Source organism: Topomyia yanbarensis, chromosome 2, assembly GCF_030247195.1.
Source record: "Topomyia yanbarensis strain Yona2022 chromosome 2, ASM3024719v1, whole genome shotgun sequence".
Taxonomy (NCBI): domain Eukaryota; kingdom Metazoa; phylum Arthropoda; class Insecta; order Diptera; family Culicidae; genus Topomyia; species Topomyia yanbarensis.
This window is the reverse complement of record NC_080671.1, coordinates 438,638,694-438,782,872: the sequence shown is the minus strand read 5'-3', so window position 1 is coordinate 438,782,872 and position 144,179 is coordinate 438,638,694. Positions and strand designations below refer to the sequence as shown.

At 38.7% G+C, this 144,179-nt stretch overlaps 2 protein-coding genes across 13 annotated transcripts; one reads left to right on the top strand and one right to left on the bottom strand.

Moving 5' to 3' along the window:
• The first annotated feature begins 48,035 nt into the window (after positions 1-48,035).
• On the top strand, positions 48,036-50,102 carry LOC131685581 (ATP-sensitive inward rectifier potassium channel 11-like). The gene is made up of 4 exons (XM_058969423.1): positions 48,036-48,304; positions 48,618-48,895; positions 48,953-49,723; positions 49,790-50,102. Exons 1-4 carry the CDS (start codon positions 48,078-48,080, stop codon positions 50,092-50,094), a joined length of 1,581 nt encoding a protein of 526 aa, XP_058825406.1. The 5' UTR covers positions 48,036-48,077; the 3' UTR covers positions 50,095-50,102.
• A 292-nt stretch (positions 50,103-50,394) lies between these two features.
• Positions 50,395-141,593, bottom strand: LOC131685580 (G protein-activated inward rectifier potassium channel 3-like). 12 transcript variants are annotated; one of them, XM_058969418.1, is made up of 6 exons: positions 141,375-141,593; positions 141,011-141,101; positions 140,387-140,760; positions 58,811-59,085; positions 57,933-58,715; positions 50,395-51,083 (listed from the first exon to the last, which is right to left on the bottom strand). In XM_058969418.1, the coding sequence occupies exons 3-6, from the start codon at positions 140,575-140,577 to the stop codon at positions 50,629-50,631; spliced, it is 1,704 nt and encodes a 567-aa protein (XP_058825401.1). In that variant the 5' UTR covers positions 140,578-140,760; positions 141,011-141,101; positions 141,375-141,593; the 3' UTR covers positions 50,395-50,628. The 12 variants fall into 12 exon arrangements, 10 of the variants coding, with proteins under 10 accessions (XP_058825401.1, XP_058825402.1, XP_058825400.1 ...); XM_058969419.1 differs by having other exon boundaries at positions 140,387-140,744; XM_058969417.1 differs by lacking the exon at positions 141,011-141,101 and having other exon boundaries at positions 140,387-140,836.
• Positions 141,594-144,179: the final 2,586 nt, after the last annotated feature.

Here is a 144,179-nt window from a genome sequence, read left to right as displayed (position 1 = left end):
CATACCTCGTACCTTCCGAAACAAAGATCACCTTTATGTGATACACTATTTGCCTGAAATCTCAAAACCGACGGACATGCGTCTTCGGTGAAGCAGGCGCAAATGAATCGCAAAATCACAGGCGCATGCGTTCGATCAAAAGCGCAGCTGGACGGGCTGCTGATGACGCAACCAGGCAGCCGCCTGCTAAGATCAAGCAATCTAGTTCAAAGTTTAACCCATTTTCCAGCGGTTGTTGATGCCCATCAATCTCGCCACTTGTGGGCTGGCAAGGTTAATGACTCTCGAGTTTGTCTGTAAAGGGTTGCTTTGTTTCTGTAGATTAGATACAAGCTGTGGTGTGGTGATCTTTTGCGATTGTGTAACTAAGAGTTTCCAATATACTTGATTTAACTAGTAGAACCCGTATTTTTACAGTTTACAGAAAAAATATGAAACCTTTTATTCAATTGAACACAAATTAAATACTGAATTTTGATAATTTTGCTTCAGAACTGACCAATTTTTCTTAGAAAAATCCGGGCAACCCTGATGAAATCAAAATCATTAGAACAACACATTTTAAGCGTGGCGACATCAATGAGAACAAGCGACGAACTGTTTCCATCATATTTTAGCCATGGGAAATCTCCGCAGCTTTTGGAGCTATCGAAGATGACAGAACAAGAGCAAGTTCGCCCTGCAACGGGTTGTAGCGGTCCAGTTGATTAAGAGATAATAATAGCAATTATTGGCCGATTTCTTTATCGTGCGCTTTGTGTGCAGTTGAAGAGAGCAGACGACGGACGATCGGTTCCGATAATTGCAGTAATGGGACCAACGGTAATGTCTTCTCGTTAGCAGCTACATGGAAACCAGTCATCACATGCTGTCGGAACGGTTTTGAGACAAATTACAAGCAAGTTTTGTTTCTCTCCAGAAAATTAAACTCTGTTTGGTGTGATATCGGGGCTAGGTTTTCCCGAAAAAAAGCAAACAAACGATCAGCACTAGACAGCGTTTCATTCAGCTCATAAAATTTTCCCACCGACCAAGTTTATCCACTTAAAGTGTCACAATATTAACTCAACAAGCCAGCCGGTAGGAGATGGTCCCACGCACCCGCAAATCCGTTACTCATCAACAGCTCTCAAGTGGTCGATTATCGCACGTTGTCAGTGGGTCTACCACACCCACTTCTTTACATTGGAGTTTTGGAGACGGGAACCGATGAAAAAAAACGAAAACACAACTCAAGTGACAGTTAGCCACAAAGTCGGTCTGGGCTTTGGGATGGTTGTAGTTACCACTGCCGACCGCTGCAACTTCTCCGCTTCAGGAGGAAACCCAACAATCGTAGTTTTGGTCAAGTACTCCTTGACTCGGTGTACGCGATGTTTCCTTGGTTGCTGAAGAGGGGGTAGAATCGAAAGAAGATGCTTTCGTTTTCAGCTGCGTTTTTTATTTTGTTTGTCTGTTTAGCTTTTGGGGTTATGCTCTCTTAACATGGAAACATGCTTCTCTTCATCATCTTCATCGTCGTCGTCGGGAGGCGCAGTTGGTTTTCGACTTGGGTGGTCCCTGTACTTGCGGGAGGTTATGACCCGGTGTGTGAAACTTGAACATTGACCATTTGGTTGTGGTGCGTTTCGTTGCATTAAGAGGCGCGGTGCACGTTGCTGTTTGCAGATTGAATTACGATAACGATCATGAGTAATCAGTAGTGCTTTAGATCAGACTGTCTGTGATAACAAAGTTGAAGAAACATCCTTGCCGATCGAAACGATTTTCAACCGTATTCCGTTTTGATTCGAACTTCGGAAAATATGAACTTTAATTTTCAAATACTTATTTAACCTTCTCATGCCCAACTTCTTTTCTAGTGCGCATAGGGTCATAATACTATTTTTTAAAACTTTTGGGCATAAAAATGGGGATCTCAAGAGAAAAATGTTAGTATTCGCAAGGATTCTCATCTGTCTATAGTTTTTGGAGCAGTAAAAAGTGTTTCCACATGGTCGGTGTTGGGTCAGACCGGACTAAGTGACAGTGCATTGATTTCGAGAAAAACGCGTTTAAAGTTTGATTCACAGCATCCTTTACATTATAATTGGAAAATAATTTTTACCATAATTCTTGTTTATTGTTTCATATTTCAAATCTGGTAAAAGTGGAATGTAGATGAAGAAATTCTTTATCCAGTGCTATCATTAACTCATTTTTTTGATGTTTTGCGATTTGGTCCGGTCTGACTTAACACCGACCACATGCAGATCGTCAGAGTCATATTCTTCCTGGGCCAAGAGAGCATAATGATTTGTCGCGGTGAGTGGAGTGGCTCATTTTAGTATTTCTACAAAAGAGTCTGTTTTCAGATTGCCCGGATGTTTGTACTTGGGGTACGATAATAGATCATACGGACTCTACCCACAATAGGCACACATTTCAGCATTCCCAATGCAAGAGCCATTCACAAGATTATCTGCGCAATTTGCACACTAAGCCTTATTGCTACAATGATCCATTTGCAAAGTACAAACAGCCGAACAGGCACACTATGACTACACTGTGGAACAAAATAAAAACAATTTTTTGGGAGCAGAACAAAACATATGGCAAAAGTTTGGGGTCCCAGGAAACCCCTGGTGAAGAAATTTTTGAATAAAAATTGGAACTGGGCTTCACATGTTAAAACCAAAGTCTGTATGGAGAACTGGTGCGGTTCTAGAGGACAAATATCAATGAAAATAATTATCTTAAATATGCGCATAATGTCTTACATAAAATGCTAATTACATCGAAAAAGGAATCTATGCAATTTTTAGCTCAATCGGACATCATTAAGAAGGTGCGGCGTTGGAATATTGATTTCGAATTATTCAAAAAATTCCAACATGAAATGTTGAAAATCGATTTTTTTTTGTCGAAATATGTCTAAAAGTAGCATGAAACATCAGCATCTAGTGTCAAAACAAACGAAAGGAATTTAAAAAAAAATCGGAAATCTAAAATGTTATTGCAGTGATTTCAAAAAAATCCCAACGAACTGGGCTTGAGAGCTAAATCATCGTGCAAAAATTTTTGAAAATAAAAATAGAATGGGACTTCACAGTTTCAAACCAAAGTTTTGTGAAATTTAAAAAATAGCATTGATAATTATCAAAGAACACTTAATTAAACGCAAAAGCAGTCCTGCCAAAGGTAACCCCATACGAGTTTGAAGGAACATTTTGTCTCGTCTAGAACGATATCCATTTAAAATCTTCGCTCACTGGAGCTAGGTGTGCTTAAAACTGCCAACTCCGTACTTCAGTAGATACACGCTTGGAAAACTCGAATTGGTGACCACACCGTCGATCTTAACTTCGTGTGCGGACTTGTAGACAGGCTTGTTATTTGCTCACACAATGTGCACAAAGAGCGAGCATACACCGATGTTAAAAATAGAGCAACACAAAAACACTGCGATGTGCAGAACGACCGCACAAAGAGAAACTTGAAAACGAAAAGGAGAAAGATCTGTGCACCAAGAGCTGAACAATTTTTCACAAGCCACTTTTTTGTGCCTTCCCTCATTGGCAAGCAGGTAGGAAGACGAATCAAACTGCAATTCAGATAAAGATTGATCGGAAGAACATTTGTAAAATGTTTTTTGGTTGCCTTCTCCGCTTCGGTTCGCGTGGGACCAAGATTAACACTAAAGAGCCTCTTTTTCTACCCTTTGAAGTGTGCAGTCATGGAGTAGAATGCCCATATGGGAGCGACACACATCGGAGTGAAGAGGTTTATTGTGAAAGAGAAGAGCGGTGGTTCGCATGAAAAGTGCAAAGAGCGTTTTTATTTTATTTGCTCTCAGGTGCATTACATCCCTGCTTGTAGACGCGGTAGTCCTTCATAAAGGACCTGCCGCCTCTAACGTCATTTGCTTGCTTTAGACAGAATATCACAATTTTAAATTATTTGGGCGAATTTTCGAGTTATCTATCACGCCTAAATGTTTCTGCCTGCTTTTTGCGAAATTATTAGCATACTTAACGTTTTGTTTTTTATTCGAAAGGTCAAACCAAGTTCAATGTGTATAATTATAAATGGGAAGTCTAAGTTTTTTAAGACGAATCTAGTTTCGTCCGGTTTTTTTCAGGACAGTTTATTTATGTGTTTATACGAAGGATAAAACAGAAATTAAGGCAGATATAAATTGAAAGTCAACTCAGAGGTTATCGAAGCGAAAATATGGTCATCTATTCACTCAATATAATAGCAATATATACAAGGATGTTACCGCTGAATCCCCGTTTGAATCGGCAAACCTATTCTCATCCTTTTTTCAAAGTGTGCAAAGTAATAACCGACCACCTTTGTCTGAAGCGTATTTGAATAGCCTACCGATGTTCGATCTGAATATGTCGCTCTTCAATTTTTCGGTACGCGATGTGGAGCTGAAACTACAGTCACTAGATGGTGCCAAAGTAGCTTGTCCGGATTGTCTGCCGCCTATTTTCATTAAAAAATGTGCTGAAGCGCTTGCTGTTCCTGCGAGTATAATTTTCAACAAATCATTGTTCGAAGGAATTTTCCCGAGTGTCTGGAAGACAGCAGCTATTACACCGATCCATAAGACAGGTAGCGTGAATGATGTTGAGAATTATCGTGCCATCTCAATTTTGAGTTGCTTACCAAAAGTTTTTGAAAGTCTCGTTCATGATTTGCTGTATCCGAAGGTGCACCATATTATTTCCGAGTGGCAGCATGGATTTGTGAAAAAACGATCGACAAGTACAAATCTTATGGCATACGTTTCGTCACTAAATAGCGCGCTTATGGAACGTCAACAAATTGATGACGTTTATGTGAATGTTGCTAAAGCGTTCGATAGAGTGCCTCATTTGCTAATGGTGGCCAAACTCGAACGAATGGGAATTCCTGAATGGTTGACACGATGGATATTGTCGTACCTCACCGAACGCTGTGCGTACGTTCGTATCGATGAAATGAGATCATCTCCGTTTGTGATAGAGTCGGGTGTTCCCCAGGGAAGTCATCTAGGCCCGCTACTGTTTATTTTATTCGTAAACGATTTGTGCTCCACTATACAGTCCCCTAAGTACATGTTCGCGGATGATCTGAAATTCTTTCGTGTAATTGCTTCGGCAGTCGATTGCTGTGCCATCCAAGCCGATATCGATTCGCTGCTAAATTGGTGCACACTAAACGGGATGGAAGTAAACGTACAAAAGTGTAATGTGATCTCGTTCTGTCGTAACAGGCACTTAACAACGTTTGATTATAGAATGTCAACTAGCAACCGTGTAAACACAGTTAAGGATCTAGGCATTCTTCTCGATAGCAAATTGAGTTTCGCGCAGCACATTGCAATGTCTAATATCATATGCCGTATTGGGGTTCATCAAAAGAAACACGCAACAATTCAACGATGTATACTGCCTAAAATCGCTCTTCTGCGCACTTGTACGTAGCATTCTCGAGTACGGTGTACTTGTGTGGGCACCCTATCATGCCGTACAAATCAACCGCGTCGAACGAATTCAGCGTCACTTTGTTCGTTACGCTCTGCGGTTACTACCTTGGACTGATCCTATTCGTCTACTGCCCTATGAACATCGATGCAATCTTCTACGTTTGCCGACTCTTGCAAGTCGGAGGATAATGCTGCAACGGCTCTTCGTGTTTGATCTTCTGGGAAACAATATAGATAGCCCGGAGTTGCTGAACCAGCTCCGATTCAACGTACCGCCTAGACCCACCAGACGAACTGATTTCTTTCGGTTACCAATGTATCGTACTCTTTTTACATTTCTTATAAAAGAAATGTATAGAATTCGCTCAAACTTTCAAGATTTTTTCCGAGGCCCGGAGGGCCGAGTCTTATATACCAATCGACTCAGCTCGACGATTTGGGACAATGTCTGTGTGTGTGTGTCTGTGTGTGTGTATGTAACGGACTAATTCTCATTCGTGTTTCTCAGCAATGGCTGAACCGATCTTATCCAAACCATATTTAAATGAAAGAACTAAAAAACAGTATGAACGCTATTAATTTGTTTTTGATTCTGATGTTTAGTTTCCAAGATATGAATGTTTGAATGCGTAAAAATGGCGTTTTTTGCAGTTTCTTGGGATTATTTGCCGAAGTTGACAATATAGATTAATAATTTATATGTTTTTAGATAGCTTTAACAAATACCTTTCGAACAAGCTATAGATTGTTGAAATCGGACTATTATCAAAAGAGATATTTAACATTAAATGCGGACGAAAGATTTTTATCATTTCCCATTGCCAGAAATATGACCAAAAACATGTAATCTATTATTAACGCCAAAACGGCTTATTTTAGGTCAATAGTATCTTCGGAGAATATAATGGAGGCAATATGCCCTTTCTTTTGGTATTGCGCTTTTGCTGATTAATCTCCCTATGAGTGAGATATTTTCACAAATTTTCTTGGAAGTGATTATATCGAAATGATGCCTTCAGAAAATTTGTAGCTCTTACTTTTGCAAATAACTTTACTGAAGACTTCAAATATCTATTTTGAATACTTTAAAAGTTATGGCTTGTTGTTTGTTGATTACTCTTTGTCGCCTATTTATTGTTCAATATAGTAATAATCCATTGAAATAAGCCAAACATTATTTCGATAAAACGAATTTTGTATTTCATTTTACTATCTACAACCGCTAGAAATAATCACCGAACACTTCCAAGTTGTCTGGAAGGAACTTGATAACTTATCAGTACAAAAATGTTCATTTGTGCGAACCTTCTGACTGCAATTTTTCTAACTTATGACCATCGGATCGATCTGAAACATATCGGAAAATGAAAAGCGAAGTAAATAACTCCAAGCAACGGCGTAGCCAAGAGAAGGTTTTGGGGTTTAACACCATACAACTCCCCCCCCCCCCACCACACAAAAAAGAATTGGATTGAAGTTGAAAATTTATTGATGCAGACTGATTTAATTCAATATTACAATAACAATTATCTGATCCGTAGATTGATAACCTGTTGTTGTAAACATCATGAGGACTTTTGATAAATTGTCGGAATGGGGTCTTGATATGTAATTGATCTAGTAGTCTTGATTTCACAGTTGTCTAATAGCATCGATATCAAATTCCTGCCTGAAAACATTCCAATAGAAAATTCCAGAGTTCTGTAATCAATCATAATCCTCAGATTTATTTTCAAATTGAGCTCGTTTTTGTAGCGATGTACTGTAATAAGGGTCTTTATTTAATAGTAAGTGAAGTTAAAATTGATTTAATGTCTATGAAACATAGAACTGCTCACCAAAAAAATGTATAACTTTCAACATTTGCTAAAAATGTTTTTGCCTTTTTCAAACACTCTAAAATTCGTCAATCTAATCCCGACCCGGAGGGCCAAGTGTCATATGCCAATCGACTCAGTTCGTCGAGATCGGAAAATGTCTGTGTGTGTATGTATGTGTGTATGTGGAAAAAATATGACCTCTGTTAATCAGAGAAGGCTGGATCGATTTGCACAAAGTTGGTCTCAAATGAAAGGTACAACCTTCCCACCGGCTGCAATTGAATTTTTTATTGACTGGACTTCCGGTTCCGGAGTTACAAGTTGAAGAGTGCAATTACACAGCAAATTCCCATATAAACAGAAAGGAAAAATTTTCAAGATCAAATTTGTATTTTTGATGCCAAATGAATTTAAAATGCATGAAACATTGAGATGTTTGACAAAAATTGACTTTTTTGGACTTTGGTACATTTTTGCCTTTCTCATATAGAAAGGTTATGCAATCACTCTAAAAATCGTCAATCATACCGGCCCGGAGGGAGTATGCAGTGAGGGGTTGCTACTTTAAAATTAAAACTAGTTCAAAAAATTTTAACAAGTCCGGCAGAACCCGGACCTCCCGGATCTTTTTCCATGATCCGCCGCTGGTTTCAAGCGATGTTTCAGTATCACATAGTATCTCAAGATCGTGGCTGTGGATCCATTGTATGTATGTGCATATCGTACTGAACATGTAATATTCATTTCCACCATTGTATTGAACATAACCAGCCATGGAATCGTAGTCTGGACAAATGAGACAAGCACAATTGCACCACTAGGTGGATTAAAACAGGTTTATATTTTTGGAATGCGTCGAGTTGAGACGAAAACGTAATATGATTAATAACGAGGATAACACTTTCCGAATGTAGAGAAATTTATGAAAAATGACGATTTCCATTCGACTCTAGCAGGTTCTGATCGATTTTGATGAGAATTTGATTTTTGTTGTATGACCAATTATATGTATAGGTCAAATGTTCAAAAACAGTAATTTAAGGTCAAGATAACATCATTTTGAAACCGCCAATTTCGGAGGTTTAGTATCTTCGATGAGTTTTACAAACGTTAAACAGCGCATCATTTTATATAATAAGTTTGGCGGTATATCGTCCAAGAAGTATGTATGGTGAATTTTATTCATGAACTCTGTTACTATTTTCTGAAAAATTAATTCTGCATAATTTTAAAACTTCAAAAATCACGGTTTCGGAATTATGCCGTTTGGACAGTATGATCGATTTTCACCAAACCGAATTTCTGGCTACGCCGCTGATTTCAAATAAGTAGAAACAAAGTCGTTCTACACTCGTTCAAAAGAAACTTCTTCGAATGCTGAATATCTATTATAACACATTGAAACCCCGATTTTATCAGCCAAATATGAACATATGTTTGATGGGCTCTAGCAGACGAACAAGACTGAATTCGAGTAAATCCTTTCTGGAGCATGTTTTCCTTATCACGAAGATATGTGAAATAATGGAAAATAAAAAGATCATCATAATCAGAAATAGTTATCAGACTACAACAAAGGGACGAGAAGAATATTTTAACAGCTTTAGTTTATTATAAAGAAAAAAAATTGCCCGATTTAGTCAATGTCCCCATTTTGTCAGGCTAAAATACACCATGAGACTGATAAAATGGGTCTTTATTGTATGTATTATTCGCTGTGTTTCACATTAATAGGTACATTTCGTTTTTTGGAGATTTTTTTTATCGCATCGAACTACAACAATTTTTAGGGAGTTTTCAAGGGGTTATTTTATAGACTTCTTCCAAAATTTGGCGAACCTATTCCAATTCGTATACCAATTAATTGGTATACTCAAGGGTTTATATGTTGCAGATAGAAAAAATACTGAAATTTTCAGCTTTTTCCTACACAATATTACGAAAGCTTATTAAACAATCTTTCCTAATAAGTTTGTGAAAATTATAAACTATTTGAAATTTTTTAATAGTTTTATTTTTTATTTAACCGTGATTCTATAATAAATAGTGACCATCGCTTCACAACGTAGTCTATTTTTCATGGCTTGCGGTGAGCACGATTTCTCGAATTGCTGAACTGAAAATTATGGAATAGAAATTAATTTTAAGTATTCTTTACAGATTTAGCTCGCCGCGCAGATAGCTCTGAATTAGACCCGCTGGTGCCCTAAGACGATTTCGCTAGATTTTCAGAGCACTGTGCACCCAGTGCATTAACGCAAGTGACGGAAGGTTATCGAAAAGATTCGTGAAAATGAAAATTCCAGTAATGATGATGATTTTCCCAAACGGTTCATTTTCGTGAGGTTTTTATTTGTTCTGTGACATTAGGATTAGCGATAATAATTCAAATCAAGGATACTACTAGGAAGTTTCCTTTAGAAAAAGTCGATGTCGAAGTAAAATTTGGAACTTCAGAGATAGCGTGATATCAGGAAGTGCGATTTCATTTCAACGCTTTTTTGTGAAAAGGGCGATACTTACAAATGTAAACATAAGGCTTTTTTCATACATGCGAATGAGGGCTTTGAAACGCAACAAATTAACCTAAAAATTTGGATTCTACGATATTGCTTTCTTAAACTACAGCAAAAAATACAACGGGCGAAACTGAATTTTTGTTTGTTTACTTAAAGTTTCTCCCTCCACGTTCAATGCAAACAAACAGAGCGATACTTTTTTTGCTAGCAGTTTAGAGGCGAAACTGTTTTTCGTATTTTTTTAGGATTATCAAGCTGATACCAGCTATAAATAGTAACAATGATCGCTATTGAAAAAACCCGGACGAAATCGGTGGTGTAAAACGGTAGTTATTGTAAAAAACGTAAGGGCGATACTTCAATGCTGATAGGTGGGACCGAAAAAGTAAACAATCGCCAAAGGGGCGATACTATCATTTTGTCAATTTCAATAGCAAAAACAAATTTTAATTTAATAATTTCAAATACTTTATGAAGTTTTGGGTTTCGATCACTAAATTATGCAATCTAGGATGTAAAAAAACACAATAGTTCTGGAAATATTCACTGTTGATTTTCTTTGAATGGTGTCGCCCTTTTCAAGAAAAAATGTTGATTTCTTAGTTCTCAGTCGCGTTGGAAATTTGAGTAAAGTATAAACTTCAAATCGATTCAAAAAAAATTTCGATTTTTTTTGGCTCAGTACAATATATAACCCCTTTAGGAAAATTCAGCTTTCTCACCACAATATAGATATTTTATTAACAGAGCATTAACAATAATTCGTTGGTATGTCTACTTTATGGGCCATTTTTTCGCTTTCCCATTGATTTGGTTTGAGATTTCTAGCACTGATGTTGTCCTATGCTGATTTGAGCGATTCTCTGCCACTATCCCATGTAGTATGTGTTATCAAAACATCGCGAAGCATCAAGTTCTAAATGTTCTCAAACGATATAATATCCGAAGAGAGTGATAAGAGTTATAAGAAATGTCTCATCACACTGTTAGGTGGATTAAACACGTTTTTCTCAAAACAATCCGTTCAATGTATGCTGTCGTAATTTTAATAATGTAGCTGACAAATATGAATTTAGCATTACTAAGACTACCTTTAAACATAGAATTAATATTAATTAAGAAACTGTCTGTACGAGTAACTCGAAGACCAGTAAATAAATAAAAAAAAAAATAAATAAATATATGACTGGATGCTGACGACTTTCTTAGTAAGTTATACGAAAAATGTTTAAAAACCTTTTTCCAGTAAAAGATCATAAAAGCACTAGTATAAGCAAAGAAGTGTAGGTGATGCCTGGATTATAATCGTGACGGCATTTGATCTGAAATTTAAACACTAATAGTTTACACCGCAACTATCAATCCACCAACCAGACCACAGCTCCCAAAAGTCGTCTTTGCGGTATCCTGGTCTTAATATACAGTCTCCCGAATAGATGCTTACCCAGTCGCCTTCAAATACCTAACGTCAACTGATTTCAGTCAGGCAGACTTCGACAAAACCCCTAGTCCCTGGTCAAGCCACGGGGGCCGTCTGGGATGGGCTTTCAACGGCCTCTTTTGCACAGGCGAGCTCTAGCGTGAGAGACGGAACTCCCAAGTTCGGCTATAAGGACGCCAATCGGAACAACTAGAGCGCGACTCGATCAAATTAAAATGTGCCTGAGTGAATGAACATGGATGGGTGGGTTTGGTTTTCTACGTGCGGCGATTATGTTTTCCACGAGGGTAACGATTGTCTGGACCCGCGTGGTCGTTACGAATAACCTGATCGTTAGTCGCAGATACAATACTGGAGTATTTTATCTTTTGAAGAATTTCGCGCCAAATCGTATTCAGAGTTGGCAGCACCCTCTCAGATTCTAATGAAACTTTCTATACATGAAGACTTTGTCACATAAAGCCACTTTGCATATTTTGTTTATTTTTAATTTTTACCAATTTTTTTCAAATGGCTATAGTCTAAAAATGACAAATCCTACAAAAAAAATGTTGCATGAGTGGTTTTCACAAAATTAGTTAAATTTTCAAATAAAAATATTAAAAAAAATCTTCATTAACTCCTACACTGGAAAAATCAATTGAAAAAATTTAAAGTCGATTTACAAAAAAACCATTTTCGATTTAAATAAAATTTTGTTCCAAGATAAATAATTATGTTCCCTACCTACCGTCAAAAATTCAAGTTGGGCACTTTTAATGAAAAAAAGTTATTTGAAAAAAAATTTTCCTTGTCCAAACTGAATTTTTTTCTTCAGTGTATTTTTATCGAAAACTAAACCAATGAAAGTCATAATCATCTCAGAATCCAATAAAACTCAGTTTGTGAGAAGATATTGTCTAATTTAGCAACTAAGCATATTTTTATTACGAGGTTAACTACTTTTTCATTTTTCGTGAAATCGATTTTTTTTTATTACTTTATGTGAAAGAACAACTCCTTGAGAATGTTTTCCAAATTTTTTATAAAGATCCTAGAAATAGATTGAAAATTACAGCGCTTCCAAGCGCGCTTCGTCTACCAAGCTCAGTGGTAATTTGAAATTTTAAACTCGATTATCTCGAAATGTCGTTTTACTAAAAATGGCTTTTCCGTGATCACGATTGCCAAAGAACTACTCAATCACTTTTCTTATTTTTTTTTTTTTTAATTGATTGTAATTAATTTTTCTCGTACCTAAACGATCCTTTTTTTATTCATAAATTTTTATTTCCTGGATAAGAATTTTTTAATGCAATTTTTAGAGCTTAAAACAGAGATTTTTTACTAAAAACGTTCTCGAATGCAGGAAAAAATATTATTTATTTAACTGATCGTTAAGGTACAAGGAATACTCATATACTAATGGAATTTTTTGAGTTTTGGAATTTTAGATGATCTGTTGGTCTCCAATCGTGATTACCTCAAACCTCTTAAATAGAAAAGAGTTTCGGGGGAAAAGCCATAACTCCGCCAATCATCAATTTTTTTATAAACTTATGGTTGCTTATTTTACTGAAAAATGTACTACCAAAATATTATAAGTTTGATGTAATGTAATCATTGCTTTATTCCTTTACGTAAATTCAAATTTTCATCACTAAAAGGTATGTAACCCCTTAATCAAGAATCCCATTAAAAAGAGTTTATGTCGTTAAACAAATATTCCACTATTACTTTTTTATTTTCTTGTTTAGTGCTGAGGAAGAATCAGAGAAAGAAACAACCACCTCAACATTATGTATTGAATTGTACATTATTTATATATTTTTATATTTTACATTTGTCTTAAAACTATCTTCATGCATGTTATTTTGTATTATTTCTATACAAGGAAAATATTTTCGGTTCATCTTCTGAATTAGAATACCTTTTCGTCTCTACTTTGCCCCCAGGAATAGGCACCAAACTGTGGAAATTTTGAGTTCCAGATGTTGTTTTGGCGTTATTATACAGCTCTTAAAATTCTTCTGACATCTTGTTGTACTGTTCAGTGAACATTTAGCAGAAAATTAATGTTGTGATAATTTTATCAGTTTGTTCAACTGCCCAGTTATATAACTCTCGGGGACTTGTTATGGTACTTCCATAGTCGCGAGCAGGACTGGCTCTTTTTGCCATTCGCTTGAGAGTGCCACCAATAGCATCGCAGGGTCCTTTTCCATGGGATGCTGCAACAAAATTCCATTCTGCGCTTAACTCATACTATGACTGGTATCTACACAAGCTTGCAAATTTTTTCTTATTTTTGTATTGTGCTGCTGCTCCATCAGACATAAAATGAATTGTAGAAAAGTTTGTCAATTGATTCATAAAACTTATCAGTTTTGAGAGGAACAAATGAACTGCAGTCTTCCAGTCCTTTAGTCTTCCAATCTTCCAGTCTTCATTCAAGTTTGTTATGAATATATACCAAATTCGTTACTGATACTTTTTGCTTGTATCAGGCAACTAGCAGCTGGGAAAATGGATTCTGAGATGATTATGACTTTCATTGGTTCAGTTTTCGATAAAAAAAATCAGTTTGGACAAGTGCCCAACTTAAATTTTTACGGTAGATAGGGAATATAATTACCTATCCTGGAACAAAATTTCATCCAAATCAAAAAAGATTTTTTTGTAAAAGAAAACCATTTAAACTTTTAAAATCGATTTTTTCAGTGTAGGAGTCAATGAAATTTTTTTTCAATATTTTTATTCAAAAATTTGACTAATTTTGTGAAAATCACTCCTACAACATTTTTTTGTAGGACTTTTTTGTCATTTTTAGACTAGAGCCATTTGAAAAAATTACTAAAAAAAAGTTTGGCAGTCTAGATCATTTTTGGAAAAACAAAGTATGTTAATTGGCTTTTTGTGACAAAGTCTTCATGTACAGAATGTTTCATTAAAATCTGAGAGGGTGCTGCCAACATTTGTTCGAGTAGGCGCGAAATTCGTCTTTTGCTTTTCTCAATAGAAAAGTATTACAATTACTCTGAAAACCAACTTTTTAACGGAGGCCCGGAGGACCGAGTGACATATACCATTCGATTCAATTCGTCGAGTTCGGCAAATGTCTGTGCGTGTATGTATGTGTGTATGTGCGTATGTGTGTGTATGTGACCAAAAAAGTCACTCATTTTTCTCAGAGATGGCTGAACCGATTTTGACAAACTTTGTCTCAAATCAAAGGTACAACACTCCCATGCTATTTAATTTCTAATGGACGCTTCCGGAATTACAAGGTGGTCAGTACGATCACACAGAAAATGTCGATTTTAATAAATTCTGCAATGAATGCATAAAGGTGAAATTTTTTCCAAAATGTGACCACAACTGCTTCGATTTGTAGTATTAGATCACTAACAGACATTCAAAGTCTTTTTGGCCACATTGACCACCATCATCGGTTCCAGAAGCCCCGGCGGAAGTATCCAAATTCAGAATAACAGTCACATCGGTTTCTCAGAGATGGCTAGACCGATTCAACTTAGTCTCAAAGGAAAGGTGTTGCGCCCCGTAAATGGCTATTAATTTTCATCCCGATCCGACTTCCGGTTCCGGAGTTACGGGTTGTGGCGTGCGATCACATAGCAAATTTCGATTCAAACCGATACTCCGATGAAAGCAAAAAAGGTAAAAATTTCGCTAACACAACAAACAACTTAAATTTGCAATTCTAGGTCACCGATGGCCAACCAAGCTTTCGTTGGCTACATTGACCACAACAAACGGTTTCGGAAGTGACCAGGAAGAGCGGTCATCTTTCAAAATTAACTAACTCACATCAGTTTCTCGGAAATGGTTGGGCCGATTTTCACAAACTTAGTCCCAAATGATAGCTATAATATCCCCACAGATGTCTGTAAATTTCCGGAAATATAGACTCAACCGTCCGGTCACATATGAAATTCACATATAAGCCATACTTGAACTCAAAATTATTTTTCAAACGGGGATCCCATAAAAATTCAGAAATCGAAATGGTATTTTTGATGCAAAAATCTTTAAAAGCTTTTTTTTATGAAAATCGACTTTTTGGGACTGCCGATTTCGCACCTTTTTGCCTTTCTCATAAAAAGAAAAGCTATGCAATCACTCCAAAAATCGATTTTCCAACCGAGGCCCGGTGGACCGAGTGTCATATCCCATTCGATTCAGTTCGTCGAGATCGTAAAATGTCTGTGTGTGTGTATGTGTGTGTCAACTAACGTCACTCAATTTTCTCAGAGATGGCTAAACCGATTTGCACTAACTCAGTTTCAAATGAACTGTATAATGCTCCCATTAGATGCTATTGAATTTTTAGTTGATCGGACTTCCGGTTCCGGAGTTACGGGTTGAAGAATGTGGTCACACAGCAAATTCCCATATAAACTGATAACCCTATGATGTCCGAAAGATATAATACATTTTCAAATACGTTCAAAATTACTTGGATTTGCGGGTCTAGATCACTAATGACCAATTAAAGTAGTTTTGACCACATTGGTCACCTAAGACAGATCTTGATGCCCCGGGGAACTCGTTAAGTGACCGGGCCTTCTATTTTCCAGAAAACTCCTAACCGATTTTTACAAACTTGATTTCAAATGAAAAACTTTTGGTTCCGGATTTACAGGTTGGTTATTGCGGACAGATAGGAATTTCTCATATAAACCAGTACAATCGTAATACCTCATAGGCTTAAAACCTATTGAAATGGTCACCAAACTACTTCGATTCGCAGGCCTAGATCACTGATGGCGAATCAAAAATTATTGGGATGTATTGTCCACTATCGATAATTCCGGCAGTCCCGGGGTTCCACGCAAATTACAGAACTAAAGCCACTTCGGTGATGACAACCAAATTTCACCAACCTAGTCTTAAATGGAAGGTATAATATGAAGTTCGGTTTTGAACCCTCCATCTCCTACCTCTCAACCCCCAGCCCTCTCTCACCCCCCACCCTCTCAGACCAACCTCCCACATGCATTCCCTTCATCCACCCTGTATACTACAATAAGTTAGATGATTCCCGATGCATCCTCCCTCTCCCATTAATTATATCCCTTCCCTTCTCCACCATGAAGTTAACATGCAGGCAACATTGAACTCACGCTGATTAAGCTATATAAATATTATATTTTTGTTTGTTTCAAGTGTGTCAGTATCGACATGTTGCTTATCAGGTTCGTGACAGTCGTGCCATTAAATAATAGTTTGGATAAATGAGAAAAGCACAGTTACACCACTAGGTGGATTAAAACAGTTTTTTTTTATTTCCGATAAATATACGAGCCCCAACTATTGCTAGTCCATTTCGACTTCAAAGAACCGGGAGGGGTTGTGGAAAAGAGGTTTTCGCATGATACTAAAAATGTTTTTACATTTCTTACAAAAGAAATGAATAGGATTCGCTCAAACTTTGAAAACTTTTTCCGAAGCCCGGAGGGCCGAGTCTCATATACCAATCGACTCAGCTCGACAAATTGAGACAATGTCTGTATGTATGTGTGTATATATGTATATATGTACAAAATGTCATGTAATTATCTCAGCAATGGCTGAGTCGATCTTAATGGAACTAGTTTCAAATGAAAGGCCTAACGCTCCCATTTGACACCATTTTTTTTTGTTTTTCGATATGTTGTTTACTTTCTGAGATATGGGTGATTTTGTCAATACAAAACGTGTTTTAAGCGAATAACTTTTGAACGAAGTGATCACATCAGGTAAACTAGATTGAAATAGACTATAGATTGTCAAAATCCGTTAATGGGCGGCGGAGATATTAAACAATTTGTATTTGTATTCATTGCTTACCATTATCCACTAACTAAAAATGAGACCGTTACATACGTTACATATTGCTTTCCTGGTGTTTTAGGGGGTAAACTAAACCGATTTTGAATATCGGGGTATGAAAACACATCTACGTGATTAAAGGAATTCGATTCTGAAAACATTTTGTGAATTACCTTAATAATATACTATTTCTTAAAAATAATATATAAACTATTTCTTAAAAATAATATATAAGTTTTCTTCATGGACAAAATAATGTGTGAGTTGACTTCATAGTCAAATTTTTTCTGGAGTTCATGTATTTATCCCTTGGATTAGGCATTGTGTTCAACTGTGAGGTGAATGTTGGAGGGAATAATAATTCATATATCATCAAGTAATCTACCTAGTAGTGAGATAAAAGATTTCTCATATAATTAAACCCGTGGCATCACCGAGAGCAACTGTATTTTTGAATCTCAAAATTCTAGCAAAAATTTGGATTTCTTTTGCAAATTGTACAGGTCATGGCGCAAAAATTACTAATTGCGTTATTTATAATAAGGGTGTAAATAAATAAATATATCGCATAATATGCCTATCAATATAAGGTTACGGCACTAACCATCATGTGCCATTTCTCATACGCCACCCCTGCCTCTCACTATCTCACTCTCTCTCTCTCTCACTTTTTCTATCACTCACGCTCAATCTCTCTCTCACTCTCTCTCTCACTCTCTCTCTCTCTCTCTCTCTCTTTCTGTGTCTTTCATCCTTCGTGTTCGTGTTGTTTAAGCATTTCAAATTTGTGTGATAAGATCTTCTGGTAATCTGAAATATTTATTAATGCCCAACCATGTGCGCGATGAAATTGAGGAAGTTTGAGAAGACAAAACTATTTTTTGTCTGTCGTCACCTTGCAAATAGTTTTTTGCATTTTAGTGAAGATGAGAGCCACTCGTGATAACAAGTTTAACATTGCATCCTACTTGATAAATAAAATATTTCTAGCCCTGAGCAAATTTGCAAAATGTTTGTATTATGAGAAAACTATAACTATATTCACACCCTCAAAATGAATGGCGTATCCTTCCGAAACGTTGACTTTTGGGTAGGTAGGCGACCAAAAATCGAAAACTAAATCAACTCCAATTTAATTCAGTTCTATTCAGAGCTTTTATATATAGTATAATTAAGGAAATTAATGGCTATCTCAGAAAAATATGTAACTTAATTGGGTAATATGGATGTTTGAAGATGAAAATTTTGAAAAGAGATATTCCACGTGCGTTATTTGAACTCTTCGTATCTCTATTGAATTTTGAATGAAACATGCTAAAACATGTCATGTAAAAGTAAGAACACCTTTTTGTGATGATATTCAAAATATATATTCATTGTATTGGTATGAACTATTATGAAGAATAATGGATCAAAGCCCAAAAATATCCACGAATTAGATCCGGGAAAAGAAGTCTCCTAAAAACGCCACTCTCGATGGGGGATGCAAGTGTTTCTTCTAACTTATCGTTGTCCATTTTTGTTCTATACTGAGTCACGGTGTTCCTAAAACCGTTATTAACTAAAAAAAATGACCATAAATTTGGCATACGGCATTCGAAACATACAGTATCCAAGCATCTTCCCAGTGAATTTCAAAATGATCCATCGAGGGATTCGAGAGATATGGCGATTAGAAGTTTTATGATACGTTTCATGAGGCTACCAGCAAACACCCACGGGTTTGGTCCAATCTCTATAAACAAAAAAATATTTGTCTACTTATTTAGTACATGGCATTCGAAAGATATTGTAATCAAGTATATCCCTTGCAAGTTTGAAAATATTTCATTGACGGAATCGAAAGTTATAACGGTTTGGATGTGGTATGCGGTCATAGATGGGATTTCTACCATACTTCAAGCGTGAATCCATGTTTGTCCATTGACTATTTAGATCGTTTATGCGCGTCGCGATTTTTAAAGGAAACCCTTACTATTTTATTACATAAATATAATGTACAAATGGTGTTATTAATATGGTGCACTGAAAAAATATGAAAATAGGGTTGTCTACCAAACATTAAATATAATGTGTAAATAAAAAAAATAGATGAAAGTTGGAATGTTTAATTATTTTTTCATTATTGAACAGGTAGACGTTTCATCGTTAATTTTCATCAAGAAGAATATAAAATAGAGTTGGCTACTTCAAACAATAGACAACTTAATTATCCTCAACTATATGTATTATCACTATTTAGTAAATATCTTTATATTCAAAACGACGACCTATCAATTTCTATACATTAGTTGAATGCAACGAACGCAAACTACAAATCATGGAAAAATAAAACCATTAAATTCAATACATATATTCAAAAATATGAAGGTATTTGCTGATTCAGATCCATTTATGTTATGATACGGTTTTTGTTGGAAATTTTGTACAATCGTGATTCGCTGGTTGGGTTGACAGATGTTAAAACTGGGGGATGTTATTAGTAGGGGGATCAAAGAGGATGTTATTAGTACAAGTTCATCTGCTCATATCTCTAACTATTGTCAGTTTTATTGTCGAATTGAATTTAACATGAGAATTTGACATTCAGATGTCGACAATGGACCAACTAGCGGAGGTCCAACTAAAAAGCGGCTCCTGTTAAAAATTGAGCGACCAGCGAATCACGACTGTGTTAGTTTTAACATTTCATATATCCATAATTTGTAGTAAACAGCAATTGCAATCAACTAGTATATAAAAATTGATAGGCCGCTATTTTTAATACAAAAATAATCACTAAATAATTATAATACATATAGTTGAGACCAATTATATTGGCTATTTATTTATGTATACAACTCTATTTTATATTCTTCTTGATGAAAATTAACGATGAAACGTCTACCTGTTCAATAATGAAAAAATAATTAGAATCAGTCAACATACCATTGAGATATGGCATTTTGAAGTAAACATTCCAACTTTCATCTATTTTTTTAATTTACACATTATATTTAACGTTTGGTAGACAACCCTATTTTCATATTTTTTCAGTGTGCCATATAAATAACACCATTTGTACATTATATTTATGTAATTTCCTTTAAAAACCGCGACACGTATAAACGATCTAAATAGTCAATGGACAAACATGGATTCACGCTTGAAGTATGGTAGAAAACCCATCTATGACCGCATACCACATCCAAACCGTTATAACTTTCGATTCCGTCAATGAAATATTTTCAAACTTGCAAGGGATATACTTGATTACAATATCTTTCGAATGCCATGTACTAAATAAGTAGACAAATATTTTTTTGTTTATAGAGATTGGACCAAACCCGTGGGTGTTTGCTGGTAGCCTCATGAAACGTATCATAAAACTTCTAATCGCCATATCTCTCGAATCCCTCGATGGATCATTTTGAAATTCACTGGGAAGATGCTTGGATACTGTATCTTTTGAATGCCGTATGCCAAATTTATGGTCATTTTTTTTAGTTAATAACGGTTTTAGGAACACCGTGCGAGTAAAATTCACTTGATGTTTAAATGGCAGTCATAATTAGTAGAGAGACGTTGGATAATTCAGTACACGTTTCGTTTGAGTTTTGCGTATTCTACAAGTAAATTAGCGAGGATTACAATCAGAGTTTATGCATTGGACAGATAGTTGTTCTGACTACATTTTTGCCATACACAATTCTGTGTAGCAACAAATGACCAATATGACTAGAAACATATTTATTCGCAGAGAATTAAGACTTGTAATTTCAAACATGTCCATCCATCAACAGCAGTTGTTATGTACATTGACACTTTCAATGGTTACTTGTGTTTCCAACAATTTAAATACTTATCCTGATAGTTTTAACCATTTCTCTTTCATAGTATTAGTTTGTATAGGACTCATTTATCCGTATATCCTGAACGAGAATTCCGAACGAAGCATTATGGAAGCTATAAGGATGACTGGAAAGAGACTGCATTGCAATCAACTGAATACACGGCTTTTATGTTATCGACAAAAACATAATCACCAACGTAGACTAGACACTTCACACTATTTACATCAATGCAACTGAAAACTTTGAAATATCTGCCTATTTCATTCACGAATCACATTCTCCCTCTGTCGCTCTCTGTTTAAGGGACTTTAAAGCACATGTGACCTTGTCTCACTTTACTATTTCGAATTGCGCGTATTTGCGTGTTCTGTACAAAAATCTTTTTCCCGTGAATATGTGACCAAAAAGACAACTTTGAATTCTAAAACAAATTGAACGTTCCAGGCTCCTGATGACTAATTGAGGTCCATCAATAAAGCAGCAACACCAGATAACCTTGAACAAAGCCGTCAAGAAAAGAAGAACGAAAACGAAAAAGTGAAAACAAAAAAAGAAAGGAAACCCTAGAAAGTCCATTGTATATTAATTGGCCATTATTCAGATAATGAGATTTTCAAAAACAATTCACAACTTTCTAATGCAATGGTTCTCAAGTTCGTACAATCCGGTTTATTCATTTACTTTATTCAAAAATGGTTTTTAATTTTATTCTAAATAGTAAATTTTTCTGTTTTTTTTTTCATTTCGTGAATTTTATTCATTTTGTTAATTTTATTCATTTTGATTATTTGACTAATTTTAAGTATGTGATCATTGCATTTTAGTTATTTATTTAATTCAGCATTTTTTTATTCATTTTCTTCATATAATCTATTTTATTCGTTTCATTCTTTGGATTTACTCCGATCAGTTTATTTTTTCGTGCATTTTATTCATATCATTCATTTAACTAATTTTGTTCACTGTTTCCAATCTATGCATTCTATTCGTTTTTTCCAGTTCATACATGTTTTATTCATCCTAATTAATTATTTGACAAAATTTCTATTTTTTTTCTGTTAATTTATAACTTTTTACCATCGCTTAACTATTCGTTTTATTAATAATTCCATTTTGTTCTGTCTATTTTCTTCTTCTTTTTATTCATTTTATCAATCCTATTGGATTTATTTATTTGATTCGTTTGTTTTATTTTATTTTATTCAATTCATTTATCTTTATTTTTTTAAATTTTATTCATTTCATTCATTCCAATCATTTTATTCATTTCATTAACTTGATTAATTGCATTCACTAGATTCATTTAATTAATTCGATCTATTCGATTTATTTGATTAATTTGATTCATTTTGTTCAGGTCTTTAGTTTTGTTGATTTCATGTGACTAATTACTTTCACTTATTTATTTTGTTCGATTTGTTAGTTTGAGTCAATTTAATTTATTCTAATAATTTTATAACTACTTTTAAATATCGTCTAATTTTCCATTTAATGAGCTAAGCTTATTTGATTTATATATTTTATTACTTTGATTTATATAAACCATTCTATTCATTTTATGATGAATTTGGAAACCTTTTTTTCATTTTTCGCTTTATTTTCGTTTTATTATATCTTTTCGGTCGACTAGTGGTCTTGTATAGAAATAAATAAAACAAAAAACAAATAAATAATTGTATAGACATCAAACGACAACAGCAACAGACAGATAATTTTCCTTGAAAAAGGCCACCAAAAACTGTCGAAACCTCGGACAATCAAAAAATAAGTCGTTTGATATTTATACAAGACGGCGAAAGCTTGTTTTATTGATTTTCTATAATTTATTCAGTTCATTCGAGGTTTTATTCGTGCAGGACTAGAAACTGTTGTGTGCCTACTTCGCATGAGTTCTGCAAATTAATAAATGATCCAGCAGTGATATGTGTAAGAAATATCACATCTCACTGCTAGGTAGATTAAGTTGGTTTTTGAATACTAAAGCATGTTTTACCATGTTCAAAAACCTCAATATATTTTGACCTCCCCTTTACGAGAACAGAATTTTTGAAAATTAGCAAGGAAATATGATTAAAAAAACTCCAAGACTCCTTAAATTATTTATCGGAAGTTAAATAAAAGAAAAAAGTCTAAAAAAAACCAGAAGGCGCAAATTTGAAACCCCGCCAAGGCCGCCAGAATACTAAGCGACGGCTCTGGGTATTGTGTGGATGTCCTTTACAATGTCTCTCGGAACCGTAACGAAACGCACGATCCAACTGATCACTACAAATCCTTTCTGGATGAGGCTCGAACATTCGACAAATGATTTATGAGACTAGCGCCTTACCCTCTGAACCGCCAAAATAGGAAGCGTTTGTCCAAAACAAGCAAACATGTCTTCAAACTAAATCAGATGGTTGACATTTATGATTTTCATTTATTCTCAGGCTGCGCCACTTTGAGCTAGAAGTTTTAATATTAATGAATATGGCTCACAAGGCGTGCTGACACACCCACGGGATTTCTTTGTAAATACGGAACCAGTTTTCGGACCTAACCAACAAGTATAATTAATGAATATTGAATAATTTTCGATCATTTGCAGATAATTTAGTTGAAATCGGTTGAAAATCGAGAAAACTAGACCAAAATAAATATCAAATTTTTTTTTTTTTTCGTTTTCCAATATGGCATATAGCTTATTGAGGCATCCTCAGTTGAACCTTAAACGCTCTAAATGACAGGGTAGGCAGTATAGAGTTGATAATATAATCGAGAAAGGAGAAATTAATCCCACGGGTTTGTGGAATTTTTGAGAAAAACGATGAAATACAACAACCTCCCTCCACCGCTTCATGTCCATTTCCAATATTTTGGAAATTTTTCTTTTTAAAATAACATGCACCTAAATAACAATACTTCTCCTAAAAAAGATATCTGGCTGCATCTAACACAATTGCCTGGCTGCATTCGCATCATCTCAGATATACATCAATCGCTTGTGGTAGAGTAAGGCTACAGAATTTTAAATTAGCATGAACATGAATATTTTTTAGGTTAGGTATATTTAAACTGCCAATGTAACCCACAATTAATCAAAGAAAATAACAGCGTGTTCGTATAACTTCTATCAACACCGCATAACAGAAAATGTACCAAAGAACACTCTTCTTCTTCTATAAATTACCTTTTTTGATCTGCTCACTTATTAGAGCGAAATAAAAATCACAAGTACAAACCCGCTTCTAATCGATCCTAATTGTACCATTTTTATTACCACTCAGCACGCATATCACCGCGAGGTTGCCTATCAATTTACGTCTGTCGGCTTTACGTGCTGCAAACCCGCCATTCTGGTGACGCATTAAATTACACCCCATTCCAACCGCTGCCTCGGTGGAAGTAGCGAACTCACGAACCAACTCAAGAACCTCAATTCCCGGAGCAAAAAAAAACAAACACGCATCGTTCCAATTTCCAAACGAAGATTCTTTCGAACGGGATGCTATTTACACGGAAAGAAAATTCGAAAAAAAAATCCGCATCGAACCAACAAACAAATTTCAATGACCAAAAAAAACAGTTTCCACCGTGCACTCGATCACGAATTTTTGATTAGCAGTCGCAACCGGCATTCGATTGACCTTTGTGCGCCCTCAGTAGCCCTTGACGATCGGAAAAACCGATTTCGAAAAGTTGCAAACTTGCCAAATCAATACGCAACGCTGGTAATGAGTACCGTCCAGGCCTGCTTCGTCACTTCGCCTACTTCGACCGGCGATGTCGTGTCATGGCTTGTGGGACTATCGGAAAATTTCCCCGCTATCTGATAACAGGGAATTAAGTCGCGCTTTAATTCCATGTTTTGTAACTTCCCCTCGGAGTGCCCTGGCCCAACCCAGCATTGTGGCCGGAATTTGCATACGCGGGTTTTAACTTTTTTTTCTTTTGAGAATGACCGCGCAATCGGCACGAAACTTGTCTATTTTTCGTGAGGATTACAATTTTAAATCTATTGCGATTGATCAAATAGTCAGTTTCGCGAAAATGAATCATCGCTCATTAATCAAGATCATAGTTTATTTTTGGGTAAATTCCACCGCCCGATCTGCAATTCATCCTAACACCACTAGGGGAATTTAATCAGTTGCCTTTTTTCTTTTCCCTCTCGACGATCGTTTGCAATAATTGAATGGAATCGGATCTGGAGGCGCTTCGTTGCGAGTAGTTCGAATGGCCGCTCGAATCGTTCGATAATGACTTCTTTATAATTGCGAATATTTGATTGCAGCTGCCGAAAAGGATGAAACCTGATGGATCGAAATGCAAAACGGCCACAACCCCGTAAGTACGGTCCGGCGTTGATGCGAAGTTGTTTGTTTTGGCAAGTTTTTTTTTATTCTCTGTCTCTGTCTCTCTCTCGCGTACTGCTGACGATTCGCCCCATAGATTAGGTATCGATGACTACTGCGATCGATGCGGTTGATTAAGTCGTCACGGCGCGGCGGCGGTTTGCTCACTTCTGATGGACGAACAGAGTGCGGGTACTTATTAAAGTATCAACATTAATCACATAATTTGCGGTTGAATTAAATTTATTCGAATTTAATGCATTCTGATGATCGGTTTCCGCAGTTGTACAAACAGTGCCTTCTTCTCGACATTAATTATGAGTACTTGGTTTGTCCGATTCGTTGGAAATAATACATTGTCATCGGGTTCGTCGTTTTTGCATTGTTGCAGTTTGGGTCTTTCGTTCCCACCATAGGGAAATGATTGTGAAGAACAGAGCCTATCTAGTAGAAATTTTTCCTTTCTAAGGATAGATTAGGTCAAGTTTTTTCAATCAAAGCAACCTTGATTTGATCAAGACGAACCTACAGAACTGACGACAGATAAGAATTATGTTTAATGTTTTTTTTCATAAACGAAACTTTCGGCAAATCCACCGCCAGTTCTTAAAGTAATGACTTAATCAAGTACCGGCCGACCGGTTATCTTCGGCCTAATGTCTTTTTCGCGTGATCCACCTAAACGAGCTCCCATTCCGGCAGGAGCCGTTGGGCCACTTTGGATTCGCGCAATTTTTATCACATTAATGGTGCCAAAATGAACGCTTGACGCAACCGCAGACTTTGTAGCTGCGAGTCTGACAATTTTTTTTATTCTTAAGGATATGTTATTAAGTCATCAAGGAAAGAAATATGATTGAAATTTCGAAAACTTACGGAACGTCAGCTGCGCTCGGTGCGACTACAAAAAAAGTAATCACACTTTACTCATCGCGAATATAAACAATGATGCGGATATATTCATCAAGTTCAGGGCCGTCGAATGATGAAGATGAGGCACAGATCGAGTCTTACTGATTGCCATCTCTACCTGAAATTTCATATATCATATTAAATTATACTGCGTTTTTCAAAATATTTTCTCTAAAATCTGAAAAAAATTTGAGACGCATCCGACTAACCGGGACTAATCGAGATTATAAAATGATCATTTGAAACAACACGCTTGGGAAAAATAATATTCTATTCTATCTATATGAATCCCTGCATGATGATCAATACCTCCGTCAACCACGTCCTAATAACGATCTGCTGGGGAAGGAAGGATAGTCGATTGCCGACAGAGACCGAGAAATCCTCTGCATCTCTACAAGTATCACGGGATGAGGAAATTTGTTAATAAAATTGTCAATTTTGTAAACATGCATTGATTGCTCTAGGCAGCCCTCTGCCGAGACAATTTTAAGATTTAAATTGATCTTATCAATTCGGAATGTCTCGGTTAACAAAATAGGCAAAATGAACCTCTCTGGCTGACAAAATGGGAACATTAGTAAAATCGGGGCATATTTTTCTCTATCTATTTAATAAATGAAGCCTGTTCAAACATTATTTTTCAATCCATTTGGTCTTTAGTCACATTTTCAAAATATATTTTACTCAGGGTTACTTTCCAGCAAATTTTTCATTCAATACTCTATAATTTTCATATTCCTCAAAGTTACTTGATGTATTAAAGTCATATATTTTGTAGGAAAATCTGAATAAAGTATTTTTTCACAATTTATTTTGTCTCCTAATCAATTTTTCACATAGCAATAGCTTCAGAAAAAATAAAGAGATAGAATCATTCGTACTGTGACTCTCAGACAGTTCGGGCGTTTTTAATCTCGGTGTGATGTGTGATTAGACGCTTTGTCTCGGTCTCGCTTTGTGTTTTTTTTTCATAGCCAAATTCCTCAGCATTGCGTTCGCGCAGTGATGATTAAAAAATAGTGTGCTATATAAACTTGATTGGTGCATCGTGGTAAACCGATTTAAAGATAAGTGATCTTTACCATTCTTGACACATTTACTACTTTTTCACGCCTGCGCGGGTGCTGACTCTGTGTGTTAACGGTGTCGATGGCTGCCTCCCCGGACGTCCAAATGGAGGTCGAATAGACTCCCAAGGTTCCCTGGACCCAAACAATATACAGACCTTCGTGGTTTTCTTTCGGACCAAAACCAAATCGATGATCGATCGAACTTACAGATTTCGAAAGACCTGACAGAACGGATCTCGGTTGTGACCGGAATATCAAAGGCTCGCTCAAGCAAGATCAGGGTCGTATTGACTAGTTCAAAGCAGGTATGGGATATCGCTCGATGTGAGCACTTTACGCGGGACTATTATATGAATATTCCAGCAGTAAGGGAACAGATTCAAGGAGTCGTTAACAATGAGAGTTTGACATGTGAGGATCTACTGCAGTACGGGGTTGGCTGTTTTAGAGACCGCTCACTCCAGCCGATGAAAATACACTCACTAGTAGTTGCGGGGGATGGTTTAAAAAAGTACCCCCAAACCAACTCTTATCGGGTGCTCTTCACTGGTACCGCTTTACCGAATTACATTCTCTTGCACAAGGTTCGTCTGCCTGCCCGTCTATTTATGCCACGGGTCATGAATTGCACTAAGTGTAAACAATTGGGTCATACAGCCACCCATTGTAGAAATAAGGCCCGCTGTGGGAAATGCGGCGAGAATCATGTGGATGATTCGTGTAGTAAGAATGCTGAAAAATGTCCTTACTGTGCGGAGATTCTTCATAAGATCTCGGCATATCCCGCGTACAAACTACCTAACGAGGGCGAGGCTGATGATACACGAGAGGATACATTTACTAGGGTGCCTAAAAGGAATAGGAAGAGGAGGAACATTTTCTCTCCTAAACTTCCTTGTAAAGGCTAGAAGGTGACGGGGCTCCGTAAGTGACATCTCTTGGAAATGTTTCAACCAAACCGAAGCAAGTAGCTCCTTGTCTCGGAGGATTAAACTCAGAGAAGGAGTTCCCAGCACTTCCCGGAACATCAAAATCCCCAAGTGTTCCTCTGTTTCAGTTCGAGAATAAACGCGGCAGGGAAATTATCAAACTCTCGGACATTGTGGACTGGATAATAAAAATTTTCAATATAACTGATCCTATTAAAAGTCTGTTGTTAGCTCTTCTACCTACAGTAAGAACATTTTTAAAGTAGTGACTGCGAAATGGCCCCTCCTTTCAGCGATTCATCTGTTTTCTTCGATGCTTTGTCGTCCAATATGTCTTCCTCATCACGCTGTTAATTTTCCACACTACAATACTGATGATTTTCCAAACTTATAAATGCCTAGAACTAACTTCCCAAGCCTACGCATCGGACATCTAAACGTTCGAGGACTCGAACGCCACATTGACGGCGTAAAGCTGCTTCTCGATAAGAACCAGTACCATTTATTTGCTGAGACCGAAACGAAGCTCAAAGCATCCCCTTCAATTGGACCCATTCGCATACCCGCATACAATTTCATTAGGCACTCACTACCTACCAGTCAGGGGCGGCGAAACACTTTACGCCCGAGTGAGTAGAAAGCATAGGGCGAGGAGTCCATTAGTAAGGATTGTTTCCCTTTTCGCAATGTACACGCTTATATTACATTCACATTAAATCACGTTCGTTTATGCAAATGGAATTGTGGTACATCGATGTTTTCAAATGTGTGTAGTGCGAGATACATGCGTTGCACATCTAAATTTTTTGAAATGGTTCCAAATTTCGAGTGGGTAATTACCCACTCGGTTATTTTCGAGTGGGTAGTACTAGCCATACTACCCACGCTTTCCGCCGGCCCTGCTACCAGTAGAGGAGGCGGTACAAAAACCTGTGGTGGAATTGGACTGTATGTGAGGAAAGGGATCAAAACTACACCGATACTCAAGTCATCATTCGACCCGACTATTCCCATCAGTCTAAGGCTTGAATTTCTCGCTATCCAAATGAAAATTAACAAATAGAACATATGTGTAGTGGCCCTCTACAACCCAATCGGTTGGGACCTCCATTTTTCTCAGTGTTACGAAAAGTTATGCAATAAAATTGGACTAAACCATTATGCGCGTTAAGGGCACAAGACCTAATATAAATTAAGTTTTGCTTTTTCGTGTTTCGAATTCATCTCGTCAGTAACTAGCACCATCTGGGTGTCTAGTTAGACGATGTATCTAAACTAGTACCCTAACTAACTAGTACTAACTAACTGACACCACGACTACTATCGATTTGATGATCACTGATTCTCCTGCCTCAGTGATTAAGTCGAAAACATTTGCTGGAAATACCATTTCAGATCACGAGGTATTGTCCTTTCTAGCAAACATCAGAATGCAAAGGACTGCTACTAGAGGTGTGGGTCGCACCGCCGCCATCGCGCCGCGCCGTCAATTTTAGGTAAGAATAGAACGCGAGCCGGCGTGACGCCGGCGTTTCACCTGAAATCGGAGGCGCGGCGCACACCTCTAACTGCTACACATAGAAGACTGGGACTACTACCGCACCTCTTCAGCGAGCAGCCGCCAATATAAATGCAACAAATTCAATTTCCGCCACACAACCAGCGAGGAAATCTGTCGGAAAATCCATGATATTCGCACGAACGCTACCGGCCAGAATGAGATCCCCATTTCTTTCATAAAATTGCTTTGCCCGTTTATCCTTCTACCACTTTCGCATCTGTTTAACTCGATTATAGAAACTAAATCCTTCCCGCTAAACTGGAAGCAAGCGATCATAACCCGCATACCAAAGCAGCCTAATCCCACTCAACCCAAAGATTTCCGACCAATCAGTGTTCTGCCTGCGATTTCAAAAGTGCTCGAAAAATACTGCTTTCTCAAATCACAGAACATCTAGATAATCCAAATGTACCCCTGCTAACTAAGCACCAATCCGGATACAGGAAACGACATAGTACAACAACCAGAGTTAAAAATAATCGAAACGAAATGCCGGTAAAGCATATGAAACAACAATCATCATCGCTTACATTGTGCCAGGGCCTACTTAGATGCGTTTGATTCGTTGCTGCACGGTCGCTTCGTGTAATAATCGGAGACGAATGAAAATCTGCATGGATGAATGGGCGGTTTGTTCGTTTGACGTTTTCAACTGCGTCACTGAATATTGAAAATGAATGCGGCTGAATATGATCAATTCATTCATTCAATGAATTTTCTAACTCTGACAACAACTGCTCTCACTAGGGTAGTACATGATGTGTACACGAATCTTGACAACGACCACTGTACTGTCATAGTTCTTGTGGAGTTCTCTTCCGAGTTCTCTTCCGAGTTCTCTCAATTGCGTAAAACACCAAACTCTGAGAGCCAAGCTTCGGAACGAGTTCCTCTTTTCTCAGTCGGCATGCGACCTGGTATCATCATTCCTGGATTGCAGAAAGCAATCAGTTCGCCTAGTAAATGCACTGTCCAGTGAGCAAGATGTCCACGACGGTACACCTCAAGGATCGTGTCTCAGTGCACTACTATTCAGTCTATACATAAATAATCTTCCCTTGTCTTTAAAATCCAGCTACCACCTTACGCTGATGACAAAATATATATTTCCGGTCCGGTTTCTAATGTAGATAGACTTGTACATGCTATCAACATCGACCTCGAAGCGGTAGTTCACTGGGCAGATGCAAACTGGTTGGCCCCTAACCCAAAGAAGACCCAAGCGATCATCTTCAGCAAATCCGGAGTCTTTGCACCACAAACCAACATTATTTTGTGTTGTGAAATTGTATCATTGTCTAAAGAAGTCACAAATCTTGGCCTGAACATGCTATCAACATCGACCTCGAAGCGGTAGTTCACTGGGCAGATGCAAACTGGTTGGCCCCTAACCCAAAGAAGACCCAAGCGATCATCTTCAGCAAATCCGGAGTCTTTGCACCACAAACCAACATTATTTTGTGTTGTGAAATTGTATCATTGTCTAAAGAAGTCACAAATCTTGGCCTGAAACTCGACCGTAACTTGTCCTGGTCTCATCAAGTAAACGATATTACGCTGAAATCATATAACATTTTACGAACTTTTCGACGATTCACCCTAGTCCTCTCCATACCAACTCGACGAAAGCCGGTACAAGCAGTAGTAATGCTCATCTTCACGTATGCCGATGTGGTATACTATCCCGGACTTTATGTAGCCCTTAAAAAAACAACGCAGACGTCCGGAACTCCATTCTCGGAGTCGATCTACATTCCAACTACTGGCTGAGAATATGCTACTTCATGTGACAGGCATACCATGGAGATTTGCCAAACTACATCCTGCAGCACTTACAATATGGGCAGCAACTGAGAACACGATCTTTCATCATACACAGGCACACAAACGGCAAAAGTGTACTGGTGTACGGAGCAACTTGCTGGAATAACCTACCAATCGGGTGTACCCCATTAGGCATAAATACGTTAGGCATACGGGCGTTTGGCATAATGGACTTTAAGCATGAATTGCTCCTTCAAGAAAATAATTTTTTGGCGGTGATGGCCTAGAGCGATAGGAGCGTAAATGTTTTATTATTTTGGATGTGGTCGAATTACTCTGGAAGCTGATCAAACTCGATCAACATTTTATTCTACTGTATATACTGGTATAAATCTGAACTCAAATAAAAGAAGCAGACCGAATGCGTAGTATGCGGAAACTCAGCTTGTGTTAATTTCTCTACGTACACCTATAAATTTCAAATCACTTAAATAGCATTTTTTTTAGACTGATATTAACTCTGAAGAAGACTACAAGTAATATTTGAAATACTAGTATCTGATTGATGGTGAAAAGCAATTATTTTTCATTATTATTAATATAGAGGAATTAAACGGAAGACATCTGTCTTAAGAAGATTAATTGTGACATTCCGCCATGTCGCTCAAAAAGTTTTGAATTTTGTAAAAAATTGTAATTCGACTTGTTTTTTTTCTAACTTTAACCTATAAGAAACTGTCTTTCGCTTTTTCAAATAAAATTTGAAGAAAACCCTCCAAAAAAATTACGAACTTAGCTCATTTTATCGCCACAACTTTGTATATAACCCCTTAAGGTATGAATAACACACATCAACTTAGATTAGCTTTTACATACATGAATGGTGCATACATACACGTCCAAGAAGAAAATATGTGCTTTTGAAGAACGGCTCATGAAAGAAAGAATGATGCATTTTATTATTTATTCAACGAATATAAGCATATGGCTGCCTCAATATTCTCCTATATTATTAAGTTCAATTAAGTTCAATGATTATTTATTTATTTATATAGGTCTTCGACTATTAATCGCACAGACTGGCTTATCAACTAATCCTGTTTTTCGAGAATTGTCCTACTGGAGCTGTAGAGCTAGGTTCTCGGAAGGGCTTCCCGTCAAAATCACATACTACAATTTGCAGACGAGATTGGCAATGTCGCCCACTAAAACACTGCTTTAGGCCAATTGTAGCGGACCGTGATTCTGAATGTAATATTCATTGTACGGTTCAGGTATGTGTGGGCGTGTATCATCGCGAAGAGCTGGAGCGTTGTGTTCGATCGCGTGTGCGTTTATATGTCGCATGTGCTAACGTATATGTAACTTCGCGTGCCTTTCGCATATTCGCGTGTTCTTGGACAATCGCGCAATACCACTAAAGTTCCCGGTGATGTCGCTATGAAACGTGTTGTCTAGTGGATATGAGCTTTATTTTTCGATTGGTCCTACTGAATGAATGGACCTAAGTTATTAGGACAGAGAGTAATGGTTTCCGGACGTAACCGATTCATGAGCGCGCGAAAACGGACGTTTGTAAGTTCGCGTTTGAAACTTCGTAAGTGCCAAAACGTTCTCCTTATTACCAGGGTGTTATTAAGTTCGTGCGATCGCGAACGTAGGTGTGCGTTGTTAATCGCGACGGGCTTAAGCGTTCGTATGTTAACGCGTTTGTCACGTGTACTCGCGTTCATGTGACTTCTCGTGTACAAGACTGGATTTTGTAACCGTGTGGCCATTCCTACATACGCGTGCGTTCGTGGATGGTCACGCGGACCTTCATTCTGATAGTTAGTTTTCGGGGTACAATTCACATTCTGACAGGGAGTAAGTTACCCCATATCACTAGAGTCCTCGGTCATGTCGCCATGTAACGTGGTGTCCAGTGGATATGAGAGCTTTCTATTTTTAATTGATCCAATTAAAGGCATGGGCCTAGTCTGCTGATATCAAGGATAGAAACATCCGGAAGTGACCAATTCATATTGGTGCGACCGCGGGAGTTTTTAGGTTCGCGCTTGAGACCGCGTTTGAAAATTTATAGGAGCTGAGACCTTCACTTTATCATCGAAATGTTATCATGTTTACGAGATCGCTGGTGTATGTTCCGTGGATGGTCGAGAAGGGCTCAAGCATTTGTATATTAACGTGTTTGTCACGTGTATGTGTCTTCGCGTGTATAATTTCGGTTTTATAATGATGTAGTGGCTATTATTGTTTTATCGCACGCGAACCGTGAGTCTGATGCTTAATTTTTAGTGTATGGTACAGATGGTAGAAGAGAATCCATTTCCCCATATCACTAGAGTTCCAGGTCATGTCACCATTGTACGTGTCGTTTAGTGAATATGAGCGTCAATTTTTTGATTGGTTCAACTGAATACATTAGTCCAGACTGCTAGGACCGAGGTAAGACTTCCGGACGTGACCGTTTCATGATCGCGCGAGTGGTAGGTTAATGTTTGAGATCGCGTTTAGAAGTTTAAAGATGCTACGTTTACTTAACTGCCGGGTTTTTTTCGTGTAGGCGCAATCGCGGGCGTAAGTATGTGTGGGTTATTGCAATTGCATGGTCGCGTTTGTGGCCAGGTTTGTGTTATCGCGAACGCCACGAGCGTTTGTACCTATATGAGTATAGATCGCGTATAGTAGAGATATACTAATAAAAGGAATCATAACATGCCGAATAAAGTAAAAAAGATGTAAAGAGCTTGATTAGAAGTATATAAATTGACCGATACTATTTTGGTGTACATCAATAATAGAAAAGCAAACTAATAGATGTACAAAAGAAACATACTAATGACGTAGAATATAAAAACAAATGTAACATGCAATCAAACTCGTCTAAATGCAGCAAATGTTGTATATTTACCATTAACGAAAATTGAATGCTGTAAGACTTTCATCATACTATGCTGGCCGGGAATGGATGACTCACGTGCGTCGGTAAATTCATTGTACCCTAATTCATCCAATCCGACTTTCCCGAATGAATAGAACAAAATGCACAAATAGATCACCAGAAGTATTAGCCACTATTCAATCATATCCATTTCCTGACCCAACTGTCACAAATACTCATACGAATAGATATAAAAGTAAATTAGCTTAAAGTTAGTGCTATTATTAGCATTTTCGTTAATTTTCTTTAAATAGTAAATAATAAACATCACCATTATTATCATGGAAATAATGCATCTCAGTAAGTTCTACAGTTCTTTCTTTGACTCCATTCAATTATCTCTTTGGGTTTCGACGCAAAATCGTTTTTATCACATCGTTTCAGCTCATGCTGTGTTAACTATTAAATAGCAGCAAAATAAAAAGAGATATAGACAAAGTGTCAAATAAAAAGTTATAGAGAACATTAAGGGGCATCAAATGAACAATAGTAACGATAAATTTTGTTGATTAATAATTAGAATAATTAAAAAAAAACTCGCCAAAAAAACACAAATTTTGAGTCATTTCGTTAGTAAAAAATCATTTAGTACACTTAACTAAAAGATATTTGTACATACACTGATAGGACATTTTCTCAGCTTTCCAATGAAATTTTGTAAATAACGATATAAAGCATATTTTTTAGATTAGAGCAAGTCGGTTACAGGAAAAGCATAGTAATGAAATTACAAAGAAATGAGAAGAGATAGGAATATGACGTCCAAGAACGAATTATGAATCGTCCTAAAACCCAACTTTTAGATAATGGATATTGCTATAATCATACTTCATTATTTCGAGAAAATTAGCGAAAACCTCCTCAAAAACACTAACTTTTAGCTAAAAGGTAATTAAAACTAATTAACTAAAAGATATGAGAACATCATTCAATAGGAAATTTTCTCACCTTTCGAATGGAATTAAAACATTTAAAATACAAAGTATACTTTTAAAGTTAGAGGTGTTTTAAGACAAATAAGTTTTTTACACAAAAAATTCAATAACTCTGTAACGGTTGAGATTTGAGGGTATGTGTAGAACAATTTCTTTCTCCAAATTTGACAGTCTATCACCCCTCGAGAGATTCTTAACCATGAACCAAACACCCTATATATATATATATATATATATATATATATATATATATATATATATATATATATATATATATATATATATATATATATATATATATATATATATATATATATATATATATATATATATATATATATATATATATATATATATATATATATATATATATATATATATATATATATATTAGGGTGGGGCATTGTTATATGGAAAAATGTAATCATAGCCACATCAACCGAGCACAGCACTTTTTTGGTTCCTTTTGGGGTCCCAAACAACTGTGCAAAATTTGGGGTCGATTGGTGTTGACCCGGCGTAGCGCATTGCGTTTGAAATTTGTATGGAGATTAGTATGGGAAAACCTACATTTTTGCATTTTTAATTCTACAGACTACAATTCTTCCTGTAGTGTGCCAACAAATAGATAGAAGTATAGTCCAGGATATGCTGAACAACAAAGGGATACAGTATGTTTTATTTCATCGTTACTATTATGCGTAGGACATTGTGTAATTGTTTTGAAATAATTCATCTGAACATTCCAACTCGACAACATTTCAGTTCGAATTTTTACATATTAAAGCCTCCCCCATCCCCCCTAACTACGCCCTATTGCTCAACTACCTACGCTCATGAAATTGAGCTAAGGCTTTTGAATAATTCATCCAAACATATCAATGTGGTAAAACTAAAATATATAATGTTATTTTGGAATGCTATATGAAATACCATTGGTACACCGGCAGTGTTGACAATAAAAATGATTTTTGGCATTTAATTCGATGTATCGAACTTTGAACAGCTATAACTTGGCTTAGAGATATTCTAACACCATACATCCTTCAGCAAAGTTGTTCCGCATACCCTGGACTACACTTCTATCTATTTGTTTGCATACTAAAGGAAGAATTGTAGTCTGTAGAATTAAAAATGCAAAAATGTAGGTTTTCCCATACTAATCTCCATACAAATTTCAAACGCAATGCGCTACGCCGGGTCAACACCAATCGACCCCAAATTTTGCACAGTTGTTTGGGACCCCAAAAGGAACCAAAAAAGTGCTGTGCTGAAGAAACGATCATTTTGCCCCACCCTAATATATATATATATATATATATATATATATATATATATATATATATATATATATATATATATATATATATATATATATATATATATATATATATATATATATATATATATATATATATATATATATATATATATATATATATATATATATATATATATATATATATATATATATATATATATATATATATATATATATATATATATATATATATATATATATATATACGTTACGAGGAAACCTTCCGAAGCTAGAGCAGACATCGCAACCATATCCGCTGACCGATCATAATCGATCCAAACGATCGGTGCAACGCTGATATGCTGAGCCAGCTGAATGCCACGCGCGATGCCAACGTGGAAGCGGCCAACGTGGACAACGTGGACATCGGACGATACTGGAGCAGACTTGGTATTGCTGACTAGGTTAAACATAGTTTATAAGAGGCAGTTGATAGAAAAATTAAATTAGTCTTAGCTGTGAGTTGTAACATAACGATCATAAGTGAATAAATATTTTTTTTTATAAAACTCTGACACATCAGAGTATTACTGGCGCAGTCTCGGAAAAAGTGGTGTTGGTTCGCGAGTGAAGTGGAAATTTAGTGAAAATAAATTGGACAGACTTCTCAGAATTCAACGTAAAGATCAGAGATTTAAGTTCGTGTACAGAACAACCAATCAGCCGGCAAGAAGCCATCATTGAGTGAATATCAAGCGATTCGCGCTGATTGCAAATTGAAGATCGCCACCGGACCTCAACTCTCAACGCACACTAGGACTCCAGATGAAGCTCAACAGTGCTCTTCTGTAAGTAACAAAAACCTTTTATTAATTAACATTGTGACTAAGCAAATACTAATCAGTGGTTCAAAGTGAACATTTGAAAAACTACGGTATATTGAAATTAGATACATTGCATGAGACGTGCTAATACGTTTGACAAAAATAGAAACATGGCACAAGAAGTTAACGCCCAAGAGCTGTTGGACCAAATCCGCGAGCTCAAGGAAAATCAAAACGCGTTAGTGCACACAATTAATGCCATGCGCGATAGGGCGGAAGATCCATTCTTAAATTTCCGGACTCCCGACCCAATTAAAAATCTTGTCACATTCAGTGGAAATAAAAAAGAAACTCAAGCTTGGCTTGAGGATACTGAGAACACGCTCGACTTGTTTGAGAGTTACGCGGGATCACCGTATTACGAACAAATAATAAGAGCGATCAAAAATAAAATAACAGGCGAAGCGAAAGAAGTATTGATCGCAGCAGGCAACCCAAAAGATTGGCAATCAATCAAAGAGGCGCTGCTTAATTCCTATGGAGACAGACGGGATTTAACATCGCATATCCAGTCACTCTTTTACGTACGCCAAGGGAAAAAGACCCTTAGCGAATTTTACAATAAAGTCAAATCGATAGATACAGCAATAAAAAGCACCGCAGCCGTGATGGACGACTATAAATCCTCCACCAAAGCGATTAACAGCTTAATCAGTTTGATGTCGGTAACCCGATTCATAGACGGTTTAAACGACACGCTTAGCATGCATGTGCGAAGCTACCGGCCGGAGTCGCTGGAAGAAGCGTATAATATTACTGTACAATACGCTAATGCAGCGTACAGAATGAAGCTAGACAATAAGTCAACAGCCCCCACCTCTAAGCCAAACTCTTTTAACAAACCAAATAAACCGTACCAAAACTCAAATTCGGCAGACAACCAAAATTACAATGCAGGGTACCCCCAAAACTTTAACAAGCCTGGACCCTCAGGAAAATTTAAATCGCATAGACAAAACCTAGACGAAGACGTTACGATGCGAACAGTAAGATCAAAAACCCAGAATCTAAACAACCACGAGGGAGAAACTGAACATCATGAGCCAGAAAATGACACCCCTCCACAAGAAGAGTTCACGTTAGATTCAGATGACGACGACTATTTTCTAGCCGACGAACTAAATTTTCAAATAGTTCAAGAAAAAAATCAAGGGCCATAGCAAACAACAATTTCATTCCTTATATAACGATAATGACTAGCAAAGGAGAAATGAAATTTTTGATCGACACAGGCGCGAACAAAAATTACATTTCACCAATGCACGTAAATCTAGAAAACTGCAAATCAGAAACCGGTATCCAAGTAACTAACATACAAGGCACGCACAATATCGAAAAATCAACCTCATTTGACATTTTTCAGATAAAGAAAAAATTAAAATTTTACATATTCAAATTTCACGATTTCTTCGACGGACTAATTGGTTACGAGTCATTACGGGACATCAAAGCACAAATTGACATTTCCAAAAACAAACTTAAAGTTGGTAGAAAGGAATTTACTATGCAGAAAAGATTCCCACTTCAAAATAAAATTAATCTAACCGAGCAAAATTTTCAATATATTCCGGTACAGACAATAAAAGATGGAGACTTTTGCATTCAAAACGAATTGCATCTAGGTAAATTTTCAATACTACCCAGGCTATATCGAAGCACAAATAAAGTAGCGATATTAGCAATGAACAACCACTCTGAAACACCATTGGAAATTAACCTAAACGAAATAAAAATCAAGACAGACCAATACCAAGTGCTACAAGAACCACTCAGCCAGGAAGAAAATCAGAAATATCATTTTCGAGAGGACCACATGAATGAAGAAGAAAAGAAGGCATTGAAATACATCATTAACCAGAACAAGGAAATACTCTATACAGATTCTGAAAAGCTCACATTTACCCATAAAATCAAACATAATATCAGGACCGCTGACAACATCCCAATATACACGAAATCCTATAAATATCCACAAATTTTTGAAAAAGAAATTCAAACGCAAGTGCGTAAGATGCTAATCGACGGCATTATTAAAGAATCGATATCGCCATACACTTCCCCCGTATGGATTGTACCGAAGAAAGCCGATGCATCCGGACAAAAGAAATCTCGTTTAGTCATCGATTATCGAAAATTAAACGAGAAAACCATCAACGACAAATATCCGATTCCGGATATAACAGACATACTGGACAAATTAGGTAGGGCTCGATATTTTTCAACAATTGATTTAGTGTCAGGTTTTCACCAGATACAATTAGCAGAAGAAGATACCGAAAAAACTGCGTTTACTGTAAATTCAGGGAAATACGAATTTACCAGAATGCCTTTTGGTTTAAAAAACGCACCCGCCACCTTTCAGCGAGTAATGGACTGCATACTGCGCGAGCTAATAGGAGTGTGTTGTTTCGTCTACATGGACGACATTATCATTTTCTCTAGTTCACTGCAGGAGCACCAAAACGATCTGATTCGAGTAATAAAAAAGCTGAAAGATGCTGGTCTGAAGATTCAATTAGACAAATGCGAATTCTTCAGAAAAGAGGTTCAATTTCTCGGGCACACCGTGTCAGAGGACGGAGTAAAACCCAACGCTGATAAAATAGAAAGCATAAAAATCTGGCCAATGCCAAAATGTGAAAGAGAAGTTAGACAATTTCTCGGTACACTAGGCTACTACCGGAGGTTTATAAAAGATTTTGCCAAAGTGGTAAAACCAATGACTAAACTATTGAGGAAGGATACTGAGTTCAAAATAACGACCGAAATCGAAGAATGTTTTCATAAATGCAAAAAGATTCTTTCAATGGACCCTGTGTTAATGTACCCAGATTTTACTAAAGAATTTACATTAACAACAGATGCGAGCGACTATGCTATAGGAGCCGTTCTCTCCCAGGGACCAATTGGCAAAGATAGACCGATTGCATACGCCTCACGTACTCTAAGCAAAACAGAAGAGAACTATTGCACTACAGAAAAAGAGCTATTGGCAATCGTGTGGGCCGTGAAACATTTTCGACCATACCTGTATGGGAGAAAATTTAAATTAGTAACGGATCACCAACCATTGACCTATTCCCTAACAAACGCAAACAGTAAGATCGTTCGTTGGAAACTTGATCTAGGCGAGTTTGACTACGAAATTATGTACAAACCCGGTAAGCAAAACGTCGTTGCCGACGCTCTTTCAAGAATAAATCCTACAATAGAAAACCAGACAATAAACGCAAACTCTCAAGATAGCATAGAGGTAGAACCATCCTCAAGCGAAAGCGACGACCTGGAAACAATTCATTCGGCAGACACGAGCGACGACTATTTTATACCATGCACTGAAAAATCCATTAATTCTTTTAGGAACCAAATAATTTTAAAAATTGGTCCCAAAGACATAACATCCTACGAGCAAATATTTCCTAAGTATCATCGTCACATAATAACAAAACAAGATTATACAGAAAAAGATATAATTGACATCTTCAAAAAATTTCTTAACACCAAAGGTTCAAACTGTTTGAAAATGCCAATTTCACTCATCCAAATGGTTCAAGAAACATACAGAAAATACTTTTCAATTAATAAAACACATAAGATTCTCATTTCAGAATTACTCCTAGAAGACATAAGGATGGAAGGCCAGCAGGACGAAATTATCCGAGAAACCCATAACTATGGCCATAGAGGCACAAAGGAAAATAAAAACCAAATATTACAAAAATTCTTTTTTCCACAGCTCGACAGAAAACTTAAAATTTTCGTAAGCACCTGTGATATTTGCAAAAAAGCAAAATATGACAGATCACCGCCAAAATTAATTAGAAAAAGTACTTTCGGCAAAACCCCGTTTGATAGAGTCCACATCGACGTCTTTTTCTTACAAGGTCAAAAGTGGTTAACTATAGTAGATTCCTTCTCTAAATTTGCAAACGCAATTCATTTGCAAGCAAGAACAATAATCGACATGAAAAACGCCATAACTGAGCATATACGCCAATTTGGAAGACCGAACACTATAGTCAGCGACCAAGAACCTTCTTTCCGGTCAATCGATTTCATTGGATTTTTGAACGATCTCGGGATCGAAATACACTTCGCTAGCAACTCAAACGCTAACGGAATAGTAGAACGATTTCATTCTACGCTCATTGAGATTTTTAGAACGACAAAAACCAAATTCACCCATCTCACACTTAAAGAACACGTAAACGTCGCGATCGATATCTATAACAATAGTTTTCACGAATCAACCAAAGCTAAACCGCGAGAATTAATCTTTAACACCCTAAATACAACAAACACCGGAGAAATAACTGAAAATTTCCATAAACTCCAGTCCAAAGCCAAAATCGAACTAGATAAACGAAAAGCCAGATACGAGGAAAAATACGAGAACAAACAAATACCGAAATCATTAAATCCAGAGGATGAAAAATATGTTAAAATAACCCAACGACTAACAAAAGACAAAAACCTGTATAAAATATCAAAAGTAAAACAAGACAATGAACTAACTTTCGAAGATAATAACGAGGTTAAGATCCATAAAAATCGACTAAGAAAATAAACAAATTAAATCTATTTTTATCTTACAGAATAATTACACTCAACCTCAACCTGATAAACGCTACCACCTATAAAGAAATAACAAACAGTAATGGGCTACTGGCAGTAAAAATCGATTCAGTCAGAATTAAAATAGGATATAATAGGATAGTGCACAAGATAGACCTGAAAACACTCGAAAATAATCTCGATTATATTGAAAAAATAGGAAAATCCGTTAAAATTATTGATCATTTAGAAAACACACTTGAAGCCAAAATCCAGTTAGCTAAAGATAAACTTCATAGCCTTCTACCACGAAGACGGAGGAGAGGACTAGTAGACGCTCTAGGAACAGCAATAAAATTTATCTCTGGAAACCCAGACAACAACGATTTGAATATTATAAACCAAAGCCTAGGGATATTAGGAGAACAAGAAAACAAACTCGCTAAAAATCAAATGACGCAAATTAAAATTAATGAGATTTTTCAAAACAGAATAAACAATATTACAACCATTCTGAAAAGAATTAATATAAAGATGGCCAGAGAATTTAATTCATCACAAGGAATTAAAGCAGATTTAGAATTCACAAATCTTATTTGGAAAACAGAGGAGATAATCCAGTTGATTGGCGACATAGAAGATCAAATAGAACTCTCTAAAATCAATCTTATCAACAAAAACATACTGTCTTTAGAAGAAAAGAATTTCATTTATAGCAAACTTAGGAGTCAAGGAATCAAGATAAATTACGTAGACGAAATCTTTCGTTACTGTACAGCTAGCATAGGAATTAGCAACAACCAAGTAGCCATCCTTACAAAAATCCCCGTTGGACGACAAACACTACGATCTACTGGAACTTCATACGCTCAATCTCAATGGAACACGCATCAATACGCACATTCAGCTGGTAGCCAAACACAGAAACCACATATACTCGCAAACAACAAAATGCGATATTTGCAGTAACAATTCTCCATTAGAAGACGAATGCATCTTCAACCTTCTTGTACATCAAGCCCCAAAATGCACAGTCTCTCGAGTCAGAGAGACCACACAAATCAAAGAAATCTTAAAAGGTATCATCCTAATAGACACCAACATCGACATTGAAGTGTCTGACTCATGCGGAGGACCTAAAGTAATTGCAGGAACAACGCTGATCGAAATAGAAAATTGCACAATCAAAATAAACAATTTAACATTCTACGGGAAGCCGGAACTAATCCATAAAGACAATTATCTCATACCAATATACAGCAAAAACCTTCAGATCGCAAGCAATATAACCAGCGAAGAGGAAAACGTTATGACCAGAATCCACAACTTGGAAGAAGTCAGCGAAATCTACCTATCACTGCACCAAACACAAAACAGGGTAACATTAGGAGGCTCTATCCTCCTGGTACTAACAATTCTTTGTTTCTCCACTTATCTCTATAGAAGAAAACCACATTCGGGAAAACATACAGTTGACAGGTCTCCAGAATCGTTTTCAACAACCCAACTAGAAGACACAGCAACCGAACCAACTGCAGAGACAACCGAAGAGAAAACAGAGAGAAACAAACCACGAGTCATTCCGATACCGAGATTCGAACTCCTGAAAAATCAACCGAGGACGCTTGATGCTTGAGGAGGGAGACGTTACGAGGAAACCTTCCGAAGCTAGAGCAGACATCGCAACCATATCCGCTGACCGATCATAATCGATCCAAACGATCGGTGCAACGCTGATATGCTGAGCCAGCTGAATGCCACGCGCGATGCCAACGTGGAAGCGGCCAACGTGGACAACGTGGACATCGGACGATACTGGATCAGACTTGGTATTGCTGACTAGGTTAAACATAGTTTATAAGAGGCAGTTGATAGAAAAATTAAATTAGTCTTAGCTGTGAGTTGTAACATAACGATCATAAGTGAATAAATATTTTTTTTTATAAAACTCTGACACATCAGAGTATTACTTATATATATATATATATATATATATATATATATATATATATATATATATATATATATATATATATATATATATATATATATATATATATATATATATATATATATATATATATATATATATATATATATATATATATATATATATATATATATATATATATATATATATATATATATATATATATATATATATATATATATATATATATATATATATATATATATATATATATATATATATATATATATATATATATATATATATATGACACATTCCGCGGGCTTGTACACCAGAATGACGTTTTTGTTTTGTCTTATTTTGGTATCACAATATTTTTTCCTAAATTCGGTAGTGTTAAAACCATTGAAAAGTTATAGAATCTAACCATCAACATTTCGACAAATAGTTGAAAAATATATCGAAAAGTAAGTCAAATTTCACGGAAATGGCTCCTGAATTATTGACTTCTAAGAAAAGTTCTATTTCATGAAACTATTATTGAAATTTTTATCTGTTTAAAGAAATTTATTCGTTGTTGAGTGTAGAGCAGTAAAACTAGAAAGATTTGTTTCTTGATTTGACCACTAATACTTCTTGAAGAAGTTTTGATTGTTTCTGCGTTGTAACGTCACAAAAATGCCCAATTTTAATTTAATTAAAGAACTAAAATTTTGTTCAAATTTATTTTTCGGATTCTTTTCTAAAAAGCCTACAATTTCTCTTATTGGATATCCGGACTAAAGTTAGAACAAGATACACTTTGCGTTGTAACGTCACGCAATTCAACTTTTATCAAACGCTTGAATGATTGATGAGATATGGTGTCAAATTTTCCTACGTATGGTTTATTGAAACGCTTTCAAGTTGTTACGTAAACAGGAAATTATACTAGCGTGATATTCATAGATTCAGAATGTAATGCCTCTTTCTCTGTTTGGCAGTATCGCTTTTCGGTGTGGGTTAAGCTCTTGCTAGCATAACATACGATATGATAATCATCATCGGCCATACTTGAGAACTACTCCAAGGGCAACAGAAGAAACGTCTGCAATAACTCTATTACGCAAAGTGTTGTCGGAGAAAGAAAGCGTTTTCGCATCGGTGATCATTTGCTTTAATTTTTCAAAATAGTGTGTTATTGTTTCCAATTAAATTTTCTGCTTTTGTAAATCAGCTGTCGCAAAGATGCTGTAATGGTTCCGAGATCTGGAAGAAACTTCCCAACACAATTTACAAGACCCAGAAAACTTCTTACCTCTTCTGAAGCTTTGGGTTCACGAAATTTACGCAATGCTTCAATTTTGTTATCCGAAAGGCAGATTCCTTCAGAAGAAATTGAATGACCAATGAATTCAATCTTCTGAGTTTTAAAGATACACTTATCCTGATTCAGCAGGATATTACGGCTTTTGCGAACTGCAAGAACTTTCTTTTAAGTCTCATCGTGCTCTTCCTCATCCTTTCCGAAGACTTAAGTGTTCTCACAACCAGCCAAAATCTGTTCCATAATCTTCTGGAACATTTCAGGAGCGCATGAAACACCAAACATCAGCCGTTTATATATAAATAAACCTTTATGACAGATAAAGGCCGTAATGTAACGGGATGATTCTTCCAGCTCGACTTGATGAAACGCATCTTTTATATCTAGTCGGCTAAAAAACGTAATGATTTGAGGCGGCCCACGTCTTGTTCTCTGCGAAAAGCAGCGGTTCCGGTCTTTTTCATCTATTTATTTTATTTTATTCATACCTACTTGCAATCCGAATTCTCCTCGTCGCCAGATGTGGTAACCGATATGCGAGGTTTATTTGTATGTCTACTTCCTACAGCTGTACAATTTTATTCTGAGCTTTATAATAACTAAACCTAATATATATTCTTCCATACCCTAACACATGCGGAATGGGTTAACTTCCACTTCGACCAGCCAGTACTTTCGCGAGAATTCATTCCACAAACTCCTGCGCGAGCTGGTTTTTTTTCCACCCGCGGGATAGGGTTTTTCACACGCCGACTGGGTTTTTCGCGCACAAAACAACGGTCACAACGGAGCTCTTTCGGGACTGTGACCTCGCCATTTTCGAGGTTATCCACGTTTCCACCACCGCCGCTTGCTGAATTACGAATTCAGCAATAGTTTTCAGCAGCAAAAGCAGAATGCCAGCCAACATAAGCCCTACATTTTTATTTACAAACAAGTTTCAAAAATTATGTAACCTAGCCATAAACGTTCATGTAAACAAATTCAAACAAAAAAGAAACCGAAAGCGTGTACGAATATAGCGGATGGTGGTGAGTTATATTGCACAAACATTACTCTAAAAAAAAATATTTCATCAAATCTAGACATTTTATGCAATTCATAGAAATATGAAATTTGGTAATATTCTTTTCCCCCCTGTGAACAATTTTCAGTTCCATCTTATATGGCTTCATGAACCATAATATGCTCAAAGCGACTTTGGTTAGTCATTATTGATATTGACATGAAAAATTCATGCCATTTGCACCCATTTTAAGAAATTGTAGGACATAGTACCATTTTATATGGAATTGAACTTCATGACCTAACTCATCAACCCGTAACTCCGGAACTGGAACTCCGATAGACAAAAATCAATAACAGCCTATCCTGACCAACAAAAGCTTACTGTTGAAGGGATCTTCCCGGAGCTTGTACCAACAATATGACCACTTTTACCATAACGGTAGAGTACAACGAGGAACTCGTAACAGGAAAAAATGTTTGAAGCAGAAAAAAGCGTACGGACCGGATTGAAGCCACGACGTCGCTTTGCGAGCGGCATTCACGCTCAGATTAAGGAAGGTGCACCAAAAACTTCTATGTGTGGGTACTTATCTGAAAAACGGAAACGACAAAAGCTAGTACTGCTGCCAAAATCAGACAGATTTTCCAAGAATCCATCAATGTGTCGTCCACGACCGAAAGCATGCGCCGTCAGGTCGCCATATTCTAGAGACACCACCAGAATCTGAGAGTTTCACTCTGCAAATCTATAAGCATAAAAACTGTAGGCTGAAGTTCACCATCACAAGCCAACGGGATTACATAATTTGTAGAATCAAACGTGAACATTATTTTGCCTGTAAATCTATGAATAAATCCATATTCAGTTTATGGTAAATATTTTTATAGTGGTAAACTAGTTGTGGGCGCAGTATGATTCGATAGTATGATCCACAATGTTTACGTAAATGACCAACGCAGAAAAAACCCATTCTTACACAAGGAAATTGTCTGGTTTCGTTCAATCATCATCCCATTTTACATAACTGTGAACCAGTTTTCATTCCACCAGGTATTGGGTTGAACTTAAATTGACGACGAAGGGAGGTGCATTATTTCCATTAACCCGCACTTCGAAATTCCAAAAATTGTCTTCCGAATCGAAAGCAATTGGACCGTCGTCGGTCGCCGAACGTCGGTCGCCGATCGTCGGACCGCCGAATGGGACAGGTCCTAAAATACTTCAACATTTTAATTGATGCGGTTTTAATTAATAAAAATAAGACAGAAATTCGAAATTGTCTGATTCTTGATTTCGCTGTTTTGATTTCAGTTTCTCGGATGGTAAAGAAGTGGAAAGCGTAAAGAGGAAACTATGGCGGACGAATCTCAATGGCAGCGTCCTGCGTTTGTTAATTGAATTCTTTTCGATGTCATTCCCGAATCGGAAACAATGTGATTGACAGTGATATACGAATAAATTCAACATTTTGTTGACCCCATCTCATGACGATGTTTGAGAACAAAACATTAGATGTGACCTTGCTTTAATTGGACCAACTGCAAATCTTAAAACATTTAAAATTATCTGCCCTGTGCGAAGCACAGCGTAGAATCTGTCGTGGACAGGTGACGAACTAATCTAGCTTACCAACGCACGGTGCGACGGTGTTTATTTACCCACCTATCCGAGGTGCTTTAATCCCACGGCAAATAGACTAGCTGCTCGTTCAACCCGTTAGATATTTCAAAGTACTTGCAGTAGTTCCACTCAAGTGCCCAACGCGCGCGGATCTTCCGTGCGCTAACTAACTACAAAATATGTATACTAACCGGTGTAAAAATGTGACTCTCCCGCGGATCAACATCGATAAGGGCTCGTTCAATCGGGATCAAACCTCCGTCGACGAAAGCAATCTGCTGTTACTCGGAAGTCCTCGTTCCGTTAAATTGTCGCCATCGATTTACACACCTCTGACCACGGTTGCACGGAGCAGTCCCGGACTAGCAGCACTCGGTTCCAGCACTCCACGGTCGCCCAGTAGAAGGTATTTTTCACTGACGCTAAACGAAAATTGAAAATTGCAACGGAATAACCAAATTGAAAACTACGCCTGTCACATGAATGAGTAAACAGACAGCCGTCTGTCGTAGCTTGCTTTGATTTACAACGACGACGATCTGGTCGGGTGGTGTCGTCGTAGTCAGTGACAGACAGACACGCGCTCTGCTACGTCAGTGGCATTGTTTTGAATCCAGATAAATCTAGAATGAGTTACAATTTTGTTTTAAATTTAAATTTTCAACTTGAAAAATCAGTTCAAATTAATTACTAAAGTTTAATTTCTCGTCCCTACCCAGAGCCGGTGCCTACCGGCCGAGCGTGTTTGCCCATCGTCTTCACAGGAGGGCGGTCTTCAAGAATGGTTACTGTAACATCGCCCCGATCAAGGGTTCCCGGAGGCACATTCGCTTCCTACAGGACATGTTCACAACGCTGGTAGATGCTCGTTGGCGCTACACGTTGATGGTATTCGCCCTCGGATTCGTCTGTTCGTGGCTATTCTTCGCTCTTCTGTACTGGTTCATCGCGTACGCCCACGGAGATCTGGATGAGCAACGTCTGCCGCATAATCAAGGTTTTGGAACGTCTGCTTTAGAATAAAAGTCGAATTTAATCACTTTCAAATTTTCAGGCTCTATCGGTTGGAAGCCCTGCGTCACCAGCATTTACAGTTTTGCGTCCTGTTTCCTGTTTTCTCTTGAAACACAGCACACCATCGGGTACGGAAACAGAGCCACCACCGAAGAATGTCCAGAGGCCATATTTGTCATGACCCTGCAGTCGGTGCACGGAGTAATGATTCAGGCTCTGCTGGCCGGAATAATCTTCGCCAAAATGACTCGCCCGAAGAGCCGTTCGCAGACGCTACTCTTCTCCAAGCAGGCGGTGATTTCGATGCGCGATGGTGAACTGTGTTTGATGTTCCGGGTTGGAGACATGCGCAAAAGTCACATCATCGGTGCGAACATTCGGGCTCAGCTCATTCGTGGTAAAATGACTCGGGAAGGAGAACTGATGGCTCAGTATCAGATCGAGCTGGAGGTTGGAGTTGATGGGTGCGGTTCGGACATGTTTTTCATATGGCCGCAAATCGTGGTCCATCGGATACACGCCGATTCGCCCCTGTACGGGTTGACTGCGCTGGAGCTGCTGCAGGAAAAGTTTGAGATCGTGGTGATTCTGGAAGGGACAATCGAATCGACCGGTCAGACGACCCAGGCCCGATCCAGTTATTTGAGCAGTGAGATTTTGTGGGGATACCGATTCGAACCGATTCTATTCTATAACAAGCAGAGGCAAACCTATGAAATTAATCTGGAGAAATTTGATGAACCTGTTCCGGTGGAGACGCCCTGCTGCTCAGCAAAGGAACTGATGGAGGGAGCCAACTACAGCAGTCATGGTGAGAATCGTAAAATAGGTGAATTAAAAGAAAACAAATATCCTGATTCACATTAATATTCAACAGAAAATCTCGTCGACAAACGATCCTTCGAATACGGTAGTCTAGTAGAAAAACTGCATCGCTTCCAGGTGGACGATGAGAAAAGTCAACATCGACTGACACTTGATGGAGCCGCTTACGAATTGCAGCATCAGCCACCAACGGCGGCGGCGGCGGTAGCAGCGGCCTCAAACGTCACAGTAAATGGTAACGTATGTTCAAAGGAATCACTCGGGGACCGATCAGTTTCTGCCAGTTGGCTTAAACACAGCAACAGCAATGAAAATTACGAAAGCATTGGCGGAACAGATAAGAGCTCGGTTTGCTGAAAGGGAACGTAAAAGAATAAATTTAGGCGCTAATGTCGAAAGCAGGCCAAGCGCCTGCATGCTGCACTTAAATAGTGTTGTTCGAAGGCATGGATAGGGTTTACCAAACCGCTCGGCATATTTTAAAAGTGTATTCTTTAATTGTAAATATTAAATAAATGGTAAATTTATGGTTACGAGTTTTTGAATTGAAATTTAAATCACCCAAACAATGTTTGAACTATTCTTCCGTTTCTGTCATCAGAAAACCATCTTCCATTGACTTTCTTTCCACAACAAAATGCTATGCTTCCGAAACAATATTTTCAACGTGTTCAACAGTCGTCGTCGGATAAAATATCACTGGTTTTAATATTTCTTTCATCTTCATCCTTAAAATAATACTCATTCATTCCTAACTAATCTTACAGCCTACCGTTGGTAATCAAATTGGTTACTACCTACCTGCCTAATGCTAGGATTCGATATTCTACCTCAGAATAAAACCTAAACAAAACTAAAAGCAAAGATCTCATTTCTCGTGCTCAGCGGCCGCTAGTTGCTGGACCGACTCCTCGTCGAACCGCTCCGATTGCGATTGCTTCCGAAAGTAAACACGCCGTCGCAGATCGCCGGCGGTGGAGGAGAATATCTCGGAGGTTCTCCACATTCCCCTGAAACAGGGGCTTGAGTTGGTGCAGGTGCAGGAACAGGCTGTGTGGTGGAGGAAGAGGAAAGCGGAACGGAAGCGGAAGGGGCACGTTTCGCCGGTGGCGGCACTGAATCGAACAGATTGCGCAGGTTGTTCTCCAGCTGCACATAGGATCGGTGCCTCCGGGGGACATTCTGGATCGTAAGATAGGATCGATTAGATGGGTGCCTGCTGAGTCGCAAGGATCCAGTTTCGTCCTCGAGGTTGACCGATTGGCTGAGGGTGTCCATCAGCGAGCGGTATTTGTACTGCCAGCGCTGTTCCAGCAGCGTCTTCGAGGAGATGTTGTCGAGATGGTCTGTTGATTCAGACGAAGAAAAAAAGTTATTTCTTAGTTTGGTTCATAGTTTTTTGATGCACCATAACCCACCATCGGATGACTTACTTCGAGTAATGAGAAATATTATGAGATTCTTGAGGCTTGCAATGCACGGCAGGCTTGGGAATGGGTAAGCGATGGTGACTTATTATACTTGTTTTGTTTTTTGTTTTTGTTTGCTTTAGGCTACAAGTAGTATAATGAAGCAGAGGAGAATGATCGATGGAAGCTGGCTGTTCCGTTTGGCTTGGAATGATCGATATACAAATAGGACGATACGGTTGGGTACGCTAAAACGAAACAAATCTAAGCAGGCATTTGAATTGTGTCCTCCGCTAAAACGATACAAATGGGAAGAGAGAAAAAAGCAATAACCAAAACACATTTTAGTAGGCGTTGCAATTGTTCGTTTATTCGAACGAGGACGGTTCTGTCCCATGCAATGTTAAATTTTGGTGTTGCCAGACTCATAGCAAATGTACGTATCAGTATATTGAAAGATTTTAAAATATAAGTACAATTGACACCATTAAATTTTACTGAATAATTTTTAATATATAGTTCGATGATAGATTTTTTGTTCGACGTTGTGATAAACATTCGAATGCTTAGCTTATCTTCCAGTTTAAAAATATTTTCACATTTTCTAAAGCTAGCCAAAAATCGAATTTTCGAATTTTCGAATCATCGACTTTTCGACTTTTCAAATTTTTGAATTTTCGAACTTTCGAATCTTCTGATCTTCTGATCTTCGAATCTTCGAATCTTCGAATCTTCGAATCTTCGAATCTTCTAATCTTCGAATCTTCGAATCTTCGAATCTTCGAATCTTCGATTCTTCGATTCTTCGAATCTTCGAATATTCGAATCTTCGAATCTTCGAATCTTCGAATCTTCGAATCTTCGAATCTTCGAATCTTCGAATCTTCGAATCTTCGAATCTTCGAATCTTCGAATCTTCGAATCTTCGAATCTTCGAATCTTCGAATCTTCGAATCTTCGAATCTTCGAATCTTCAAATTTTCAAATTTTCAAATTTTCAAATTTTCAAATTTTCAAATTTTCAAATTTTCAAATTTTCAAATTTTCAAATTTTCAAATTTTCAAATTTTCAAATTTTCAAATTTTCAAATTTTCAAATTTTCAAATTTTCAAATTTTCAAATTTTCAAATTTTCAAATTTTCAAATTTTCAAATTTTCAAATTTTCAAATTTTCAAATTTTCAAATTTTCAAATTTTCAAATTTTCAAATTTTCAAATTTTCAAATTTTCAAATTTTCAAATTTTCAAATTTTCAAATTTTCAAATTTTCAAATTTTCAAATTTTCAAATTTTCAAATTTTCAAATTTTCAAATTTTCAAATTTTCAAAATTTCAAATTTTCATATTTTCAAATTTTGGAAAATTGGAAAATTGGAAAATTGGAAAATTGGAAAATTGGAAAATTGGAAAATTGGAAAATTGGAAAATTGGAAAATTGGAAAATTGGAAAATTGGAAAATTGGAAAATTGGAAAATTGGAAAATTGGAAAATTGGAAAATTGGAAAATTGGAAAATTGGAAAATTGGAAAATTGGAAAATTGGAATATTGGAAAATTGGAAAATTGGAAAATTGGAAAATTGGAAAATTGGAAAATTGGAAAATTGGAAAATTGGAAAATTGGAAAATTGGAAAATTGGAAAATTGGAAAATTGGAAAATTGGAAAATTGGAAAATTGGAAAATTGGAAAATTGGAAAATTGGAAAATTGGAAAATTGGAAAATTGGAAAATTGGAAAATTGGAAAATTGGAAAATTGGAAAATTGGAAAATTGGAAAATTGGAAAATTGGAAAATTGGAAAATTGGAAAATTGGAAAATTGGAAAATTGGAAAATTGGAAAATTGGAAAATTGGAAAATTGGAAAATTGGAAAATTGGAAAATTGGAAAATTGGAAAATTGGAAAATTGGAAAATTGGAAAATTGGAAAATTGGAAAATTGGAAAATTGGAAAATTGGAAAATTGGAAAATTGGAAAATTGGAAAATTGGAAAATTGGAAAATTGGAAAATTGGAAAATTGGAAAATTGGAAAATTGGAAAATTGGAAAATTGGAAAATTGGAAAATTGGAAAATTGGAAAATTGAAAATTGGAAAATTGGAAAATTGGAAAATTGGAAAATTGGAAAATTGGAAAATTGGAAAATTGGAAAATTGGAAAATTGGAAAATTGGAAAATTGGAAAATTGGAAAATTGGAAAATTGGAAAATTGGAAAATTGGAAAATTGGAAAATTGGAAAATTGGAAAATTGGAAAATTGGAAAATTGGAAAATTGGAAAATTGGAAAATTGGAAAATTGGAAAATTGGAAAATTGGAAAATTGGAAAATTGGAAAATTGGAAAATTGGAAAATTGGAAAATTGGAAAATTGGAAAATTGGAAAATTGGAAAATTGGAAAATTGGAAAATTGGAAAATTGGAAAATTGGAAAATTGGAAAATTGGAAAATTGGAAAATTGGAAAATTGGAAAATTGGAAAATTGGAAAATTGGAAAATTGGAAAATTGGAAAATTGGAAAATTGGAAAATTGGAAAATTGGAAAATTGGAAAATTGGAAAATTGGAAAATTGGAAAATTGGAAAATTGGAAAATTGGAAAATTGGAAAATTGGAAAATTGGAAAATTGGAAAATTGGAAAATTGGAAAATTGGAAAATTGGAAAATTGGAAAATTGGAAAATTGGAAAATTGGAAAATTGGAAAATTGGAAAATTGGAAAATTGGAAAATTGGAAAATTGGAAAATTGGAAAATTGGAAAATTGGAAAATTGGAAAATTGGAAAATTGGAAAATTGGAAAATTGGAAAATTGGAAAATTGGAAAATTGGAAAATTGGAAAATTGGAAAATTGGAAAATTGGAAAATTGGAAAATTGGAAAATTGGAAAATTGGAAAATTGGAAAATTGGAAAATTGGAAAATTGGAAAATTGGAAAATTGGAAAATTGGAAAATTGGAAAATTGGAAAATTGGAAAATTGGAAAATTGGAAAATTGGAAAATTGGAAAATTGGAAAATTGGAAAATTGGAAAATTGGAAAATTGGAAAATTGGAAAATTGGAAAATTGGAAAATTGGAAAATTGGAAAATTGGAAAATTGGAAAATTGGAAAATTGGAAAATTGGAAAATTGGAAAATTGGAAAATTGGAAAATTGGAAAATTGGAAAATTGGAAAATTGGAAAATTGGAAAATTGGAAAATTGGAAAATTGGAAAATTGGAAAATTGGAAAATTGGAAAATTGGAAAATTGGAAAATTGGAAAATTGGAAAATTGGAAAATTGGAAAATTGGAAAATTGGAAAATTGGAAAATTGGAAAATTGGAAAATTGGAAAATTGGAAAATTGGAAAATTGGAAAATTGGAAAATTGGAAAATTGGAAAATTGGAAAATTGGAAAATTGGAAAATTGGAAAATTGGAAAATTGGAAAATTGGAAAATTGGAAAATTGGAAAATTGGAAAATTGGAAAATTGGAAAATTGGAAAATTGGAAAATTGGAAAATTGGAAAATTGGAAAATTGGAAAATTGGAAAATTGGAAAATTGGAAAATTGGAAAATTGGAAAATTGGAAAATTGGAAAATTGGAAAATTGGAAAATTGGAAAATTGGAAAATTGGAAAATTGGAAAATTGGAAAATTGGAAAATTGGAAAATTGGAAAATTGGAAAATTGGAAAATTGGAAAATTGGAAAATTGGAAAATTGGAAAATTGGAAAATTGGAAAATTGGAAAATTGGAAAATTGGAAAATTGGAAAATTGGAAAATTGGAAAATTGGAAAATTGGAAAATTGGAAAATTGGAAAATTGGAAAATTGGAAAATTGGAAAATTGGAAAATTGGAAAATTGGAAAATTGGAAAATTGGAAAATTGGAAAATTGGAAAATTGGAAAATTGGAAAATTGGAAAATTGGAAAATTGGAAAATTGGAAAATTGGAAAATTGGAAAATTGTTTGGAATGTTCGAATGTTCAAATGTTCGAATGTTCGAATGTTCGAATGTTCGAATGTTCGAATGTTCGAATGTTCGAATGTTCGAATGTTCGAATGTTCGAATGTTCGAATGTTCGAATGTTCGAATGTTCGAATGTTCGAATGTTCGAATGTTCGAATGTTCGAATGTTCGAATGTTCGAATGTTCGAATGTTCGAATGTTCGAATGTTCGAATGTTCGAATGTTCGAATGTTCGAATGTTCGAATGTTCGAATGTTCGAATGTTCGAATGTTCGAATGTTCGAATATTCAAATATTCGAATGTTCGAATTCACGTATTTTCAAATTTACGAATTTTAAAATTCTCGAAATTTTGAATTTTCGAGCTTTCGAATTTTCGCACTGGAAATTTTTAAGTTTCGATTTTTGGCAACATAGAATTTTTGAATTTTCGAACTTTCGTATTTTCGAATTTTCGAATTTTTGAATCTTCGAATTTTCGAATTTTCGAATTTTCTAATTCTAATTTTCGAATTTTCGAATTTTCGAATTTTCTAATTTTCGAATTTTTGAATTTTCGAATTTTCGAATTTTTGAATTTTCGAATGTTCGAATGTTCAAATGTTCAAATGTTCAAATGTTCAAATGTTCAAATTTCAAATTTTCGAATGTTCGAATGTTCGAATGTTCGAATGTTCGAATGTTCGAATGTTCGAATGTTCGAATGTTCGAATGTTCGAATGTTCGAATGTTCGAATGTTCGAATGTTCGAATATTCGAATATTCGAATGTTCGAATGTTCGAATGTTCGAATGTTCGAATGTTCGAATGTTCGAATGTTCGAATGTTCGAATGTTCGAATGTTCGAATGTTCGAATGTTCGAATGTTCGAATGTTCGAATGTTCGAATGTTCGAATGTTCGAATGTTCGAATGTTCGAATGTTCGAATGTTCGAATGTTCGAATGTTCGAATGTTCGAATGTTCGAATGTTCGAATGTTCGAATGTTCGAATGTTCGAATGTTCGAATGTTTGAATGTTCGAATGTTCGAATGTTCGAATGTTTGAATGTTCGAATGTTCGAATGTTCGAATGTTCGAATATTCGAATATTCGAATGTTCAAATGTTCGAATGTTCGAATGTTCGAATGTTCGAGTGTTCGAATGTTCGAATGTTCGAATGTTCGAATGTTCGAATGTTCGAATGTTCGAATGTTCGAATGTTCGAATGTTCGAATGTTCGAATGTTCGAATGTTCGAATGTTCGAATGTTCGAATGTTCGAATGTTCGAATGTTCGAATGTTCGAATGTTCGAATGTTCGAATGTTCGAATGTTCGAATGCTCGAATGTTCGAATGTTCGAATGTTCGAATGTTCGAATGCTCGAATGCTCGAATGTTCGAATGTTCGAATGTTCGAATGTTCGAATGTTCGAATGTTCGAATGTTCGAATGTTCGAATGTTCGAATGTTCGAATGTTCGAATGTTCGAATGTTCGAATATTCTAATGTTCGAATGTTCGAATGTTCAAATGTTCGAATATTCGAATGTTCGAATGTTCGAATGTTCGAATGTTCGAATGTTCGAATGTTCGAATGTTCGAATGTTCGAATGTTCGAATGTTCGAATGTTCGAATGTTCGAATGTTCGAATGTTCGAATGTTCGAATGTTCGAATTCACGAATTTTCAAATTTACGAATTTTAAAATTCTCGAAATTTTGAATTTTTGAATTTTCGAGCTTTCGAATTTTCGCAATACTGAATTTTCGATTTTTCGAATGTTTGAGTTTTTGAATGTTCGAATTGTCGAATATTCGAATTTTGAATATTCGAATTTTCGAATTCACAATTCTTCGAATACTCGAAAGTTTGAAGTTTCGATTTTTCGCAGCATCGAATTTTTGAATTTTCGAATTTTCGAATTTTCGAATTTTCGAATTTTCGAATTTTCGAATGTTCAAATGTTCAAATGTTCGAATGCTGGAATGTTCCAATGTTCGAATGTTTGAATTCTCGAATTTTTCTAATTTTCGAATGTTCAAATTTTCGAATTTTGAATTCTTAAATTTTTGAATTTTAAAATTTTTGAATTTTCGAATTGTTAAGATTTTGAGATTATGAGATTTCAAGATTTTGAGATTTCTAATTTTCGAGATTTTGAATTTTCCATTCTCCATTCTCCATTTTTCATTTTCCATCGTTCGGGGCCTGTCGTTTTTGTGGGATTCTTTTAACATATTTGGTTGCCAGCAAGTCGGCTGCACGATACTGATGAGACGAAGTTTTAATCAATTTTCTCCTTAGTGAGAAATAGAGCAAAATGATGATGTTCAGAATGTTGCATCTAGTAACGATCACTCCATCAGCCATCAAGTAGCTCAGAGAATAGATAGCTTATATAGCTTATAGTTGTCATCGCGTAAATGCAACATGGCGGATTGTTTTCTTTATACTCTTGATATCAATCTTGACCTCAAGAATCCAATCTGATAAATAAGCGTATAAATCGCTCCCACAAAATCGTTCACAGATGTAATTGACGACAATCATTGACAGCAAAACTTGACAAAATATAAAAGCTGAAAAAGCTAGGTTACATGCAACAGAAACAGAAAAAACCGAAACTAGTACCATTTTTGGTGGTACATAATCAGTTTGCTAAGTATGCAATTCTAATTTCGTTTCCGTTGCATGTGACCGCAAAACTCAATGCACAAAACCCTCGACAAAGAAAACGTCACATCAATAGCCAATCACTTGTTACTACCAAAGAAACACACAGCACATCTGGCAACACTGCACCCAACCAATTGAACAAATAATTTCATCCCATTGCTCTACTCACCATTGCTTTTGTAGTCGTCCTGAATCTTGTAGAATTCGGCCAACTCACGTGCCGAGCAAAGGGGCGTATCCACCTGCTGCGTCTCGTCGAACTTACTGTAGTTGATTTCATAGCCTTGAATTTCCTTGTTATAGAAAACCACCGGCTCAAATCGATGTCCCCACAGTATCTCCGAGTTGACATAACTCGATCTGGCTTGGGTCGACTGTCCCGTCGACTCCACCGTACCCTCCAAGATAACAACAACCTCGAACCGATCCTGCAGCAAATCCGTTGCCGACATGTTGTACAACGGTGAATCCGAATTGATTTTATGAACCACCACCTGGGGCCAGATGAAGAACATATCAGAAGCACCACCGTCAACCCCGACCTCCAGTTCGGACTGGTACTGCATCAACACCTCGCCTTCCTTAGTGGTCTTGGTCCGAATCAATTGCGCCCTCACATTCGCCCCGATAATGTGACTCTTGCGCATATCACCAACCCGGAACATGAAGCACAACTCTCCATCGCGCTGACAGATCACGGCATGTTTCGAGAACAGCAACGTCTGCGTTCGATGCTTCGGTCGGGTCATCTTGGCAAACACAATGCCAACCATGAAGGCCTGTATCATGACGCCGTAGATCGACTGGAAGCACATGATGAAAATCGCCTCCGGGCATTCCTCCGTCGTCGTTCGCACACCGTAACCGATCGTGTGCTGCGTTTCGATCGAGAACAGGAAGCAGGAGGTGAACGAGCGGATGTTGTACACGCACGGATTCCAACCGGTTTCGGCTGAAAAAAATGAAATTTAAACCGATAATGATGTCTTCTACCTTGAACTGTCAAAAGTGTTTATTAATTCTCGAGAAAAAAAAACTCATAGCTACCTTGATTATCCGGCAGATGTAACTCCTCGAGGTCGCCGTGTGTAAAGGCAATCAACCACCAGATCACCGCGAAGAACAGCCAGGAACCGACGAAGCTGAAGGCAAACACCAGCAACGTCCAGCGCCACTGGGCATCCACCAGGGTGGTGAAGATATCCTGCAGGAAACGCAACCGCTGCTGGGACACTTTGGAGGTTGAAATGTTGCACTCTCCGTTCTTTAGGATGGCCCGCTTACGGTACTTTCGAGTTGTGCCCGGACGGAATGCTCGGCTTCTGTTTTTTTTTTTTTGGGATGATAAAAAATAAAAATATATTAACAAGAGTGTATTTCGCATTAAAATTGATACGCACGTCTCATTTCGACGAAGTGACGCGATTGCCATTGTTTGAACCGGAATGAATTAGTAAAATTTTAAACGCTAAACTCTTCAAGTTAAACATTCGAATGTGACTAAACTCCTTTGAAACGTGAATTGCATTAGCTGCTCATATCTATCGAGACACTTTCCGGCGAGCCAAATTCGTCGATTGATAAGATAAGAACTCAATAAGCAAAGGTATGGCCACCATCGCAACACACCGAGTGTTCAAATTGAGACAACATACAACAATCACGTTTCAATATTAGAAATTCGTGTTGCCAAACGAGGGCATAAGGCCAAAACTATTGAGTTTATAATATGAAGAAACTTTGCTGAAGACTTTTTTTGTATCTCTTGTATTTGTTATGTTAACGAAGGTATTATCCAGAAAAAACATTACTTTGGTATAAAATATCTTCACACTGAAAGTTTGATCCGTGGCACCTTAATTTTTAAATAGATATTTTTACAGGTTTTACCGTAGAGTCCAGTAAATTATGATATGGAATTCAAAGCCTTAAAATAACTTCTCGAAAACAGCAGGACTACAACCTCCCCTAGATATAAAGCCTACTTACATCTATGATGATAATACTTCATAAACACTTAGACCATCATTCTAAACAGTGTTATCGTAATGCAGTATTTATTTTATCTCCACGGCCTCACGCCTTCCCCTGAAACAGTGAATAAACGTGCACCGATCAGAGCAGATACACACCAATCAGGGGTCAGAGTCCACGTGAGAGGTGATCAGGCATAAAAATTCGAATCGCAGTAAATTGTCGCAAAGTGTTCAATCTGTGATATCGCTAGTAATCATCATTGTCATGCAGTAGATTTTAATTTATAGACTACCATGAACGAATACTTTCATTATTTCGGCTAGCACCACATCGGAATCGATTCCCTATGGACACGTTAGTCCCATCAATCATTTGGTCTGTCCCTCCGCAGTTCGATTTATGGCTGAGTTACCGAGGGATCCGTACTCGTATGCACCACCACAACCAACATCGCGAACAATGATAGACAATCGTTGCCGTTTTCTTTCACATCAACCCGAAAAACTTTGCCAAAACCAGGATTTTCCGGACTCCGGCTGAAATGACAATTTCGCCCTGTTGAATACTATAGAAGCTTGTTATCTAATTCGCGTATAGATATATTTTCGAGCACATGTTGCCCGCGCCCATCGCAGCAAGCATTGGTAAACAACATTGGGGAAGCGTTGCCGAACACAGACGATGAGTCATCCAACGTTTTTATGGAAAATGTTTTTTATCAATTCTTATCTGCAGCCGGGTATGTAATTGAGGTCGGATTGCTCCAATCTGGCATTGCATGACTGTGGATGCTTTGGTGATTAAATCTGGATTGGATCATTTCAACATAAAGTTAATAACCTCGCGCGTCTTTTCTCTTCTGCTTTATTTATTAAACTATACTTATCGAAAATAAACGTGTGATTGATTGCTTATTTGAATATCGTTGCTACCCACCAGAAAACTTGATCTTTGACCCATTTCATGAATAGAGTAGGACAGTGAGAAAAAAACTTTAAATTTTTAAAATCGATTTTTTTCAGTGTAGGAGTCAATGAAGAATTTTTTCAATATTTCAATATTTCTATCACTCCTACAATATTTTTTTGTAGGATTTGTCATTTTTAGACTATAGAAATTTGAAAAAAAAATGGTAAAAAAGATTGGTCCTTTTCAAAAGACAGTCTAGATCATTTTTGGAAAAACAAAATATGCAAAGTGGCTTTTTTTGATAAAGTTCTCATGTACAGAAAGTTTCATTGAAATCTGAGAGGGTGCTGCCAACATTTGTTCGAGTTAGCGCGAAATTCGTCAAGAGTAAAATAGATTTGTAATAAAACTATTACTCCTATGATAGTTTGCATGACAAGTTCCACTGATTACAATAAAACTGGGCCAATTTGTCGTAACATGGGTTTATAGCAGTCTGTAGGAGGTACATAAAACCATCAGGTTGGCACGGGAGGTTTTAAATATTAGTTTTATTAAACGCTATACAACTTCAATATAACCAAAATTGTTACTTGGGATAGCTAATACCCATCGCGCGTTGCTGCGAATTTGAATGAAATAAGAGGAAAACACAATTTGTCCCGAAGCGCCATCTGGCGGGCAGATATTCCCCAGCCAATAGCATACAAACACACTCCGTAACAAATGCCTACAATCGGTGAAGCCGTTTGGGAATCCATAAATCATATACATACATTTATATATACACAGAAAGATAGATAGATAGATAGATAGACTCAAAAATAACCTAGAAAAACCACGTTTTTTGTCAACATTTAACACTTTTTTTTTTTTTATTCAAATCGTTTATTTGATAAGGCACGTTGCGTTAGCTTAAAGGTGCCAATTTTGTTTTGTTTTACATTTTAAATTGCTTAAAACTAGGGGATTACATATTGATTTTTTTAAAAATGAAACTAATGCGATTTTATAGCTATCTTATATATCTACACAAGGGGATAATATTGTTTTCGTAAGATTAGGGGGGTCATTAGGTTTTTTTGGCAATATGGTTTGACATTTTTATCAGTGAGATTATTGGAGCAAATAATGTTTAATTAAGGGGGACAATTTTTTACGACTAACTTAAAACTAGGAATAACTAGAGGGCATGATTGAATTTTGTAAAGATTCGTAATTATAGTTATTTTTGTGGGTAGTAGAGTTGGGCAATTTCAACGAGATTATATAATATAATAGTTAAAACTAGAAGAGACAAGAAGAGCTAAATGCTTCGTGATGATATTGGGGGGGGGGGGGGGTAGGGGTGTTACTTCTGGGTATAAGAGTCAGGGGAGGGAGGGTAGACAAAGATGGCAGGGAGAGAAAATTATTTCAGTTTCAGGCATCGTGAGATCAACGGATGGATTACAAACTCGGGTGGCCTTCATCAGGGGAATCATGTACTGGGACGCCGGGTGGTCCTCCTCAAGATGGCAGGGGTTTTTCCAGACGATTTCGTAGTACGGCTCAGATGTGGATCGGCTACATTTCGAGTGAAGCGTGTTATGTTCGTGCCGTAGGTCCCGTGTTTGTTGGCTCATTCGATACAGATGCTTTGATACAGGTGGAAGAGGGTTCTGAGAATAATAAGGAAAATAAGAAGGGGCAGTTAAACTTGTATATTGATGGTTTTCACAAAGGTGTATATAAGGGACATATAGAGAACATCGCGGCTTGCCAGCACATCTCGAACCGGGACGTTGGTTGGTCTTCCTCGGGCCCGCAGGGTATCCATTAGCCGAGACCTAGCGGAACTGTACTCGGTGCACGCCCAGACAATGTGCTCGATGTCGTGATAGCCGTCGCCACAAGCGCAGATACCACTATCCACGAGCCCAATACGCCGGAGATGTGCATCCAGCGTGTAATGGTTTGCCATGAGTCGGGACATCACACGAATGAAGTCACGACCCACATCCATCCCCTTGAACCAAGGTTTCGTCGATACCTTGAGGACTATCGAATGTAGCCACCTTCCCAGCTCTCCACTGCTCCACGAAGTTTGCCAACTTTCGAGGGTTCTCTGATGAGTAATACTGAAAAATTCGCTGAAGCAAATTGGTCTTTCGTAAACGTCTCCTTCTAAGGCACCCACCTTAGCTAAGGAGTCTGCCTTCTCATTGCCCGGAATGGAGCAATGAGAAGGGACCCATACCAAGGTAATCTGGAAAGAGTTGTCAGATAAAGCACTCAGTAGCTCCCGTATTTTCCCCAAAAAATACGAGGAGTGCTTGCCTTGTTTCATCGAGCGAATAGCGTCAATGGAACTGAGGCTATCCGAAACGATGAAGTAATGGTCTGCGGGTAATGTTTCAATGACTCCAAGGGTATACTGAATGGCAGCTAGTTCTGCGGCGTAAACTGAAGCAGGGTCACTGAGTTTGTAGGAGGCGGTGAACTTTTGATTGAAAATACCGAAGCCAGTGGATCCTTCGAGGTTTGATCCGTCAGTATAGAACATCTTAGAACAGTCGACTTCTCGGAATTTATTATAAAAAATGTTTGGAACCACTTGTGGGCGTATGTGGTCCGGAATTCCACTAATCTCGTCTTTCATGGATGTGTCGAAGAAAACAGTAGATTCAGAAGTATTTATGAAATGCACACGGTTGGGATTGTAAGAAGAAGGGTTAATATTCTGCGCCATGTAGTCAAAGTACAGGGACATGAAACGGGTCTGAGAATTGAGCTCAACAAGCCTTTCGAAATTTTCAATCACGACCGGGTTCAAGATATCGCATCGAATGAGCAATCGATATGAGAGTTCCCAAAATCGATTTTTCAACGGGAGAACGCCCGACAGCACTTCGAGACTCATCGTATGGGTCGACTGCATGCACCCTAAGGCGATACGCAAACAACGATACTGAATTCTTTCGAGTTTGATGAAATGTATGTTCGCGGCGGAGCGAAAGCAGAAGCATCCGTATTCCATTACCGACAGTATCGTTGTTTGATACAACCTAATTAGGTCTCCTGGGTGGGCACCCCACCATGTTCCGGTTATTGTACGAAGAAAGTTGATCCTTTGTTGGCATTTCTGTTTCAGATACCGAATATGGCATCCCCAAGTACCTTTCGAGTCGAACCAGACCCCAAGATATTTTACTGTGAAGACCTGAGCGATAGTTTGACCCATTAATAGAAGCTGTAGTTGTGCTGGTTCACGCTTCCTTGAAAATACAACTAGCTCAGTTTTCTCCGTGGAGAATTCGATACCCAGCTTAATAGCCCAAGCAGACAAATTGTCCAGGGTATTCTGTAATGGTCCTTGTAGATCGACAGCTTTGGGTCCCGTAACAGACACCACGCCATCGTCTGCAAGTTGCCTTAACGTGCAGGAATTGTCAAGACATTCATCAATGTCGTTGACGTAGAAATTGTATAACAGCGGGCTTAGACATGAGCCCTGGGGAAGGCCCATGTAGCTAAATCGTGATGTCGATAAGTCACCATGCGAAAAATGCATGTGCTTTTCCGACAACAAGTTTAGTAAAAAGTTGTTTAAAGTCGCTGAAAGACCATGCTGGTGCAGCTTCTCTGAAAGAATGTTGATCGAAACTGAATCAAAAGCCCCCTTAATATCTAGGAACACTGATGCCATCTGCTCTTTGCTAGCATAGGCCATTTGAATTTCAGTTGAGAGCAACGCAAGACAATCGTTCGTCCCTTTGCCTTTGCGAAAGCCAAATTGTGTATCTGACAGTAAGCCATTTGCTTCGACCCAATTGTCGAGGCGGGATAGGATCATTTTCTCGAACAACTTCCGGATACAAGATAGCATTGCGATCGGTCGATACGAATTGTGGTCGGAGGCTGGTTTTCCTGGTTTTTGGATGGCGATGACCTTCACTTGCCTCCAATCGTGTGGGACAATGTTAGCCTCAAGAAACTTATTAAATAAGTTCAACAAGCGTCTCTTGGCAGAGTCTGGCAGATTCTTCAACAAGTTGAATTTGATTCTGTCTGGCCCTGGAGCTTTATTGTTACACGACAAGAGAGCAAGTGAGAACTCCACCATCGAAAAAGGTGTTTCGTTCACGTTATCGTGACGGGATGCGGCGCGGTAGATCTTCTGTGCCAGGGCGGAATCCGGACAAACCTTCTTGGCGAAATCGAATATCCAACGGTTTGAATATTCCACTCTCTCATTAGTACTGTTTCGATTTCGCATACGTCGGGCTGTTCCCCAAAGAGTGCTCATCGATGTTTCTCTCGTTAATCCGTCGACGAACCGGCGCCAATAATCGCGTTTTTTGGCTTTCATCAAACTCTTCATTCGCTTGTCTAACGTCGCGTACTGTCGAAAACTGGCGGGTAACCCGTCGTTCCGGAAGGTCTTAAACGCGGCGGCCTTCTCTGCGTACACGTCTGAGCACTCTTTATCCCACCAGGGATTGGGAGAACGTTTTTGTATGTTCGCGCCGGGTACTGGCCTAGTCTGAGCTTGATTCGCGCTGTCGAGAATCAAGCCAGCCAAAAAGCTGTACTCTTCCTCCGGAGGAAGTTCTTGGGTAGATTCGATGTTGTCGGATAATGCGGCAGCATAGCTCTTCCAATCGATATTTCGTGTGAGGTCATACGAAATATTGATTGATTTCAATGGCCTTGAACCGTTATTGATTGAGACTATAATCGGCAGATGGTCGCTGCCGTGGGGATCAGGAATTACCTTCCACGTGCAATTTAACCGCAGCGATGTTGAGCAAAGGGACAAGTCTAAGGCGCTCGGGCGCGCTGGAGGAGCAGGAATCCGTGTCATTTCACCCGTGTTTAAAATTGTCAAATTGAAGTTATCGCAAAGATCCTGAATTAAGGAAGACCGGTTATCATCATAGAGGCAACCCCATGCTGTACCGTGTGAGTTAAAGTCTCCTAAAACTAGTCGCGGTGCTGGCAGGGATTCTAAGATGTCTTGTAGCCGTCGGTGCCCAACCGCGGTGTTGGGGGGAATATATATGGAAGCTATGCAAAGGCTTTTGCCTTTGGTTGTTACTTGACAAGCGACAACTTCAATACCTGTTATCGAGGGAAGGTTAATTCTGTAGAAGGAATAGCACTTTTTGATCCCCAAAAGCACTCCTCCATAGGGGGTGTCTCGATCCAGGCGAATAATATTAAAGTCGTGGAAGTTGAGTTCTATGTCGGAAGTTAACCAAGTTTCACATAATGCAAATGCATCGCAACTTAAATTATTTATTAAAATTTTGAAGGAATCGATTTTCGGGATGATACTTCCGCAATTCCACTGTAGAACAGTGATCAAATCCGTGACCTCGTTCGATGAGTTAGCCATCGAAGGATACAATCGCTGAAAGGAGAGGCCATTTAGCAGTCAACTGCTTCAAAAATGTTCTTACTGTAGGGAGAAAAGCTAACATAAGACTTTTAATAGGATCAGTTATATTGAAAGTTTTTATTATCCAGTCCACAATGTCCGAGAGTTTTATAATTCCAGTGCTGCGATTACTCTCGAACTGAAACAAAGGAACACTTGGGATTTTTGATGTTCCTGGAAGTGCTGGGAACTCCTTCTCTGAGCTTAATCCTCCGAGACCAGGAGCTAATTGCTTCGGTTTGGTTGCAACACTTCCAATAGATGTGACTTTCGGAGCCCCCTCAAGGGACACCTTCTGGCCTTTACAAGGAACTTTACGAGAGGAAGTGTTCCTCCTCTTCCTATAAATTCTAGGCACCCTAGTAGATGTTCCCTCTTGTGGGTTACCAGCCTCGCCCTCGTCAGGAGGCAAGTGAGTATACATGTTTGCTGAGGATGGTGGCGTAGCATTCTTTAACATTTCTGCGAAAGAATGTTTGGATCGTCCCGCAAGGGAACGTTTCAGTTTATCCCCGCGTAGTTTGTACGCGGGACATGCCGAGATATCATGCAGACTCTCCGCACAGTAAGGACACTTTTCGGCTTGCTTACTGCACGAATCATCTAGATGATTCTCCCCGCATTTTCCACAGCGGGCCTTGTTGCTACAATGGGTGGCTGTGTGACCCAGTTGTTTACACTTTGTGCAATTCATGACCCGCGGCACAAACAGACGCACAGGCAGACGAACCCTGTGCAAGAGGACGAAATTTGGCAAAGCGGTACCAGCGAAGGTCACCCGATAAGAGTTTGATTGGGGGTACGTTTTTGAACCATCCCCCGCAACTACTACTGAGTGCAAACGTTTGCACTCAAGTATTTTAACTGGCTGAAGTAAGCGGTCTCTGAATCGGCCAACCCCGTACTTCAGCAGATCCTCGCACGTCAAACTCTCATCGGTTACGACGCCTTCGGATTGTACTCTTACAGCCGGAATATACACGTTATAATCCCGCGTAAAGTGCTCACAGCAAGCAATATCGTTTGCCTGCTTTGAGTTGGCTAGCAACACCCTTATCTTGTCCGAGCGGACCTTTGAAATTTCGGTCACAGCCGAGAACCGTTCCGTCAGGTCTCTAGAAATCTGAAGAAGATTCAGTGATTTAGTCTTGGGCCGAAAGAAGACCACAAATGGACCAGTTGAGAGTTCTGGATAGCATTTGGGCCGGGGGGGAGCCTTAGAAGTTGAACCCGATTCAACTTCCATTTGACCATCCGGAGAGGGAACCATAGAAAACGTCAACGCACGGGGTCAGCGCCCGCGCAGACGGAAGAAAGCAATAAATGTGTTACAAAAGACAAAAACCACTTAGCTTTAAACTGGTGTCCAACGACGAACCGATCCAGCTTATACAGCTGGCTATTGTTTAATCCTCACACGCGAACAAAAGACTGAGGACCGAACCGAACTGGCAAAATAACCTTGAATGCGGATTAAAACTATTCTTTATCGCCTCACACAGCACTACGGACTAGAAAAAACAACCTCTGTCTCGATGGAGAGCTCGAAAACGAATGAACATTTAACACTTGTTTTGTTATTCCATATGATGGTTATCGAGTGCCACAAAAATCAATAAATATCTATTTTTAAAGAAATAAAAATCGACGACCTATTTGTATAATTTATAGATTGCTGGCGAAACGAACACTGTCGTAACCAGTGATGCAAATTTTCAGTTACAAATGCCAACTTTCAGTTCAATCAAACCCAACCATGATTCAAATTCATAGCCTCCCTCAATCATTCACTTTCAAGTTGGCAGGATTTTCATAACTGAATCGTACGTTTTCATATCAAATTGATGCTTTTTCATTCACCAACCAAATCTGTCATCTGCTCTATAGAGGCCAGTTTAGGTTAAATGTCGACATGTTTTGCGCTTTCAAGCTTATATTGACAGTAGTAGTTTTGCTTGAAAAACCTAGTCAAAACCGCAGTAAAGAGATATTCACAGGATTAATGAAATTGAAAATGAATGGAAAATGATTGAGCAGGTCGGCTATTTGAATGAATAATGGAAACGAACAACTGCGAGTTGAACATAGTAGGACATGATTTGAGATTTTTTCCTCCATCAAGTTCAAAACAAACTGTTGAAAATTTGCAGCTCTGGTCGTGACCACCAGTCGATTTTCTGACTGTCGTCTTGAGCTGCCGTCGTTCCATTGCGGGTTCCAATTGAATACTTTACGCTGACGTCACAAATGAACTGAGTGTTCATTTTTGACAGCTCGCTTGTACTGTTTACATGAACTTAGAAAAATTGTTTACGATTTACTTCGAGCGAATCTAGTCTTCCACAAATTTTTCTAAGTCCATATAAACAGTACAAGCGAACTGTCAAGAAAAGTGAGGTTAACTGTGCCAGTAAAGAACCTAATTTCTCAACTGTCTGTTGCAAGCTTCGCCAAGAGAATGAAAATTTCTTAGATTTTCGTTGCTATATGAAATAAACAACATATAGCAGCACACTTTGATCAATTGTGTGTTGTCTGTTCTCGAAGGTAATTTATTCAATTATTCAAATATTAATGATTGTTACTATTTTTTGCGGTTATCTATTTTTATTTCAAAGTTTTATTCAATGCATGTTCTCGTTGATTCGCTAAAGAAACCTCTTTTAACTTCCACTTTGATCGTTTTATTCAAAACGAAAGTCAATCAATGTAATTTTATTGAGAACGTATTTCGAATTTGAATTTGAAGCGAAGACTGTTTTGAGTTTATATAACATTTTATGTTATTTATACATCCTATTTCCACATTGCTTCTCTACCCTTAACAGTAAATGGTATACAAATAATTATCGTTGTATCTGTTTTAGTTACTATAATAAATACGGGTTTATCTTGAGATACGTTTTATTCACCAACTGTACTCAACGATAGTCTACATACAACTAACATAAAGGAGGGAAAAACATAAAGACGCCTGAGTTCAAGGGGCTAGCAAATGGTAATATAACATCCTCCTTTCTTTATAACAAAAATTACTTGTACTCTACTTGGTAATCTTTAAGTCGCTTTGGTAGTTTTATCAATCTTCTTGGCCTTGCATTACTGACGTCGCACGTAGCAATCGGAGCGTCAATTGGTCGTTTTAAGACTGCAGCACATGGTTGACCACGTGGTAATGCAACAGGCTGTGATGAAGATGGTGATTCCAGCAACTCAATCGTAGTAGACGTGTTCTCTGAAGTCGGTTGACAAGCAGTTGGAAAATTCACAGTTCGACTTCGTACGTCATCCGAACCAGCTGGATGGTGCTCCTCAAGACTTTGGAAGTTGGCTAGTGAACTATGTTGAACGGATGGCTCAAAACGGTTTGGCAGCGTTGAGGATTCCTTACGAGGCTTCAAGTTCACCAGACTGCGACGATATTCAGCACCATTTACATCGACTAAATAAGACCGCTCGTTGAAGCGCTTGGAAATCGTCCCCGGTGTCCAGAGATTAGAAGATTCGGAGCTCAGTTGAACATAAACTGGAGATCCTGTTTGTATATCCGGTAAATTTCGTGTTCTCTTGTCATATTGGTATTTTGCCTTCTTTCTGTTATTTTCAATCATTTCAGGAACATCTTTTACTACTTTCGGAAGAAGATTCGATATTGCCGTTGGTACACCACAGCGAATGGCACGGGAAAACAAACGACTGGCTGGACTGGATCCAATTTTATTTGGGATATTGCGCCAGTGCAACAGCGCGTACCAAAAATCTGCTCCTGTTTCTTCGGCTTTCTTGAGAAGTCGTTTGGCGATTTTCACGGCAGCTTCAGCTTTTCCGTTGGCCTGCTGATGATGAGGGGCCGATGTAACATGTTCTATGTCCCAATCAGAAGCGAACTTGACCATCTTCGAATTGACAAAGTTGGAACCATTGTCAGTCAGAATTCTCTGAGGTTTACCGTGCCGCGCAAAATTCTGTTGACAAGCCATGATGGCGGATTCTGGAGTCAAATCCTTGATATTGTTCACCTCGAAGAAGTCAGAGTAGTGATCCACAGTGACGAGCCATTTGCATTTACAACCACGATAGTCTGCGAAAAAAACGTCCATTGAAACAAGTTGAAATGGATACACCGGAATACTATGCGTCAACATTGGAGGATTAGGCTGTGAAGCGGAATACTTGGCACAAATCGGACATTCTTTTACTACGTCTGTAATTTGAGAAGTCATCCCAGGCCAAAACAAGTTTGCTCGCGCTAGTTTCAAGGTAGACTCGATTCCGTTATGACTAATGTGACAGCTATCAATAAGCTTTCTTCGAAGATTGTGAGGCACCAGGATGCGATCATTTCGGAAAATGATTCCATTCTGAGTCGAGAGTTCGTCGCGACAACTGAAATAAATCTTCACGCCATCCGGTACACGGTCAATCGATGACGGCCATCCTCGATTAATGAAATCAATGATGAGTTGCATTGATTGATCGCTCGTAGTTTCATCAATTATCTCATCTAGACGTTTATCCGAAACCTTTAGAAATGACGCCAAGTTCAGTTTTTCTATTTCTTTAGTTAACTTGTACACATCATGCTTCTTATAGTCATCCTGTGCTGCATGATCGTCAAAAGGTGCACGAGAGATGGCATCAGCAACAACGTTGTCTTTACCAATAACGAACTCAATTGACAGATTATAGCGTTGTAGATTGAGAAGCATATGCTGAAGTCTTCGAGGTGCCGACAGGAGTGGCTTTTTAAAAATATTTAGTAAAGGTTTATGGTCCGTCTTAATAACTGTCTTCGGGTTACCGACAATTAGCTGATCGAATCGTACGCACGCAAATAATATCTCGGGACGCTTTTGCTGACAATAGTGGTCGATGATCCACGTCCACCACTTGAAGAACTAACCGGTATTTTTTTTCGTTTCGACGGCACGGTATCTTCACTTGGCCTAAAACTCGAATAGGATTACCACCAAAGCTTTGTAAACGGAAGCTTGACGGTAAAAGCGCTGGATCTTCACAGACATGTCTTTTCAAGCAATTATACCCAATCAAACTAGTGTTAGCACCAGTGTCCACTTCACAAATCACAGATTTCCAGGCGTTTCCAAATTTGAGGTCGAGTTCCGCCAGAACACTTCCGCCATTGTCCGAATTGTCATACACTTTACCGATTTCATACTCATTCTCGGAATCTTCAGAGGACTCTTCACTTTCTGTCGTAGAATTACAATCTGATTCAGAGGCCGTTGACTCATCCTTGACTCTCTTGATCCGCTTCGTTTTCCTGCTTACGTCTCTGCCGCTGGCTTTACACACCTTTTCAAAGTGGTTTTTTTTTCTTACAACGATTGCATCGCTTACCTAGAGCTGGACATGAACCTTTTGAAAACTCGTGACGTTCACCGCAAAACTTGCACCGAAGGTTTTTTAATCCAGGCTTACTGACTTTACGTAATTTATTTACAGTTTCTGGTACTGCCAGTTCTTGGGATCGTTTGGCTGCAATTTCTTCTGCTCTACACATATCTACAGCCTTGGATAATGAGATGTCTTCAATCGAAAGCATTTTGGATCGCATGTGATGCCATTTATTAGCTGTAACTACTTTGAACGCAACAAACTCTTGTTCAAGATTACCCAGCTTAGCCAACTTGGCTAAAGTTTTCAAGCGTGTGACAAACTCGTCTGTGGTTTCCCGGGAAGATTGTATTGCCGAGAAGAAGTCCATACGATCGATAATAATGTTTCGTTTGACAACAACTCTACTTCTGATCGCCCTTAGAGCAGCTTCCGGGCTTGCTTTTTCTTCCTCCGTTAATTCGAAGTTGAAATATCGTTTCCTAGCAGGTTCTCCTATGACAGAAAGGAGATAGCTCACCTTTTTATGGTTGTCTGCAGCTGGCCACTGATCCATTCCTATTACAGTGACATAATCTGTCCAGCTTCTCTCGAAAAAATCCATGTTTTCGTCCATGTCTCCATCTAGTGAGAGGGATGACGGTTGCGGAACTGGAATAGCGGCTGGAACCTGCGCAAACATTTCAGTTTGCCTTTGGAGAAAAATCTCAAACTGATGCTCATCCATGTTTATGAGAAGTACGTTTATTTATTTTGAGCTCGTTAAAACAAAATGGTCGCTCACTTTAGCGACGCCACACGCCCGAACTAATCGAGAAACACTTTTCAACAGCGATATCACAAATGACGCTGAAAATGCACTTCAGAAGCCTTCGAATACTTCTGACACCATGTTTTAGTTACTTTAATAAAACACGGGTTTATCTTGAGATACGTTTTATTCACCAACTGTACTCAACGATAGTCTACATACAACTAACATAAAGGAGGGGAAAACATAAAGACGCCTGAGTTCAAGGGGCTAGCAAATGGTAATATAACAGTATCGAGATGGTTTCAGAAAGCTGTTTCGTTCTCGTAAAACTCTTGATGTAAAGTTTGTGTCAGATAATGAACTCGAAGAAACTTGTTCCGTCTTTGCAGTGTTGCCTGGTAAAACATATGATTCTTCGCTTGGATTCGAATTGCGATGTTCGAATGGAGCTCTCCTGACGTCCTGAACGTTTCTGGAATACTGTATACCTCCACTGTTCATCAGCTCCTTTTCTTGCTATTACCGAAGACTTCATATTAAGAAGACTGATATTTCTTTCCTTCCCCCATACAAACGAGAAGCGACAGAGGTTACAGCGCCTCTATTGGAGGAAGCTAGGAAGCTTAATGTAAAAGTGTATATGTGTGTGTGCATCACTGTGGGAAGTACCACCTTTACCCGCAAGTGGCGTGGCTGTTACTGTCTCCAGATTCTGGACAGAGTTGCCAGTCTTCTTGATATGCAGTCTTCGCTATTACTGTAAAACGTTCCAACGAGAATGTTGGATATAGCTTGGACTTTTTTTGTTGAGCCATAAACGCGGTATCTCCGATGCCAATATCGGAATCTTTAGCTCCACGTGCCGCGTCCGCGTATTGTTTACTCGTGAGCTTGGCTTCACAATCTTGCTACCTTATGTCCGTTTGATCCAAAACCCTGGTTTCTGAATCATTCCATAGGAATGTTCCATTATACTTCCAGCCAACTCAAAAGGCGTTACACCTAGACGCGAATGGGGAATCAATGTATTATGATTGCGAACGTAGCGCTGTAATGCTGGTCTCCAGTTTTCGCCTTCAATTCTAGCCGAAGATTTCCGGATTTTGGTTCCTTTGTTTTCCCAAACCTCAATGAATTCAGAACTCTGGAACGGCGGGCCGTTATCGCTTTGAATAATCATTGGACAACCCCAAGTCTGGAAAATCTGGCAAAGGGGTCTATTGGTGCCTTTTACATGCATTTCTATTACCGACAAATATCGCAAATAGGTGTCAATGACCGCCAGAAATTTACAAGCTCCGGTTCCAGGTATAGAGAGGAAATTTATCTGGATGATTTCCCAGGGTCCTTTGGGGAGTTCTCTGCTTGATAGCGATAGGGGTGGATTTTTGCGAGCCAAGGCGTTTCACAATTTTTAACAAACTGAACTGTATCTTCTGACATTCCGGGCCACCAGAAAAACCTACGCATGATCCTTTTCATTGCGACTTGCCCTACATGACCTTCATGTGCCGATGTCAATACCTTAATACGTAGTGCCTTGGGCAGGACCATATTTTCGCCCTTAAACACTAGGTATCCAAGAAAGTGTAATTCTTCCTTATGCGCCTCTAATGTACGCAGAGTCACCGGCCAATGGTTTGTGTTGACTGCTTCCTTTACATCTTTACATTAAGTTCATTGTCTTGTTTAGTAGCCTTTTCAAATTGATCCCATGTGATCTCCATACACCCCGAATCCAACGTATATAGATAGTTGTTGGAGTCCTCCTCCTCAAAAGGGACGGGATTTTGCGTTTCATTGACCAGTCTAGATAGTAAATAAGACATAAGCTACGTTTTGTTTGCCATGTACTCTTTTGATTTTGAATTTTATACGACTGAAACCTCAAAGCCCATGTTTCTGCTCGAGAAACGGCCCTTTTACCAATACGGTGATGTGAGCTAAATATAAACTCTTTGGCCTCCGAGTCGGTACGGATTACGAAGAAACGTCCCATCAGATAATAAGAAAATTGTTCCACACAACGGCTAGTGCTTTCTTTTGCGTTTGTGGGTATCGTTTTACAGGTACTGTACAGTGCACTGGAAACGTTCGACGCTAATACCTATTTTCAAAAAAGGCGACAAGCGTAACGTTGGAAATTACCGAGGAATTATTTCGCTTGGAGTAGAATCAAAACTGATTGAGTCACTGGTTAACGAAACACTATTTGCTTCCTGCCGACACTATATTAGCACCTGTCAGCATGGTTTCTATCCTGGCCGTTCGGTGGAAACCAATCTAGTGAGTTTTACGTCACTTAGCTGCACGACTAGGTTTTGTGAGTGGCTTCGATCATATATCGTTCATCGTCAAGTTGCTTGTATTGTTTGTATTGGCACTGCTCAGTCTGATTACTTTTTTTTAACAGCTCTGGAATTGCTCAAGGTAGTACACTCGGACCGCTGCTATGTTCGCTGTTTATTAACGACGTTGCTAGTATTTTAAATCCTGGTGGCAAACTATTTTTCGCTGACGATGTTAAACTATATTACGTAATTCGTGATCTGTCCGACTGCCTGGTATTGCAAGCCGTTCTGAATACTCTTAACGACTGGTGTGTGCGGAATATGTTGGTTTTGTGCATTCCAAAATGCAATGTCATCAGCTTTCATCGCACTAGGAACACCATCCATTTTGATTATATTTCTGGAAATCAGCTAAGACGTGTTGACTACAAATCAAAGACCTTGGAGTAATACTGGATTATAAACTAACTTACCATCGTCACTTCTCTGCTACAATCGACAAGGCCAATCGATAACTGAGATTCATGTTTAAGATATCCAACGAATTCCGTGATCCTTTGTGTTTTAAAGATTTTTACTGTTCATTAGTTCGTTCAATGCTAGAATTTGGAATTGTCGTTTGGAATCCTTACCATTCTGTTTAGATTAATAGGATCGAAGTCGTTCAGAGACGGTTCGTCAGGTACGCTCTGCGTTTCTTGCCATGGAGTGACCCGCAGAACTTGCCGCCGTATGAAGACCGCTGTCGTTTGTTAGGCTTGCACACCCTTGCTGAAAGGAGAATGACATCGCATGCAGTCTTTGTAGCCAAAATACTGCTGGAGGAATACGATGTTCCTGACCTACTAGCATCTTGCGCCTTCTCGTACTCTTCGGCAAAGAGTTAGGCTTGTACCTGAAATGAGACCAACTGACTATGCTGCCAACAGTCCTGTCATCGCAATGGTTCGGAGATTCAACGAGGTTTCCGAACTATTTGATTTTAACATCACCGCATCTGGATTTAGAAGACGAATTGAATCACACTAGTTTTAGGAAATTTCATTAAGACATTAACTGTTAGATGAATGAAATTTTTACAAATACAAATACAAAACTTTAGACACACAAGCGATAATCCTTGGGATGGAATCAGAGTTGTATTGTTTTAGAACAGAACCCAAGCCACTTGGAGAGGCGTCCACAAATAATTAAACTTCATCTGTGGGACTATAGTATCCAAGCTTCTTAATGTCGCTTGACGCATTGTTTCGCTGGAAATTGAATTCTCGTTCTTCTTCGGTAGTCCAATAGAATTTATCTGAATTCGCCAACCCTCGGAGATGTTACCAGACCCAAGAAGCTCTTTACCTCTGCACAGCTTGTTGGCCTTCTGAAATTCTTGATGACATCCATCTTATCGCTTTCTACCATCCAACCGTCTTTAGTTAAGATAAACCCCACAAATTTGACTTTCTGGCTTCCATAAACGCATTTCGATTGATTGAGTTGAACATTGTGGCTTTGACGGCGAGATAAGACATCCGCAAGGCTAGCATCGTGTTCCTCTTTAGTCCTTCCATGTACTAAAATGTCATCAAAGTAGTTTGTTACACCCTTGCAGCCACCCAGGATATTTTTTTCCAAAATCTCCTGGCGTATGTCTGGAGCATTACATAAACCAAACGGAAGTCTGATGTATCGGAACACTCCAAATTCCGAGTAGAAGTTCGTTAAATGGCGCATTCGACAAATCTATCGTTGAAAACCATTGAGCTCCATCTAGTTCTGCGAGTATCTTATCCAGTGTGGGCATCATGAATGAGGCTCTGTAAATATGCTGATTCGACTCTCTAAGGTCAATTACTAGCCTGAAAGCCTCATTGTTATAATCCACCTAGTGGTGCAATTATGATTTTCTCATTTGTCCAAACTACGATTCTATGGCTGGTTATGTTCAATACAATGATGGAAATGTATATTACATATTCAATACGATTTTCACATACCTACAAAGGAGGAAGATCCGAGGGGTCTGGACCCTGCCGAAAATTTTCAACTTGTTAAGAAGTTTTAAACTAGTTTTAATTTTAAGGTAGCATGTATGAGAAAGGCAAAAATGTGCCAAAGTCCAAAAAAGTCAATTTTCGTCAATTTTTTTTTTTTTTTGAGATTTCATCAAATCTCGACGTTTCATGCATTTTAAAGTCATTTGACATCAAAAATGCAAATTCGATTTTAAAATTTTCCCTTACCCTTCCCCCTTTGATAATTTTTCATTTCAATTTATATGGAAATTTCCTGTGTGGTCGCACTCTTCAACCCGTAACTCCGGAACCGGAAGTCCAATCAATAAAAAATTCAATAGCAGCCGATAGGAAGGTGGTACCTTTCATTTGAGACTCATGCAAATCGGTCCAACCATCTCTGAGAAACAGAGGTGACATTTTTTCCACATACACACATACATACACACACAGACATTTTCCGATCTCGACGAACTGGCATATGACACTCGGCCCTCCGCGCCGGGATTATGTTGACGATTTTTAGAGTGATTCCATAACCTTTCTATATCAGAAAGGCAAAACCAATCCATGCAATATCAACAACCAACAAAAAACCTTCAACATATGCTGCTACAACTAACTAAATCAAACTACCATCATAAAGGAAATATTATCTAGAGACACCACAGTTTTCATTTCTCAAGGAAATATCGGTGACACCATAAGCGCTATCTATCGGTAAATGGGTGTGCAAATGAGCCCGTAAGGCGAACAGAGTCTCTGTTCTTTTCAGAAATGTGTAGTTTCAAAATGTATAGCGTCGGCATGGTTACCTTTTCGGTTTGTTATTTTTCATTTCGGCATCGTAAACACATGTTATGTTTTGAACTTTAAATATCGCTTGATAAGAGAAGTGGAGTTTTTACCAGTGTCTCGATACTCAGCATTTGTGTAAAGTACATATTCACCATTGCAAACGTGAACGAGAAGACGTAGTCTAATTCTAGCTGTACATATATCAGTATAATTATTCAAAATTGCTTACCATCAACGGGTTTGCTCATGCTAAGGTAATGTAAAACGTCCAAAACGCCGATCTTACGTACTGTTTGCTTAAGAAATGCTGATTTAATATCAGGATATTATTTTCAGGTAGTTTAAAGCAATTGTACAGGACATTGAAAAGGCTGGTGCAGCGGTTTTACTGATAGTAATTCTTCGAGTCATTTCGGTACCATTCGACGAGGTACCGACGAATAGTTGAAAAAATCAATTTTAGTTATACTCAAATACTTTAATAAGTTGAACATGGAGGTGGTGACGCATTTATATGATAAATCGTAGTAGAGTGAATTTATAAACCAATCAACATTAAAATTTATCTTCATGTAAACCCTGGTCTGATGATATCGAGAAAAGGCGATCAGAAATATTTTTGATGTCCATAGAATCATTGAACTGGTCTTGTAATTGTGCTGTATGTACGAGTATCAAGACTATGATGTGTCTTCACAACCAATTCAGCGCTCGACTCGTATCTACCAAAGATGACAGTAAATTAATGTATTTACAAATGATTTCAAATATCTTGGAATATATTAAACATTTATTTATTTATTTGTCTTCAAATGGTTTTGTTATTGTACGTGCATTTAATACGACATTTAAACTTCGAGGAAAAGGCCTGCAATAAATTTTGAAATAAATTACCAATGGAAATTCTAGAGACTGCGAACGTACTTTAAAAGCTCGATTTTTATCAGGCTGTAGTTCCTGATTATTTTGAAATATTTAGCTTTTTAGATTTTTCATTTTTCTTAGATTTTTTCTTTGTGTCACTACTAGCTTGGAAACCGCTGTTCATTTGTCCGAGTTTGCAGGAAATGAGCATGTTTAAATACTTGTCAGTTATAACTTATAAGTATTGCACACGGGACACAGAGAACATCCATGATTAGTACATTGTCTGCTTCAATTTCATCCGCTTCATCACACACTGAATCTGTGGATACTTCTACATTTGGATATTTGAAAAGAGCTTGAATAATATCAATGAGCTCTTCTTTGACTCCGACAGTATCTAGTGCAAGTAACTCTTCGAAATTGTGTTCAAATATTTTGCACACGGCTTGAAAATATTTGAAAATTTCTTCACCAGGTGTTTTTATTCGTACTCGATCGTTATAACGTTTACAATCAGACAAAGCGGAATGGGAAGAGGAAATGTTTTCGTTGCTGCTGGTTACCCTTTGAAGACAAACGCTGTGTTTTAATTTGCTGCAAGCCCATCCGGTTGTCCAGTGTATGCTTGATAACTGATTTGTATCAAATATATCTTCTTCTACGTTGACCATTTCCTTGTCAGATTGCACACGTAAATATTTTTCACGCACAATCTTTAACTTGCGAATATCGTCATTAGCCAGAATATGTTTGCTTATATCTGGCTCTACATTTCCGATTCTTTTAGGTGCAAGAAGTTGGTTAATCACTATCGATTTATAGGCTGACGCGAATTCCGAGCAATCGGGGTGATAATTGTTCCCGTTTCGCCAACGAATGATTGAAAAAAAAAATGTTCGAGACAATCTTGAGAAAGATTTCTGGTTCTTAAAAATTTGTACTTATGGATTGTACTAAGCTCAACCCACAGTTCTCTTAATGCTGATATATACATGAGCCAGCCTTGAACAAAATAGGGTTGTCTTGAATGTTTAATCAATCTCTTGAATTCACTTTCCTGTTAAAAAATTAATTGTTAATTTAAAAAAAAAATACGCATATTTACAAAATAGTATGTTTGGGCATATCAACTGCGGTATTTTAATCAGCTACTGTAGATACTTGTGCTGGATTTGTACGAACCCTATTGAAAACCTCTAGTTCGGGCAATCATTTAGCTCTAAACTCGTTTTTGACTATATTGATTCAGACCTAAAGTAGCAGATTAATCAGTAGACACAAAACATGCAGGTTGAGACATTTGGCACATATCGCGCAATTTGAAGCGATATTACAACATAAAAATTAACAAAAAACGATTTTAATGTGCAAACATATATATTCAAAAGTTTGTGTTCAAGATTTGAAGTTGAAGCTCGAAGAAATACGAAAGTTGCAGAACTTTAAACGATGTATGCGATAACTAATTCGGACTCTCTCTTCATAAACTATAGCGAAATTGCTTTTGAGTATTAGCGACGTTTCATATAGAAAGCTAAAAACGCCACTGACGGATTGTGTATGAGAGAATGCAGTTTTTGTGAAAAGTGAAGCCGATTGTAGAATGTAATTTAAATGTATTTTTTGATTAGTGTGTAAATTTTTATAGAGTACATAAAGCCGTTTAAAGTTTACTCAATATATCTTACTTGCGTGATGTTTGTACATTCTTGATGGACAAAGTAAAGTGCTTGCAATTTTTGTTCGATTTTATTTAAGAAAATCCACTGAGCAGAGTTTGATGTAATTGCACGTTTGAATTCCTACAAAATAATTAAACATATTTGAACATAAAATATGGCAATTCCATCCATTACCTTTTTCTCGTACAAACTCAATGAATTTGCTAAATCGAATAGTTGGTCAAAATCCTCACAAAATTCGGCCGTATTCAAAGCCTCTTCTGGTAATTTACCAGTACGAACATAATCCTTCAGCCCAGCTGTCACGGAGTGACTGAGCGTTTGGGCTGCTAATCCTACGTTCATTTTAGTAAATTGGGCTAGTCTAATATGTTCGTATTTCAATCCTGGGACTGCTCGTGGAACATTTTTCACGTCTTCCCAATACAGATCCACGGTATGTTTAAAAGAGCAGAGTTTTCCATTCCAGACTGCGTTGTGCTTCAGTAGATTATTTCTACATGATTTGTGAAGATGGGGTGCGTCATACATGCAATAAATTCGATTCGTTCTATGATCGCTATTCTCAAGGACCTGTGAAATGATCAAATCAAAATATGGTTTCTTCTCTGTAATGCCAAACTCTTTCGTGAAAAGCGCTCTATTAGTCGAATTTTGATCACATGTTATAACTTTTGGGATAAATCCAGTTTTAAAAATCAGTGAAATTGCCTCATCAACGATTCTTTTCAATTCGGCTGATGTGAGATTGTTGCAGAAAAAATATCCTATAGCCTGCTTAAAACCACTTTTAAGTGTCTTTATCATCAATGTTAAAGACGATTTCGCTCTAGTTTTGACATTTAGCGTCTTCTGACCAGGTATTTTGGTTGGAAACCCGGTGAAATAATCTGGCTTAGCATTGGGAATATAACCAACTCGTTCGGTTATAGCCATCTCATCCAAGAATAGCGTTACCAATTTTTCGTCTTCTGGTAGGACAGATGATTTGATTTTAAGAAGGTTTAACACCGTCAAAGAAAATCCTTGCCTAATATCAATTTTTGATAGCCATCTTTGGATTGTGCTTAGTCCTGTAAGCTTTAGTTGAACAGTACTGAAGAACTAGCGCCATGTTCTTCATTGCTTCCGAGTATCTCGCCCCACGACACTTTCTGTTCCTATTCCGCTGTAATTCAACTAATATTGAGTCGTTCAATGAACTCGTCGTATCCCCTGTTACTTTTTTCAAAACTGTCAGTTCTTCGCGAAGCTTTCTCATAGCTATTTTCTTCCTGCTCATATTTTGTTTTTGCTTTCGTAGTTCCGCCTTCATTTTCACATTTTCCTCGGTTAACTCAAGGAGTTTCTCCGCCATGTACACATACCGCGCAGGATTAAAGAGGTAGTCGTGTTCGTTCTTTATCTGCTGTGTTGCTGAACTAGTTCCTTGTCTTTTAGCGTGGATCTCCAGTACAGCATCAGCCTGCACTGCTGAATCATCGATCGTTATTTTACCTGCTACTTCCATCTCGTCCCCATTGAACATAATTGGTTCAGTTTCCATCGGTGTGTCTCGAACACAGGTATCCACCACAGAATAATTCATATGAATGGAAGGAACTGCCGATTCTTTCAATCTATCGCAAAGTTTAGGATATATGAATGTAGTCATAGTGTAAATTGCATTTTGTGTTCAAACCCTTGGCTTCTATTCATCGAATTTTTGTAATCGTTCTCTGTGAAATGAGCCGAGCACACGTAGTCCTCCGTGGTGAAATGTGTTACACCACACAACGTTTTCCATAACGCGATATTCCGTGTTCTGCAGAACCAAATCCTTGTAACTCGGGAAAACGATAAATACAAATTATACCTATTTTTCAGCAACACTTTATGGAACGATATCGATGAGGGGCCGGATGTAACGCTACTACAATTACGCACTGCGCATCGTCTGTAAACCATTGTGGAAACAACAACCGAAAATATTTTCGTTTTGATTTCAGATTGTCAACTTCTTCAACAGACACGAAAATAATTGTAGTAGGCGCATGTTTTGTTGGACGTTGGAAACGTTTATTGTGAAATGCGCACGGTATGTCATGCGTAGTACACCCAAACGCCGCAGTCACAAAAGGATTGCGCTGATATAATGTTATTACCAATTCCCCACAATGGGGTCTCTAGATAATATTTACTTTATGCTACCATCCAGCTGATGCGTTTTGTATCAACTGCTAGTACCACCAGTAAAGCAACCACAATTGCGCCGAGTGCTTTCAAACCAGCACCTCCAAAGAAGAAGCAAACGCCGAAGACACTCTATAGCAGCCAGTTAGAACATGGAAGAAACAAGTACATTTCACCGTGAACAGCAAGAAGGCAGTAGCGATGACGACATGCGCATAAACGATAGTGTCAGAACAAGCAGATTAACTTAACCTTTTTGCCTTTCTAATATAGAGAAAGGCTATGCAATCACTGCAAAAATCGACTTTTTAACCGAGGTTCGGAATGCCGAGTGTCATATACCACTCGACTTAGTTCGTTGAGATCGGAAAATGTCTGTCTCTATGTATGTGCGTTTATGTGCGTGTGTGTATGTGTGTGTCATTTAAACTCACACAATTTCCTCAGAGATTGCTGAACCGATTCACACAACCTTTCAAATGAAAGGTATAACACTCCCATAAGCTGCTATTGATTTTTTAGTTGATCCGACTTCCGGTTCCGGAGTTACGGGTTGAAGAGTGTGGTCAGCCAGCAAATTCCCATATAAACTGGTAACACCATGATGTCTAAATGATGTAACACATATTAAAATAAGTGCAACATTACTTGTATTTGCAGATCTAGATCAGTTGTGACCAATCAAAGTAGCTTTGACCTCATTGGCCACCTATGACGGTTCTTGATGCCCCCGGGGAACTCACCAAGTTCCTAAGCTAATATCTCGCCTATTTCCCAGCGAATTCTCTACCGATTTTTACAAACTTGATTTCAAATGAAAGATACAGTAATACCATTGACTGCTGCTGAATTTCATTCGGTTCTGACTGGCTCCGGAGTTATAGGTTGGTTAGTAAGGTCACACTGCAATTTGTATTTGTATTTGTATTTGTATAAAAAAGTCCAACTGACAATTTGTCTAAATGAACTAAACTAAACTAAGTTAAACTAAACACAATTAAACTAGTGACAATACACGACGACGAAACTGCGAAGAATTCAGGACGAAGTCGAAAATTTCAGCAAACTCGTTGAAGCGACGACTCATTGCTAAAATCGGACTATTGGCAGCGTAGTTAGTGCTGCGCATTTCAGAATGCAGCAGGGCTCGTGGACGAAGAGAACGGGTAGGCGCGTAGAGGCTGATTTGCGCTAGTAGCTCCGGATCATCATATTCAGCCAGCAGAATCTTTGACACGAAAGTAGCCTGCGCTGCATGTCTCCGATGCGTTAAAGTATTAAGTCCTAGAAGACGACAACGGTCCTCGTACGGTGGCAGGTTTAACAGATCGTTCCACGGCAATCCACGTAACGCATATCGTATGAGTTTACGCTGGACTGCTTCGATCCTAAGGCTCCACGTTGCTTGATAGGGGCACCAAACGACGTTTGCGAATTCCAACTGCGGGCGCACCAATGAGCAATAAAGAGCCTTGAAACACAGAGGATCCCGAAATTCACTGGAAATTTTGAAAATAAATCCCAGTAATCGATTGGCTTTGTCGATGTACGCAGAGACGTGATGAGTATACGTTAGCTTTTCATCAAGAATGACTCCTAGATCCTTTACGTGGTCAACGCGTTGCAGCTGAGTTCGTGCGATGTTATAGTTGAAGGTAAGCATATTTCTCGTTCGAAAATAGCTGATGACAAAACATTTTGCAACACTAAGAACCATCATGTTTCTTACACACCAGCTATAAAAGGTGTCGATAAGATGCTGTAGCTCACGACAATCGGCTTCATTTCGTATAACAAGAAAAAAATTTAAGTCGTCGGCAAAAAACAGCTTTCCTCCATGCCTTAGAACGAAAACTGCATCATTCACGAACAGTGAAAAAAGGAGTGGACCCAGCGTACTACCTTGAGGAACTCCGGAAGTGTTGATAAAGGATTCTGAAACAATATCGCCAATTTGAACAACGACTTCACGGTGTACAAGGTAGGATCGAAGCCAATGGCAGAATCTAGTAGAACACCCTAGCTTATCAAGCTTTGTTATCAGTATCTCATGATTAACTCTATCAAAAGCTGCCTTTAGATCAGTGTAGAAGGTATCCACCTGCAATTTCTTAGACAATTGTTCCGTGCAAAATGACGTGAAGCAGACGAGATTCGTCTCGACCGAACGTCCGGGGAAAAATCCGTGCTGGGATGTACTGATGTAGTGTCGACAAGCAGAAAATAACGCTTCGTTGATGATTGATTCAAATACTTTAGATTCGACTTCAAGCGAAGTGACACCGCGATAGCTCTCCATGTTGCATCTGTCACCCTTTTTGAATACCGGGAACATTACTGAGCGTTTCCAATCCTCAGGAAACGTTTGCTGCTGAAGCGATAGGTTAAAAATATATGCAAGTGGTGTTACAAGTAAGTCCGAACATTTTTTCAATACAGTTGAAGGTATAGCACTGAGGCCGGGTGCATAAGATGACTTGGTTTTCCGGATTGCAGATATAACCATTTGTTCGGAGACAGTAAACACATCCATATCAACAGCACAAGCAGGAACGTCACGAGAAACATTTTCGAGTTCGATTGCGGTTGGCGAGTCAGCTGAAAAAACACTTGAGAAGAATCTGGCAAACAGCGTACATTTCGCCACAGTTGTCGTAGCTTCTTCGCCGTCGTAAAGCATCCTTGATGGAAGTCCAGTTTCTTTTCGCTTCGTGTTGACAAATGACCAAAAGCCCTTCGGGTTTCGGCGTAGATTATTCTGCATGCGGTTTACATAGCGTTTATACAGAAGCTTGTTGTAACAACGATACTTTCCTATATAAACCGTTACAATCGTAATAACTCATAGGCTAAAAATCTATTGAAATGGTCACCAAATTACTTCGAATCGCAGGTCTAGATTACTGATTGCCAATCAAACATTCTTTAAATATATTGTCTACTATAGAAAATTCCGGAAGTTCCGGGCATATACCACAATTAAAGTCATAACATTGAACTCAGGCTGATAAAGTCAATTAAATATTATACTTTTTTGTTTAAAGTAATTCGGCGTCAACTTTCGTGGTAGTAGTGGGATACGTGCTACGTTATAATAAGAATGTATTTTCACAATTATATTGAACAATCCCAGCTAATTTGCAAGGGACTGGAAGGTGTGAACTATTTTTCAATATTAAGAGCTATATTACTCAAGGGAGAGCAGGGAGTTGAAGGAAGAAAGTTTAAAAAAGCGTGGAATAGGGTCACATGAGTAAGCTTAGTTTCCCCGCGATTTAACCTTTTGTCTTCTACAACGGTAAGGATATTTTGACAATAAAAGCGAATCACTTGAGCCTGCGACATGCCCAGATAAGCGTAAAGTCACTTAATGGCTTACCGGGAAACTCTATGCTTGCTCATATGACCCTATTCCACGTTTTTCTACACTTTCTTCCTTCAACTTCTTGCTCTTCCTTGAGTACTATGGCTCTTAATATTGAAAAATATTCCACACCTTCCAGTCCCTCGCTAATTAAATATCGTTACAATATAAAAAGGAAAAAGATTGACTCATTCTAAGTCGTTAGTAAAAATGGTAAAAAACAGCTAAAGAATCATAGTTTGGATAAATGAGAAAGGCACAATTGCACCACTAGATGGATTAAAACAGGTTTTTCATTCATTGCATTGGTGATTAAAATATGATGAACCAGATCTTAGATTGATGAATAGCCAAGATTTGACAGATCAATAACACGTTTTTGCCACTATTTCTGTCAGGTCACTCTATACCTAACTTCAAGCATTGCACTTGGAAGCACTTTAAGAGCAGATGGACGAATCTTTCTTTACCTAAAATCAACCGCCGCCGCCACTGTCTTTTTGTTGAATATTCTACTTCGCGAGCATAACGGTATGCCTTTGATTAGTCCTTTGGAGCATATTGGAACGGGAGAAATAAAGTTTTTCTGAATAGAAGGATAAAAATCTCAAGGAGTTATTTTTTTGCATATTTGAAAATGCTTATTGTGAGGGCATCTCACCACGTTTCTGTGCAATAATAATGTCTGTTAATATTCAATATTTTTCATGTAGGTTTCAACCTTCTAGACATAAAACCTAGAACTTGAATAAGCTATTCATCATCGACATGTGAATTTTTTGGACTTTGAATTAGTTCAGAAAATTGGTTTGAGTGAAAAATCGCGGTCCAACCCAAAAGTGTAGTTTCATCGCAGCGCTTTGATTGATTGTGGTTCTTGTGAATACAGCTAGCTATATTTCAACGAGCACACATAGAAAGATGATTTCCATGAAAAAGCTCCATGTCACATGAAAAATATAAAGACTACCGGGATATTTTGAATACTTAAATACCATTATCACCGCTAAAGCTGTCGAACGACGCAAAGTGTAGAATTTCCGATTTTTTCGCTTTTGTTCGTATTCTGAAGTATCACCTCTCCTGAATTACAGAAATGACGATTGCATTTAGGAAAAAATGAACTTATCTCGAGTGACACGAGATTAGCGCATCAAAGCCAACTGTCAAAATGTATTTTGAGGGGAAATTCCAACCAAGTCAACATTTACCGGGCACAAATCACAGCAGTACCAAACCGAACTGAAAAGTGTTTCTACTTTTTCGACTGTCAACATCTGTGTTTGATGAGTAACGATTTGCAACATAATTCACCCCTAATCATGCGTTCCTCGCGATAACTGCTATAAGGAAGGTAGCATGACGCAATCTAGCAACCCAGAAAATATCAGCATTATAGTGTAGTTTCATCGCTTTGACTCACCTCCTACCAAGCGATGGCGATCGGGGTGCGTAGACAAGCGGCGTCGTTGGCGTCACCGGGCTACTCTTCTGCCACTGTAGTTGATGATGTCCCCCGTTCGTTCCGCCCATCAATATCGGTGGTAGCTTATCGAACGGATTGCCTAGTAGTTTCTGATCATCCCGGCTGTCCGGCGATTCAATGTCCCCCACCGGGAAGGTTGGCACTTTCCTCTGCTCGTAGCTCATTTCCAGTCACTGTCACTGTCACTATTCGCACGGTCACCTATTCCACCGACGACACACCTCTACGATTGGCTTATGGCACTTGAACTTTTCTTGCCGCCAGATACTGTGATAAGGCGCAAATCACAGGATTAGCAACATTTCGTTAACTGCCAATCGTAGCGTTCACCAAAAAAAAATCGAAGCTAACAACAATAATTAACTAAAGCACGCAAAAAAATGAATTACTGATAATTTCCAGTCAACCGATTCCGACGTCGTAGCGAAACCACAATTCCGTTCGTTCGCGTCTACCGTGCGTGCAAGACTAATCCGAAATCGGCAGCTATCAGCAATACAGTTCTGCTATTGGAAGGCTGTCCCTGTTCACCTATCATCAATATTCCTCCCCCCGAACTCAATGCCGCCTGTCCCTGTTCAACCACTAAGAGAATATGTACACATTGGGGACTTCGTTATCAAGTCAAATAATTTTCCGCCACTTCACACGACTCTGCCTGCGCTTGTGTCTGCTGCTGATGGGGCTGCTGCTGTTGCTGTTGCTAAACAACCAACCATCACTCAAAACGATTTTTCGCTGTATGGGATACATTGGAATATTTACGGCCGATTGTTGAGCTTTAAAGCAAAGCCTACGCTGTCATCGTCATTTCCCGGGCAACGTCATCAGCAACAATCTCCGCACTGAGAGACGCGACTGGTCGACTGGGGATGCACTAAAATGAATTGGATTTTGTTTACACGTTTCCCACCAGAGCACGACAAATTGGTTAGTGCTTCAATAGAGATTTACATCTTGTTTAATATCACATTTCCGCGGGACAATAGATACAAATATCGAAAACTGTTATGTCTAAAGAAAAATTAAATTCGGATTAAAGAATAACCCCGACTGCTTTTAGCAGATCAAACCAGAATTTATTGGCTTGACTGAGCTATTCTTGCAAATCTAAAGACGCTTATCGATCGTTAAAGATGATCAGCCATGTACATATATACTTCAACTGCAGCACCAGTCAGGTCTTACGGGATTTTTTTATTGCTGGGGTTAAAATGAGCGATCATGACTTTCGCCACACCTTCCCCTTTGAGAATGAAAACGTAATAGGTGATTTTGAGTGGATTATGCACTATGGTGTAACTAAGATGCCTTATTCATATAACAATATTAGTATATTTAAAATCAACGGAAAGTTTGCAAAGTGTAATAAATCACATCCAAGGGTAACTTAAACTGAAAGCTGAAATAATCAGTTGATGGAAGTCAAGTAAAATTGGACGGTTTGCTCAGTGATACATTTAAAACCTACTACACGTAAATAAGTACTTGTAAGTGAATCGCTGTCATACATTTTCGCACAATAGAAGCAATTGTTTTTTCTCAATTTTTATTTATTTCTACATCAATTTGGCAATGCCAGACATTTTTATAGGCTCATAATCATCCAGTATTTCATGGATACCCGAAACTCCGCACAATTTTGCGGATTACAGATTTTGTTAGCCGTCCGATTTTTATTCATAAGCCGATTTCAACTATTTTTCATGCGCTTGTCATGCCACCTGGAAGTGAATCCACCTATGTATCGATAATCGTAGCAGCCGTGTTGAGTACAGAACAGGGATGCGAGGTACATCCTGGAACATCGAGGAAAATGCTTGATTTGTCCTAGTTTTTATCCTCTTAGTAAAAAAAAAACATTTTTTTCGGTGGGTCTTCGTTTTATTTATTCCGGTCCAGCTTGCGCCCGCAACTATAACTGCAATGTAAAGTTCGAGAAACAAGGCCATATATACACGGAATGGAAAAGAAAAGCAACCAGGTATTTATAGCAGTGGCGTAGCCAGGGGGGGGGGGGGGGGTTGGGGGTTAAACCCCCCCCCCCCAAACCAAAATTAATTGGATTGAAAAAAAATGATGCTGACGAATTTAATTTAGTATTCCACAAAATATTTTTGGAAAAATATTCTCTGATCACTACATTGAGAACTGTGTTTAAAGCGTCATGAGAACTTTTGGAAAATTATGGGAAGGGGATCTTGTAACTTATCTCTTAGCCAAAATCCCATAGTTGTCAAATTACTTCAGTGTAAAATAAAATAACTGTCTGAATTATTATGAGCTCATTTTTGGAAAGATGCTTCAAAATATGGATTAGAGACAATTTTTCGAATGGGAATCTAAATTTGAATAGGTTGAGTGCATATAAAACATAAGCTTGTTTACCGAAAACTTGCATACATTTCAACATTTGCTGAAAATGTATTTTTTTAGATTGTGTAGAGTTTAGACAACAATTCAATATGGTTAATAACAAGAATAACATTTCAGAAACTAGCTGAAAGCTGATGTAATTTTGTCTCTAGCAGGTCAGGATCGGTTTTATGAGCATTGGATTTTTGTTGTATTATCAACTATATGAATAGCCTCTTAGCAGGATGCAATGAATGGCGTACTAAAATTTTGTGTACTACGTTCTAGTACTGCAAGTTGTGAGGTTGACTAATAAAGAAAAGTAAAATTAATGCTCGATAAATTTTTAACGGTCACGATCACATTCATTCGAAACTGCCAAATTTCGATGTTAAGTAACATTGAAGAATTTCAAAACGTAAAACTGTTCATCTGCTGATAGAAAAATTTTGACGGTTAATCCTCCTAGAAGTAATTATAGACAAGAATTACTCTTCAACCAAGTTTGGGTCGAGACTTAATGTCTCCAGCAAAGTTTTCGAAAGTGCTATTTCAAACAACTTTGTCAAAGACATAAATATCCCACATATTCAGAGTATCGAAATATAGTAGTAGAAAACCTTTACAACAAGCTATTCTGAAATTACTGTATTTGAAAAATCTCTTCTGCGGTAATTAAATAATAAATTCACATTGCGTTCAAGGTGCCTTTGAAGCTTACAAAAAAAAAATAATGGAACTGGATTTAAAACAAATAATTCCCAGATATTAAAAGGACTCAAAAACACAAAGAGTGATTCCATTTTCAGGAGCTAGCATCAATTCGGCGCAAGCTTAGTCCGCCCACCAAGTTAGTGTCGGATTCTGATGAGATGAAGTCAAAACGCAAGTTTCAGTTCCATCCATCCATAATTTAGTTATAGGTTTTGTGTTCTCAACTCGCAATGATTGTTTCAAACAATTTTATCCGTAGCGCAGAAAAAAATAGTTTTCACCTAAATTTTTATTCACTAAGAAGAAATATAGCAGGCCCAGTCCATTTAAATCCCTATATGTTGAATTCATGTAGCCTTCATATTTTCAACAAAATTGTTTGAAATGACATTATCAAAAACTTTGCTGAAGGCACCATGTCTCTTAATATTTTAGAAAAATTAATTCACCATAATTACCTCTATGAGAGTTAATCACTAAAATTTCTATATCAAAGCAGGCGCTGTTTTATGTTGATAACTTCCCGAAGTTGTCAAACCTTCAAAGTCAAGGATTATTATATTAGGTGATCTTGAACGTTGAAAATTTTTTAGATCATTTATCCCACTTTAAAAAATCGCAATTTTTGACTTCATTGACATATTATACAAGAAAATAATCTATAGAGGTTTGAAAACTGTTCCATGTTGATCCTTCTTGTTTGTAGACTGGAATGACATCTGTTAGACTACTTATGTTTTTGAGTTTTCAATAATTTATCAAACTCATATTAAATTTTAGCGTTTTTTCAAAAAAAATGCGATTTTCATCAAAACCCCCTCCAAACCAAATTTCTGGCCACGCCACTGAATCAATTGATAAAATTGTGACGGTTTTCTTTGTGATACATTTAAAACCCACTACAGGTAATTAAGTACTTGTAAGTCAATCGCTTTCATAAATTTTCACACAATAGAATCGGCTGTTTTTTCTATTTTTTGAAATTGCCACATCAATTTGGCAATGCCAAATGGATACCCGCAACTCCGAGCAATTTTGCGGATTACAGATTTTATTAGCAATCCGATCTTTACTCATGAGCCGTATGCATTAAATAAAATGGACTGATTTCAACAATTTTTCATGTGATTCGAATACACTAATGCTTCGTTAATCGTAGCAACCGTGGTAGTTCTACACCATTTTGCACTTTCTAGCAAAAGTACAATAAACTGGGTACGTTCCATTGACACTTCTGTTAGAATATGCAAAACCACTACACTACACCGGTGCACATCAATCGAAAATCCCAATAATAAATTGAACAGCTTTATCAGTTATTTTGCAGCAGCCATGGCGAAGACAGCTAACCAACTACGCTCGATGGACTGTTCGTTTTGTCAGCTTTAGCCGGAAGTGAACAAGTTATATGTCGCTAGGCACTTCGTGTGAGCCGGATACAACCGATCCGGCAGTTATAGCATCCTCTCCGATCTGTAGAAAGGCGACATTGTCCAATGAGAAGCCTGAGTCTAGCCGCCCGACCGTAGAATGGAGCAGAAGCCGTAGAGGAAAGGCGAGGCCAAGATGGACTCTTACGATTGGAACGAGAAATCGGAGCAACCGGCCAAACGGTGAAGAAGTACCTGAACAAAATCAGACACAATTTCAATGCACATGGGGTCCGCCAATGTGTCAAAATAGAAAATTTTTCAACTTTCTCGGAAACAGTTTTATACTATGTGCACACTACAGAACATGTTATAATAATTGGCAACAAGAAAAACGTCATCAAGATAGCGTTAAAACACGTTTTAACTCGTAGTGTGCACGTATTTGAAGGCAAGTTATTGGCAGTTGAAAATCAATAGTTTTGGTCATTTTCAAGGAACATCGTCATTTTTGATGCACATAATTTTAGTCATTTTTAATAGTTTTGGCAAAGCACCTATTGTACTCTCTTATGACATACGTCATTTTGGAGTAATCTGAGTTAAATATGCTAAGTCACTGGATTTTCAAATTTATACAAACTAGCTGTTTCAGTATATCAAAATCCGGCTTGATTACTGAGATGTAAGCGTAACAGATTGTGACAAGCGCCAATCTCTCGATGGAATGAGTTATGCTATCTTGTGACTGTAATATCCCATACTTAAGCTGACCAACTCTGTAGAAAAAATCCGTACACCATGCGAGCAATCTGTCTGAGTGTGGTGAACGGTTACGCTTCGTTGCTGCAAGGTGTCCGGATTTTTTCGTCAGAGTTGGTCAGCTTACCCATACTAAAGACGTTGGTTACTACTGAAAGAACGGCTCCGGATGATGATTTTATTCGCAATCGGTTTCATAGCCTACTTGATCTATCTGTATACACTACATCTCTTCCTTTTATATTTCTTTTAATTACATTTATATATTGAATAATCCTTCAAATAACTAGGCTTCTCAATTTGTCATTTAGTTTCACGAAGTCGTACTGTTTTTGCCTTTCTCATATAGAAAGGTTATGCAATCACTCTGAAAAACGTCAACCTAATCCCGGCCCGGAGGGCCGAGTGTCATATCCCATTCGACTCAGTTCGTCGAGATCGGAAAAAGTCTGTATGTGTGTGTGTATGTATGTATGTGTGTGTATGTGTGTGTGTATGTGTGTGTATGTATGTGCGTATGTGTCAAATGATGTCACTCATTTTTCTCAGAGATGGCTGGACCGATTTGCCCAAACTTAGTCTCAAATGAAAGGTGCAACCTTCCCATCGGCTGCTATTGAATTTTGGATCGATCGGAATTCTGGTTCCGGAATTACGGGTTTCAGAGTGCGGCCACACAGAAATTTCTCATATAAACTATAGGAAAAATTAAAAATAGAATTTTTATTTTTGATGCTAAATGTGTTCAAGGTGCATGAAACGTCGAGATTTGATGCAAACTCGAAAACAAAATTTGACTACGATTCACTTTTTTGGATTTTGGCACATTTTTGCCTTTCTCATATAGAAAGGTTATGCAATCACTCTGAAAAACGTCAACCTAATCCCGGCCCGGAGGGCCGAGTGTCATATCCCATTCGACTCAGTTCGTCGAGATCGGAAAAAGTCTGTATGTGTGTGTGTGTATGTATGTATGTGTGTGTATGTGTGTGTGTATGTGTGTGTATGTGTGTGTGTATGTGTGTGTGTATGTATGTATGTGCGTATGTGTCAAATAATGTCACTCATTTTTCTCAGAGATGGCTGGACCGATTTGCCCAAACTTAGTCTCAAATTTTTTTTTCGACTCGTTTAGGGTTTCTGGATTTTAACAGGGGCGTAGTTGATGGTTTACGGAGAGGGGTTACACCCCCCCCCCCTCTACTGTTCGCGCCACTCCTTTAAAAATCTCCTTAAATCACCCCTCAGACCACCACCCCATCCAGCCCTCATACCCCTCCCTTTCAACCCCATCATCTTTAAACCATCACTGTATCACAAAGCATACCAATTTAAGCTGGGGAGTCGTTCGTTCATGGGACTTTCGCCCTCCTTACACACCCACCCCCGCATGACAAAATGAGTTAGCAAGCAGATAACATTGATCTAATGCTGATTAGGCTAATGGAGTATTATATTTTTTTTGTTTCAAGTGTTTCACCGTCGACACGTAGCTCATCAAGTTCGTGGCTGGCATGCCATTGTGTATAAGTGCAAAGTGTACTAGGAATGTAATGGACATTTCCACTATTATGTTGAACATAAAAAGCCTCCGTGCCATAGTTTAGAGAAATGAGAAGGGCACAATTGCACCGCTAGGTGGATTAAAACAGGTTTTTAGATGCTGGTTTGTTTCGAAGCTATTGAACATGAGTTTCAACGGACTCATGTGTACGAACAAACTTCATCATGTCGTCCAAAGGTCTATCGCGTTCGAGATACTTGAAGTTATATCATCTGCTTCTGCAGCGAACACTATTTGATCCATAATCATATGATCCAATTGATCGCCAAAATCACAATTAACAAATCCAAACCTGTCATAGCGCAGAGATATTTTTGGTGAGAAATCATCCAACGCTTCCATTGCCGCACAAACAGGATTATCTAGCACATGAGAATTCTCAAAATTTGCGGTTAGTGCAATTCTCCTCACATCTGGTTCACCGAAACACATGAGAGCTTTATACTTTCCATCGTGCTTTCCAACTGACTTGGGAGCTAAATATGCCATAAATTGATCATTCCATGCTTCCCAGCTAGAACTTGTTCGACCAACGCAATTTTTCATAAAAAGCGCCATATTTAAAGCCAGCTTAATATTGTAGAAAAAATTGAGTTAGTTTTCCATTGTTGGATTTATTTCTTTATTTGAAGAAATTCAGTTTCAATTTATTTTTTTTCATAACTTCCAATTAGGTTACGCCGTTTTCTCTTTTTTATCGTGAAAAACCTAGTCAAACATATCGTTCCGATTACCGATGGACCTGAGTTCCATCTTGGTCAGTTCAATCAAACGAACGGATTGTTCTGATTTCCAATGGACAGAAGTCCCATCTTTAGCAGTTGAATCAATCGAACACATGATTCTAATTTCGGATTGACACATGGAGTAAATTACTCTGAATTTCGAATATTTTATCTCGACCTGCACTCTACTTACACGGGACATCGTGTCGAAGTGTTTTTCTTCACAACTTGTAATTAAAACCGGAGTGTGAGAAAATTCTTGAGATCTGCGTATTCTTCAAGATCCCAACCTCGCCGCCAATGTAATAACCCAGATCAAAGACGTTAGTTGCTACTGAAAGAACGGCTCTGAACTTGGCTCTTAATGATGAATTTATTCGCAATCGGTCTCTTAGCCTACTTGATCTATCTGTAAACACTACAGTGACAGCAAAAAAACAGACAACAATGCCAGTATCAAGCGCACATTGTAGCCAAAATACTTCTAACAAGTCAATAGATCAGTGATGTGTGTGTGTGTGTTAACCATCCTATCTCCCACTAGCTGGTAGTGATTTACAGAAAAAAGATGTATATAAACATTCATGCAAATAACTTGGTTCACGGATTTAGGAAGGTGTTAGCTCCATTGACTTTCCGATGACCCATTTCGTGTACAGTGCCAGACATGTTCCGAGGTCATCGTTCCATCAACTAGCCCCGCCTTACTGTAATGTTTGTATCAATTGGATTGTAACATTACAGTAAGACTTTCGATTCCATTTAAGCAGGAAATCGACGCGTATTTAGTATATTGGTTCAATTTGTATATATAACATAACACATGTGTACTAGAAAACTTACCATTTTTGCAGTTTTCTACCTTTATTTCTATCTCCCATTTATGTCTCCTTTGACTCTCATCCACATTTCTTGAATTCCTGCTTATTTAAGAAAGAAAAGGGTAAATAATAAAAAAAAACCGATAGACTTCGTGTTTTCCTCAACGCTTTCGTTTCTCTTAGTCTGGTGTCACTGCCGGTTGGACTTGTGTAAGTTGTTCCATTGGAGATCTCCAAGGGGCTGTAATTGGAGGAAGATCTGACTTCTATCCTGAAGTATCAGTTTTTCACATTAATATATTATATGTGTGCACTACAAAACAATCCCGTGTATAATGCAACCATTTTTTGAACATTTATATGTACATATGCCCACATACACACACACCAAAAAATAATGAAATTTAAACGACATGTAAATCAATACGAATGTACAAAGCTTGAAACAAAAATCTGATTGACAATTAAGTTGAACTCGATGCACTCAATGCACCACGGTCCCAAAGCTGCATTCAGGAAGACAAAACTGTCTGCGCCAAAACCGCTGGTCCTAGATATACAGCCTCTTCGGCAAACTTTGTTAGTACTCTCCTACCGAACCCCCACATTAGTTGAACTAGGGTGGTCCCTGTGGTTAGGGTGCTCAAAGCATCAACCCCCCAGACATGCAAAATTCAGCTACACAATGTTCCACAAAGTTACAAATCAATCAAACTGAAGCAACCCCTCTGAAGAAACTATGTGGCCATCTCCAACGGCTCATGCGCCATGACCCCCGCAACATTCAAGATGGGGTGGCTCTTCAAAAACCGGCCCCCTACCAATATCCTTCCATGTGTCAATCTCTCGCCAACACCCCGCTCCAGAGGCCTCCAGAACCCCTGCAAATACACACCTTTGCCGAAGCCATGAAGTTTCTATCTCTCCCGTCTGCACAGCCACAGGCGATTTTCAAAACAAAAATGGGTTTTGTCAAAGCTATACATCTTCCAACACCGCAAATGGACCCTCAACCCTCCAATTTCACTTGAAAGACCGAAACTTTGTCGTCTTTGGTGAAAAAACTGCGGGAGCGCCACTTCTGTAAAAAAAAAATAATTAATTTTTGAAAACGGTGCACTCCTCAACAAAAATCGCTCACAACTCCTCAAATAGACGAGACAACAACTTTGTCACTTCAGCAAAAATCTTCGCCATGCAAAGTTCCAAAAGTGCTGCAAACAAAGTATCCACGATAAATCAATGTATAAAGCAACAAATGAGAAATAGTGATTTCAAGAGGTCACGCTTTCATCGCTCAATCTCTCATGGTAAAATCAACTGAGAAACAGTCAATGTGTGTTATAATGAAAATCTATTGAATATGTGACACTGTTTGAAAACACAACATTCCACCGTACAACTACATGTTAGCGTGAATTCACAATAGTGTTAATAGCGTACTATAGTAAACTCTAAACGAAAGTTATCTATTACGGGGCCAATAAAGCAAGTACCGTCATCATGCATTATATAGATGCTAGGGAATTATGCTTTATGAGTTATTTTACCAATTCGCGGTTAGCGATTTTCAGACCTCTTACTTTTATTTGTTTTGAAGTAACAAAAATTGAGAATCTTTCCTTAACCTACCCACAGCCATCATTATAGTCGATAATTAATTTATACTTTCAAACATTGCATAAATGTTGGAAAAGCATACAATAATTTCCGCTGCTATGAATAACAAACTCGTTTCAAGATTTTATTTTAAGATAACAAGACGTGAACTAAAACATTTTCTTTCTAGCACTCGTTTTGAGCACTAGTCCAAACCAAAAAGGAGCATAGTGCATAGTGAGCATAGATAACTTTTGTTGGCCGATTTAGAATTAACGATAGTTTGCAGCTAACAGTACTGTAAATCCACTGTACTATCCAGATGTACGGTAGATTGTTCCTTCAAAAACGTTTACAAATCCATTCGGTATTATCACACTCAATGACCATTCCTCAGTTGATCCCACCATAAGAGATTGAACGTTGAAACGCGACCCCTTAAAATCACCATCTCTCACTTGTCACTTCATACACTGATCCACGGTAAATAGTTTGTTTGCAGCACTCTTAGAACCCCGCATGGCGAATACTCTTGCTGAAGCAACAAAGCCACTATCTCGTCCATTTGAAAAGCTATGAACGACTTCTGCTGAAAAACACACCACTTTCAAAAATCAACCATTATTATATTTATTTTACAGAAAAAAACGCTCCCGCAGTTCCTTCACCAAAAACTAAAAAAGCCTCGATCTTTCAAATGAAATTAAAAAATTGAAAATCCATCCGCAATGTTGGAAGACATTTAACTTTGAAAAAAAACCATTTTTGTTTTGAAAACCGCCTGCAACCATGCAAACAAAAGAGACAGAAACCCCACCGCCTCGGCAAAAATGCGTACCCTCAAACGCTCTAAAAACCTCTAGGACAAAGTGTTAGCGAGAAATCAACACACAAAAAGACACCAATAGAAAACCAATCTTCAAAGAACCACCCCACCCCAAACAATGCAAAAATCACAGCACATGAGCCACTAGAGACAGCCACACAGCCTCCTCAGAAAAGTTGCCTCAATTTGACCGACCTACAACCCTGTAGAACACCATGTAGCCGAATTCCACATATCCAAGAAGTTGACACCTCGAACACCCCAACCACAAGGACCACCCCAATTCAACCAATATAAAAAAATCGGCAAGAAAGTTCTAAGAAAGTTTGCCGAAGACACCACATATCCAAAACCAACGGTTCAGGCGCAAACAGCCCCGTCCTCCCAAACACAGCCCCGGGACCATAGTGCAATGGGAGCATCAAAAAGCATATGATTTTACACTTTCGTTCGTGCACTATTACATGTCATTTATTTTACAGCAATATTGGATTAAAAGTACATTAAAGTGCATTGGTCGGTGCCAAGTCAGACCGGACTAAGTCGCAAAACATCAAAAAATGAGTTAATGATAGCACTGGATAAAGAATTTCTTCAGCTACATTCCACTTTTACCAGATTTGAAATATGAAACAATAAACAAGAATTATGGCAAAAATTATTTCCCAACTATAATGTAAAGGATGCTGCGATTCAAAATTTAAACACGTTTTTCTCGAAATCAATGCATTGTCACTCAGTCCGGTCTGACCCAACATCGACCAAATATGTGCACGAAAATAAATTTAAAATAACAAAAAAAAATTCTGTGCATATATAGATACACACATGTATACATAAAAAATATACACATACATTCATACACACATACATATGCAAATACATACATATACGCATTGTAATACATGTATACATCCATACACACATATACACAATTCCATACATATACTCGAGATGAAGGAGGACCACAATTGAATGCATCTAGCATTATTTTCCATTTTTCGTTTCATCCAACCGAGGTTATCAAACGGTGCGGCTTGAACAATTATGATTTGTAATCCATCCAGTTCTATTTCTTCAAGACACGAGACAACGTCGTGTCTAACCATCGACGACTTTCAGATCAACGAAAATTCCAGACCATTCCAAAAGCCACCCTCCGTGGTAAGAAAATATTTAATGAAACTGTACAGTAGGCCCACTGATTCGCCAACTGCATCGAAGCTCAGTGAAGTTTTAAGGTTGAACAGAGAAAGGGCAAAATTCGCAAACGAAAAAAGCAGTTCCCTCCCACACCGTATGTCAGATCCTCATAAAAATCAATCAGCAGTACTGTAACAACATTCTACATACGCTGATTGATCTTCATGAAGATCCGACACACGGTGCGGAAAAAACCGCTTCCCCCGCCTGCAAACCTCGTGCATTCTCTGTCCAACCTTAAAACCTTAAATGGAATAAACCCCGATGACCCCACGCCTGCTACCGGTTTTTTTAGAAGAAGACCCACTGTCCACCGGGCTGGAAAAAAAGGCTTTGTAAAACTGATTGTCTAAGGGCCGCTACGCATACCCCTCAGAAGGGAGACCCTGAACAAGAAACCCCGTTCAGCTTCGGCAAAAAAATGACAATGGTCAGACTGCAATTAACAATGACAGCATGTATGCGAGATGAAATGGAACAATATACATTCGCTCAAGGGCTCATCACACACAACCCAGCGTACACCAAAATCACAGCGCGTCAAGACAACCATCAATCACCCGACAAACATGAGGGATCTCCACCGCACAACTGCAAAAAAAGTGTTCCACAATGCACTTCCCCAGCGCAAGCGCTGAGATCTCCCATAGCACCTCCAAGGCGATAAAATGTACAACAAACAGCAAAGTAGATCCCTTCGATGACGCAGACACTTGCAGATCCTTTAGTTTGGCTGCAGATACTTGCAGATTTTTTAGTTTGGTTGCATACATTTACAGATTTTTGCATATAAAAGCATTTGGCTACACCAAGCCCTCCCGACATCCTTTGCTCTTCCCAGACTCCAAAATTATCATTGCAGACATTTGAAAAAAAGTATCTGGCATCTCCGCTGGCGACACCAAGAACCAGTCAAAATTCTCCGCTAACATAACAACAAAGTAACAAACAATCAGCTACCGACGCTCGCAGTTTTACCCTGCCGTGCCCACTCACACACACACCCACGCACCAACACAGCCCACGCCTAGAAAAAAAAACTTCCTGCAAGTCGCTTCCTCTCTCTCGCCGTTTCCACCAAACACCACACGAAGACTCGACTCCGAAATTCCGATTTTCTGCCTTGCTCCCGAGCTCCCCGCAACCGTCCAACACACGCAAATGAAATCAACAACCGTCCGCGAACAACCACAGCCGGAAAAGCAAGCGAATTCATACAATTTGCACCCCGAAAAAGCGAAGGAATTTCCGTCGGTCCAGGGACGATTTTTACTTCTTGCTCCAACTCGAACCGAATATGGATCAGGAAGAACAATATAATGAACTATTAACAAAATAATGAAAATAATGCCCATAATGGATGTGCTGAAATTGCCAATTGTGCAATGCAGGGATCAGACGCCGAACTCTTTTCAGGCAAACCCCCGTCCCTTGTTACACCGAATATTAAGTGTGATCACCAACACTACAGTACTGTCGAGTCCAATGCAACCTGAAAACTTGTATACAAGTACAAGATTGTATGAGAGCTACATTCCAGCAACAGACCGAAACACCACCACCATTACAAAACTTAGGATCCTGCATCAACGCTGAAAGCTTCAAAAATTTAAAAATATTGCGCTCATGCTGATTATACTTCTCTCTAACACCCTAACACGATTCGAGAAACAAGCATTTCTCGACAAACATATGATTACGGCCTAAAAGCCAACTGTCAAAATCCACTTTGAATGGAAATTCCAGACAAACCGTTACTAGTCAAACACAGTTCACAACAGTTTATGAAAGAGAAAACTTTTCTCTTTCATTTACTACCAACATCTGTGATTGGCGTGTAACGGTTTGTCCGGATTTTCCATTCAAAGTGGATTTTGACAGTTGGCTTTTAGGCCGTAATCATATGTTTGTCGAGATTTGAACGTTGTATGGATGGTGATACTTAAAAACGAAATATAAGTAATGTATTGTACTCCCTGTTTCCGGCCACCGCGGCATGCTGACGGCTGGTCATTGGCCTGCCTCCACGGCTACAACGAAACATCCACTGCACAAGCCGCCATGCCACTACTATGCAGAAGCAACCTTATCTTCTGCCACCTTTCACTAACACCAAATCGCGCAGGCCACAACAGCAAGATTCACACATACAGACGCAAACATATATCCACAAGAGCGATTACAATGTTGATTATTTTTTACCGTTTAATGACTTGATGTATATTGACACTAAATTGTTAATTAAACAATCATTAATTAATTGAATAAAGAACGGAAATTGTGAAACTTTTGAGTAACAAAATCATCATTCTGTAATCTGATATTAGCAGCAATATCAGTTGAAAATTTCATTTTAACTCACTGGCGTATCCCCTTGTGCATTAAAAACTATTGATTTACAACTGCCAATAATTTTTCCTTTAACGGACCACTTCAATGAGATTCGTGATAATACAGCATCTGTATTCTTTCATGTTTTCCTCGATTTCGGCAATTTGAATTGCTTTCATTTTACTTTGATACCTAAAATGAAGTGCAAGAAACATTTAGAAACGTTCATCGATTCAAAATATTCATCCGTTAAGGAGATTTCCTATCCCAAAAATCCGAATATCAGTGCAGATCACCGCAGTATGGGTCTCTCTGACACTGCAGTATTCTGAGTCAGTTATCTCCGTTACTAAATAATAGAACACACTCAACATACCTTGATCCCTTCATGATAAGTTTACGAAGCTTTCCTAATTTATGGTTTCGTTAAAAACAGCGCTGGAACCATAATTTCCTGTCCGAAAGTTTTTTGTAAAAACATGTTTGTTTACATGTCTATCGGCAACACTACAGCATATCACAAAGTTTTTGAGCACTACGTGAAAACGATTTGATTGTGGTCAAAATTGGATATATAATCTTTCGTAACACATGTATTACGTTATAATATAATGGAAATTTGAAATAAGTCTTTGAGAGTAAGTTTTATTTCGGAAAAAGTAATACAGGATGACGTTTATCTCATTTTTTGCAACTAAGACTATGAATACCTGCTAGCATAATTGACCATTCATAATCGATCGATTGTCACAGTGTGAAAGCTTGTTGCATAAAGTTATATCTCATGGCCAGCTAGCCATAGTTTCGCATGTTTGTTGATACAAATGACTTGACTTGCATTGATGTCAATTTCTATATCTAGGCAGCAAGTTGAAAAGGGTTTATTTACATTTTAGGGAATCAATGTGTTTGATTGTGTTTGTAGTTTACATAAATAGTAATGGTAGAATATAATGCAACTGTATATCTGTTTCGTAGATAAATTGGTATCAGGAGTATGATTCGAATGTAAGAAGTTAACATCTATCACGTTGTACGATAAATAACAGGTGATTTATAATAGTATTCGGCATAATCAATCGAAACAAATTAGGTAGACTACAACAATGAAAGCTTGGCTGATATTTAGATTAGCGAATAAATTGAATATATTTTTTTGGTACACATCATTACTTTCAACTATTTACGAAAAATGTTTTGAAATTTTTTTGTGAACGTGTATTACGAATATTTGTGTTGTCAACCTTCATCACTGACTTTTCATTGCTGAACAATATGTTTCGGTTACCTTAGGCCGAAGAACTCTTGTATGTTTGCAGACAGGGATACAGGTACACAAACCATTTTTTCCGTCCAACTTACGGACTATGTGCCTGAGCATGGTGTACGACTACGCTCCTTTGCCTAAGGTGTACGAAAAAGAACATTGGAATTTGTGAACTTAGTCGTCAATAAGATCAATGTAGAGCCATTTATCCAAGGTTCGACGCAAAACGGAACTTTCTTCATCGACAGGCTTTGCTCGATTCCTGGCGTACATAACCATCAGAAGACAAGTGAAACGAATCTCCTGAATTTATGAATCCTTTTTGGTTGGAACTCAGACATATGATTACTATCTTGAAATACCAGCTCTATATTTTTGTGATCACAGGCCATGCACGTTCTCAATTTTGGCAACGGAATACTGCAGAGTATGATCAAGAGTTAGAAGATGAGCAATCAATGCGAGGTCTTGTTAGTTATGTTCTAAATAGTTGAGTAATTGTTTTTGTAGCTAGTAACCCTACTAAGATAAGATTTTCAATCAAATCCATGTAATGGTCTGGATAATGACATTCCTATTCCTATGTCCAAACAGTATGCTGGTATATAGGTATTGAACTGACAATTTAATCATTGTACTAGTCAAGTCAATAGCCTGTGCGGTAAGTATCGACAAACTGCCATGTGAACTATCGAATCACGGAGAAATGACATTGGCTAACGATGTGCTAGTGCCCTAGAAGGACAAAAGCGCTCTCAATGTTTCGAGTGGAATTTGTTGCGAACCGTTTACTGTGGGTAGCAGATAGAACACAAAACATGAAGACATCGTATGCATTAGGAATTACGACAACTGCTTGAAGAACATCCCCATCGTTCGTAGAACGATAAATTGATCGGAATAACGTATAACCATCCTGTAAAAAGGTTCCCGCTACTGACCTGATCCCGCAAATTCAAGAACAAGAGAAAGCAGCGGGCAAAAATAAATCTATTACATTGCAACTGACTGGAATTGAATTAATTGATTTACTAATATAATTTTTACTTGAAAACCTACTTCGTTCCTTCTAACAGTCGTTTTCGAAGGAACAATAGATTTACGTAATACCAGCGGTGATGAAAACGAATGCTGTAATTCAGATTAGACCCCAGTCCGGTTTAGGTTCAATTGAGAAAAAATTTGCTAGGCTTGAAACTGAGTTCAGCTTCATGCAAAATCGACATAATATATTCGCATGTTATTAACTATTGAGAACCTTTTCAAATGTAACGCTCAATTTATCGCAATACGTATTTTGTCAAAACCCGTCAAAGTAATCAACAGTGCTCCTAGAATACTTTCAATGACGGTACATTTTCCATTGAAGTGGTCCCTTAACATGAAACTCTTTACCTAAATATTGAAACATTTTTCACTTTGACTGGTTGGAACCCCTCTGCATATTGAAAATGTGAAAACAGATCAAAACAAAAACCACATCGCAATCATGGCTGATAATTTGTGATTTTATCCGAAATGCTCACTGCAGATAAAATTATCACCCGCCCAGTTATCAAATTTAAACACAGATCCCAATCAGCATTGACACCCCTAACAATTTTGCTGGAGACATGACTCTTCTAAATTGCCATAATTTCGAGATACTGAAATGTAAAAAAGGGTTATATCCAAATTTATCATTACGTTATCATACAGCTTTTGTCGTCTTCAGAAACTTTACAGAAAACATCATTTTCCTAAATTATTCAACTTTTACGAGATAAAAAATTATTTTGCCAGCTAGTGATTGAATTCTGAAATAATGTATTCGCCGTTGAACCGCTGATGAATAATTCCGAAAACACTACGCTTCTAAGTTATCATGATCTCGAGATACAGAATTTTAAAAATAGTATATGCTCATTAGCGCCATCTCTGCGGATCTATCTCAATTTGCTTTTTTCATAATCGCGTAGCCCTTGACCTCCCCTAGAACTTTGCTGAAAGCACCAGCTTTTTAAGTTGTGAGACTTTTGAGTACGCTTACTAGCGCCACATAGTGCAGCAACTTTACTGAAGACAGTACATCTCAAAATACTCATGTTATTGAGATAAACGATAATTTTAACTTTGGCTGAAAATTTGCATTCGCGCTAGCGCCGCCAAGTGGAACAATTTCGAGTTATTATTTTCACCATCCAGAAGCTCTTGACTTTTTGAACAAATTTCCTTTCTAAGTATTCAGTGTTTCGATAAATTTTATGTTAAACCACGATATTCACGACGAGATGTTCCATTTTTTTTATTCTATGTTAAGGCACCTCTGGCGGTACAGTCCTCAACAAATTGTATATCCAATTGCTCTAAATTGTAGGATTAAGTAGGAAGCACTAGACTGGTTCAATTTTTGACTTTTAGCTCCTCCAAGCTCTACTGATTCCTTTTATGGCCCTTAGTAATTGTGCAAATTTTGGTGCCAATCGGTTGCGTCCACGGACCCTCCAAAAATTTCAAAGTTTATATGGAAATTAGTATGGAAAATCGGTTAACATTGAAAATAAATTCTTAAAAAATCACCTCATCAATCAATTCATGAGAACACTATATATTTCTAAAGGTATTCTTCTACTGAACACATTCGTGGAACTTTGTAAGTTTGTGAAAATTCGCTGAGAAAAGTTATTAACCAAAGAAGCAGCATGGCTTCAAAACAAGTGGATTTTATTATTAATCATAGCAACCCTGTTCGAATAGCTGCACCTGCCATACGGGAGCGGTTGGTGGTAAGCCTAGTTTACGTTTGTATAACGATGGAGCTGGAGTTGAAGAATACGTTTAGAAATATAAAGTGTTCTCATACATTGATTAATGAGGTGATTTTTTAGGAATTTATTTGCAATTTTAACCGATTTTCCATACTAATTTCCATATAAACTTAAGGGTCATAAAAGGAATCAATAAAGCCTGGTGGAGCTAAAAGTCAAAAATTGAACCACTCTAGTAAGCACAACAACTGTGCCATAAATCACAAATCAATGAAAACCACCATCAATATGAATGTCATTGGAAAGGGTGTGGTCAGTAGACATCGGAAATTGATGATTAGCACCATTTTGAAATCCAAGATGGTTACTCCCGGTTATCACATAACAGTGGAAACCATTATCAATGTGGGTACTGTTTGAAAGAGGGTGGTGAGGAGACATCGTGAATCCATGATTACCGCCATGTTGAAATCCAAGATGGCGACATCCGAATAGCACAAAATTGTGAGAACCATCATCGGTAGAGATGTGATTTGAAAAGGGTTGATTAGTAGACATAGAAATTTGATGATTAACACCATTTTGAAATTCAAGATGGCGACTTCCGGTAGTACAGTGACTATATCACATAGAAACTTTGACTACGACTATATTCTCTTTTGTTAAACTACATTGTGATCAAAATTAGTACTTAGCTTGGCAACATTTATTACCTAATTATTCCATGGTCGAAATAATGTACAAGGTGGGTTTGAAGCCAAGTTCTCTCTGGAGGTACCCTGGAATTGATGATGAGCCCTGATTCAGAACTCTTTTAAACTTGAAGGGTCCCATGCCAGGACTGCTAAAGATAACAAAATACTAGATGATCTTTGGCGGCCCTTAGCGATCATCCACGCATACCTGCGCCTGCGATCTCCCAACCCGAAGAGAAACACATAACAAAAAGATTTCAAAACTATATCTCGGGATGTTACTTGTTATAATGTTCTGTTATTTTAACTACGACGAGACCAAATTTCTAACACAATATGTTACGTAAATTTGCTTTCTGTTACAATCTTGTTATTTCATTCTGATCGGGAAACATGATAGCACCCCTGTGATAAAGTTAACAGTTCAGCACATATTCAATGTACAAATATGAACCTGCAAACACCCGCGCGATCATGAATCAATGATGAATCAATTACGCCCTGAAGTCTCTACTCTTGGCCCTAAAAACATAGGTCCATGCATTCAGTTGGACTAAAAAAACGCTCATATCCACTAGACAAAACGTTCTATGGCGCCACGACAGGAAACTAGTGATACGGGTGAACTCACTCTCTTCTAGCATCTGAACCGAACACTGTAAATTAAGTATCATAATCACGGTCCGTGCTATCATTTAAGAACACACGCGAAAATGCAAATGGGCACACGGTTATAAAATCGAGTTCATACACGCGAAGCTACACGCTAGTACACGCGAGATACAAAAGCCCACACGATCGAATATGTTAACTTACAAACGCTCGAGCCTCTCGGCATGATACACAAAGGCGAACATGTAATCGAAATCATCAACGCACAACTACGCCCAAGATTTCAAAAACAGAAAAACGACCCCGATGATTTAGAACAAATATACGCATATTCTCACACGATCGAAAAGTCCCTACACCCGCACATTTGAACCATACTCTCAATATCACAATCAGAATCACGGCCCGCTGCAATTGATCTTAAGTTGTGTTTTAGTGGGTGATATTTCCCGTCTCGTCTGCAATTGTAGTAAGCTCTTCCAAGAACCCAGCTCTACAGCTTCAGTAGGACAACTCTACAAAAATAAACCTATTACAAAGCCGAACATATTTTTTCCTACGCATACTACCAAGCGTTCTTTTCTTATAGACGCTCGCCCAAAGTTTTCTAAACCCTAAACTAAGAGGATCATATTATATAGGAGCGAAATAATAAAGCATCAGTGCTAACAACTGCAGGTTCCCTCTGGCAGTTGTAACTTCTTTTGTTGAAAAGTTTGTTATAGGGAGGGTGGGGAAAGAGAGTGACAATGCCACTCGCTAGTTCTAGCAGTGTTTGTCTCCCGTGGAAATAGAGAGGGATATAGTCATTCCTCTCTACACAAAGCAGTTGAGCATGGCTAAAAATTTTCATATCTACTCAAAGTATAGTAAAATTCGCTGAATTTATCTTTTCACTGCCTTCATCGTTACTAAATACACACAACACAAAACAATAAAGCAAAGCCCCATATAAAAAAAAAGATAACAATATTTTTCCAATGTGTGTACACAAACCTTTATTTTTATCTGCCTAAAAAATGTTCTCGCTGTAGGAAAAAACGCTATCAATAGACTTCTAAGAGGATCGTTAGTGTTGAAAGTTGCAGATATCTCTTCCACAATGACAAAGCATTTCATTTATTCAGCACTGGGTTGAATCTCTGGTAAAAGTAAAGCGACACTTGGGGCTTTGGGTGTACCATGAAGCGCTGGAAAATCCTGCTTGTTTGTAAAGCACTTCGTTGAACTAGTACGTTCGGTGCTCCATCAAGGCACATCCCCTTTCGAGAACTTATAGGCACATTAAAGGCTGTCCCCTCAATTCGGTCGTCAGATTCGCGCTTGTTCGTGAAATTAGTCGTGACCGGTGGTGTAGTTTTGCAAAAAAAGTTCGATCACTTTGGAGAGATCACGCGGAGTCTTCCCACAATAAATGCACTTTTCAGCATCACCATAGCAAAAATACCATACTGTACGGCCCAATTGTTTGTAACGACGGTAATTCATGACCCACGGCGCAAAACGGCGAACGGGTAGACAAACCAGGCTCAAAAGGACAAAGTTTGCAAGCACAGAAATTCACCCCAAACGAAGCTGATGATGAATAAGTTGTTTCCTCCGCGATTTTCACTTATCACGGATTCTTGAAGGAGCCAACCCTAGACTACGCCATCAATCTCTACGTCCTACTCAGGTACGTAGACACGATACTTCTCCGTAAAAAGCTCGCAGATAGATATTCCGTATTTATTATTCGCCACAGTCACATTTGACATATGCATTAGACGCAGAGATTGTTCGTACAGCAAACTTTTTTATAGCGATGTGTCGTGAAACGATCTTTTAGTCACTAAATCACTTAGTTATAGTTTCCAGTCTTTGTGCTAGCTCCAATAATTAACAATTTTTGGGTTTACAAAGACATTCAATAAAAATTTCTACGAACTGCTAAAGTGAAATGTCCGCACATCCTGGGCCGTAGTGTGGTATTCCGACGCCCTTCGCGGAATCTGTTTTTCGCCCCTTGCAAAATTCGTCAACGCTAGCAGCATTGTCAGGGAATATGCCGCGGTGTAGCGGATATTATAATGCCCCTAAAAAACTTCATGTTGCAAAATGAAAATTTTTACTTCGCTTTATGAATACATTTCACGGACACAGACTGGATGAGCAAGTCTTCAATTACATAATGTTCATTCGTGAATTAGGAGGGCCAGAAGCAGAATTAATCGAAGAAATTTCAATCAATTTTAACTAAATTCGGAAGTATGAAGGACTTTTATAAAAAATGCAGAAACCAATGTTCTGAAAATATTTTAGAAGCGATGCAGAAAGTCGCAATTTTCCAGCATATTTCGGAAAAAAAAACCATGAATATGGAACACCAACAGAACACTTGAGTTTTGTGATATTTTAAATTTAAGTTCGCTGCAAATTTGTCTGCAATATCATTCGAAATCGAGTGTTTGAAGATGCACAACAGAAATTTTTTCGGGAGACTGCGAAATCAGTTGACGCCAGGTGTTTGAAGGCGTCGAAAGGAGCATCTTTTCAGGAGACTATGTATTATGGTGCCAATAGGAAAAAAATAACCATCTAATTGTATAACCGGACACGCCGCCAAAGTATTTGATCAAAAATCGAATTCGTAGTTTTGATACATTTTTCTTTTTTCCTTTTTTATTTCGACTATGTTAGTCACATTTTCTTTTTTACATTTCAACGACTTTCAATTAGCTAGAGATTACTGGGTAGGGCAGGTTATGAAAATTAGAGCCATAGTACTCAAGTGAGAGCAAGGATGTGAAGTAAACAGATCGGAAAACTAAAAGTGGCAGGGTCATTAGAACAGGCTTAATATCGTACGGGCTTAATTTTTGTCTTCTGCTAATGAGGGTCGAGCTTAGGCAGCATAACCACGAATCACCCGAGTTCACTAGCATGTGTCGTGGTATAGGCATGTCCATCTTTACTGTGACAACCGAAGTCGAAGTCGAATTTTCATAACTTTCCCTACCCAGTAATCTCTAGCTTATTGAATGTCGTTAAAATGTAAAAAAGATACATTTTTCAGAATGTCATGAAATATGTAGTTCTATTGTTACCTCCATATTTTTTAAAAATTTAAGGATATATGCGAATTGGAAAATTTTAGAGTTGAGGTGAGACTTGCATTTGAAAATTAATTTCAATATGTCAAATGTCTTAGAAATGCATGAAACGTCGGACCTTCTACCATCTCGTAATTTGTTTTGTGGAAAAAGCCTGCGGTAAAATTGAAATTTTCGAAGGAAATAATTTAAAAAAATAATCTTCTAGTGACACCATTTCTAAGAAATTCAACATACAAAAACTTAAAAGTAACATTTCCAAACTCAAATCTCCTCCCAACTCAAAATTTTTCCATTTCTTAGAAAAGTATTTTTTCCGAGACCACAGAAGATCTCGACGTTTCTTGACATTTGTAAGCCACTTGTGCCGGTTGGGCTCAAATTTTGCATTTTGCTAAAATTTTTGAGGTTTGCCCACTTTGTAAATTCAGGATGACCATAAATATTGACACTTTACATTTACCAGTATAATAAGAAGACAATTTTTAGAAGCTGACCAGATTATTGATTAAGACGCAGTTCATTAAATTTGAATCATAAGTCCTAGAAATTACCCACCAATCTTTTTGAACGCATGCAAGTGAAACAAAGATGCTTTTATGATATATATATATATATATATATATATATATATATATATATATATATATATATATATATATATATATATATATATATATATATATATATATATATATATATATATATATATATATATATATATATATATATATATATATATATATATATATATATATATATATATATATATATATATATATATATATGCAGATGTAGCTGATAAAATTTTTGCTTTACTATCCTCTGACTTGTCTTTCCATTTGTTATATTTCCTACAATTTATATCACTCTTTTCGTTTACTTTCAGTTTTCACTTTGTGCCAGACTCTAGCTCTGTGTATAAATAAACTCTCCTGGACAGACCCAGCTGATGCCTTTCCGTTTATAACCATTTACATTGAACTCGGTCAAACCATATCCGATCTCCTTTCGGATCAAAGATATTGCACTAATGGTTTCGAAAGATCTAAATCAAAAATCTTCAGCCGCGACAGATATCTCAAAAGTTCACCCAGATAAACTCAGAATTGTGAGATTATATATAAAGCAAGTAAATGACATTATTGGCGACAAGCTTTTCGTTAAGCACTGCCACATCTACATCTCCGCTCACAATGTTGAGATCGACGGTGCAGTCACCGATTCGAGTTTGTCACGCGTGGATCTACTGAAGCGCGGGGTTGCACTGGACGCGACAGCATGGTGTGTCTCCTGATTTGCATTTAAAAAACGCTTCTTCGAAAACGATCGTCTGCTTGTTCGACTATCTGCGGAAATGAACCACTGTAGCAATAAAACTCAGCATGATAATTGCGCAGCGAACCATGAAGATAAATATTGCATTGAAAATGCTGAAAAGGATACTTATTGTGGGGCGAGTCCACATGATCTATTACCATGTCCCACGTACAAACAGCTCCTGAAGAATCTAAAGCGTTTCCTTAAACCACGCTCTAAGTACACCTTTGCAAAAACACTAAAAACAAATCATGATGCTCTCTTGGCTCAGAAAGGGTGTGACCCATATGGGATCATCCTTTACTGCTCTGCAAAACTAGATGCCGCCAAATATATCAGCTCGAGAGAGCTCTGACCCAAAGCCGAAACCCAGAGATTTTATTTTGCGTAGGAATGGTTGGGCCTAGGTTAGGCATCGGAAGCTTTGTAATATGGCGGAACTCCTCCCGGCATCGAGGAGGCTTCAATTTTCGCGGTACGCGGTGAGATTGTCTTCTCGATGATAATTGATCTAGCTTCTCAATGATATTTGCCACTACTTTAACGAGGTGGTCTGCTTTGCTCCCCATAACCACATATCTATCTCACCTGTGTTTCTATGCAATTGAGGAAATGAGCGCAAAATGTTTGCAGTAATTTTCGCAATTTCTTTTAATTTGAAATATTTGCATTAGAAATTTTCGTGTCGTCCAACTCAAATATTTTGTTGTTTATTCATTTATCCTCTTTACATTTGAGAATGACACCATTTGTTGAGAATAAATCTGAATTGGACTGACAGGACAGTGGCGTGGTCTTCTGGCGCCTTTGGTGGATAATCGGCTGTACACGTCCCTTTGGTGTTTACATTGGTTTTCTTTTTCAGTTCGGCTTTCGAACGATAAAATATCTTGAAATGTCCCAGCAAACCACAAATCGTATAACAATGAAGATTCGTTAGAATGCTCGTTAAATTTGTTAAATGATCTGCAATATGTCGAAATTGTTTAGATATTTCAGTCTGTAGATGTTGATTTGCAATCGTAAATTAGAAGAAACGTGATTTTAATACGACAATTGATTCAGAATCGCATAGGTGAATCAATTGCATCGGATAAGATCGGAATCGGTCGTAGGGCACTGATAACTTATATTCATATAGCTACAAACATTCAAATTCAACAAAATCGTATTTTTGTTCACATTCAATTGAATTGTATTTCAAACGGTGTCGTATTTATGGCCTCTCAAAATTGTTTCTATCTGTTGGAATAGTCATTACACAATATTATACAAAACCATCGCAACGACTTCAAAAAGTTAGATACGACTTAACATGTCACAATAAATAAGAAAATCGTTTGAACTCAGAGTATTGCTGAGTTTCTCCACCCACAGACATGGTATGATTACGAAACATTATATAGTTTCTCATGGTTGAAATAGATTTGTGCAGTCGTCTCTGTGCTACAATTCAAACGTATATATGTATATATTATTGTTACTTTTCCTGTTTCTGCGTATTTTCGCAACGTTGGATAATTAATGTGGGCAGTTATTGTTCTTGCATTTAGACCTTCTTTACCGACGAAATGTGGTTAGTCGTATATAGTGTTCCAAAACCGTAAACATGCTAGGGATATAGTGTGCCTTATGAGATCAGATCGCATATGTATACGTATATGTATTCTCTAGAATCGCTTTAATGTTAGAAGTTTTCGCCTTCAACGTGCATATTGCTAACAGAAATCGTCAATTTCATTAACTAGGTACGTGTATCGCCACCAGCTTGATACGTATATGCTGATTTTGTGCATTTAGTGTGGCTTTTCTGGAGGTATATAAATATGTATCACTCATCAAAAAGGCAGGCTGGGGTCCTATCCTGACTTGTTTTATAAAACACATCAAGATTCACCCTATCCCACACCAGCTGACCATGACGCCCTTGGCGGGCGCCAACTCGACCAACCGCACTCTACGGACCTGCATACACCATCATGTCATTCGAAATGTACTCAAATAAACTGAATATGGTTAAGTAGGGCAATGTGCCTATTATGGCAGTAAAGCCTGATATTGCGAGTATAGGCCTAGTGTTATAATACGTGATTCAGAGATACGGTCGTACACATTTTCGTCAAGCTTTGTTTTCCGATACACTGCCCCAATCAAAACAATCTTCTTGCACCCAGCACACAGGAAATAATCAGCAGTGCGGCCAAACTAGAACATAAACTTCAAAATATATTGTATTGAAATTTCAGTTATAAATAATCAATTATTTCTAGTTATTCAACTGATCGCCGATTTCAGCCATTTTATTTTCATCTGGACATAAAATTCAGCTCGGGACAATGCGATGTTTGATGTGAAACTAGTCCTCACAAGTCGTTATGACATAATTATTTCCGGTAAGTGCAATACTGGAAGTTCTTCTTATAACAGCAAGTGAGGTTTTTTCATGTGAGTGATGTTTACGTTTGTTTTAATCGGCTGCAAAAAGTAGAATGATTCGTTTTACAAATCATGCATTGGTGTCCATGATCTAAATACCTAGATACAATCGACGCAAAAGGAATATAAAGTATTTTAACCAAATTTTTCGATCAGGAGAAATTCGGCACAATTAGAAGGCGATGATTAAATCATTGAGGTGAAAATAGATGCACAGAATAGAGCATTTATTTTTATTTATGCAGAAAAAGATGCATATAGCATAGCATAGCATAGCATATACGATTGCACAAATCGCGGGTGGCTGTACAATGATCAGCTAATATTTACCAAAATATCCACCATATAGTGTCATTTGGGATTAACGCTTTTTCTTCATAATGGAACAAGCATCACCGTGTACACCTGGCCACGTCCTTACAATCGTCGAGGAAGGGAAGGAATGTTAGTTCAACATCTACTTGCGGAAGTGCAGGGAACCCATACTACTTTCATAGATGTTTCAGGAATAGAAGTTTGCATATCTGCTAAAAATATTATAGAGATATTTAAGCAACAGTACATTGGAACTTTATTCTGAGAAAGGATAATATAGATTCATTACCATCCACCATTACCATCCACTCGCACCGATTCAAGTAGACAATAAGAACTATGATGATATACCGAATGATAAATTAGTGTGAAAGATTTCAGAAATTGTAGTTAAAAGGAAATGAAGCTCTTACTGAATAATTTTCATAGAACAAAACGAGTTTTCTCACATGAAACATTTTACTCAAGACGAAAAAAGGTGGGCGTTAAGAGATCAAAAACTTTCCTCCTGTTCACTCTATGTTTCTACTAAAGACGAAATAACAGTATAAGCAAACATGGCAACAACTTCAACGCCTCCCATTTACGCTAGAGCACTCTAGTTAGAGTGTGGCCATGAGGAAGAAGAAAACATGTGATGTATCCAAATGAACATGAAATTTGACGAATTTACAATGGGAATACGTCAAACTTCTGCTCAATCGGATACGTCAAATTCATCTAGGCTACCTTGAGTGCTCTAATTTAAACCGGATTACTTCCAGTTTCTTCAGGTACTGGAACAAGCCGATCAACCGCCTCCTTCACCGCAGTCATCAGAAGACTAAAAATGACACGTCACGTGCTCGCGTTTAAAACGAAATCAATTAGCACATGCGGAGCTCACTGATAATGATGTGATCGATAATGGCAAATGGTAAACTTACAGGAATCGCAATCGAAGCGGGATCTGGACTGTGCTGTTGTTATTGTCGCGGCTATCCGCAGTGTTTGACAAATAGCAATATAAATATTTTTGGGTAACTTAAATATGAACACAGTGGTACGTTAAATAGAGTGCAAATCGGATGATCCGATTTTTTCGAACGAATATAGATCGAAGTGTACCTTCGATAAAATGGCGCTTGTTGCCAGTTGGCAAAGCCAACTATGCTTTTGTTCGGGTACTCAAACGGCAAACATAGTTGACAAAGAACATTTTTGTTAAAGCGTCATCATTTAGATCAGTTAGAGGGTTTTGATTAACATATTCGTCTTTGATAAATATAATATAAATATATACTCTACTATCAAGAGTTTGATCAAAAGCAGGATGGGGAAGTAATGACAATTAACAGCTCTCGGGGTAAACCTGGACACTCGAAAATAAATGTTAAACGCAACCCACGCAGAACAAACGGATCGCCACACAAAAGTGTTGAAATTCGCGAGCCGTCAAAACGAATGATCGAATAATTGTCCAACCTCCAGCAGCACGTGCTGCCCATGCGTTAAGACAAAACATCGGCAAAGGTAGAGGGTGGTTTTGTTGAGGGTGCGCTAATTAATCCTTTTTGACGAGTCGGTTCTTGGTTCTATCGGTCAAAATATAGCGCTTGGCGCACACTTCACAGTTTTAATTCGATTGTTACTATCTAAACCAGTGAGATCCAGGAAAACACATTATCAGCAGCTAAATGAGTGTCGGGCTACCTGAGATTAATCGGGGGAATGTATGTTTGATCTGTCCGAAAACAAAAATATAAGAAGCGTGACGTGTTTTCGATCGCGGTGACTCAACAGTGGTTGAAAGGTACAAATTAATTCGTCACGTTCGAAGAAAACTTTGACGTCATAGATAAGATAATCAGAGTGGTAGGGTAAAGTGCCTATTTTCACCATACTAAGCAGGGTACCTCACTAATTCATTAATTTCTCGGCCTATAATCAATGGAATGCGAAAAAATTACATCAACAGCTTTGCTTCGTTGTTACGAACCAATATAATAATACAAATGCGCTGAAAACAGTGCAATTCTCGTGTTTGAGCGCAACGAAAACTCGAATCGAGTGCGCCTATTGTTGCGCTACCATTTGACTCAATGCGTTGAACAAAGATGGCAAACACTGCTCTGACCAACGGCTTCAAATGGGTAGGGTGATAATAGAAACATGGCGAAAATGGGCTCAACACCCTATGTGAAAAAACAAAAAAAAACTGTTTTGTGCTCTGAATGTATGTAGGAAACTTGGAACACGTGAGTTAAAGCGACGCCTACTACGAAAGGGATAACCTTAAATGATAGAATAAAGACTAGACTGGATCAATTTTTGACTTTTAGCTCCGCCAGGTTTTACTGATTCCTTTTATGGTCCTTAGTAATTGTGCAAATTTTGGTACCGATCGGTTGTGTCTACGTACCCTCCAAAAATTTCAAAGTTTATATGGGAGTTTATATGGAAAATCCGATAACGTTGAAAATAAATTCTTAAAAAATGACCTCATCAATCAATTAATCAGTACACTATATATTTCTAAAGGTATTCTTCTACTGAACACATTCGTGGAACATTGTAAGTTTGTGAAAATACGCTGAGAAAAGTTGTTAACTAAAGAAGCAGCATGACTTCAAAACAAGTGGATTTTATTATTAATCATAGCAACCCTGTTTGAATGACTGCATCTGACATACGGGAGCGGTGGGTGGTAAGCCTAGTTTACACTTGTGTAACGATGAAGCTATTCAAACAGGGTTGCTATGATTAATAATAAAATCCACTTGTTTTGAAGCCATGCTGCTTCTTTAGTCAATAACTTTTCTCAACGAATTTTCATAAACTTACAATGTTCCACGAATGTGTTCAGCAGATGAATACCTTTCGAAATAAATAGTGTTCTGATTATTTGATTGATCAGGTGATTTTTTATGAATTTATTTTTAATGTTAACCGATTTTCCATACAAATTTCCATATAAACTTTGAAATTTTTGGAGGGTCCGTAGACACAACCGATCGGTACTAAAATTTGCACAATTACTAAGGGCCATAAAAGAAATCAGTGAAGCCTGGTGGAGCTAAAAGTCAAATATTGATCCAGTCTAATAAAGACTCAATCAGAATAAACTTTTACACTAACCTAGCAAAACCTCGCAAATGAAACGAATTCATTCAAACTCAACCTAGCACGTTCATTTGCGACGGTCAATGCAACGTTCGATATGAAAAGTTAGCCAAACTATGGATAGTTTTCTGTTGCGAACGAGGCGATGTTGTCAAGACAACATGGAAACTATTGAATACTTTACGCTGACATCACAAATGAACTGAGTGTTCATTGTTGACAGTTCACTTGTACTGTTTACATGGACTTTGCAAATTCTTTGCAATTTGCTTCGGGCGAATCTAGTCGTCCACAAAAAATTCTAAGTCCATGTAAACAATACTAGTGAACTGTCAAGAAAAATGAGGTTAACTGTGCTAGTAAAGAACCTAATTCAAATAGGGTCTGACGCTACGTCAGTGATGGAGCATTCTGTTTCAATCGTTTAAATATTGGAATATCAAAAAAGCAATGTAATCAAATGGTAATCCTCGGTCGCCTATCGAGTGATAAAAGAACCGTATGAGATCCCTATTACCTGTTTGATAAATTGTGCTGTAAACAACAATTAAACACAGCTCTGATAACGCTGCAATTTAATTGAAATCTTTACTGCCTCTCTGATAGCAGGTTCGGCTAGTGACCAGTAAGAGTCGGTTGTTTACCAGCAGCGGGGCAGACTTATGAAACAAGATATGATATAATTAGCACTTTGACAGTTTATAAACAGGATCATTGATTTCTAGTGAGATTAGGATCAATCTGAGGGTCAACCTTTAGGTTTGATTCTATTTACAGTGTGATGAGGACTTCCGTATACCATAGTAATTTTCCGTGAGAGCATCCGTGGTATTTTATGAACAATAAAAGCCTATAGATAGTGTAGATCCATAAAATTCTTTTATGTACGCGTGAAAAATGTCACATAGCATTTAGATACAGTCACAGTTAATTAAATACGAGTTCACCAATTCCATTTTTATTTACATTTTGCAGTGTTCGATAGGGCAATGAGATCAGTCCAAGGCCGATGAAAGGTGCAGTGGCTGGATGGACCATGCAGACCCGCAAAACGCCATGGGTTGGAGTTAAGTTAATGAATGGATGTTTACTTGACGAATAATTGCGCTGCAGAATGTGATGAAAAGGTCAATTGGACAGTACTTCTGTTGGTTGCTCAGAAATAAAAATAATTTGTTTCTCCATTCAAAAAGTTCACATTAGGACCGCGGCATCATCAAGATTGTGAGCGTAGATGTGTGTGGATGATCGCGAAGGGCTCAAACGTTTGTATATTCACGTGTTTGCCGCGTATACCAGCACTTATGTGACTTCGCGTGTATGAACTAGATTTTGCAAACGTGCGTCTATTTGTATATTCGCGTGTATTCATGAATGATCGCGCGGATTGTGAATACGATACCCAATTTTCAATGTGAAGCTCAGATTATAGAAGAGAATGAGCTTCACAAATCACCTGAGCTTCCGGTCATGTCACCATGGAACGATTTGTCTTGTTGATTACAGCGTTATTTTTGATTGGGTCTAGAACCGAGGGTAGGGACTTCAGGACGTGAGCAATAGATGATCGTGCGAGCAAGGATGGTTCACGTTCAAGACTGTGTTTGCAAATTTATAAGTACTAGACGGTTCACCTGGGTATTATAGGTATTTGTAGATGATCGCGAAGGTTTGCCAAGAATATATATACACTGCGGTTTTACGCGGTTTTTTCCATTTGCGCGTTTTCCATTAACGTGCATTCTTTAATTTACGCGGCCTGTATCCTCCGCGTAAAAAAACCTGAGTATATTCATCTTCGGGAGTCTTGGTATGGTACGCTTTAAGTTTAAAAGAACCCCAAACCAGGGCTCACGTCAAGCCCAGGGAACCTCTAGAGAGAACTTGGCACTGAACCCGCTTTATACATTACTTCGACCACGACATAACTAGGTAATAAAGGTCGCCAAGTTAACTACTGAATTTGATCACAATGTAGCTTAACTAAAAAGAAAGTAGTCGTTTCTATGTGATATAATCGAAAATTTCTGAACACACTAAATTGTTTTGATGCCAATTTTGAGATATAAATTATCACCTCTTCATTTTGCTCATATTTTTTCTCAGCTAATTCAGAGTTTTTTTCTGATCCATTACTCTTCCTTTGAGTATTTTGGCTCTTGACTTTCCTTTTGCATTTCATCATTCTCGGTATACAGCAGGCCGTTTAAATCTTCTGAATACCTAATCCATTTAGCACCAAGCATCTACTGGGATAGTCCTTGGTGGTAAATTTCCTTAAACTAAATCCTCCCATCTTAGTTGCGATCTACTGAGATAGTCCCCGACGGTGAATCTGTCCTACTCCAACTGAGAGTCCTTCGACGGCGGAATTTCTTCTGATATTAAAAGATTGTTAGTGAGCCCTTTAGTTCCTGTTTCTGAAAGCCATTTGACTCGCATTTTCATGAGGTTCGCTGGGGTCCTGTCAACTCGCTGCTGGCGCATCTAGCATTCAGCAGAGCATCAACGCGAACTACTCGGGCTACTTCACGGGCGACCTGTAATTCGGTAATTCTGTTCGCATCTTCTCAAATCTGAGGCAGTTCTGTGTTTTCTCCACATATTCAAACTCCAGACAGTACGATGAAAGCATATAACCGAACCATTGTAGATACTTTCTGAACCAGTTATGACCTAATAGGAACTACGTCAAATGATACACTATCTCTCCATGCATTTTGTTTGCCTACAAGGACACTTTCGGAATTAGGCGGGGGGTCCATCATCCATTCTTTGTGTTATCCCGATTCTTTTGGGACTTGACCATCGGTTCGGCTCTCAACTTTCCTCCGCACACCTCTCGTTCCCCTCCATTGATAACATTGATAATTGATAATGCCAGTGAGGATCATCCCGGCGATGACGCATACTGCCTATCACGATATGGTTCTGTAAGTTATGTAACTTATCTCGATTTCGCTTGTTCTTCAACGATGTGCCCCAGGCTGGAACACCGTATGTCAGTATCGAAGACGCCATCCCAGCAAGGAGACGAATCTTACTGCTCTTTGTATCACCAGTGCATGCACTTTATTCGAATCACCGCGTAGGCCGCCTTCTCACAGACATACTCGACGTAGTTATTAATGTTTAACCAATCGTCTACCGTTACTTCTAACTATTTCTATACTCGTTTCGATGTTATTACTAGGCTCATTAGTCAGGACAGGGCTAAATACTTCTGTCCAATCCCATCCCAGAAACCTAGGACCAAAGGAGTGACAATAACCCTCTTAGCCACGTCACTCCCAACGATTTATCAAATCCCCATCAAATTGAAACGGTCGGTACGGTTGTCCACGTTTCTTCCTTATTCAAGGATTAAAATAGTTCATTGATTAAATTCTTCATTAAATGAATAGTTTAATTGCCGTATAATTTTGAATCATCTTCACTTTGTACGCTGCACAGTTGGCCTGGCCGCTTTAATGATTGTCACATATCATATGGATCACAAACATTAATATTGACAAGAAAAATTATAGTCGAACGTCTGCAATTTTCTAGAATCCCTACATGTATTTTATTTTGGATGCCATTTTTTAAAATAGAGGAAACGTCGAAATTTAATGTTGTCTAAGAATAAGTCGACTGTATTTGTAATGATACCAAAAACCTATGGGCATTAGGAATCCTTCTTTTTCGTGATACAAACGGAAATAATATATATTGACTCGATTGGCACGCACCCCATGTTATTCGAAGATTTGTGCCCAGCCATGCTCCTAATAACATTCCTAATGGGAAGGGAAAGGGAGACAAAAGGAAGGGGAATGGAAAATGACAATCAACATAAAACAGTGAACAACCTGCATTCTTCACTCCAGGAGGAATAATTAACCCTACTGATAAGGCCTACAGCTCTTTGCCACACTGGGTTAGGAATAATAGCATATGTTTCCTAGCGCACTGTACATCTATTTATGCATGGAGAAATATCTAAAAAATAACAGACGTGGTGATTTTTTGTACAATTTTCCATCGAGTGTACAGTAAAAAATATTCGTATGAAACACTCATTGCTGTAGAGAAGTGCTAAGTTTTGCACCGCCTCTGTTGTATTCAAATTATCATTTAGCTACTCAATTTTCTTAAACTTTTTTCTCCGTCATATATCTACTAATTCAAAAAAAAACTTGTAACCATTTCTTGTTATAAAAGATATTTGTAAAATTATATTAACTACCCTAATCAAACTGGAAATCTAGTTGAAGATTGGCTTCTGATCAGATGTGATTCCATTTCACTTGTAACGCAATTCTTATCTATACGTTCTACTCATTTGACAATTTATAAACTGATCTCATTTTATCGTTAAACATGTTGTTATCACAATATCTTCAACTTCTTCTAGCGAAGGTAGATTCAGCGTCTGTCTTTCATCATAAATCCTTTTTCTGTGTTTTCATTCTCTATCTGATTGTCCACACTATGACAACCGCTGGCAGTTGTCTTTGTTTAATTTGACAACAGTTTTCTCATTTTGATCCTAGCTGATCCTGCGGAAATTTTCTTTTTTGTGCTGAAAATAGTCCCGTAAATTTTTTGAAAATCTTTCCAGGAAAAGCTTACCTACGTTTTCGAAAAATCTTTCTCGTGGTACCCCTTCTTATATCGATTAAATTTTATACCGGCTCTCACTTGAATGTGTAAGTTGCCTGTATAGCCGCTGCAAGCATTCGACTCTCAGTCTGGATTTTCTCGTTTGTCGCTATTGGTCATTCAACGTCGATCCAGCCGTTCCACAGATGCCCTTTTTGGGGGATTCCTAATACTTTGTCACTGTAGTAGAACGCCTCGTGAACCTGATACCGTGCTGTATTTAGTTTATCTCTGATTAGTAGCTCATATATTCCTTCGTTGAACTTTTCAGCATATTCTTTTGCAGCATCCTGATTCAACAGTCACTGTTTGATCAAGCACGTGTATAGTTCTCTCCCAGCACATCATGGTCAGAATCGACGATTTTTGGAATATACTAACATCGACAACATCAACGAAATAACCATTTGTTAAAACCTGGTTGTTTTGAAAACACGTTTCACCATTCGGATGTCTACAGGTGTGTTTCCCAATATTCTGTTGTACTAAGTAAATATTACACATAGCCATTTCTCTGGCTGCTGCAATATTGACGTTTACGCTGTCGTTGGTGGTTGTGTGCACAGTTTATAAAGAACAGTTGCGCAAAGACTGAAGCAAATCTACCTATTGAACACTCAAAACGTCTACCTATCGGACACGAAGAATAACAATGCTCGAATGCGTGGGGAGTATCGTTATTATGTGATTATAATTATGAGAAAAAATTCAATGATGTAATATTAACATTATTTAAAACCAGGAATATTTCGCTTAATGACAATTATTAAAAAATATATGATATTCAAATTTGGCACTATTTCAAACACCGGAACAGCTCTGGGTAATGTTAATAATCTTCCACCGACAGTGGAAATATGAAGGTATTTCTCATAGTTAAAGTGCAGCTAAAATTTTGACAAATTTGTGTATGCATTCCACTTATACATATGTACTTATTCAAATTTATCTTACGCTGCAAATTCGATTGTTTTTGTCACACCCCAATCAGACGACAAGCGGCAAAAATCAATGCATTTCGTTCTTAGTTGCGGATCAGTTGAGAACCGGAAAAAGCTTAAATTCTTTATACGATGTTATTTATCGTACTGATTTTTACAAAATAAAACTAAACACTTAATTTTAAATTTTTAAATGCGCAAAGTTAACTTCTAACTGAAGCGTTCGGGTGAAGTCATTTGAAATTTAACTAAAAATAAAAGGTTGCCAAAATGTAAAATACCAATGATTGGTCCAATGTTGCCAATCCTCTTTACGCAACTCTACTATTAAAAACTCTGGTTCTGTGGAGATTCTCATCTTCAATAACTAGTCGAAAAAATTCTTCCCTACCGACCTTTGCATTTGCCACCCCGCTGATCAGCTTCACGCCATGTTTTATGTACTCTTCTTACGTCATGTCTACACGTTTGTTGAACTTATATATCCCTTTTATATCATCGGGTTTGTCGTTCGTTGGAGCGTATATGTTGGTAGTTGCATAACTTGCCTTTTCTCTTCAACAAGTAACTCAACTCATCATCACAATTCTACCGACGACTGCAATATATTTTTCACAAACCATTATTACATTACGTCGGTTACAATCAGTTATTAGACTGAATGTAGAAAAAATAGATTCTTTGTTAGATAGTATTACAAATTTAGGCACTCCAAAAATCGATTGGCTACATTGCAAATGTTCTTTAGAGACAAATGATGTCTGCCTCAGGCATAAGTTTCATTTATGAACTACCTATAGTATCTTGATTCACTATTGAATATAGAGTTTTACTAAAACCGGAAATACCGACTATTGCATTTGTTCATTTTTTGCCACATCGGTTCCATAGATTTGATATAATCCCTTTTCAATTAGCTCACTAGATAAATCGTTTGACAGCGATGAAAATATGTCAACAATTAAGCGAAACTATGGGTAGATGGACATGGAATATAATTTATATATAACGTATTTACTAAGGTGGGATAAAAAAATAGATTCCAGCTCCGAGCAACTTTTTGGGTACCATTTGGGTCCTAGAGCATCTGTGCAAATAAATTCTTAGCTCGATCAGTGGAACTATATTTTTGTGCCCACTGTTTAAAGTTTACATGGGATTTTATATGGGAAAACTAACTTTCACAAAATAATTCCTCCAGGAGTCGCCCATTGCTTCCTAAAAATAAACCGTTATGTGACTTTTGTAGGAAGATTAACAAAGAATCAATGTCTCAAAAACCACGAAACGATCGGATGCTTGAGAAAAAAGTTATTAAACTGAAACCAATTGATGCTCTGACGATTGATAAAAGATGGGTGGGTAATGTCAGACACATAACGTAGGAGTGAAGTAGAATACACTTTAGGCTGTTAATGCGAATGCTACAATTTTGACTATATTCTGATAGGTTATATTAAAACCAGCCATTTTGTTATTTCTAATGGAAATACCGAAATATCGGAACACGTACATCGAAACCTAAAATATTCCAACATATTTATCCTCATATGGTAACCCTGAAAAGAGCATTAAATGAGAGTGAATCAGTTCATTTGGTAACAGTAGAGAGTCGTATATACTTGTACCGTTATTTCGCTATTTCTTTTAGAAATACCGAAATAACTTATTTTAATAAAACCTTTCAGAAATTAGTAAAAATTGCAGCATTCGTATTAACAACTTAAAATGTATGCTACTTCATTTCGGTAATGTCGTTAACATTACCTACCCAACTTTCTAATCTAAAACAGAACAATTGTTTTGAAAACCTAATAATTGCATAACCTAAGACGATTTAAAGTTAAACTTTTGCGAAATCTCAACAGAAAACAAAATTACGTGTTAGTCCATCGAACTTTCTGTCCCGTTTTTGTTGTGAATCATTAAAATTTTGAATATTTTTCAAAGCGTTATGATTGCGGTTGAATGATATTTATTAAATTCTCCCAATTAACACAACGATACAACCAGTACGCATTACGGCTTGCCGGAGGAAACAAACACACAGATAAATTCACCACGGTGCACACTGGAACGCGCGCCGTGGAGAATTTATCTGTACAAGCACCTGACGCCACATTTAATTTAAAGAACAAGAGAGCGCGGTTCTAGCATCAAACCACCCCATCGCCAATCCATTTATTCAGCTCTAAAAAAAATAAGCGTTGTGTGCAAGACACGACCACGATGACATTAAAAATGCAGCCAGTTTTATGAGCAAGCAATATTATCCGTGGCCAAATTAAAACCCGTTATTGCCATCGACTGTTTCAGAACCACACATAGGCATGCTATTCTTCACTATGGTCATAAATCAAATTATTCGTAAACGAAGAAAGTTCAACATATGTGCCTTTATATATTCGGTGGTTTAATTAACATTAACTCTGAAATGTTCTGTGTTTAGGGTCCCAAAAGGAACCATTTTAAGGGAATCATTCAAATTAACTGTTTTGTATGTGGGGTCCTGAAAAGGACCATTGGTGGAATCCAGAAATGGACTATTTGTGGGATCCACAAAACGCGTGCTATGGAATGATAAGTACTAAACTAACTAAGGGCTTTTGGTTTAACAAAAGTAACATGCAGAATGGAATAATTAGTCAGCTGCAAAAAAAGGTTTACCATCTCTTCCAGCCGCACGTTACTTACATTAGATAAATATTTCGAAACGAAAAGAAACAACGTTTCCGTTCAGCATCTAATATGAAATACTGATAGCTTGAAACGTGACATCGGCTTTTGTCACTATCGCACTGATGATGGAAGGACTGCCTTCATGCAGAATAACGAAAAAATATTTGCGGATTCTTTTTGGTACGGCTTTCGCTAGCTGGCAGTGTTGCCACATCCTCCAATTTTCTGAAACATTGTAGAATTTTGAATTATGTTTCCGAAAGACTATTTTTAATAAATCACAGGTTTTCACTAATTTCAAATGTACTTTAAGTAGCTGCACATTTTTGTATTGTTTCGGAGGGATAAATTTAAACAAATAATAGATTGTTGCAAATTTCAGATTGTCAATATACGCGCAAGCAACAAATAACGAATATAAACTGCGCAATTGGATTATCGCTGTCAATGATTGGAAATATTCCAATTTGTTCTTTATTGTTTATTAAAAGGGCTTTTAATTTAACAATAATAACATGCAGAATGGAACAATTAGTCAGCTTCAACTGAGGTTTGCCAACTCTTCCAACCGCGCGCTATTTAGATCGGATCATCCCCAGCGGTAGCAGTGATCAAATGTAGCACTCGTCGCAGTGCATTGTCAACATGCATGATTGCTACTGGTGTTCTTTACGGCCCGACGTTCGACGGGAGAATGAAGTCGCTCGAGGAATGATATTCTTTAAATGGTCGATGATGACGTCATTCATAGAAGCGTAGTGAGCTGGGTGCTCAAATCTGTCGTACGAGACACTATAGGCACGATGTTACTTGTCTGGCAAAAGAACAACAACTGATTCAAACAGGCACGCGGCACATTTATTTATAACTTTTCATGTTCGTTTGAATTACTAACCTGGCTCTGCCGGGGATAGATTGACTGATGTATGGGAGTTTTCACGTTTTCGAGATCTGTTCATTTTTGCTTGTTTTTCAATAGTGTAGTATTGAAATACAAAAATTGTCACGTCATTTCATGATTAGAATCATCAGCGCTTGGCGGCAGTCATGGTATCTATTACCTACCATCGATGAATGTGAGCTGACATGAAACGTAGCAACTGCTACGCAAACAACGTCAGAACACAAACTAATGAATTTTTCTTGTGTTCTCTTTTTATACGCGTCGCAGTTCGTTCGATAAAAAAGAGGCTGTCCCAGCAACGCTTGCTTTTTCAGCGAATTGTACCAACCAATCATGGATCAGATAATTACTACTTTCATAAAATCCATTATTTCCGCTATTTTAGTAATTGTACATACTACCGAATTGGATACAAAATTGTTGTACATATTTCCAATCAGATAGCGTAATAATCTTATTTTTTCATTCAGTACAAGGGCAGATATTCACGTTTAAAAAATCGGGTAAAATTCTCGCTGAAAATTTTGAAACGGAACCCGTATATTGAAACGTTAGAAGTATTCTACTTCAAAATATTCATTTTTTCTAGCACCACTGCTGTTGATTGTCCAAATTTATGTAATTTTGTTTTGATCTTCTCTTATTGTGTCTAAATGATTAATCTATACTGTTTGGCCACTTTGCAAAAGTTTTGAGGGATAAATTGAGTCTTCTTTTGTACATAATAAGAGGAAGTTAAAGATTTTGTATATAATTCGACCGTCAGCAGCAGTGATGCCATGAAAAGTGAAATTTTCATTAATCTTCAGGGCATCAATTGGTTTTTGCTAATAATTTTTTCCACAAGCATCAGATCGTTTCGTAGTCTTCTAGACTTTGTTTCCTTGGCAAATTTCCTATAAAAATCAGACAACTATTTATTTTCAGAAAGTAACGGGCGACTCTTGGAAGAATTAATTTGTAAAAGACGTTTTCCCCATACGAAATCCCATGTAAACTTTAACCCGTGGGCGCAAAAATATAGTTTCACCGATCGAACTAAAAATTTGCAGAGTTGTTCTGGGAGCCAAATGGGACCTAAAAAGTTACTCGGAGCGAAATTTTATTTTTTCATATAACCATGTCCCACTCTAATGTTTACACACTGTAACAAACGAACAACCATGAATGGTCAATTATGTCGGCATGTTTCATTCATTAGTTGAACGTAAATAAAAAAAAAACGCATCAAAATTGTTATTTCATGAAAAATATACAGTCGGTGCATTGGTCCATGTATAAAGTTAATAATGTTAAGAAATTTATGTCTCAAAGGATTCAATATTTTGACCACATTGCAACAAAATGCACACAGTGCGCGCTAACTTTTACAAATTCGATAGTGTTGCCGATATAATGGTAAACCAAAGGTTGCCCTCATAAAACTTTCAGGCAGGAAATTCCGATGCAAGGGCCTTTTTGATGGATTATACTGACTTAAAAAGCTTTCTTTGAGTGTCACAAAGGTATCAAGGTGAGTTGAGTACTATCTATTTGGTAGAGGCTTAGATAAACTGCCCAAAAAATTGCAGCGTCAGGTAATACTTTGGCATTGCAATCTGTACTAAGCCTTTAGTTTTCTGGACAGGATATCTTTGCTAAGAATGAATGAATTAATTTTATATTCATTCTAAAATATTTTCTATGCTCTGTTTTAGGTATTGAAGTGATTTTAACGTCGTCAGCGCCGTATGTACGGTGACAAAAATCGTTATATGCAGTAAGTAAATATTCACAGTTCATTATGAAGTGGTCCGTTAAATCTCGAACAACTTCAATATGTCTCGATTATTTTCCTTCTCATGAACTGGAAACATTTTGCTAATTTCCAGCCAGCTGGAAAATGCCGTTGGCAAGAAATGCTCGAAAGATGGGAATAAGCGAAGTCACCGACTTTTCAGAGATAGTGAAGGTCCCGATTTGAAAGGCGATTTAACCGAGTAGAAACTATGGTAATCATCATAGCGTCAACATCGTTGGTCCCCAGGGTTTGGTCCACGACCGAAACCGGTTCGATTTGATTTTACAATTTTATTTATTTTCAAAATTTAAAAATAATGAGTAATAAAAATTTGAGTTTAGTAACTAATAAAACGATTATTTTGCTACTTGCTATATTTAAACTAAATTCATCTTTTTATCTTAAACTAGTAAAAAACAAGGACAAATTAAGCATTTTTCTTGAAGTCCCAGGATACCAGGACAGTCAGTTAAAAACCTGAACTGCCTGGCTTACATTATAATCGACGATCACAATCCTATGAGCTTGAGATTGTGCGACCACCCCTGGCTGCTGCTACTCCGTTATCGATCTGGACTAGCTGAAGTTGCACAGGGAATCAGCAGATAATTATGCTTGGAAGTAGCGAAACATCTTTCAATGTGCAACTCCTGGTAATCCTAAAGTTTGAATAATACCGGCACCGGCCAGGCCCGAACGTAGATCGCGGAAATATAGGGAAGGAATGGTTAGTCCCATACTTGCTTTTGCTAGAAGCCATATATACTACTGCGCACTCCACAAGTATCACGGGAGGAGCATATTTGTTAGTAAGTACACTCAAGTTTTTTTTTACGCGGTTTTTTTTTGCGCGGTATTTTTTTACGCGGTTTTTTTACGCGGATTTTGAAATTTACGCGGTTTTCATTTACGCGGATTTTGAAATTTACGCGGTTTTCATTTACGCGGATTTTGAAATTTACGCGGTTTTCATTTACGCGGTTTTTGAAATTTACGCGGTTTTCATTTACGCGGATTTTGGAATTTACGCGGTATCCATCAATGAGGTTCCCTTTATCGCGGATTCTTAAATTTAAGTGGTCTTCATTTACGCGGATTTTGAAATTTACGCGGTTTTCATTTACGCGGATTTTGAAATTTACGCGGTTTTCATTTACGCGGATTTTGAAATTTACGCGGTTTTCATTTACGCGGATTTTGAAATTTACGCGGTTTTCATTTACGCGGATTTTGAAATTTACGCGGTTTTCATTTACGCGGTTTTCATTTACGCGGCTCGTATCCCCCGCGTAAAAAAAAACCTGAGTGTATAAAAGTTCGAGTCTACCTCTTCTTTACTGACGCCAGAAAGGAGCTATCTGGACTAAATATCGATCCATCAACTCATGGGCCACGGACCAACGGCTTTACTTCCCTTCCGAAGGAAGACGTGATTACAGATTTTAACACCACAGAAAAATCTCGACGACCTCGGGTGGAATTGAGTTCAGGCTAATTGGAATGAATGGCGCTCAAGCTTACCACTCAACCACCGGCGCCATATAATCGACGACCACAATCCTATGTACAAAAACAACGTGCCAAGAAAAGCACTGAACTTCCTTCCCCTCCGATTATTTCCAATCGTAATAAATCAAGCGATATTATGACTAATTTCAACCATGCTAATAGATTCAAACCACACACTTAACCACAAAAGCACCCTGATAATTAGCACTACAAATAAAGATCAGTCATGGGGCAAGCAAAAATAAAGTACAAACAGTCCACGAAGCAGTAAACAAAATTACGCTTGCGGTGACACCAAGTAACGATGATAACCTGCATATTCATCACTCCAAACGACTCTAACCAAATTTACTGTTAATCAGAGTTTTATTCCAATACTTACTTATAGATCCTGAATTCCTCGGAGCATCCTGCATGAAAAGAAAAGCGATGACGCTAACAAACATCTTCCAGTTTGTTCCGGATTACTTCCAGTTCGGTCGGGTACTGGAAGAAACCACAACTGAGCTAGACGCATTGTTGTCTACGCAACGAGACAGTAACTGACTGGCAATACGTATTTCCTCTAGTCTCATAAACTGAGATTTACTTCAATTGAAATGTCTGTTTTAAACATGTGAATGGCTCATCAAAATTATTGTGAAGACCGTAGAAAAAAGACGATCGTCTCACCTTTCTTAGCTGTTTTTTCTGAACACTTTTAAATAAAAATTATTAAAATGCCTACGTACAAAATTTACTGTCAATTTTGTTGAGGCCAATTTGCACCGCTGGCTTTGATTGAAATAGAAAATAGGACAGATTTTCTTTTATTATAGAAAAGGATCAAAATTAGATTCTTTGGTTAATTCTTTCGTGAAAAATTTCTATTTTAGAATATCTGCTCAAAATAACATCCGGACAAGGTTAAACGAATTCCAGCTACCCCGCGGCATTTGAATCAAACAATCATCCTTCTCGGAATCGATGGTAAAGATAATGATAAAAATTTGTTTTTAGTCTGCTGCTGAAATACCCATTCATACGAATTTTACCGCAATCAATATCAGCTAAATATTTTAATTAACAGTTTCAATGCTGTTCCAGTTGAATCTGTCGGGGAAATAAAAACCTCCGCTGATCAGGCGAGCAATCACGCGGGCTGAATTGTTTTTGTTGCCTATGATTTATCGGGAACTCCGAATGCTACCGAATAATTAGGAATTTGACAACGCGACACTGATTGATAAATTCCATCAGATAGGGAAAGGGCAGAGTCCAGGAAGAGATGACACCAATGAGGGCGAAAGACTTGTTTTGTTTACCAGTTGCTTGCACGTGCCGCATATTGTGTCTATTTTGTACAGTCTGTTGGTTTTTCTGTTAAATCGTTATGTACCCAACAAAAACGCGTTTGACATTATGCTTCATAGTGGAGAAAAATTTAAGCAAAAACTATTATTTTCTCCATTAAGGAGAAAATTGTTTAAAACCATCTTTGCGCGGGAAGAGCACAAAACCTATAACTAAATTAGTTTCGACTTCGTCTCATCAAAATCCGACATTGACTTAGTGACAGGACTAAGCTAGCACCGGATGGACGCTCCAAAAACCGAAAACACTATTTGAATTTTTGAGCAAACGGAACATCACGCAGTACAAGGGGCTCGCTCAGAAACAAAAATAGTGTTTTGGAGATAGCTTAGTTCTGTCACTAAGTTAATGTCGGATTCTGATGAGACGAAGCTCAAACACAAATTCCATAATTAATTTAGTTATATGTTTTGAGCTCTTCACACACAAAGATTGAAAGAATGGATGTAAAACCAGGCGCTTAGATACGGGTGCAAATTTCATCGTGATTCCCAAAGCTAAAACACTCGCATGAGAGCGGCCCATTTGAGAACAGTCTGCTCCAACTAGCTGACAGACACGTTTCGTGTACATACATTTACATACAGTGCTTAAATATATCTGCCTGGAACTGCATTTAAATGAAGCTATATTATCTATAACCATTCTCAGAATAAAGTATCAGGATACTGTCTCTTAAGGGAACCTTTTCCTGAATTCGGAGTTAGATCAAGGAATATTTGAGAAGTTTTAACGAAAAAATTTAAAAGACATGCGAACTTCTGCTTTTGATCTTTTATTCATTATTTATCGATAATTAAAAAGGGATTTTTTTTAAATTCGAAATCTGCGCGCGAAACATCGACCTACTTCACCATGTGCAGGGTCTCTCACAGCTAACCGAAATGAAAAATTGATATAATTTATTAAAATAGATAAAATTTCTTATGACTTATACCTAATTTTCATAAATTTAGATTAAAAAAAAACAATTGTATAGTCGTTAAAGAAAAAAACTGGTTTTAATCCACCTGATGGTGCAATTGTGGCTTTTCTCATTTATCAAAGCAATGATTTAATAATTGTTTTCCGCCGAATCCAGGAGAAGGTCCCCTTAATTAAATGTTAAATCATGTTGCACCAATCATGTTGCACCTCGAATTTGGACACTTTATTAATTCTGTAACAACACCTCTAATAGTCAGATTTGGTAGGTTCTTGCCGTTGTTTGTTTGAAAAATATAGGGGAGCCAGGGGCTATTCGGACCTGCCTAAGCAAATCGCCCTTTCAGGTGGATAGATGTGAAAAAAATTATCGGTCAAAGGTCCTCACTGTTAGTTTGAAACCTCAGCTTGCACTGCTCGATCAGTGCACTCCTCAGTTCTTCTACGGTCGTTATCTCGTCTAGACCCTTGAATTCGAATACGGCTTCTTGCGACAAGGTTCTCACGATCACTTCACTGCCCAAGGAGCTAGCAACGAACTCGCGCTAGGTCAAGCTCGGAAGGATCCTTCTACAGCTCGAAGATCATCTCGCCTTTCTGAGTGCGCCTCGTTTTAACAACGTTCTCTCCCAACTCTTTCAGCTCTGGGTCCTCTCTCACTTCCTTGAGAAGAGCGCCGTAGGACGTTTTATTGTTCGCTTCGACGATCAGTGCATCGCGCGTATACTTTTCCTGAGGAGTCATTTGTTTCTCTTTCTTCTCTTGTTCCTTCATCATTTCTTCACTTTGTTTCCGTTTCCTCCGCTTCGCCTACTGGCTTCTCATGATGCACCAACCACGGTCTTTCCCAACGTTCCTCTGTTCGCTGGACCCCTCCAACTCGCTCTTCTGCTTTTTCGGGTCATCTTGCTCTCCCGCTGTTGCCCTCATTCTTTTCTTCGAGAGAGTATTGTGGTGACTCTTCGATGGCACCTCAGTATCTGTTGTCGCGTGTTCTGTGGCTTCCATCAGAGCTTTTTTGAAGGATTCAGCTCTCATCAAGAGCACCTTCTGCTCGCATTCAGCAGTTGTTACGGTCGATTTAATACTCGTCACGCACATTGTGCTTATCCTTCACAAAGTCATAGAGCTTTCAAACCTCCGTCAAGTACTACTTCCCAAGATGTGAATCATTCTGAGCAGTGTCGCTACCTGATCTCGATTCAGTAACTCCATCTCCCGTTGGTTTCCTCTGTACCAAGCCGCTGCTGGTACTCGCTGTGGCTACTGGTGGCGTAACCCCCTGATCTCTACAGCTTACCACTCCTTATAAACGAAATCGCGTCCTGCCGGGCTCCGCATGCCTCTCCAATCATATTTGTTTTTTATGTTTTCATGCTGGTGGGTTCCAACTACAGGTTGCTATCTCAACTCGTTGTATGTAGTTATCTATGCAAGCAGTGAGGACAATCGAGGGTTGAACACGATCGCTCATGGGGAATTGATTCCAGAGTCGAATCGGCATTAATCAGGAATGTTACAACTGAGCCTACCACCACCGAGTCTAGTGACGAGCTCCGAACGTATCTGGAGGCCTGCTAAGGTTCTACCGGAACGGAGGCAGTCGAACAGTTGGCTCACTCGCCGTTTCAAGACAGGTGTCACCCTTCCTTTACCTAGAGAGCAGAACAGCACAACTGTCAGCCCAGAGTCGCCGTCCTGTTCATTGACGTTTGCCATGACCAGTATGCCATAATCAGGATGTTGCTGCTGTCGATCCTTATATGCCGACTGTTACCAACCAGAGTAGGCCAGGCTGCTTTTATTGCGAAGATCTTTGATTACTAAAACCTTAGGATTTTAGCTGAAGCGGCACAGTCTCACTTCGAGCGGCTGTCGGAATTATGACTTATAATAGAGGTTTTACATAGTCCAACACTTCCAACTCTGCTATACCCTAGCGAAAGCCCCAACTTTCAGTAGGTCCGGGTGGGGTTAGGCCCCTGAACTCCTTAACCAGCTGCCCCCACTCTGTACTCTGGACTCTAAACCCTGGACTCTCTGGACTCTCTGGGCTCACTGGACTCTCTGGATTTTGTGGACACTCTGGACTCTCTGGACTCCCTGGACTCTCTGGACTCTCTGTACTCTTTGGACTCTCTGAACTCTCTGGACTCTCTGGACACTGGAATCTGCATTCTATGGAATCTAGACTCCGGGCTTTGGTCTCTAGACTCTGTGTTCTGAGCTCTGGACTCTCGATTCTGGACTCTGGTCTCTTGATGTTGTGCTCTGGACTCTGGATTCTAGACTCTGGGCTTTAGACACTGAGTTTTGGACTCTGAGCTCTGGACTCTAGCCTTCAGGGCCCTGGACTCTAGACTCTGAACTCTGGATTCGCAAGATTGGACTCTAGACTCTCTCTGGACTCCCTGGATTCTGGACTCTGGACTCTGGACTCTGGACTCTGGGCTCTGGACTCTGCACTCTGGACTCTGGACTCTGGACTCTGGACTCTGGACTCTGGACTCTGGACTCTGGACTCTGGACTCTGGACTCTGGACTCTGGACTCTGGACTCTGGACTCTGGACTCTGGACTCTGGACTCTGGACTCTGGACTCTGGACTCTGGACTCTGGACTCTGGACTCTGGACTCTGGACTCTGGACTCTGGACTCTGGACTCTGGACTCTGGACTCTGGACTCTGGACTCTGGACTCTGGACTCTGGACTCTGGACTCTGGACTCTGGACTCTGGACTCTGGACTCTGGACTCTGGACTCTGGACTCTGGACTCTGGACTCTGGACTCTGGACTCTGGACTCTGGACTCTGGACTCTGGACTCTGGACTCTGGACTCTGGACTCTGGACTCTGGACTCTGGACTCTGGACTCTGGACTCTGGACTCTGGACTCTGGACTCTGGACTCTGGACTCTGGACTCTGGACTCTGGACTCTGGACTCTGGACTCTGGACTCTGGACTCTGGACTCTGGACTCTGGACTCTGGACTCTGGACTCTGGACTCTGGACTCTGGACTCTGGACTCTGGACTCTGGACTCTGGACTCTGGACTCTGGACTCTGGACTCTGGACTCTGGACTCTGGACTCTGGACTCTGGACTCTGGACTCTGGACTCTGGACTCTGGACTCTGGACTCTGGACTCTGGACTCTGGACTCTGGACTCTGGACTCTGGACTCTGGACTCTGGACTCTGGACTCTGGACTCTGGACTCTGGACTCTGGACTCTGGACTCTGGACTCTGGACTCTGGACTCTGGACTCTGGACTCTGGACTCTGGACTCTGGACTCTGGACTCTGGACTCTGGACTCTGGACTCTGGACTCTGGACTCTGGACTCTGGACTCTGGACTCTGGACTCTGGACTCTGGACTCTGGACTCTGGACTCTGGACTCTGGACTCTGGACTCTGGACTCTGGACTCTGGACTCTGGACTCTGGACTCTGGACTCTGGACTCTGGACTCTGGACTCTGGACTCTGGACTCTGGACTCTGGACTCTGGACTCTGGACTCTGGACTCTGGACTCTGGACTCTGGACTCTGGACTCTGGACTCTGGACTCTGGACTCTGGACTCTGGACTCTGGACTCTGGACTCTGGACTCTGGACTCTGGACTCTGGACTCTGGACTCTGGACTCTGGACTCTGGACTCTGGACTCTGGACTCTGGACTCTGGACTCTGGACTCTGGACTCTGGACTCTGGACTCTGGACTCTGGACTCTGGACTCTGGACTCTGGACTCTGGACTCTGGACTCTGGACTCTGGACTCTGGACTCTGGACTCTGGACTCTGGACTCTGGACTCTGGACTCTGGACTCTGGACTCTGGACTCTGGACTCTGGACTCTGGACTCTGGACTCTGGACTCTGGACTCTGGACTCTGGACTCTGGACTCTGGACTCTGGACTCTGGACTCTGGACTCTGGACTCTGGACTCTGGACTCTGGACTCTGGACTCTGGACTCTGGACTCTGGACTCTGGACTCTGGACTCTGGACTCTGGACTCTGGACTCTGGACTCTGGACTCTGGACTCTGGACTCTGGACTCTGGACTCTGGACTCTGGACTCTGGACTCTGGACTCTGGACTCTGGACTCTGGACTCTGGACTCTGGACTCTGGACTCTGGACTCTGGACTCTGGACTCTGGACTCTGGACTCTGGACTCTGGACTCTGGACTCTGGACTCTGGACTCTGGACTCTGGACTCTGGACTCTGGACTCTGGACTCTGGACTCTGGACTCTGGACTCTGGACTCTGGACTCTGGACTCTGGACTCTGGACTCTGGACTCTGGACTCTGGACTCTGGACTCTGGACTCTGGACTCTGGACTCTGGACTCTGGACTCTGGACTCTGGACTCTGGACTCTAGACTCTGGACTCTGGACTCTAGACTCTGGACTCTGGACTCTGGACTCTGGACTCTGGACTCTGGACTCTGGACTCTGGACTCTGGACTCTGGACTCTGGACTCTGGACTCTGGACTCTGGACTCTGGACTCTGGACTCTGGACTCTGGACTCTGGACTCTGGACTCTGGACTCTGGACTCTGGACTCTGGACTCTGGACTCTGGACTCTGGACTCTGGACTCTGGACTCTGGACTCTGGACTCTGGACTCTGGACTCTGGACTCTGGACTCTGGACTCTGGACTCTGGACTCTGGACTCTGGACTCTGGACTCTGGACTCTGGACTCTGGACTCTGGACTCTGGACTCTGGACTCTGGACTCTGGACTCTGGACTCTGGACTCTGGACTCTGGACTCTGGACTCTGGACTCTGGACTCTGGACTCTGGACTCTGGACTCTGGACTCTGGACTCTGGACTCTGGACTCTGGACTCTGGACTCTGGACTCTGGACTCTGTACTCTGGACTCTGGACTCTGGACTCTGGACTCTGGACTCTGGACTCTGGACTCTGGACTCTGGACTCTGGACTCTGGACTCTGGACTCTGGACTCTGGACTCTGGACTCTGGACTCTGGACTCTGGACTCTGGACTCTGGACTCTGGACTCTGGACTCTGGACTCTGGACTCTGGACTCTGGACTCTGGACTCTAGACTCTGGACTCTGGACTCTGGACTCTGGACTCTGGACTCTGGACTCTGGACTCTGGACTCTGGACTCTGGACTCTGGACTCTGGACTCTGGACTCTGGACTCTGGACTCTAGACTCTGGACTCTGGACTCTGGACTCTGGACTCTGGACTCTGGACTCTGGACTCTGGACTCTGGACTCTGGACTCTGGACTCTGGACTCTGGACTCTGGACTCTGGACTCTGGACTCTGGACTCTGGACTCTGGACTCTGGACTCTAGACTCTGGACTCTGGACTCTGGACTCTGGACTCTGGACTCTGGACTCTGGACTCTGGACTCTGGACTCTGGACTCTGGACTCTGGACTCTGGACTCTGGACTCTGGACTCTGGACTCTGGACTCTGGACTCTGGACTCTGGACTCTGGACTCTGGACTCTGGACTCTGGACTCTGGACTCTGGACTCTGGACTCTGGACTCTGGACTCTGGACTCTGGACTCTGGACTCTGGACTCTGGACTCTGGACTCTGGACTCTGGACTCTGGACTCTGGACTCTGGACTCTGGACTCTGGACTCTGGACTCTGGACTCTGGACTCTGGACTCTGGACTCTGGACTCTGGACTCTGGACTCTGGACTCTGGACTCTGGACTCTGGACTCTGGACTCTGGACTCTGGACTCTGGACTCTGGACTCTGGACTCTGGACTCTGGACTCTGGACTCTGGACTCTGGACTCTGGACTCTGGACTCTGGACTCTGGACTCTGGACTCTGGACTCTGGACTCTGGACTCTGGACTCTGGACTCTGGACTCTGGACTCTGGACTCTGGACTCTGGACTCTGGACTCTGGACTCTGGACTCTGGACTCTGGACTCTGGACTCTGGACTCTGGACTCTGGACTCTGGACTCTGGACTCTAGACTCTGGACTCTGGACTCTGGACTCTGGACTCTGGACTCTGGACTCTGGACTCTGGACTCTGGACTCTGGACTCTGGACTCTGGACTCTGGACTCTGGACTCTGGACTCTGGACTCTGGACTCTGGACTCTGGACTCTGGACTCTGGACTCTGGACTCTGGACTCTGGACTCTGGACTCTGGACTCTGGACTCTGGACTCTGGACTCTGGACTCTGGACTCTGGACTCTGGACTCTGGACTCTGGACTCTGGACTCTGGACTCTGGACTCTGGACTCTGGACTCTGGACTCTGGACTCTAGACTCTGGACTCTGGACTCTGGACTCTGGACTCTGGACTCTGGACTCTGGACTCTGGACTCTGGACTCTGGACTCTGGACTCTGGACTCTGGACTCTGGACTCTGGACTCTGGACTCTGGACTCTGGACTCTGGACTCTGGACTCTGGACTCTGGACTCTGGACTCTGGACTCTGGACTCTGGACTCTGGACTCTGGACTCTGGACTCTGGACTCTAGACTCTGGACTCTGGACTCTGGACTCTGGACTCTGGACTCTGGACTCTGGACTCTGGACTCTGGACTCTGGACTCTGGACTCTGGACTCTGGACTCTGGACTCTGGACTCTGGACTCTGGACTCTGGACTCTGGACTCTGGACTCTGGACTCTGGACTCTGGACTCTGGACTCTGGACTCTGGACTCTGGACTCTGGACTCTGGACTCTGGACTCTGGACTCTGGACTCTGGACTCTGGACTCTGGACTCTGGACTCTGGACTCTGGGCTCTGGACTCTGGACTCTGGACTCTGGACTCTGGACTCTGGACTCTGGACTCTGGACTCTGGACTCTGGACTCTGGACTCTGGACTCTGGACTCTGGACTCTGGACTCTGGACTCTGGACTCTGGACTCTGGACTCTGGACTCTGGACTCTGGACTCTGGACTCTGGACTCTGGACTCTGGACTCTGGACTCTGGACTCTGGACTCTGGACTCTGGACTCTGGACTCTGGACTCTGGACTCTGGACTCTAGACTCTGGACTCTGGACTCTGGACTCTGGACTCTGGACTCTGGACTCTGGACTCTGGACTCTGGACTCTGGACTCTGGACTCTGGACTCTGGACTCTGGACTCTGGACTCTGGACTCTGGACTCTGGACTCTGGACTCTGGACTCTGGACTCTGGACTCTGGACTCTGGACTCTGGACTCTGGACTCTGGACTCTGGACTCTAGACTCTGGACTCTGGACTCTGGACTCTGGACTCTGGACTCTGGACTCTGGACTCTGGACTCTGGACTCTGGACTCTGGACTCTGGACTCTGGACTCTGGACTCTGGACTCTGGACTCTGGACTCTGGACTCTGGACTCTGGACTCTGGACTCTGGACTCTGGACTCTGGACTCTGGACTCTGGACTCTGGACTCTGGACTCTGGACTCTGGACTCTAGACTCTGGACTCTGGACTCTGGACTCTGGACTCTGGACTCTGGACTCTGGACTCTGGACTCTGGACTCTGGACTCTGGACTCTGGACTCTGGACTCTGGACTCTGGACTCTGGACTCTGGACTCTGGATTCTGGACTCTGGACTCTGGACTCTGGACTCTGGACTCTGGACTCTGGACTCTGGACTCTGGACTCTGGACTCTGGACTCTGGACTCTGGACTCTGGACTCTGGACTCTGGACTCTGGACTCTGGACTCTGGACTCTGGACTCTGGACTCTGGACTCTGGACTCTGGACTCTGGACTCTGGACTCTGGACTCTGGACTCTGGACTCTAGACTCTGGACTCTGGACTCTGGACTCTGGACTCTGGACTCTGGACTCTGGACTCTGGACTCTGGACTCTGGACTCTGGACTCTGGACTCTGGACTCTGGACTCTGGACTCTGGACTCTGGACTCTGGACTCTGGACTCTGGACTCTGGACTCTGGACTCTGGACTCTGGACTCTGGACTCTGGACTCTGGACTCTGGACTCTGGACTCTGGACTCTAGACTCTGGACTCTGGACTCTGGACTCTGGACTCTGGACTCTGGACTCTGGACTCTGGACTCTGGACTCTGGACTCTGGACTCTGGACTCTGGACTCTGGACTCTAGACTCTGGACTCTGGACTCTGGACTCTGGACTCTGGACTCTGGACTCTGGACTCTGGACTCTGGACTCTGGACTCTGGACTCTGGACTCTGGACTCTGGACTCTGGACTCTGGACTCTGGACTCTGGACTCTGGACTCTGGACTATAGCTATGAAATCTAATAGTTACTCTTACTATATTTGAGATTATGGATAATGTAAAGTTAAAAAACCACCATAAATAAGTGATGTGTTATTTATTATTTATTTGTTATTCGGAATTTATAAAATTTACTTTATAATCTCGAAAACACAATATCGCCCACAACTTCTACGAAACAGAGTGTATTGCAACATAAACATATTGGAGAATGTATTTCACGTTACTTAAAGTACATAATGAGAGACAGCGTCAATGAAAATGGGGCTTCCCTGCGTAATGTACAATTAAATGAAAACGTCGTTTTTTTTTGATGTCGTTTGATGTCGAACATAACAACGGTTTGAAATAGCATCGATTTCCTCCTTTAAACCCACCTACAATGCCATTATAAGCGATTGCACTCATTAAAACTATAAAACTAGAAAAGAATCTTATCAAACGCCCCTGAAAATAACCTTCTTCAATGTCTTCCGCAGCCACTGAACCAAACTATCATCAAGTAATCCACACCGATCACGATTCACGATAGACCGCACGCGCTCATCCAAGTAAACTGCGATAACGTTTTTCGCGTGCCAGACAATGTTGGTAAACAACCACCCTGAAGGATGATCGAACAAAACAACGACCCAGTTCTCGAGTACCTACACCTATCCGGTCGGTATGTCCGACAAGTTTAAACTAGAAAAATTTGGTGCAATAAGCTGCCACTTACCTCACACTCTCCTGCCGGCTGAACCCACTACCATGGGTGGAAATCCGGGATAGGCTGGGAACAATAGTCAGCGGCAGGTTTCCGATCACACTGTCCAGCGAATCCGGTTCCTCCTCAATCACACCCGGGCGCATGAAAATCCGGTTCAACGGTTTTTTCTCCTCCAGCAGGGCTAGTTGGCGGTCGGACATTTCGATTCGTTTTTATTAGCTGACACGACGCTGTTTCTTTGAGATTCACTTTATTAGAAATAATTTACTGTTGATCTTATGAAGTATTGGCGGATTCCTTAATGTTTACACACTAGCAACTTGTTGAATTCGATTCAATAGCTTCTCTTTGATCGGCAATTCCTTAACTTAGTAACAAAATCGCTGGTTGAAATTAATAATAAAAAATTGCGCTATTCCTGTATCTTATGTAAAATTGCATAAACCTACGCTGAGCTTGCTCAAATGGAAAAATAAAACTTTTGAAAAGTTTGCCCTAGATAAAATTGTAAAAAAACACGCACGAGAATCAATGATAACCTCTGACTTTTGCGCTTTGACTTTCTTTCGGCGCTAAACCCATCGATGACGACGCGCACCAGTTCCTAATTCAATTCACAAAAAAAACACATACACAAGTAGATAGTAACGGTTCCGCTCTGCAGCATCCGCAGGAAGTTTCTACTCTACTCCACTTTCGCCGTCGGTCCACTTCTTCAGCCCGGCTAGAGTCAGTTATCACAATGCAATATGTTCGCGACCGGTTGCACGTTAGCGGGAAGAGAGACGGAGAAGAGAAAAAAATGTTTAATTAAATCCAATTAGTCGGTCATCTCGATGGCTTTTGACACTTTAGGTTTGACACTGAACTTCAGCGGAATTATAGAACACACACACAAACACCGGACATGAGCTAAAACACTGATCGAAGCAACACATGAAATTCGTGCAATTTGAAACAAAAAAAAAACAAACACAAAACACCAAGGGCAACCAACCGTGTATGTTTGTTAGTAGGGTTTGATTTGGAGAAAAAAAGGGACGACTACTAGAACTCTGGCTGGGGGTCGGATTTAAGCGTTGTTAGACCGCGATGTGCGCACCGGTCGACTGCGGTAGAACTACTAATTTAGTCCAGCGGCCTGGGCGGACTGGGCCGGTCCGAGCAGAATTACTAACTATTCCCGGTGGCCGCGGGAATAAAACACTACACATAAGGTAGCGCGGCATATGTGATTACCGCGTGTCCAGCGAAGGTTAGCATATTGTTAGTTTAGTGCGAGTTTCGGACCCGGATGATATTTGCGTAAATGTTAGACTACATATGTGTATGCGCTTAAATTAGATGACAATGGAAGCTGTGAGCAATTTGCCGGGAAGAGTTGACTACTGGGATGATGGTGGTTGTGATGAATGCAGATTCTATGAGGCGATGCGATTGATGTTCTGACCTCAAGAGGGCAGTAGGTCTAGTGTAATCCGGTTAAGCATCCAGAGTGGAGACTCCCTGTCTGCTGTGATAAGTGACAGAGGTTGGAGTTGAGTCAATTGGATATGATATATTGCATCGAATTGAATTATTCCAATCAGAGATGAGAAATGTGACATGGTTTGTCTGTGTACTATAGTAAAGAATTTGCGAAGTCTTTGCTTCAGAAGGAACAGAATGCTCCGAATAGATGTAACTACTACGGACAAAATGTGAAATGAGAAATGAGAAATGAGAAATGAGAAATGAGAAATGAGAAATGAGAAATGAGAAATGAGAAATGAGAAATGAGAAATGAGAAATGAGAAATGAGAAATGAGAAATGAGAAATGAGAAATGAGAAATGAGAAATGAGAAATGAGAAATGAGAAATGAGAAATGAGAAATGAGAAATGAGAAATGAGAAATGAGAAATGAGAAATGAGAAATGAGAAATGAGAAATGAGAAATGAGAAATGAGAAATGAGAAATGAGAAATGAGAAATGAGAAATGAGAAATGAGAAATGAGAAATGAGAAATGAGAAATGAGAAATGAGAAATGAGAAATGAGAAATGAGAAATGAGAAATGAGAAATGAGAAATGAGAAATGAGAAATGAGAAATGAGAAATGAGAAATGAGAAATGAGAAATGAGAAATGAGAAATGAGAAATGAGAAATGAGAAATGAGAAATGAGAAATGAGAAATGAGAAATGAGAAATGAGAAATGAGAAATGAGAAATGAGAAATGAGAAATGAGAAATGAGAAATGAGAAATGAGAAATGAGAAATGAGAAATGAGAAATGAGAAATGAGAAATGAGAAATGAGAAATGAGAAATGAGAAATGAGAAATGAGAAATGAGAAATGAGAAATGAGAAATGAGAAATGAGAAATGAGAAATGAGAAATGAGAAATGAGAAATGAGAAATGAGAAATGAGAAATGAGAAATGAGAAATGAGAAATGAGAAATGAGAAATGAGAAATGAGAAATGAGAAATGAGAAATGAGAAATGAGAAATGAGAAATGAGAAATGAGAAATGAGAAATGAGAAATGAGAAATGAGAAATGAGAAATGAGAAATGAGAAATGAGAAATGAGAAATGAGAAATGAGAAATGAGAAATGAGAAATGAGAAATGAGAAATGAGAAATGAGAAATGAGAAATGAGAAATGAGAAATGAGAAATGAGAAATGAGAAATGAGAAATGGGAAAATTAAGAATCAAAAATCAAAAATCAAGTATCACAAGCGGAAATTAAAAATCGATCAAAATAAAAAGAATCCAAAATACAAAATCCAAAATCGAAAATAGAAAATTGAAAATAAAAATCAAAAATTGTGAACCGTAAATTGTACCTCGAGAATTGAGAATCGAGAACCGAGAATCGAAAATCGAGAATCGAGAATCGAGAATCGAGAATCGAGAATCGAGAATCGAGAATCGAGAATCGAGAATCGAGAATCGAGAATCGAGAATCGAGAATCGAGAATCGAGAATCGAGAATCGAGAATCGAGAATCGAGAATCGAGATTCGAGATTCGAGATTCGAGATACGAGATTCGAGATTCGAGAATCGAGAATCAAGAGTCTAGAATCGAGAATCAAGGGTCGAGAATCGAGAATCAAGAATCAAAAATTCGCGAATTCAAACATAAGAAAATTCGAAAATTTGAAAATTTGAAAATTCGAGAATTCGAAAATTCGAAAATTCGAAAATTCGAAAATTCGAAAATTCGAAAATTCAAAAATTCGAAAATTCGAAAATTCGAAAATTCGAAAATTCGAAAATTCGAAAATTCGAAAATTCGAAAATTCGAAAATTCGAAAATTCGAAATTTCGAAATTTCGAAAATTCGAAAATTCGAAAATTCGAAAATTCGAAAATTCGAAAATTCGAAAATTCGAAAATTCGAAAATTCGAAAATTCGAAAATTCGAAAATTCGAAAATTCGAAAATTCGAAAATTCGAAAATTCAAAAATTCAAAAATTCGAAAATTCGAAAATTCGAAAGTTCGAAAGTTCGAAAGTTCGAAAGTTCGAAAATTCGAAAATTCGAAAATTCGAAAATTCGAAAATTCGAAAATTCGAAAATTCGAAAATTCGAAAAATCGAAAAATCGAAAAATCGAAAATTCGAAAATTCGAAAATTCGAAAATTCGAAAATTCGAAAATTCGAAAATTCGAAAATTCGAAAATTCGAAAATTCGAAAATTCGAAAATTCGAAAATTCGAAAATTCGAAAATTCGAAAATTCGAAAATTCGAAAATTCGAAAATTCGAAAATTCGAAAATTCGAAAATTCGAAAATTCGAAAATTTGAAAATTTG

Bases quoted from the DNA above. Each gene is read 5' to 3' on its own strand.
- LOC131685581 (XM_058969423.1), top strand. From the start codon at position 48,078: ATGTATACTAACCGGTGTAAAAATGTGACTCTCCCGCGGATCAACATC. The intron at 48,305-48,617 runs GTATTTTTCACT...GTCCCTACCCAG, and splicing joins CCACGGTCGCCCAGTAGAAG to AGCCGGTGCCTACCGGCCGA. The intron at 48,896-48,952 runs GTTTTGGAACGT...TCAAATTTTCAG, and splicing joins ACGTCTGCCGCATAATCAAG to GCTCTATCGGTTGGAAGCCC.
- LOC131685580 (XM_058969412.1), bottom strand. From the start codon at position 87,013: ATGAGCTACGAGCAGAGGAAAGTGCCAACCTTCCCGGTGGGGGACATT. The intron at 59,086-86,786 runs GTGAGTCAAAGC...AAAAAAAAACAG, and splicing joins TCGCCATCGCTTGGTAGGAG to AAGCCGAGCATTCCGTCCGG. The intron at 58,716-58,810 runs GTAGCTATGAGT...CATTTTTTTCAG, and splicing joins ACATCTGCCGGATAATCAAG to CCGAAACCGGTTGGAATCCG.